This window comes from Lissotriton helveticus, chromosome 12 (genome assembly GCF_964261635.1).
Source record: "Lissotriton helveticus chromosome 12, aLisHel1.1, whole genome shotgun sequence".
NCBI lineage: Eukaryota > Metazoa > Chordata > Amphibia > Caudata > Salamandridae > Lissotriton > Lissotriton helveticus.
The window spans coordinates 202,863,772-203,007,950 of record NC_136073.1 but is presented as its reverse complement, the minus strand read 5'-3'; positions in this window follow the sequence as shown (position 1 = coordinate 203,007,950).

The window sequence follows — 144,179 nt, the reverse complement described above, 5'->3', positions numbered from 1 at the left end:
GGAACAACATATGACTGCACCTAATTCTTTCAGTGTTTTAATACCTAACAAATTTTCTGGACATGACTTTGTAAGTAATAGATCAGTAGTGCGGGACAATGGACCTACTTCTAGAGTAACTGGCTTAGATATCTCGTTTACAATAGGCTTTCCTGAAAATCCAAGGGAAACATTTCTAGAGCCTGAGAGCGGAGCCCCTGGAACTTCGGCGTGACTAATGGTCGTCCTACTTGCCCCTGTATCAATCAGAAACTTTCTGTCTTTCCCTAATACTTGACTGTGAACATAGGGACCTTCTTGATCTACAGGAATCTCGATGAGAGGCAAGCCTACCTCCCTCTCTAGGCTGTTTCATGAATATGGCTGATACTCTGGATACTCGGACTGTGCATACTGGTACATCTGCTGTGTAACATGCTGTGTTGCAGCAATAGGCTGCGGTGCTGAAACTGTCTGTTGTGCATTCTGTGGCTGAGAAGTCTGTGAAACTTGTTCTTGTCTAGGCGGACGTGGTCTTTCTTTAGTCTTACTGGTAGCTATGTTGTGTTTCAGAACTGCACACTCGTTTATAAAATGACCTGGCTGTTTACAATAATTGCAGGTCCCTTTAACGGGAACGGCAGGATGACTGGCTTGATTCGTACCCCTCTTCTGACTGTCTTGAGGGACAGATTGTGCAACTAATACTTTCATTTTTGTGTCTTTCATACGTTTTCTTTCATGATCTTGCTCTTCTCTGATACTATTCTGGTGATACTGGAGCATCTGTAACATCTGGGACGGGGTATTAGCTTGCCAGGTACTTTCGACTTTCAAAACTCGGTTCTTAACTTGTGGACTTGAATTCTCGACTAGTTTAGTAACAAAGAGATGAGGGTATGACTCGCTACTTGTCTTGAGGCCACTGTTAATACTAAAGCATTTCTCAAATCTAGAATAAAAATCACTAGTGTCTTCGTCTTGTTTCTGTTTACAGGCTGAGATTGCATCCCAGTCTTCCTTTTCAGTGGCTAATAATCTGGGCAAAACTTGTATTAACAATTCTGGTAATTCTTTACATTTCTCTCCAAGACCGGTACCTGGTACTCGTATCTTATCTTCAGCTTCTAGAACTGCCCAATCGATCTTTTTCTCTCCCACCTCCCATTCTTTTTCCTTGAGTTTTTCATATACCCCTGCGGGCAACAAGACCTTTAGCATTTTAATTATATCTGGATACGTGTATTCTCCCATACGGAGCATGTCTTTCAATTCTTGATGGAACCCTGCTGGATCTTTGTCATGACAGGGAATTAATTTCTTCATCTCTAAGAGTTCCATCTTGGTAACTGGGGTGTAAACAAATACTCTTTGCATTTCACCATCTGCTGTCCTGACTGGGTGCACTTCTCGTAACGGATTCTGTCTGTCTATGTAAAAGGGTTTACTTTCTGGAGGTGAGACATGAACAAAATGCGGGTTCAGGAACGTTCTATATTTGTGGCGCTGTTCTAGAATAACACTAATTAAATCGGTACCTAGACCTTTCCATCTATACTGGAGTAACTCGTTCAGGACATCGTGTAACGGACCTGGATCAGAGTGCTGACCCTCATACAGAGTAATGAGGTGCTGGATCATATACATACCCACCAGTCGTTGCTCGGCTGGGGGCAGTTTCAGAAACATTTGTGCCACTATTTCATCTGGAAAAGTGGTAGAATCAGTAATCCATCGGACTGCTGATCGGGCTATTTCTTGTTCGTGCATAGTACTTAACTCACTGTAACCGATTCGTGATTTCAGAATGTGATCGGTAGCTTGAAATACTTGTTCTAGAGAACCTTGTTCTGGGGCTGGATGAGGAACAGTTTTCTTGTGTTCTAGGCGTAAATGGCGGTCTGGAAATCTAGATTTTCCTACATACGCTATTCTGGCGGGATTCTCGTCCTCTACCTCTTCCGTAGAAGAGTCATTTTCTTTCTCGCTTACTTGTGCTGCTTTACGTTGTTCGTGTAACCTTATTATTTCTTTACGAATTTTCTTGTACATACTCTCTATACTACTGATGGTTCTGTGCTTACCCTCGGCTATATTATCACTCCACCTTGTCAGGATTCTCATTTCGGCCGGATCTTTGGTCGGGTAATCTTGTTCTCTTATTAAACAATTAATCAGAAACTTTAATAACATGAGCTGGATCTCAGCTTTCCTTTGAGACATGGCTTCACCAATACTTTCTGGATCATCCCCTGTACGGATGAAACGATATATTCTGTCTAGATCTTCTTTCATATTCGGTAGGGTGTCCAAATACCCGGTCACCCGTCTTACACGGATCGAATATATAACTGTGCTATCATCACCTGCAACTGGATCATAGCGGCATTCAGTAAGAGCTCGTCGGATATCTGCAACGGACTTATATTTGGGCGTACGCTGTAACGCACTTTCATGTAACTCGACTAACGTTACTCGTTGGTGTGGTGGCGGGGTACCAGGAGGACCTCCTCCTGCGGCCCCTAAACTAGAATCGTCGACTGATACTCTTCGTGCTGGCGCGGCGGGAAATTGTAATGTGGGCTGGACCGGGGGTACCGTAGCAGGTACTCCGGTGACTGGAGGAGCAGGAATTACATTATTTACAGGAGCTGGCGGAACAGGATTTGCATATTCTGGGACTGTGTCGTCCAAATAGGACGAAATAAAAATATCAGCTGCGGTCGGTTTGTGACGTAGCTTGGTCGGAACTAAGGGTGGCGGAAAATTACTGGATGCCTCCGGGGTTGCTTTTGGCAAGCCCTCGGCAAGAAGAGGGTACATACCCTTAATAAGGGCATTCCTCTGTCTGTCTGACTGTTCGGTTTTAACTCGTTCACCTATCTCGATTAATTCCCTTTCTTGGGCTCGTTCTAAGGATTCTCTACTTAATTCTGACTTTCTGATTTCTTTTTCGGTTCTTTTATGAGATTCTTTGCGCCATAACTCGATGGCATCTTTCTGTGACTGTCTGGCTTTCTTTTTCCATAATGCTTCTTCTACTCGCATGATGCACTCGGCATCCCATGTGCCTGATACGGGCCATCTATACTTTTCTTCTAACTCTTTGGTGTACTCTACCCATAAATCTAGATATAATATGGCACTTATGCCATATTTTTGATACATAAAATGACCTGGACTGTCCCTAGGCGGGACAGGAACTGCTGCTTCTAACAGACCTTTTCTGGTTTTCAACTGACGTAGTTTGGAAAATAGGGGCATGACTGAACTGTAATCTAGACACAATACAATACACAATGAACACGATAATTACACCACTTTCGTACCACGACATTAAAAATACATGAAGAACATTTAAAATAACAGTTCGAACAGAATACTACCTGGAATACTGAAAACAGAATACATGAATCTTCTCGAGAACAGAACTGACTAGAACAGAAACTAGATGCACTGCTAAAACAGTACGAAACTTACCGGTCTCATAAAGAGACACGTCAGGACCCGCATCCACCGAAGTGGACACTTCGTTTTGGGTCTGTGTACCACCAAAACCCACGGACCAGAGTCAATTAGATTGACCCTGTCTAGATACTACCCCAGCAACGGTACTCACCGGGCAGCAAGAACGGAAGGCCTCGGACTGGACTGGACTGCTTCGACGTCGGACGGACGAACTTCGGACTTCAGTTACGGGTGGGCCTCCGGATACCTCGGACCTTGGACTCTCGGCTTGGGCTCTGGTCGGGACTCGCCGCGTTCCTCCACCGCCTCGTCTGGATGCTGGACCGCAACCTCCGTCTCCTCCGTGGGCCTGAGGGATACTTGAAGCAGAAATATCTGCCGGTGCGCAGAAGAGTTCCGTCACGGCTGCAGAGGGTCAGGGGGCATACGTGGCTTCACCGGCGCGTGGGGAAAGGGCAAGTCCCTATTCGGGCGCCATTATGTGGTATATAAATAAATAATACCGGATCTAGGTTTGACTGGACATTGCAATAACAGATAGCTCAATAAATAAGAGTCAAGATTCGAGGTAGTAGGAGTTTGCAGGTTTAATACAGCATAAAGGACAGGAACAGGATAACCTGCACGGGAACAGGATGGCAAGGCCCTGCAGGGGGGACAGGGAATGAGCGCGCTAACTTTAATAACAGTACACAAGCATATATACTAAAACAATTGCATTACAGTGAATACAGTAGGCGGAGCAGTGGGTGTGGTCAATAGCAGTCGCGAAAGATAAGGGTGAAAATGGGTGTAACAAGAGGCGTATACATGGACATGTGATGTAAACGTAACAGAATATGTCATAAATGGGGCGGAAACATGGAGGGGGCTACCTAAGGAGCCGGGACCTCTGACCTAATGGTGCGCGCAAACTGACAATGACGCGTTACTAGGAGAAGCTGGGGGCTATGAACTCTGCGCTAGGAGTAGAGACTGAAGTCTGGAGAGTCAGGGCGACATGTACCTAAACCCTATCTAGTATCTAATGTTTAGAGGACATGTTAATATAAACTAAGAGTCAGGAGGGGAGAGGCTAACAGACTCTAAGACTGGAGCATGCATTATTCTACATGTAGTGCGTGCTGAGGAATATTAAATGACCATTAAATACAGTATTTCTCTTACATGGAGACATAAAGGCTAGTCAATGACGGAAACTATTGATGCGATTCAGTAGCTTAGGAATGCAGAGAAGGAGGGCTGGACTGATAACTAGAATCATAACATACTCTTGGCAGACTCGTAGGCAGAGCCAGGCCGAGCCGGGCACTGTGAGGCAGGAAGTAAGTGAAGGGTCGAGGATACAGATGGGGGCTGTATCGCTCCTCAGCGAGGGTTCAGGAGACAGGAGCTGAATCTGGTGTCTGGGCCCTTTTGAGGCCTAGAAACGGGGACTTTACAATGAAATAACGTGCACACTGAGAAACGTGGCAACGTAACTTTACATAGGCCTAATATTCGTAGCTTTCACGAGAACTGGGAACTGGTATACTAGAGATGGACACAACTGTAATTGCGTCTTTAATCGAACATGGGGGATACATATGCATATTAATCATGCACACATAGCATAAGATGGGGGACACGTAGGGACACAGAACATGGCAAAATTTACTTTTCCACACAGTGCTACATGTCAAAGTAAGTACATATGTAAAACACAGTACATGTGAGAGTTGACATATATAAATAACTGTGCATAAGAGCCAGTGAATGTGTGAGTGGCTGTATGGATCATTGTGAACTTGTATCCGGGATTGTATAAGAGAGTAAATATGTGTTAGTATGTGTTTGAATAAGTAAGGTGTGTATAACTGTATAGTTGAGAAAATGGAGGTGTGATTGATTCTTTGCATGACTGACTAGGTGTGTGTGTAACTTCATGGATGAGTGACAGTCTGTGAGTGTCTGTTTACACTGAGTGTATCTAAGGTTATATTAGAGTCTGAAGAAGTTCATCGTATTATCACATGAATGATGTCATCAGTGATGTGATCAGTAATGTCAAATGAGATGTCATCAGTGATGTCATCAGTGATGTCATTTGAGATGTCATCAGTGATGTCATCAGTGATGTCATTTGAGATGTCATCAGTGATGTCATCAGTGATGTCACTGACCATGTCATGAATGATGTAATATGTGACATCATCAGCAGTGGATTGCGGGTGCGCGATATATAGTTAGTGCAACTAACTATATATGGAATTTCAATGGTTTTGTGCGAGTAAAATAAGGTTTTGTAAATGCTAATTCCTAACTATATATGGTCTATAACCTATGGTTTTTTCAGTGAATTTTCAAGGTTTTGTAAATGCTAATTCCTAACTATATATGGTCTATAACCTATGGTTTTTTCAGTGAATTTCAATGTTTTTTTAATAGCAAATATCAAAAGCTTTAAAATGTATTCTTCTTTAAATTGAAAAATATATTTTATATGTTTTTAATACAATTTTTTTATGTATTTTTTTTATATATTTTTTTGTTTCGCTCCCGGTCCGCGAATCGGGTAGCTTCCCGTTAGCTCAATTTCTTGCCGCGACCCGGTCCGCGAACCGGTAAACGTTCCGCAACTGCCGCGTTAGAAAACAACATCGTGACGCGTCGCGTAATCGCGAAGTATCGCGTTGTCGCGTAATGCGTCATATGACGCGTCGCGTTAGCGCACCCGGAAGTGCTCCGGTACGCGAAGCGAGGCGCGAAGCGCAGCTTCCCGGAAGCGATCCGGGACGTGGCGCAGAGCGCGTAACGTAAGCATAACAGGTCATGTGACTTGTTAATAACACTTTTCATTGGTTCATTTCACTTTTGGTTTCCTAATGATGTAAGGCTAGGTCATGTGACCTAAAAATAACACTTTTCATTGGTTCAGAACTATTTTTTTCCCAAATGATGAAAACCCCTCCTTGTTTCCTCACTCTGACTTTCATCTTTGTGAGAGGAAGACCTTTTTTCATCACTTAGCAATGGCAAGTGTTGTAGCTTCAGCTAGTGCACCCCCACCACCACCACCACCTCCTAGGAAAAGAGGACCACCTCCTCAGGTAATCCTCAATCAAGAGGAGGAAGAAGAGGAAGAAGAGGAAGAGAAGCAAGAGAGGAGGCAGTTTTTGGAAGAAGAGCCTAGGACGTCCCGTGTCAAAGAGAGTTTTATTTGGCAATTTTTTAAATATCCCCGGGGCCAAAAAAAAGTGAATGCCCGGTATGTAACTTGCCTTATATGCAAGAAAGATCTGTCCAGAGGGACAAATAAAAAATACAGTTATGGCAATTATATGATGCATCGCCAAATGGAGAGGTGGCACCCTATCAACTATAGTGCTGGGCAGCTACGTGACATACAGGACAACCCCCCCCTGTGGCCCGAAGATCAAATGTGGAGGAAGTGACGGGACCAGAGGCGAGGGACATGGTCCCAAATATACAGATGAGGTTCGGGACAATCAAACAAGTGTGCGTGCGTTGCGGTCAGTTGATTTGCTACAGAGTAAGTAGCATCAATTTAATCAACTTAGCAATTGATAATCATGATTGTCCGAAACGCCCCAGAGAATAAATTCTTTTTTTGTTGTTGCTCCTGTTGAGCCCTTTACAATGAATCGTTTTCGTTTCCCCCCCAAAAAAAACAAAAAAATATAAAACCGTTCAAAAGATACAAAAAAAGTAAAAAAATGTTCAGAAAAATAATAAAAAAATATAAAACAACAAAAATAATAAAAAAAAGTTCTTTTCAGAACTACCTCCCCTTTATAAAAAAAATTGCTGAAATGTTTAGCACTCTGGCAACCTCTATTTCTTTTGGTTCGCTTCCCGGTTCGCTCGCCGGTACGCGAACCGGAAGCGAAACAAAAATTAAAAAAAAAAAAAAAAAGAAGAGTAAGTATAAGGGAAGGAAACAGAGAGTAATGTTAAAAGAAAGACAGCTATAGGGAGTAACACAGAGATACTGTTTAATAGATCTATTTACCGAAGAAAAGATGGAAGAGGGTATAATAGTGAAAAACAAAATAGATAAGGAAGTGAAAGAAAAAAAGGAGAGTAGAAGAATAATAAACAAGAGTTTCTTAGAGAATGTGAGTGAACGTTCAAAATAAGATTAAAACATGTGGAATAACAGAGAGAAAAAACAGAAAGCAGAAAAGAAGAAGTAACAGAAAAGGAATGATTGAAACAGCAAAGAAATGTAAATAACATAGGGGCATATTATCAACATAGGGGATAAAATTATCGCTGCTTTTATCGGCAGAAATCTGCCGCTAAAGCCGCTTTTGCGGCAGAAAACTGCCGCTAAAGCCGCTTTTGCGGCAGTTTTCTGCCGATAATGACTGCTTTTATCGGCAGAAATCTGCCGCTAAAGCCACTTTTGCGGCAGAAAACTGCCGCTAAAGCCGCTTTTGCAGCAGTTTTCTGCCAATAAAAGCAGCGATAATTTTATTGCCTGTGTTGATAATATGCCCCTTAGTGTGCTTGAACTACAGGGAGAAAGCATAATGAACTATTAGTGAAAGAGTGATCAGTCAGAGACAGTGAGAGTTATAGAGACGGAGTGAGTGAACAGGAGTGAGGAACTATGAGAACAGAGAGACTGAGAAAAGGAGTGGAAGGAGTAGAGTAAGTAAGTAATAGAGAAAGGAATGAGAGAAGTAGCAAAGGCAGGAAACTGAGGGTTAAAGAAATGAAGCAGTGGAACTAATAGAAGTTAAATGTGATAGAAATGTAATGAAAAGAGTACAAAACATTTACCTTATAATTGTCGTTAACTTAGTCACTTGTTATTTTTATACTTTCAATCTGTGAAAGAAAGAACAAAAATTTGAAAAATATTAAAACATGTATTTAAAAATTAGAAAAGACAAGGGAAAAGATTGAAGGACAAACAGTTTTTCAACAACTTTGACACTTACAGAAGCCTCTGCTTCTCCATGCCCCCTACACAGTCCTAAATATATACATTTTAAACTAACAGTATCTTGTTGCAGATGAAGTGAGGCCTATCTTGCAACATGGTGCATCTTTTGCATCACTGCTGCATCACATAAGTGATGCAACAGCGGCACAAAAGAGGCGCATGGCCATCATAAATCTGCCCCTAACATTTTAAATGATTGATTCAGGATGCCGATAAGGTGTGGCCTATCCAGGGGTTTGTTTGAGGTGAGGCCTACTCAGGGTTACAGATGAAATTTAGACTTGTTGAAGAGTACAGAGGAGATAATACATGTCCATGCCTACCAATGAAGTGAGTCATGTCCACTGCACTCTTTAACAAAGGCCAGACCTCCTCTGTCTCCCTGGACAGGCCTAAACCTGATCTGCACAATGTGATTCGTAATGTTAGGAAACACAGGTGATGTAATTGAAAAACGTGTAATTTCTTTTGCTCATTTCGCAATCACATCACTTGTGTTTCCTTTGCTTAGGTATCTCATTGTGCAGATGTAGTCCAGCATATGAAAGAGTACGCAGAAGTGCAGCACTGCATGCAACAACTTTGACACTTACTGAAGCCTCAGCTTCTGCATGCCCCCTACACAGTCCTAATTATATACATTTTAAACTGACGGTATCTTGTTGGAGATGAAGTGAGGCCTATCTTGCAACATGGTGCATCTTTTACACTGCTGCTGCGTCACAAAAGTGACGGAACAGCGGCGCAAAAGAGGCGCACGGCCATCATAAATCTGCCCTTAACATTTTAAATGATTGTTTCTAGATGCTGATAAGGTGTGGCCTATCCACAGATTTGTTTTAGGTGAGTCCTACTCAGGGTTGCAGATGAAATTTAGGCTTGTTGAAGAGTACAGAAGAGATAATACATGTGCAGGCCTACCAATGAAGTGAGTCATGTCCACTGCACTCTTGAACAAATGTCAGACCTCCTCTGTCTCAGTGGACAGGTATAAACCTCATCTACACAATGTGATGCGTAATGTTAGGAAACACAGGTAATGTAATTGAAAAACGTGCAATTTTTTTTGCTCATTCCACAATCACATCACCTGTGTTTCCTTTGCTTAGGTATCTCATTGTGCAGATGTAGTCTATCATATGAAAGACTACGCAGAATGTGAGCACTGTATGCAACAACTTTGACACTTACAGAAGCCTCAGCTTCTCCATGCCTCCTACACAGTTCTAAATGTATATCATAAATACAAAAAGTACAGAATTAATTATACATGTTAAATGGTTTATTTTTGCTGTTCTCAGAATTTATCAAATTTCACTAAAAACAGTGACTTGAAGGTATTCATCATATAACAGCGGGGAAAAAAAAACACAATCAAAATGATTGTGTTTAAAAAACCCATATAACATAACCAATCAAAAATCAGAACTCCTTAAAATTAACTTACTTTCCATGACGTCGAAGGATATCTATGAACAGCTTACACTCTGTTGTGCTGTTATTATTTTCAGCCCGCCACTTTCTGAAAGAAAAGCTCCATCGTTTTGAGAAATGTGTTACATACAATAAATGACTTCTCGCTCTCTACCACACTTTTCCACAAGGCCAAATCGTTTAAGAGCCATTTATAACTCTTGGAATTCTTCTAAGCAAATCCCGTCATTTTCTTTTTCCGCAACTTTCAGAAAGAAAACGTTCAAGATCACTTTCACAATCCTGTACTAGTAATATCTTACCCTTTTTGCTCACTCATGTTCCACATTTCCTATGACACTGATACTGCTTACTATGAAGTAGACTTACACTACCTCTATAACTACTACAATTATTTAATTCTCTACATCACTTTTAATCACAAAGCAATTTAAAACAGTACATAAAATTATATCAACCCCTAGAATCATTATAGGCCAGTTACCTACCCTAAATTCTTTCTTCTGAAAACAGAAAGTAAGAATATTTTTAATAAGATGTGTAATAAGTGGATGTTGTCAAAGGACCATCATGTCATATAATAGCTGCAGTTAGAAATGTTCTTCCTAAAATCAACGACTGTGTAGCCATAACATTTGTAATTAACGTTGAAAACTTATTTTCATCAGGTTTATATAGTTGGAATTTTTAAATGACATTATAACCAAAAGTTTGTTCAAAATATTTCGACAGCATTGCAGACTTACATTACCTCTACTCCATGTTTTGATTGGCTGCTTGAATTAGCTTATTAAAAGAAACAGTTTTTCTGAACTTATTCAAAGTGCAGTTATTTTTCTAATGACGTCAAGTGTTATGGTAAGAACACCGTTTGCTTTGGGAAATACTCTGTTGTCCTTTAACTAATCCGTGCCCACCACTTTCTGTAAAAAAACCTTCTTTTTTTTCAGGAAATAGTTAAAACTGAAAAATAACTTTTGACTCTGTACTACACTTATCCTCAAGGCCAAATAGTGTAGGAGCAATTAGAACCTCTTGAAATTCCTCAGAGCAAATCCCGAGATTCTTTCCCTAAAAGTTTGGTTGTAAAAACATCAGGTAAGAATTCTTAAGGTCAAAAGGCAATTTGTTTTGAAAGTTAAAACAGAATCATTGCAGAATGACCAGCCATTTCTAGACTTCAAATAAGCTGTGTAATGTCCTGATGTTGTTGAAGGACCGTCATGATATATAATTGCTGCAGTTACAAAAGTCCTTCCTGATATTGACAACTGCGAAGCCACAACATTTTTAATTAAAGTTGTCAATTTTGTTCCATCAGGCCTACATCGTGGGAACATTAAAATGACATACTGGCCATATGTTCGTATAAATAATGTGGACAACATTTCAGACTTACATTGGCTACACTCCATGTTGTGATCAGCTGCTTTTACTAGCTTATTAAAGGACACTGATTTACTGTCTGGCAAAGTTAAATATATAAATTTTTCTGAGTCTACACTAGTAGTACTTGATACCCTACAGTTCTCGCAGTCATGCTGCCATTGATAAGAAAGCCCAAACAGGTGATCTACATCTACACCTTCATCTTGCAATACATCAAGCATATACATTAAAACGTCCTGACAATCTTGCTGAATATTTTGAGAGAATTGTGTTTGACCTGAACATTTGTCTAACAGATTTCGAATTTCAGACACACTTTCTATTGTTGTTCTATCAGTGCTACATTTCTCTAACACAGACTTCAACAAACTGCAAAATCTTTGATCCGAATTGACCACAATCTCTTCTTTTAAATTTTCTAGAGAAAACAAAACATTAACCACTACATTAGCATAGCAGTTGACACCAGAACTGTTTTCAAATTGAAAACCAACAACATCTTCAACAAAATCCTTTTTCTTTCTGCTTATAATTTCTGGTTCATCGACTTTTCATCTTTTTGCTACAACCTCTCTACTATTGGTCACATTTCTTCGTTTCCGGCCTACCACACGTTTCTCAAACAAAGGATATTGAGGCAAATGTGGCGCATACTCTTTTCTTAACCTATTGTATTCCTTAACACAATCTAGATCCGCACAAATGTTTGTGACATCACACTCAATCAAGTACAATCCCGATAAAGTTCTGACTCGTGACAATGCCACATATGCCATACCCTCCTTGAACACAGAACTGCCAATATTCACCAATGCACTGTCTACACTTAAACCTTGCGATTTATGGATTGTCACCGCATAGGCCAAGCAAACAGGAAACTGCTTACGGCGAACATATAAGTCTTTTACAAGCAAAAACCTAGCAGAGCAACGACCAATTAGCTGTACTTCCTCAATGCCATCAAATTTAATTTTTAAAAATTCAATTCCATCTCTATTTCTGTATTTCTCAAAATCAACAACATTACCCATTGATCCATTTACCAGACCTCTTTCAACATGTAAATTCCTTCTTAAAATTATACGGCAATTTAAGCACACATTCAGAGTCTTTTCAAAACCAGCAGTTTTAGATATAGTCTTCTCTAATGAATCCAATTTTGATTTCAAATTCTCAGACAAAATAATTGTTGCTCCCATATGCTCTACTCTGTCAATAGCTTCCAGTTTCACAATCTCTTGGTTTTCTAAATGCAACATTTTGTTGTTGAAGATGGCACATTCTGCAAGAGTTGGCATCAAACATATTCCAGATTTCTTCTCAGTAATTTTCTGAAAAATATTCTCAGGCACAACGTCTTCTTCTGGATACAAATTTGACAATAATCGTGCATGTAAAGCTTCTTTCCCATGCTCGGTCACTTTTCCGATTCTAACATCTTGTAGAATATTCTTATAATCTTCATCCTTAGCTTGACGCATATTTTCACGCAGTTCAGCATAATTGAAGTTTAACCATATATTGACGTTGCCAATACTCCCTAGGCACTTCCTGGTATCTTCATGCGTGAGCATTTTGAACACAGGTTGTCCTTTCACTGGTGTGAGCTGCAGAAGATCACCGAAAACAATGATGTGTTTGCCACCAAATAACACATCATACTCTGTTTTGAGAACTTCTTGCATTCTCAAATGCACAAAGGCAAGCATGACATTGGAAACCATGCTTACTTCGTCAATGATAAGAAGTTTCATTTTCCTCAAGACTCTTGAAACTTCACAACAAGCATCTCCAGATAACTTGTGGTATTGTAATTTGTTATCATGCTCCACTGGCAGCATCAGTAGACGATGCAAAGTAATACCTTTAATGTTATGTGCTGCCAGTCCAGTTGGAGCGGTGACAACACAAGACAGTGATGACTCAGTCCTTTTCTGCAAATAACATGAAATTGCTTTAATGAGGAAACTTTTTCCAGTTCCCGCTTCTCCACTCACGTACAGTCGGACAGGCTTCAACGACGTACATGAGCACTCTTTCTTCTCATGACTTAATCCATGATCTATTTGGTTGGTAACTTCGTCATATATTTTCCTCAGCTCAATGTTGAGTTGTCTTTCCAAGTCTTCTAAGTTAACCGCATCCTCCTGAGCATGTGCCATGGCTCTTTCCACTTCAATCATGGCAGTGGCAGCTTCATTTTCGATAACTGGTCCTCCTAGTGGATCCTGACTCAATGAAACAGAACTCTGACTGTCCTGAGAACTGTCTCTAGCAATCTCGGCTGCAATCGTTGCTTCCTGCTCGATTTCTGCATTCAACATTTCTAGATATTTGGGAAAAACAGGACATTCTATGGTCTCCTTGGCGGCATTGAAAGAGTCTTCGTAACAGAGAAAATCTCCAAGCAGTTCCTCTTCTGCACGCCAAGGCTTGAAAAGTTGCAAAAGTGCTAAATAGAAAAACTCTTTTCTTTCAGGAGATTCGCCACTCAATTTTCGATGGTTTACCAAGTGGCATTTTCTTTGCTTGACCAGACATCCCTCACTTCCAATTACAGCATACACTCCTTTATCAATATCTTCTTTGATGTTCCTCTTGAATATGTAATTTTGTAGAACCTCATACAGACAAACATTCTTGAGGTGACTGCTTCTATTTGGATAATATGTATCCAACATGTTGGTCTTCAAAATATCTGTACTGTTTGGCTCCTTTTCCGCCAAATACTCAATTTCCCGTACAGGTTTCACAACTCGATTACGCGTTGCAGCAAGACCAAGACTCGCCCAAATGATACTCCTGGATTTGGCATAGAGACTTGCTGAAGACAACCGGTCAGAACATTCGTAAGCTCCGATTTCTCGATGCGACAACATCTTCAGACTGACACTGTACAACTTCTTACTGAGGCTCTTTTCATGGGAAATGTCCTCCCACATATCCTTCAATTCTGTCTTTTCTTTTTTGGTGATGTAAGATGTCACATACCGAGCCACAGCCATACAGTTATCAGCCACAAACTGTATATCCATGTTAGCATTCCACATGGACAAAATCACTGGGTTGTAGTCGTTGATGTACTTGGACTCTTCGTTCCTTTTCAAATTGTACGTATTTTTGGGTGATTTCTTCATCACATTATGTCGCAGTGAAGACATCAAACTGTTCACTCTTCCTTTAGAAATCACCGGTCGTGGAAAGGGGAAATGACATTTTGTGTAGAACTTGTCCTTGTTTCTGAATTTACGACGACAGTACTTTCCACAACGATGGCTTTGGAAGCGTAAAACTTGTTCTCTTAGGCTTTTGTCTTCCTTTGCCTTTGGAACAGCACATGTAGAATACTGTTCTATGAAACTCATCACTAAGTCATCCGGATCTGTTCCAAAATTGGGTGTATCTTTGATCCACAGCAGCATATGTATATGAGGAGCACCTCTTGCTTGGTACTCCTTTCTCCAGAAGAAATCCAACACCTCTCCAAGAGGTGGATTTTTCTTGTTCATGATGAAAGACATCATAGCTTCAAATCTATGATTGAAGTACCTGCATACATTCACTGGATCCAAGGAGCACAGTTCTCCGGGTGTCTTGAATTCGATATTTTCAATGTTTCCATTTGCCTCTCGTAGAAATTCAAGTAAATCTTCCCAGCCATACTCGGCACAACTGAGAGTGAGGAACCATGTGGGAGTTCCTAAGTTCCTCAGCATACATTTTAAATCACCATGACGACGGTACCAGTACTCATTAGTACCACGCTGACACGCCATGAGATTAATCAGGTGAGAATCCAAAATACTGTCTTGCACATTGACTTTATCCATAAAGTGACTTGCCGAGATATTTTGCATCTGTACACCACTTTTCAAGATGTGGTTCACTGCATATGACAGTCCAGACAGATCGCTTTCAAACAGTAGATGAAACAAATAGGGAATGCATTGACGAAACCTAGGATCTTCTGCATACAATCGTAAAGTCCGGTATTCAGAAGCAGGAATTTGATCAGGTCGCTCATCATATCTTCCTCCTTGACCTGTTGGAAATAGCTGTGGGAAACACCGAGCTTCCAAACTTTCCTCCCAAACACTAATGGGACTTCCTTTGGCTTGTTTCATTTGAAACAACTCAATAGCATTCCCCATGACTTCCTTGGAATGCAAAGGATGAACACTATAATGTTCATATATTTCTTCATTTTTAGAGGCTTCTACTTTCTCAATTTGACCAGCACACAAATCGCTATCCTCTTCTTCACTTACTTCCTCTTCTGCAACATATACATTCTTGTAGTACTTATTGTGTTTCTTCAAATACAATGTTGCCTTTTTGACTTTCCTAACATCCACTAAATCTTGCCAGATTTTCTTACTCTTTGTCAGAACCCCATTAACTAAGATAACCAGAGGTTCCTCTTCCACTTTCTCTACTCCAATTGTATTAATGTTTTTCTTCAAATCTAGAGGCAAATAAACAACTCTTCCCTTTAATCCTCTCTGTAAATCTGATGGAGGCAATTTCCCTGTCTTTGGCTCCATTCGTACAATAGCCTGAAAGGGATGGATACTTTGAATCAAAATAGATTCATAAGTATTTAAATCCTTCAATTCAGAAGGAATCTCAACCAATTCCAGATTATTATGAACCGCTCTAGCAGGCATCCGGTTTTGATTTAGTTTGTTACAACAATAAGTACACACACGTTGATCCAATCCCAAATCAAAACAATTTTCTACCATCAAGTATGTTGCAAAATCCTTCCATTCACTATTATTTTCACTTTCACTTTTCGCATATAAATCCACTAACTTAGTCTGATTCTTATAATAAGTGCGTCGACAACACACACAAGTAAAATTAGGCCTCTCACTTGATTTCACCTGAAACGTGGCAATTTCTTTCTGAAAATTATCTGTACTGGAAACCTGTACACTATCTTCCACATTACCTTCTTCTTCTGGGTCAATTTCAACATTCTCCTCTTTACTTGCAAAGTAACAAAACTCAATTTCTTCACAAATATTCTTCACATCTACTTCAGAACCATGCAAAAGAGCAGTGCATAATTGTTTAAGCATAATTGCTGGACTCTTAGCATAATACAACATTCTAACTAATTTCCTCACTTTATTATGATGCACTGCTAGCATCCTGAAATGATGAAAAACACTCTGGCATACTCTCCTGGAAAGACAAGCCAGTGAATGACCATGCAAACCTGTCACTTCTCTCACTCTGCAAGGATCTAATTCTTGCAACAACTTCATTTTCTGTTTTAAAGTTTTCTTATTAAATGTCCGTACAAAATCACAAAGCAAATTGATGGAATCCTGTCGCACACTGCAAATACTACTACACTTCCAGATATACACTGGTCCCTTAGGACGTCTTCCTAAAACCTCATTACCTAACACCTCTTCTGCCTCTGTTGCCACACGTTTTTCTTTTTCAACTGGACAACCATCTTTCACCTCATAAGCTTGACCACTGGTGTCAACTGCATGCACCAAATCATTATCCTGGAAATAACTCTCCTCATTAAAAAATGCCTCACAACTTGAACTATGCATCCATTCTCCTGAAAAAACTTCACAAAAATTACTACGATTAACTGTTCTCTTCCATCTACTATTTCTTTTGAAATCATAAATTGCCTTGTTTAGCTTCCTAATTCTATTGATTATCAAAATAAATAACTTTCGCCTAATTTCAAATGTCTGATCAATAATTTTCTCAACTTTTTTTTTTCTCTTATAAAAAACCACTTTCTATTGACCTTTCTTAATATTTTTTAACAAATTGCCAATTATCCTGTTGCGGAACATTCGTCTACGAATGTCCCTAAACTGATTTTTCCTTCTACTACCATGCACAGAGTTATCTCCTGCTCTAGCAGTAACATTTTTGATTGGCCTTTCCTTTCCATTTAAATTGGTTCTCTTTTTCTGGACTAAAACATTTTCTGTAGTACTACTTTTTTTTCTACAAATGTTTCTTAGGAATGATTTCGTTGTCTTACCCGGAGCTTTCTTGGTGACTTGACGAATTTTTATTGTAGAGGACTGCTGCAAGCATTTAGTAAGCTGCTGTCTTTGACGTTTTGTAGCCTTTCGGTTTCGTTGTTTAGATGGCATTATGTACTTTTGAAATGATCTGCAGTTGAATCTGTGGTAAAATATAATTAAAAATGTTATTAACCACTATTAGCAAACAGTAAATCAATAACAGTCGTCAAACATTTAACACACTACTTGTCATTTTTACATACAATAATTTTTACTGCATTGGCAAATTTAGTAGTCACAAATAGTAGCAAAGAAATGGAATGCTTCTACATTTGACCTGTGCTGTTTTATATGTGAATCTGAACTAATTGTATGAGCATATTTGACTACTTTATTAAAGACACTAAACACAACCTGTTTTTGAAGTTGTGTTTAATTTTAAATGAAACGGTTTACATGTTTACTTTTCATTTCCAGTAACTTTTAAAAATAAATGTTTATAGTTCCATAGGCTCAAGCAGGTCAGCTTCCCACCCTATGTCATACAATTCTGACAAATCGGCATCCTCATCATGTTCTTCATCATCCTCAGGATTTAAATCATCCAAGGGATCTACTTCCACTGATGTTTCAATCACAATTTCAATGATAATATCGAGATCAACAGATTGCTCATTATCACTCATGCTTGATGTTGTCGTTATCTTTAAAGAAAGAGAACAACAATGAGATGTTGCAGAGTAAGAGACAAATCTCAGAGACTATAATTGTAATTTTTTTTAACAAGAGTAACATTTTGCAGATATTATTTAACCATGTCCAGCGATGCTGAGGAGGTGAGGCCTATGTCCAATTTTTCAGTGAACAGGATTCATTTCTTCTTAACCTTGGATAAGCCTCACCAATTCTGTGTCCCCTGCTCATACTTAAATGTAAAGGGGCAGATTTATGTTAACTGGCACTTCCCCAGGGATGCACCAGTTAACGTGCGCTGCTGCTCTGCCACCCATGATGTGCCGCATTTACAATGTGGAGCACCATTGAGCAAAAACAGCACAGATGCGTCACGCATCTGTGCCGCAAAAGCGGTACATTGCAGGAATCACGTCGTAAGCGCGACATGTCTACTGCAATGCACAGGGGCAAGCCACACATTGCATGGTGCATCACTCCTTATGCCTGTTTCAAACAGGCGTAAGGATTTGATTCAGCAATGTCATAAAGCTGACTCAGTGAAATCTTCTAAATTTCACTGTGTTAGTTTTACAGGGCTTTCATGCAAATGAATGCCCACCCTGCAACAAAACGCCCACATGAAACCTGACGCAGGTTTCATGTGGCACAGGACTTTACACCGTGACACATCTGCCTAGATGCATCAAGTTGTAAATATGTCGCAACATAGCGCATCTTTTGCGCCGCCACTGCGTCACAAAAGTGACGCACAGCGGCGCAAAAGAGGCACATGACTATCATAAATCTGTCCCTAACATTTTAAATGATTGATTCAGGATGACGATAAGGTGTGGCCTATCCAGAGGTTTGTTTGAGGTGAGGCCTACTCAGGGTTGCAGATAAAATTTAGGCTTGTTGAAGAGTATAGAGGAGATCATACATGTACAGGCCTACCAATGAAGTGAGTCATGTCCACTGCACTCTTGAACAAAGGTCAGACCTCTTCTGTGTCCGTGAACAGGCCTAAACCTCATCTGCACAATGTGATTCGTAAAGTTAGGAAACTCAGGTGATGTAATTGAAAAATGTGGAATTTCTTTTCCTCATTTCACAATCACATCACCTGTGTTTCCTTTGCTTAGGTATCTCATTGTGCAGATGGAGTCTAGCATATCAAAGAGTACTCAGAAGTTGAGCACTGTATACAACAATTTTGACATTTACAGAAGATTCAGCTTCTCCATGCCCCCTACACAGTCCTAAATGTTTACAGTTTAAACGGACGGTATCTTGTTGGAGATGAAGTGAGGCCTGTCTTGCAACATGGTGCATCTTTTGCATCACTGCTGCATTGGTTTCATGTGGCACAGGACTTTACAGCATGACACATCAGCCTAGATGCATCAAGTTGTAAATATGTCGCAACATAGCAAATCTTTTGCACCGCCGCTGCGTCACAAAAGTGACGCACAGCGGCGCAAAAGAGGCACACGGCTATCATAAATCTGTCCCTAACATTTTAAATGATTGATTCAGGATGACGATAAGGTGTGGCCTATCCAGAGGTTTGTTTGAGGTGAGGCCTACTCAGGGTTGCAGATGAAATTTAGGCTTGTTGAAGAGTGCAGAGGAGATAATACATGTGCAGGCCTACCAATGAACTGAGTCATGTCCACTTCACTCTTGAACAAAGGCCAGACCTCTTCTGTGTCCGTGGACAGGCCTAAACCTCATCTGCACAATGTGATTCGTAAAGTTAGGAAACACAGGTGGTGTAATTGAAAAATGTGGAATTTCTTTTCCTCATTTCACAATCACATCACCTGTGTTTCCTTTGCTTAGGTATCTCATTGTGCAGATGGAGTCTAGCATATCAAAGAGTACACAGAAGTTGAGCACTGTATACAACAATTTTGACATTTACAGAAGATTCAGCTTCTCCATGCCCCCTACACAGTCCTAAATGTTTACAGTTTAAACTGACGGTATCTTGTTGGAGATGAAGTGAGGCCTATCTTGCAACATGGTGCATCTTTTGCATCACAAAAGTGACGCAACAGCGGCGCAAAAGAGGCGCACGGCCATCATAAATCTGCCCCTAACATTTTAAATGATTGATTCAGGATGACGATAAGGTGAGGCCTATCCAGAGATTTGTTTGAGATGAGGCCTACTCAGGGTTGCAGATGAAATTTAGGCTTATTGAAGAGTACAGAGGAGATAATGCATGTGCAGGCCTACCAATGAAGTGAGTCATGTCCACTGCACTCTTGAACAAAGGCCAGACCTTTTCTGTGTCCCTGGACAGGCCTAAACCTCATCTGCACAATGTGATTCGTAATGTTAGAAAACACAGGTGATGTAATTGAAAAATGTGGAATTTCTTTTGCTCATTTCACAATCACATCACCTGTGTTTCCTTTGCTTAGATATCTCATTGTGCAGATGGAGTCTAGCATATCAAAGACTACGCAGAAGGTGAGCACTGTATGGAACATGGCTATGTAACTCAAAGAATCAAAATCTAAATTTGCCAAGCACAGATGGGGGCGTATTTACAAGGACCTTGCACCACGGGGAAATGTCTTAAATTAAAATGGGAAAAATAACATCAAAGGGACTCAAAGGCCTTGTAAATATGCCCCAAGCAACCTATGAAACTCTAGCAGTACATATCAAGAAACCTAATTGATTTCAAAAAACGTTTTTAAACACATCATGTAAAGCAATTATATACCTACATTCATGGGGAAGTGACTTAAAATGCCTAAGACACATGAAAGCATTTTTTTAAGGCCCTTGCACCATTTTTGCGTCACTTTTAACATGGCTATGTAACTCAAAGAATCAAAATCTAAATTTGCCAAGCACACATGGGGGCGTATTTACAAGGACCTTGCACCACAAGGAAATGTCTTAAATTATAATGGGAAAAATAACATCAAAGGAACTCAAAAGCCTTGTAAATATGCCCCAAGCAACCTATGAAACTCTAGCAGTACATATCAAGAAACCTAATTGATTTCAAAAAACGTTTTTAAACACATCATGTGAAGTAATTATATACCTACATTCATGGGGAAGTGACTTAAAATGCCCTAAGACACATGAAAGCATTTTTTTAAGGCCCTTGCACCATTTTTGCGTCACTTTTAACATGCCCATGTAACATGGCTATGTAACTCAAAGAAACAAAATCTATTTGTAAAACACTTGACACAAAGCAACATTTTAAATACACAACTTTCTTCATAATTTTCTCCTTAAAGCATACTATTTCTCTATTTAAATTAAATGAATCTTTTCTCACCTTAGCAAATACTTTTTGAGTTTCAAAACAGTCTCAGACACACACCAATTTTTCTTTAGCAGAGCAAAAGGTATGCACTCCAGAAGCTGCAACCAAAAATGGCACAGAAATGCTGTAATTCATCACACATATCTCTCATGTCACCCAATCAAAACTCTTCCCTCACTTTTTTCAAATCAACACCCTTCCCCCCTCTGCCCTTTCTGCCTTTTTTCCATAGCAACCACCTCCTGAAAGACCTCTCATGTTTGCAAGTTCACACAACAATGTTTCAATTGAACTCTGAACTCTCAGTACACCTGCGTATCCAGTGCAATCTTTCATAAAATGATTTTTTCTTGACCATTCAAATTACATCTTTCAAAGAACTCATCCATGCACCCTAACTTTCTGTTTTCAGCAATCAAAATCCACCAATCACTGCTACTGATTAATTACTACAGAAACTCCACAGTTTTTTTCATTACATACTCCTACTGTTTCAACTGCCATTTCATTACCACACTTCATCTGACTGCAGCAGAACCTCCTCTCACCATGTTTTCTGTCTGGATTGTTGGACATAGTTATATCCACTGGGCTCAAAGGTTTGCTGATAACAGAAATTTACACAACCTCAATTTACAAAATGTGGAAATCAACTGGATTGGCCACAGAGGATTAAGATGTCACCAATTGATACCATTGGTGAAAACCTTTTTGCATTTGCCAAAACCTGACCTGTTAATTGTGCACTGTGGAGGAAATGAATTGGGCACTTTGACTGGGGTAGGTCTGGAAATGCTTTTAAAGGACACCTTTGAGCAATTGATGGCACCATTTCCTCAAACTGCCTTGGTATATTCAAATATATGCCAAAGACAGAAATGGAGGTGGTCAAACAAATTTTGTCCACAAATTGAGAAATCGAGGAAGCATGTAAATAAGTCTGTTTCAGCTTACATGAGAGACCATGGAATGGGCTCCATCTACAACAATAACTTGCGTTACTACATGCAAGATATCTACAGAGCAGATGGAGTTCACTTCTCAGATGAGGGGAACAGAATTTTCATCCTCAATTTAAGACTGTGCACCGGACGCTAACCGCGCGAAAATTTGAAAAAAAATGTTTTTTTCGCACATATGGGCCTCCTCAGCCACCCTCAGAAAACCTAGGGGGTCAGGATACGTCTACCGTGCCCCCTTCTACCCATTCTCAACATTATTTGCCCTCCATCTTGTATCTCAATTCTACCGAAACACAAAATGGAGGACTCCCGTAACGCTGCCGGTTCGCGTACCGGGGTGCGCACCGGGAAGCGCTCGCTCAAAAAAGGTGGGAAAGTAATTCACAGAAAAACCACTGGAGACACTTTCACCAAATATAGATTAGCTCATACTACATACCAATCCCTACCATTTTCACAAATTTGATTGAAATTCCATTTAGCCATTTAGCCTGTAGACCTCTCTAAATACCCTGAGGTAAATTACTTCACAAAACACATCTGAAGTGTTGGAATTGACAACCAATTAAAATGTTACTTTCATTTTCTACTTTTTTTACCTGACATTTGATTGGTTATGTACCTGAATATATATAAAGAAAGAGAGAGAAACACAGCCATTTTGACTACTACTTCCTGAACTACATTGCAAGATCATTTTCACTCACAATTTAAACTTGTTTTTAAAAGGTAAGATGTTATTTTATAAATTTGAAAACATTTTCAGATAGTTATATACTATCCCTCTGTAAGAGTTAGACATTGAGAAAGGCTTGTTTATTATAATTATGGATTGATTTAGGTTTCTGTGGTATAATTATGAATTTACTTAGGCTTTTTCACAGGCACTTTTTAATAGTACTACTTCACGCCTCAAAAGTACCTGTCTGAACTTAAACCCAACAGTGCCCTATCTCTACTGATATATTTATTTTTTATGCAAATTTCAGCACAAAAATGGAAGGAGAACAGAACGTTTCCTTTGAAATTGTCCTAGACATGAACAATGAGGAAATCATTGAACCCATTGACTTGGAATTCATGGATGAATCACGAGACCATGAACTTCTACAATGTGTAGAATCTGTGGATTTCTTACTTCAATATGAGGACGGTCAAATGTGGGAAGTTATGTTCAGTCAAAAAGAAGACATATCGGACAGTCAAATGTTAGACGTTCTATTAAATTTTGAAAAAGAATCAGAAAAATAAAATTATATTTAATAATAAAAAAGTGTTTGAGTCTTTAATCATTTTTATATGTAATTCATAAACTAGTACCAAATTGATTATAATGTAAAGTCAGACTTATAGTATACTGTGCACAATCACAAAAATAAATTTATATTTAATAATCATAAATACTGCTACTTAAATAAAAAAACAACAAAAAAACAACAAAAAGAACAATCAATAAACATACAATATTTCAAAATATCATAGTCTATCATTCTTTTTTCCTTATAGTACGCTCCCCAGACCGCTTCCCGGTGCGCGTACCGGGCGCTCCCCAAGAAAAAAAAAACAAAAAAAATTATTATTTTTTTGCCCCGCAGGGCCCTTTTAAAGCCTCCACATCAAACCTAGGGGGTCAGGGAGGATCTACTATGCCCCTTATGGTAATTTCCCCCTTTGTTTTGGCCTCCTCTTGTCTCTCGATCCTACCGAGAGACAAGATGGCGGCCGCTCCGGACTGTTTAGAATGTTGACAGACACCGAAGAGCCAATCAGCTTCGCTTTGCGAAGTTCCGTTACGCGTCAGGTACGCGAACCGGGGCGCTGCCCGGAGCGCGCTTACAGATATATATATTTTTTTGAACGTTAATTTCTCAAAATCCACTGGAACACATATATTGAGACCTAGCAAAGGCACATCGGTCTACCAGTCCCTACAATTTTGCCAAGTTTCGTGAAAATCCATTCAGCCGTTCGAGCGAAAAGTGAGGCCTACCGCCCTATGGAAAATTGCATGGGAAAAACACGTTTTGGGACCCCCCTTTTTTCTCGGCCCCCCCTTGACGAAACGCCCACAAATTTTCAGGGGCTGCTCCGAAACAAAATGTGCAATTGTCCTGAAAATTTCAGCCAATTCCGTCCTCAAACGGCAAAGTTATTCGACATAGAATTTTCAAAATTCCCATAGAGAAAAAATCCTAACTATATATACCTACTGGCGACCGTCAGTAGGTAATATATATATATATATATATATATATATATATATATATATATATATATTCCACAACTCTCTTTACCAAGAGAATAAGTCAGCACTCACAAGGGTTTCTTCCCAATCTTTTTATTTTTTATCAGGCGTAGTTCAACAAAAAGGAGCAGGTCTGAGTGGTATGAAAATACCATCCAAATTCTATCCACAGTTACCCCAAGGGAATAAAATCGATTTATTCCAAGATGCAATCATAAAGGATATCTACAAAATCAAAGGATTGAAATATAAAGATAACCTGACAAAAGATGAAAGAAATGCCCTAAAAAACCTAACAGAAGACAAAACAATAACGATAAAAACAGCCGATAAGGGCGGTAATATCGTCATTTTAGACACGACAGACTATGTAACTGAAGCTCATTTGCAACTAAACAATAAGAAATACTACAGAAAATTGAAACTTAATCCAACTAAACTGTTTAAAGAAAAATTGGATCAAAAACTTGAACTTTGGAATAATCAAGACCTAATCGATTTGGATGAAATGAAATTCTTAAGCACCGAACATCCAGTAACAGCTACGATTTACTTCCTACCAAACGTGCACAAAAACCCACTTAAACCACCAGGGAGACCAATTGTGTCATCAAAAGGGTCCCTAATGGAACCGGTTGCGAATTACATAGACTTTTTTCTTATGCCATTTGTTACCAACTTGAGCTCTTATCTAAGAGATACAACAGACCTCCTAAAACACCTTGAGGATTTATCTTGGCAACCAAACTTCCTTTTGGTCACGATGGACGTCGTATCTCTGTATACGAACATTGATAACGAGATTGGCCTAAATGCGTGTGCATTTTTCCTGAAAGAACGTGATATCCAGTTCAATAGACATAACCAGATGCTAATAGACATGATAGAAATGTGTCTAACACAAAATATCTTTTTGTTCGGGGAAGAGATATACCAACAAGTCCATGGATGTGCCATGGGGTTCTCTTTCAGCCCGGTATACGCGTGTCTCACAATGGGATGGTGGGAGCAGCAGGTGGCTTGGCACCCGGACAACGATGTGTATGTGGAAAAAATTGCAAAATGGACAAGGTATATAGATGACCTTTTTATTGTGTGGGAAGGAACAAGTGATGAATTTGAAAAGTATTTCCAAATCCTTAATTCCTCGACCTCGAATATTAGGTTCACATACCAAATAAGCAAGGACAGAGCCACCTTCCTTGATACGGAGATCTATATCCGGAACAACAGAGTAGAAACCACACTACACAGGAAAGAAACTGCCACCAACTCTACTTTGCATTTCGAAAGCTTCCATAAACCATCCGTAAAGGAAAACATACCGTATGGTGAATTTCTCAGACTACGGAGAATATGTTCAGAGGAAAGTGAATGGATGAAAACAAGTAAAGCTATGGCACAAAGATTCAAAAGCAGAGGTTATAACAAAAACACCATAGCAAAAGGATGGCAAAGAGCAAATAAGAAAAATCGAAAGGATGCTCTAACAACCAAACAGGAAATAAAAAATACCATGAATGAGCTAAAACCGGAAAAAAGAGAAATAAGATTGATCCTAGATTATACTAGGGAATCCAAACAAATTGTTAACATCCTAAGAAAAAATTGGAAACTATTGCACCTAGACCAAACAACTGGCAAAATAATGGGAAAACATCCCTTAGTCACGTTCAGGAGAGCAAGGAACTTAAAAGACAGACTGATACAGAGCCACCACCATGACCATACAAAAAAGAAAAAAGGAATCCAATGGCTGAATACCAAGGGATTTATAAAATGTCAACATTGCAAGATATGCCAAATTGCAGTAAACAAGAAGGAAGTAATGTTACCCAATAAAAAAATGTGGCAGATAAGACAATTGATTGACTGCACAAGTACACATGTTGTATACGTGATCGAATGCCCGTGCTCACAAAAATATATTGGCAGCACAAAAAATGAATTTAAAAAGCGCATTTTGAAGCACGTGAGAGCAACGACAAACAAAGACAGGAGCAATGCAGTCCCCAAACATATAGAGGTGACGCATAACAGTGATTGGAAACTCCTAAAAGTCTATGCACTCGAATGTATCTTGCCACATAAGAGGGGAGGAGATCAGGAACGAAAACTGAGATGCAGAGAATCAAGACAAATCCTGAATTTTCGAACAATGACCCCATGGGGATTAAATCAGAGTGAAGAACTTTATGTACATTTATAAGTCTTCTGTGGAGGGTTACAATTGAAAACGGTTGATCCTTGGTTTCACAAAGGAGACAGCAGTAGCAACAATATAAAAACAACAATAGACACTGGCAACATGAAATAATGTAGATACGTTATAATACTGATGGGTAATGATATGATGTATTGAGCGAATATATGTGATATAGGTGGCCTTCTTAGCTACACAGACAGTGATATGTGCAGAATGTAGCCCCAACTGATTTATTTAAAAATTAAGGCTAACCCTATTGGTCTAGATGCACGTGAGATGTTTTGCGAACACCAATTGCTATAAATCAAAGAGTTAGGATTGTAACTACTTGTTGAATTATGTAAATCTTTATAGCCCACCAGAGGGCATGTTTTTGAGAATACTACGTTAATGACAAGCGAGTGGATGTCCAAAGCGCAATTGGTGCTTGATATGCCCACTAGAGGGCAATATCGTCGTTTATCGAAAAATAATTCGACACGTATGTAGTGCATGAAGAGTGTTTACCATTGTATAAACTTTGAGGGCGAATGACATACTAGACGAATTTGTATAATTACAACTGCCACCTGCCACGATGATAAATTGATGCCGATAAATGTCAATAGGTATGTTAAAAACTACAATTCCCATCTAACTTCCTGTGAATCCAACAGGAAGTGAGATCACTATCAGAGAGTTGTTGATGGGTCCTTCGCAATATAGGAGGGGCATGAACTTTGTTGCACTAACCGTGAACAAGCGACATTTGGTTGCGAAACGCGTTGGTTTTTTACTTTGCTGGAGTGATGACAACAAAATAAAAAGATTGGGAAGAAACCCTTGTGAGTGCTGACTTATTCTCTTGGTAAAAGAGAGTTGTGGAATACAATCAAGCGTGGCTCTGCTTGGAAGTCGAAGCACCGGTGATACAGAGCGCCATTGGACCACAAAATTGAGCCAAGGCTGTGGAGATATATATATATATATATTCACTGAAAAAACCATAGGTTATAGACCATATATAGTTAGGAATTAGCATTTAAAAAACCTTATTTTACTCACACAAAACCATTGAAATTCCATATATAGTTAGTTGCACTAACTATATATCGCGCACCCGCAATCCACTGCTGATCATGTCACATATTACATCATTCATGACATGGTCAGTGACATCACTGATGACATCACTGATGACATCTCAAATGACATCACTGATGACATCACTGATGACAACATCCAGTGACTGTATGTTTCTGTAAAGTTAAAATATGTCTTACATATTGAAGAATGAGTGGATGTATAAGTGTCTGGATGAAGGATTTAGTAGGTGCGTGACTGACTGTATGAGTGAGTGATTAAATGTGTCTCACTGAATGCATGGGTTAGTGACTAAACTGTCTTAATTTGTGCATCATTATGTCTGTTGTGATGTAAACTGCTGCATGTGTTGATCATTAGCTATACGAGAGGCTATATGTGTTATTAATTGCTTGCCCAAGTATTTCTATGGGAGATTGAGTTTGTGTGGGGGTGGCTGGAAGGTGTGTGACTCTATGCATAGATGTGTGAGCAGTTTATTCACTAGGTGTATGAGTTCAAGACTGCATGTGGAAACAGCTACATGGGCAGTTGACTGTGTGCATGAGTGTATTGATGAGTGAATGGATATCTCAATGCTACATGTCATAGTAAGTACATATGTTAAACACAGTACATGTGAGAGTTGGCATATATAAATAACTGTGCATGAGAGCCACTGAATGAGTGAGTGGTTGTATCGATCATTGTGTACTTGTATCAGGGATTGTATAAGAGAGTAAATATGTGTTAGTATATGTTTCAATAAGTAAGGTGTGTTTAACTGTATAGTTGAAGAAATGGAGGTGAGATTGTTTCTTTGCATGACTGACTGGGTGTGTGAGTAACTCCATGGATGAGTGGCAGTGTGTGAGTGTCTGTATACACTGAGTGTATCTAAGGTTATATTAGAGTCTGAAGAGGTTTATCGTATTAGCACAAGAATGATGTCAAATGAGATGTCATCAGTGATGTCATCAGTGATGTCATTTGAGATGTCATCAGTGATGTCATCAGTGATGTCACTGACCATGTCATGAATGATGTAATATGTGACATGATCAGCAGTGGATTGCGGGTGCGCGATATATAGTTAGTGCAACTAACTATACATGGAATTTCAATGGTTTTGTGTGAGTAAAATAAGGTTTTTTAAATGCTAATTCCTAACTATATATGGTCTATAACCTATGGTTTTTTCAGTGAATTTCAATGGTTTTTTAATAGCAAATATCATAAGCTGTCGAATGTCAAGTACGTGGTAAGTAAAAACATTTTCGTGTTTATGCACACTGATCTGCTTTGAATGCTGCCCCCCACCCCTCATTTCTATTAGGGGTACTCTCTCTTTGCAGATAGTGAAGGGTAGTTAACGCAGGCCTTTGCCCCCGTTGCCCCCGTTGTAATCCGTTGTGCCTGCTTCTCTCTCCATTTGATTGATTGTTCTCTTTGGTTCATTCTCTATTTACAAACAAGCACAGAGTCGCAATACTCTGTTTAGTCTTTGCAGATAGCGAAAAATCGTGTAAAAAAACAAAAGGAATCGAGCAAAATCAGTAGGCCACTAATGGGATCTCTTTTTGACCTCCCTAAAATAGAAACATTAGGAACAATCTGTTGATAATACCAATGTGTATGTACATAAGCGGCGTTCATTTGTGTTCACAGTACCCCTTGTTGATTGTTTGAATCGAGCATTGAATTGTTCGAAGTTGATTCTCTTAAGAATCTTCTCTGCCTGCAAACGAGGAAGAATAGGAATATTCTCTCTCCCTTTGCAGATAGTGAAGGGTAGGTAACGCAAACCTTTAACACGTCGTGCCTATTTCGTTCCTCATTGATTGATTGTTTCCCCAAACATTGACTGTTTGGGAATTGGTTCTTTTTGGAGGTATTCCCTGTTTGCAAATATACGTAGGAAAATCTTTGCAAATAGTGAAAGGGTACGTAATGCGGACCTTTCTCCCCCGTTGTAATCTGTCATGCCTATCTACTCCCCACTGATTGATGCACCTGTTTCACCCGGACCATTTACTAGAGATACGTCATCTGGCCCGACCAGAGAGCACCCCTAGTGAAAAGGACATATGCAATAATAACGAAGTGATCACTGTATCCTGTTAACAGAAACTTTAGCATGAAACAACCTGGAAAGAAAAGAATAGGAAAACGAAAATCAGTAGGCCACTGATGAACATGAACTTTTATTAAACAACAAACAAAGAAACGATAACATAACGTAATGATAAAACCTATTAATGTCCTAGAAACAAGAAAACGTTAAAATATGCCAGTGGTGAGAGACCAGAAAAACAGTAAGAGAAACCAAATCACCCCTCGCTGTCCCACCGCCTGCCACGCCCAAAAAATCGATAGACTAGGGAAAATGCAAGTCAGTAGAACATCTGCCCCCACTCTGGAAACTTCCAAGGTGGGGCAGGGTTGCGGCTACGCCCAGCCGGGAGCAGCCCATATAAGGCGGGTCCTGCTGCCACGCCTCGGCCAGGAGATCCTAACGTAGGGTGTAGCCGGAGGAGAGGCCGAGGCCAGCGGGACCCGGCCAGGGGATTGCCTTTACAACGCTGAACAGTTGCAGGGGGGGGAATGTCTCCTCGACCCTCCCCTCTCTCTCCCAGTCCGGCCGCGGTGGCCCTTGACAGTTTCAGGTAGTCCCGCCACATGCTCTTCCGGTCCGGCCACCATCGGTCGGGGGGCCGAGGCCGACGGGATCCGGCTGCAGCCGATAAACCAAGAAACCCGTTCATGGGGCCAGAGCCAGGGGCGTCCGGCCGACATCTACCGGAAGCCCGGCCCGAAGACGGGCGGGACACTTCTTCTTTCTTGAATAATGGCTGCGACAACACTGGGGGGGGATGTCTTGCACATGCCTCCGACCCCCCCCCCTCGTCCTCATCGCCTGGTCCGGCCATAACAAATCTCAAGCGAGACGCCGTGGGGTGCACTGGGAGGGAGAGACGGTGTGAACAGGCCTCTCCCGCCTCCCCAGGTGGAGGCTTCCCAGCTGCACCCTCAGCGCTCCAGGCGCCCGGAAAAGGGTTCTTCTACTGTGGCCATGCTGCAACGTCTCGCCCGGCAGGGTGGAGCCCGTCCGCTCATTTGACCCCGCGATCGCCAGTAGCTACCGAACTCTCAAAATGGCGGTCGACCTGGCAAGAGCGGGCCCAGCATAAAGAAATGGCCCGGTCACTGGTTGACTCCACCACCGTAGTCCTCCACGACCTTGAAGATTCTAGAGGAGCCGCGGGAGTCTCCGACCCCCGATGGGGAATGACTGCCATGATCGCCCGTGGAGTGACGAAACTGTATCCGCGGGACGTCGGCGCTCCCATGCTGGCGCCAGCCTCACTTTGAATTACTAGAATCCTGCAGACCTCAGTTCCGGTGAAAGCACAGTGTGACCCGGTAGGAAAAATTGTTGCACCCCCTCCCCTTTTTGACTGATAGTTCAAACCACCGATCCTTTCCTTTGCCCTTTTAACGGAACTTTGGACTGCCTCCCCCTCTTTTACATTTTCTAGAGAAAACAAAACATTAACCACTACATTAGCATAGCAGTTGACACCAGAACTGTATTCAAATTGAAAACCAACAACATCTTCAACAGAATCCTTTTTGTTTCTGCTGTGACCCTGCTACAGCACAGGCATTGTCCCCAGCAGTAATTCTGCAATGCCGGTAAGAATAGCTGTGGTGCCTACTGGACTCACTCACCCCCGCGGCGCCCCACGCCGTTATTTGCTGGGCGGCAACTTACTAGACATCACTTTCGTGCCATCTAGATTTCAGCGCGTTCTGCTGCCTTGGAACTATTCGCACAACAGACTGCTACTGACGACCCACCCCCAGGCAACATCTTCTGAATTTTCATAATTTGAAAGAACTAGTAACATGTCCTCATCAGGAATTCAAAAGAAATTGCCACGGTCTCGTCGTTGTTTAAATGTTTTTACTGTTTTTGTTTTGTTGTATATATTTATATGTTATTAAAGTTTTATATTCCTACTACTTTGTTGGAGTGCTATATATTTTTAATGTGACACATAATTGTAAAAACTTTGATGTACAAAGAGTCATTCCTGGAATCTTCCGCTTCAGGCTCGGTCCCCTCCCCAATCACAATACAGTATGGTTTTCAGATAGTAGGAACATGTGTGGTGTGACGGATCTCATCGGGTGTGGGCCTTGATCTACTATAACTCCTTTGAAGAGGGGTGATTCTTTACAGCTGGGGCCATAAACTACATCTGCAGGGCTAGGTGATAGCCTGGACAATCGGACACAGAGGAAGAGGAGTGTCAGAGGGTGCGGTAGTGAATAGGGCGAAAGGGAGGTGTCGGGCGGGCACAGAGTGTGATTTTCAGGGAAGAGCAGCGCAGATGGGGGGAGGTTTATTGCCGATGCATAAGACAGAGAGCGGGGGTGACCAGTGCCTGGGGAAGATGCTTGCGAGGGTGGGGAGCCATGCTACGAATCGACAGCGTGCAGAGAGTGGGTCTGGTCAAGGCATCTAAAATGGCTGCCGTGCACGACAAAAGTGTGGCATTTCAAAAAAGGCAAGATGGCGCAGACAATGTTTTTCAACACTTCCTCATTTCCTTCGAATCGAACGTTAACAGACGTTGGTGCATATTACCAAAGTTAAGCGATATTTATCGCTAACGATGCTTACCAACGAATTTTTTACCGCTAAGCATCGTCAGAAATTATCGAAGATAAACCTTGCTATTATCAAGGTTTATCGCAAATGCGATAATAAACGGCCGCAATGCATGAATATCGCTAAAAAGTCAGCGATATTCATGCATTACCGAGCTAATGCTCTTAGCCATGTTATCCACCTCCCATTGGATAACATGGCTAAGAACTGCTCAGGGCAGGTGTTACTTTTTGGAGATATTCGCGCTTAGCGCGAATATCTCAAAGTTGGTAATAGGAGATAGATATCTTGCATGTTGTAATGCAAATTATTGTGGTATATGGAACTCATACCATAATCTCTCAGGAAAGCAGAAACTGATCCTTTTGGGACCACCTAAAAAGGCCTAGGGGGTGAGGGGTACTCTACTTTGCCCCCTTTTCACGTTCCGAACTATTTTATTTTACTCTCTTCTGTAATTACACAAAATAGCAGCGATAAGATGCATCAGAGACACACAGTGAGAGAAAGGAGGCCGGAGATGAAGAAGAGATGTCAAATACACATTGGAGATAATATAGTGGGAGAAGGGAAGTAAATATGAGTAAACTTACCATGTAACATAAAAATGTTGCACTCTATACTATAAGTCTCATTTTATACTACAATCACTTCGCTACAACCTCATAAATTAAAAATAAAAATGAATAATGTCTCAAACAATTTTTGATTTCTAAATATAAATTTATTCTTAAGAATTTTCTAAATTTGAAAGAACTAGTAACATGTCCTCATCAGCAATTTCCTCATGAAAAGTCTGCAATGATGATTCTTGTAACTCTATGGTCTCCAAACATTCGATAAATTCGCCATCAACAGATTGATCAAAAAAATCATTCAAGTCATCTCCTCCTTCTGACAATATTTCATTATTGGTGCTGTCAATTTCAATCAATGTAGTGGAATCATTCAAGTCATCTCCTCGTGACAATATTTCATTATTGGTGCTCTCAATTTCAATCAATGTAGTGGAATCATTCAAGTCATCTCCTCCTTGTGACAATATTTCATTATTGGTGCTGTCCATTTCAATCAATCTAATGGAATCATACAAGCCATCTCCTCCTTGTGACAATATTTCATTATTGGTGCTCTCAATTTCAATCAATGTAGTGGAATCATTCAAGTCATCTTCTTGTGACAATATTTCATTATTGGTGCTGTCCATTTCAATCAATCTAATGGAATCATACAAGTCATCTCCTCCTTGTGACAATATTTCATTATTGGTGCTCTCAATTTCAATCAATGTAGTGGACAATTCAAAAGAAATTGCCACGGTCTCTTCATTGTGAGCCATTTTATTTTGAAATTGCTTGCTGTAAATTGCAGAAAAAAATAATCACTTTCATTTATCGTTTTTAGTAATACATAATATAAAACTAACTTTATCAAGTATTTAGTATAACAGAAGGACTGCAAATAAATAACAGAAAACATTTTTCAAATTATCTTCAAGTGTACAACATAGTTCCCCTTACAAATTAACAACTCACCTTTTTAAAAGTAGGAGAAGTGTTAGTACTGTGTAAATCAAACACCAGAAATTCACCACCAAAAATTCCTCACAAATGTACCTCAGACAGTAGTATCACAAAATGGCTGCGGTTTCCTCTCATTTGACATATATACATAACCAATTAACTTTCATCACACACAAATACAAAACCAAAGTAACATTTTAATTGGTTCTAAATTTCAACACTTTCAAATGTGTTTTCCCCATGCAATTTTCCATAGGACATTTACATACGTCTACAGCCTGAATGGCTGAACGGAATTACACCAAACTTGGCAAAATGGTACATCAAACCTAAGAGGTCAGGAAGGATCTACTATGCCCCCTTATGGTCATTTCCCCCTTCGCTTTGGCCTCCTCTTGTCTCTCAATCCTACCGAGAGACAAGATGGCGGCCGCTACGGACTGTTTGGAATGTTGACAGACGCCGGAGAACCAATCAGCTTCGCAAAGCTCCGTAACGCGAAAAGTACGCGAAGCGGAGCGCTGTTACAGATATATATCTTTTTTTGAACGTTAATTTCTCAAAATCCACTGGAGCACACATATTGAGACCTAGCAAAGGCACATCGGGCTACCAGTCCCTAATATTTTACCAAGTTTCGTGCAAATCCATTCAGCCGTTCGATTATTATTATTATTATTTTTTTTTGCCCCGCGGGGCCCTTTTAAAACCTCCACATCAAACCTAGGGGGTCAGCGAGGATCTACTATGCCCCCTTATGGTCATTTGCCCCTTCGCTTTGGCCTCCTCTTGTCTCTCGATCCTACCGAGAGACAAGATGGTGGCCGCTACGGACTGTTTGGAATGTTTACAGACGCCGGAGAACCAATCAGCTTCGCTTCACAAAGCTCCGTTGCGCGAAAAGTACGCGTACTGGAGCGCTGCCCGGTCCGCTGTTACAGATATATATCTTTTTTTAAACGTTAATTTCTCAAAATCCACTGTAGCACATATATTGAGACCTACAAAAGGCACATCGGGCTACCAGTCCCTACAATTTTGCCAAGTTTCGTGCAAATCCATTCAGCCGTTCGGGCTAAAAGTGAGGCCAACCGCCCTATGGAAAACTCAATGTTAAAAACACGTTTTGGGACCCCCCTTTTTTCTCGACCCCCCCTGGACGAACCCCCCCCCCCAATTTTCAGGGGCTGCTCAGAAACAAAATGTGCCATTTTCCTGAAAATTTCAGCCAATTCCGTCCACAAACGCCAAAGTTATTTGACATAGAATTTTCAAAAATCCCATAGAGAAAAAATCCTAACTATATATACCTACTGGCGACCGCCAGTAGGTAATATATATATATATATATATATATATATATATATATATATGTATCTACACATGTATACTTACTTTATAAGAATGTTGCAAATCACTGAAGAGTTTGGTGCCTATATAGAGCAACAAGGCTGAAGGCAAGAATTAAACCCACCAAAAGTCACTAGGCTATTTGTTACAAAGGATATTAAAATCAATTCCATGTAAGATCAATTAAAAAAAACTCCAGCTTAGGATGTGTAGAAAATGAAGTTTGCCGATTCTGTGGGAAGCACTCACTGGGGGTAAGCCAACAACGAAAAGGCAGCACACTCAATGCCTCTCCCCGCACTGCTTACTGCCGATGCGTTTCAAATTACTTCCTTCCTCTGGGAAGTTTGTAGACAAATGAGAGGCACACACCAGGCTAGTAGAACATTCCCTCATTTATTTCCAAAGTGTAATGCAATTCAGGTGAGTTGCATTTGCATTATTGGACTGGTAGTCTTTAATCCTAAGTGGGCGCTGCCCAGCATATGTCACCAAGTTCATAGTAGGACAACCAAAGTTCCAAGACGGCGCCTTTGTTACGAAGGCTCCCCCAGCTCCGCAATGTCTTGCCAGTGCAAATGCGGCAGACCCGCTCAGATATCACAGCGGTACTTACCCGTGACATGGGCATGGCCACTATACTTGAAAATGAAGGTTGCCCCCTTCTGTGGGAAGCACTCACTGGGGGTTAGCCAACAACGAAAAGACTTGAACCATGAACTTGGTGACATATGCGGGGCAGCGCCAACTTGGGAATAAAGACTACCAGTCCCATAATGCAAACATAACTGACCTGAAGTGCATTAAGCTTTGGAAATAAATGAGGGAATGTACTGCTAGTCTGTTGTTTGCCTCTCATTTGTCTACAGACTGCCCAGAGGAAGGAAGTTAATCAAAACGGTTTGGCAGTAAGCAGTGTGGGGAGAGGCTTTGAGCGCTTCCCACAGAAGTCTCAAGTCTCAAGTTTAGGTGGAAAGCAGCTACTGTATAGAGTGACACACCTAAATTTGCTCACCTCAAATGTCTGCTTTTCTATCAAAGTCTTTAAGTGTAGGATTAGCACAGTGCCATCCAAGCCGAGATAGAAAGGGACAACGTATTTTGCCCTTTCTACAGCAAAGTTTTTAAGCATTGGACTAGCACAGTGCTAGCCATGCCAAGCTATAATACTGTGCCTGGAGTGGTAAAAAGCTTTTTGTCATTTTACAGCTCAGCATGGATAGCACTGTGCTACGTCAGAACTCCCAGCAGGGATGCTGCAGGTGAAGTCTTTGTGTCCCCGAAACTTCAGAACTAGAGGCAAGCTCTACATCAAGCCCTTGGAGATCTTAACAAGCAGTATTCACAGCAAAGTTCAGTCTTTGTCCTCTTTCAGGCAGAAGCAGGCAACTGCCAGCCAACCCAGCAAAGCAACATGCAGCAAAGGGACAATACTCCTCCTCACAGTCCTTCAGCCCTTCTCCTTGTCAGAGGTTCCTCTTGATTCCAGAAGTAATCTAACATTCTGGGGTTTTAGGTCTACAACTTATACCCCTTTTTCCCTTTGAAGTCTTTGTTCAGTAAGTCTCTCTTGCTCAGTAAAACCAGTTCTGTCCTCTCTGGTCCAGCTTCACTACAGGAGGTGGAGACAGCTTTGTGCAGAGCAGACATATCCTATTCAGGGGGTAGTGACAAGTCCTCCCACCACCCTAAGTGCTTAAAGGTCATTCAGCCTGGCTATGAGTCAACCAGTCAGCCTCAACCCCCCCTGTGACTGTCTAGAGTGAATGCACATCCCCAGCTCCTGTCACTCCAAAACCAGACTGTGAATACACAAACAGGCAGAGGCACACAATATGGTTAAATAAGAAAATGCCCTCTAGCTAAAAGTTGCAGATTCAAACACACAATTTAAAAACCACCTTCTCTAAAAAGTGTGCTATTAAATTCTGAGTTCAGAGAGCCTAAACTCCAACTCTCTAGCTGTTCCCAATAGAAAGGTACACTTGTAAAAATGTTACAAGGCCGCTCCCATGTTAGCCTATGGGAGAGCTAATCCTTGCAATCATGAAAAATGAACCTGGCAGTATTTTATTATCAGGACATGTAAAATAAAGTACATCCCCTGTAGGGAAATTGACCGCCTCTATAGTTTTGGGTTCTCACTCCATATCTGCATTAACCATCTGAGGGGCCTTTGGTCTGAACCCAGAAGTGAGTCTCAAACAAGTAGGGACTTAACTTCTTCGGTGCCCAGACCATGGAAAAAGCCTTTCGCTCCTTTGCACTCCACCTCTGTTTCCTGGGAAGTAACCTTCTACTATTGAAGGCTACAGGTTGGTCCAGGCCCTCATCGTTCAGCTGGGAGAGTAGTGCTCCAACCCTATGCTCTGAAGCCTATGTCTGTAACACAAATTCTTGGGAGAAGTTGGCTGCCTTGAGCATGGGCACTATGCACATGGCAGCTTTCAGAATAGCAAAAGCAGTCTGGTAGGCAATAGTTCAGATCACTTTACTTGGCTGCTCCCTGGAAGTCAGCTCAGACAAAAGGGCAACAAAGGTGCCCTAGCCCTTGACAAACTTCCTGAATTAGCCGGTGAGACCTAAAAAGGCTCTCACCTATGTCTGGGTCTTGGGGGGCTCCCAAGCCACAATGCTGTCAATCTTAGGCTGTAGAGGTACCACCTGGCCGCTTCTTACCTGATGTCCTAAGTACACAACAGACCCCTGCCCGATCTGGCACTTACTGACCTTGATCATGAGGCCTGCCTTCTGCAGAGCCTTTAACTCTTCCCAAGATTGCTGCAAGAGATGTTCCCAGCTGGAGCTGAACACAGCAGTGCCATCCAGGTAGACTCCGATCCAGCCAACACCTGGTTGACCAACATTTTAAAGGCGGCAGGGGGAGTCTTCAACCCACAGGGCAGTACCAGGAACTGGTAGTGCCCCTTTGGCATTGAGAATGCAAACATCTCCTTAGCCCCTCAGTCAAGGCAATATGCCAGAACCCAGATGTTAAATCAAACATGCTGAGGAATTTGGCATCTACCAACCAATCTATGAGCTAATCAGTTCTGGGGATGGTGTGTGCATCAGTCTTGGTGAGGGCATTGAGCCTGCGGTAGTCCACACACAACCAAAGTTCAGGGGTGGTACCGGGTGTAGTAGCCTTTGGGACCAATATCATTGGGCTAGTCCTAAGACTGCTGGATGGTACCAGGGATGACACCCGGTACCATCCCCAGCACCAGTCTCTTGGAAACCTCTACCTTGATTCTGGCTTTGACTTTGTCAGTCAACCTGTAAATCTTGTGCTTTACAGGTGGACTATCCCCAGTATCCACTTTGTGGGTACACCAATGGGTAACTCCAGGGATGAAGGAGAGCAGTGAAGTGAGCTGTCCCAACAACTCCTCTGTTGCTCTGGGGTCAGTGTTGGGGAGAGGCTCACACTTTCCACAGACCCATCGTGCTCCTGGACAGACAGGAGGTCAGGAAGAGGCTCACTTTCCTTCTCTATTCCATTATCTGTTGCCAGTAGAATGTTCACTTCAGACCTCTCAAAGTGAGGTTTGAGGCGGTTCATATGCACGACCCTCAAAGTGTTCCTGGGAGTCTGAAAATTCACTAGATAGGTTACATCACTCTTGCGCACCATCTCCTCAAAAGGACCAGTCAACTTGTCCTGAAGAGTGCAAGGCTCTACTGGGGCAATGACCCACACTTTCTGGCCAGGTTGAAACTCAGTGTGGCATTCTGGTCGTACCAGCGTTCCATCTGTTCCTGGCTGTCTTCTAGGTTCGCCTGAGCGAGTCTCCTGAAGTGCGCAGTCTGGTTTCTGAAGGCCAGCATCTAGTTAATTAAATCCTGGGGAGTTTTACTGGGAACTTTCTCCCAGCCCTCTTTTGCCAGGCTAAGAGGTTCTCTCACAGGGTACCCGTACAGCAATTCAAAGGGGCTGTGCCCTAAGGATTTTTATGGTACCTCTCTGTAAGCAAGGAGAAGGCAAGGTAAGAAGACGTCTCACTTATGCTTCATGGAGTCTGACAGACCCCCAAACATGCCTTTCAAGGTTCGGTTGAAGCTCTCAATCACACCGTTATCTTGGGGTTGGTAAGGAGTGGTAAACTTGTAGGCTAACTTGTAGGTTACAACACCCTACTTCCACAAAGACTTCATATATTGGAATATGAAGTTGGTACCCTGATCGAAACCCACACAGGAAAAGTCACTTACAAGTCCCACCGCTCCAAGTCCATTAGTCCATTAGACTGAGGAGAGCTCGTCTAGGGAATCCACCCATATAACAGAATCAAAATGAGACCGACCTATTTAACCTCCCTCCACACCTCTGTGCCGCATTGCCATGAAATCCCATGGACCTAACTCTTTTTCCGTCATCTTGCTCCCTAATCTCTCACTCAAAGCAAAGAGAAATTTCAAACACAGGCTTATAAGACAACACCCTGAAACACTAATTGCCGACATATACCCCTGCTCCTCCAAAGGACAGCAGAAAATGGATCTTATCTTCCACTCCCTGAGCCCGAAGAATTGAATTACCATTCTGAGAACCCATCTTCACATAACTAAAACAACTAGCACCCCTCAGCTGCAAACTGACATGCTCAATCTCAAACCGCCCTACGGGCAATGGCAATACCTTTGCGACTATCTACAGCAATGGTACAGTCCTGATCCAAGCCAACAACAACAACCTTGACTCATTTGACTCCCTGTTCCCCACGCTACGCAACTCCTTCACTCATTTACACCACTTCCACTCCAACAACCCCATATCCCCCAACTGTCCGACCTCCCAGGAGAATTTGCTTAACAACCCCAAGGCACACTCCTCCAACTTAGCCACCTCCGACGACACCCTCTCCGCCTCCTCCACATCATCGGACTCACACAATGCACACTGCTCATATATAGCTAACCCGAGGTGCGTCTCTGTTGAGAGTCTTGAATCCCTCACTGACCTTTACAGATTCCCCCGATAGAAAACTATTACCCTCAAGCAACGAGCAAAACAGACCCGCAACCACCAGCTCCAATCTCTCTCTTCCCACAGTCACACCAGAAGCTACCACCTGATTCACGACGTGGCTCTTCACACCACTGGCCCACAGCCATCATCAAGGATTGCAATCTTCCACAAGAACAACATCTCCGTACCGGAAACAGACTCCTTCAAATACAACTCATTTCAGTATCTAACATCCACCATTAAGGCGACCAACAATAAAATGCTATCCTGCCATTTTCTTCACCCTCCAACAGGAAACACCCCTCTGCATTTGGAGAACACCTCTCTGAGCTGATAACACACTGCTCACAAATGCCAGAAACCGGTCCTCGGAAGCTTGTTTCTGGTCCAGGGAAGGCATGGCTTGGCAGTTCGGACTGGACTTTTCCCATGAGGCACAGGGTCAGACTGATTTGCATATGGCCATGTCTTTACTGGGGTGGCAGAGTGGGCCAAAGAACGGTGATGGATTAAACCCAGATCTTTTGACTGGGTGTGAGTGTTTGATTGGTTCAGATGCTCCGTCCATCACCACCCCCTTTTGTACCGCTTTGTTTGCCATAAGTTGGCAGGGTATGCTCAGACGTGAGTCCCTTGCTCACTTTGCCACTGGATTCAAGCAAGCCTGGCTGAAGACGGCTGAAATGCCAGAAACCGGTCCTAGGAAGCTTGTTTCCGGTCCAGGGAAGGTATGGCTTGGCAGTTCGGGCTGGACTGTTCCCATGAGGCACAGGGTCAGACTGATTTGCATATGGCCATGTCTTTACTGGGGTGGCAGAGTGGGCCAAAGAACGGTGATGGATTAAACCCAGATCTTTTGACTGGGTGTGAGTGTTTGATTGGTTCAGATGCTCCGTCCATCACCACCCCCTTTTGTACCGCTTTGTTTGCCATAAGTTGGCAGGGTATGCTCAGACGTGAGTCCCTTGCTCACTTTGCCACTGGATTCAAGCAAGCCTGGCTGAAGACGGCTGAAATGCCAGAAACCGGTCCTAGGAAGCTTGTTTCCGGTCCAGGGAAGGTATGGCTTGGCAGTTCGGGCTGGACTGTTCCCATGAGGCACAGGGTCAGACTGATTTGCATATGGCCATGTCTGAACTGGGGTGGCAGATTGGGCTAAAGAACGGTGATGGATTAAACCCAGATCTTTTGACTGGGTGTGAGTGTTTGATTGGTTCAGATGCTCCGTCCATCACCACCCCCTTTTGTACCGCTTTGTTTGCCATAAGTTGGCAGGGTATGCTCAGACGTGAGTCCCTTGCTCACTTTGCCACTGGATTCAAGCAAGCCTGGCTGAAGACGGCTGAAATGCCAGAAACCGGTCCTAGGAAGCTTGTTTCCGGTCCAGGGAAGGTATGGCTTGGCAGTTCGGGCTGGACTGTTCCCATGAGGCACAGGGTCAGACTGATTTGCATATGGCCATGTCTGAACTGGGGTGGCAGATTGGGCTAAAGAACGGTGATGGATTAAACCCAGATCTTTTGACTGGGTGTGAGTGTTTGATTGGTTCAGATGCTCCGTCCATCACCACCCCATTTTGTACAGCACAAATGGACTCTAACAACATAATACAAGGCGACCTCAACCTTCATTGGAATGATGATAATAACTCCCTGATACAACCCATGAAGGAACTTCAACGCAACAACAATCTTAGCCAACACTGCACAGACCGAACACACGACAAAGGCTCAATACTAGACACCATCATAGCTCACAAAGAGATAGTCACTATTGACCACATCCTTCCTGTTGACTGGTCAGACCACCACATCATTTATTTTATTTTATTTATTTTATTATTTGAATTTGTAGGGCACAACAGCTACCCAAAAAGGGTTTCCCGGCGCCAGACGGACTTTGTGCTGAGAGATGGCAGAGCAAACAGATGAAAATTATTGATTGAATAACCAAGTCTTTAAGGCTAGACGAAACGTAGTTTAGACAGTTTCCTTACGTAAAGCCAGGGGGAGAGTATTCCAAAGGGACGGACCCAAATAGGAAAAAGATCTCCCCCCCAACCAGGCCAGTTTGACTCTAGGCACCACAAAAGTACAATTGGATTCGGATACTTGATGTGAAATTTTATTTCACATCAAGGAAAAAAAAGATCCATTGCCTACCCCACACACAGGAACCCCTCCACTGGGTGAGAAATCTTAGACAGATTCCCCTTACCGACCTGGAAGAAAAGATGAGTTCATTCCTTCCCACCACCACATGTGTCCTATCTACAACAAAACTTACTTCACACTACAATGCAACTATGACCCACATACTTGACCAAATAGCCCCCTTAAAACAAAAAAGAATCAGGAGCATTGCATCAAGATCCCAGTTCAACTTAGACCTAAACTCAGAAAGAAGAAGACTAAGAGCTGCAGAAAGACTCTGGAGGAACAACCCGTCCACAACCCACCTCGACCAACTAAAAAAACAACCCACCTCAACCAACTACAAGAAACACATAAAAAATGAAAAAACGTCCTTCTTCCAGGGTGCACTAGACAATATTTGCGCCACCACTGCATCACAAAAGTGACTTAACGGCAGCGTAAATGAGGCGCAAGGGGCTTGTAAATCTGCCCCTCAGTCTAAAGGTTAATGGTTCAATTCTTCCTCTCTCCATGGTCATGTGTTTGCCCAAATGTCAGTTCCATTACAAAGAGTATCAAGCGTCAATGAATGATTAATTATTATTTTTATTTTGCACTCTCAAGTTTGTATATTATATATGTATTTCAGGGCCTAAATAATAATTTTTCATGGTTTCATCCTTCCCAGCACAAACACACATGTTCTGCAACATAATATGCACATACACATCAATTGATTGATTGATTCATAAAAGAAACAATCACATGCAGCAATAAACTCACTTGATGAATACAGGCAAACTTCCCACTTGCCCATCTAAAACATTATCTATGTTAGCTCCAATGTTTTTATATTGGCAAAGTATACACACTCATCATCTTGCTAACTTATTCAACTTTATTCAATATTGATTTTGATAATTAAAGCAGTTCTATAAAATTGTCACATTCACATATTATAACATCTTAATACATACATAATATTAAATATAAACTTAGCACATTAGAGAATACAGAAATCATATTACCATGCCATTTATTGTTATTTTCTGATATTTGATTTTCAATCTCAGGGGAGGAAATTCTGATATACTGGAATATTGAAACACTATTTACTTAGTCCAAATTCTAATTGTAGAAAATAAGTTGTTTTTCACTGAAGATTTACATTGCAACATTTCTTCATTTAAATTTTTAACACCTCCAAAATATTTTTGTTTCTTTGTTTTAATCTTTTTTATTACAATACTGCATCAGTTTCCAAATGGATAGAATTCTTTCTTTGAATCATCTCTGTACATCTCTGTACTCTATGCTCCCCCAGTGGAAACCAATCTAAGCCTTTCATTAGAGATTCAAAGCACAACAGAACCTTGATTTTTCACTTGGTTTAAATTTCAGGATCTAGTTCAGACCTTCAGAGTTAAACTATGCCACAAGCCAGAATTAGTTATTTATGAAATATTTTAAGATCAGCCACACTTTTGTTCATCAGGATTCCACCTGAACAAACTTCATTTAAACATTTGGATTGATTCCTTAGACAATTCTTAGAATTTTGTTTTTCTGATTCGCTCATGTAGGCTAAGCTTGGGTGGAATTTCAATTACACAAGATTAATCAGAGTAATTTTGCTAATACCACATTACTCAGAGATGCAGCATCACAGCTAATAATGTCATTACTCCTGCTCAGGTAATTCTGAGAAATTTTGGGGAACAAATCCGACCCCAAGAGCAAATTTAGTGAGCACAAGCAGCTGTTCTGTTGTATTTAACATCATTTCTTAGAACAAAATGCATCCTAACATCCATTTTAAGATGCAAGCATTTTGTGCTAAGAAAATAGCACTAAATACTGTGAGTAAGTTGAGAGAAAGTCGTACCCCAAGAGCACATTTAACGAGCGTGAGTGGCTGCTCATGCTCGCTATTCATGTTCTTTTTCATTTAGTGCTATTTCTTAGCACAATATGAATTATTGGGCCCATTTTGAATGCAAGGGGCATTTAGATTTTTTGCACTAAGAAATACAGCTAAATGCATTATTACTCCTTGCATAATTATGCTTAATCTTGCAGCATTCTTAGGCAATTTCACATGGTTACACTGCACTGAATTATACGACTTCTGCCCACCTATAATGTAAGTGCATAGAACACATTTAACAATATATCATCACATATTATCTGTAATGTAAAGTTTCGCAATCCACGTTCAATCTTTCCTCTCAGGATGACCTTATCATCATTTAGTGTTCCTAGGTTGAATCAAAGCAGCGAACATTTTTAAATGATTCCTTCTCAATCAGCTACTGTACATAAAATGTATGCAATTGCTTTAGAGATTATATCAAACTAATTTTTCGATATATATTCAATAAGCGGAGCTGTATCATCTGTTAACAATGAGTTTATGATAAACAGTGATTTTGATTTTATCTATTATATTGTTTTTATTTCAACAGGGCCTGAAGAAAACATGAACAATGTCAAGTTTGTCAAAACCGTCATGAACCTATTCTGTTTTTGAGGATGTAGACCCTACTTTCATACACACTGTACATTGTATTTCACAGGAGTTTCAGTTTTATCTTTTGTCCCTGTCATGTTATTGTATGTTATGTATCAGATGGACATTGTTTTAACCCCTTGGCTGCAGGGCCGATTCCCCCGCTGTGCTGTGGGGAGGGAGGGGCGCGCACAGCCCCCCGTGCTCATGACGAGCTCAGCTCGTCATGAGCCACGTTTCTCGTGTGCTCATGACAAGCTCATCTCGTCACGACCACGCCCGTTCCTTAGAACGCCCAGCACAGCAGGGGAATTAGCCCCGCACTTGAGTATTCTAACGGTCAGCTCGTCATGAGCACACAAGAACCGTGGCTCATGATGAGCTGAGCTCGTCATGAGCGTGGGAGGGGTTAATTTGTTCAATAATTCAACATCCTTCTTTCACATATATTTTTCTAAGCTATTATTAATTGATCAACCAACAACACTATTTGATGTCCTAATAAACTGTATTGTTTTTAACATACTTTCAATAATAATCATGACTTAAAGTAAAACATAAAACCCTGCCTAAAATTAATCAGCTGAATAATAGGTCACATGCCTAACAAAGGAATCCTCAAAAGTATGCTATTTTCTGCCCAAAATCCAGTTATTTTGGCTTTATAGTATAGCACTTAGAATATTATTGATTGTGTAAAACCTATCATTCTCAAGATAAAGATTACATATGTATGCCATTATTGTGTATAATAGGTGAAAAAGAACAATAAGTGTATTGATGTGAGAACAACTTTGTTCTCGTAGATGCAGGTACTCTACTGGTACCTGCATAAGACCAATACGCATCAAGTAATAACATGACCATTGAAACAAAGCCTTGTTACAATATTTATAGCTTAAATGTTGCTTATTTACAATGAATACGCTCAGACACGTGGTAAACCTTAAAGGGAGACATTCTCTGAGTAGGGGTTTTACCAGATTATGTTCTATTTGATGTTGTCATTGAAAAAGGCATCCCACTCATTGATTTGTCAGTCCACCCATCAGCCATTCATGCATCCGTCCATATAACCCTACATTCCTCTACATCGTTCATTTTATCATCCAGCTTTCCTTTTCAACATTATTTCATACACACACCCACACATCCCTTTATTAAGGCATTATCTAACATTTATTAATCAATCATCCATCCACTTCTCCGTTTTATAATCTGTGATCCTTTTTTTCTGCCCATCAGTCCATAAGTCTGACCAGCAATCTGCTTTTCCATCTTCAGTATGTCTGGTCATCCACCCACCCATCCATCCATCCATCCATCCATCCATCCATCCATCTATCCATCCACATGTCTGTTTATACAACAACTATAAATATGTTCATCAGTTCAGTAATCATTAACACTTTCATTAGAAATCCACAATTCAATATGCCCATATGATTCTTAATAAACTATTTTATAGTCAATGAAAACATATCTATCCATTTGTGCACCCTGCTGCCTGTATTCCAATGCATTATTACATTTATTACTCTATTGTCTAGACATGTAATGAACATCCTAATGTAATGCACTAAAACAAAACCCAAAGGATCAAAGAAGATTTCAGATTGCAAGGCCAATTTCAATTAAATAACTTGTGTGTAGAATGTGCTGGAGGCAGTGCTTACATTGCAGCAGAATGAGTGCTGATGCCCAAAGCACTGCTCAGAAACCCGTGGCTGGCACTTTTATTTATTTAATTTAATTATTTATTACATTTTATAAAGCACAAACATGACCCTTACGGGTATCAGAGCACTGCACATTGAGGAGGCAAACAGAAATACATGCACAAGTGGCCCTTTCGGGGACCAAGGTGCTATACATCAGGAAACATTAAGCAAACAGGAGTATACAAGTGTGAGATTACAGTAATGGCGAGTAACATGATGGACATAGAATGAAGTACGGAAAGTCCTGAATAATATTACCATGGAGAGCAACGAAGGGTTCATAATGCGGCCCGAATAGCTTGTAGATGGGCAAGGGATAGAAGGCCTCCGAGAGATCGCATTTTCAATGGGGAAGGAATTTCGTTATTAGTAGATTTTAAGACTTTGTTTGACTAGGGCAGTTGAGGGTTTGGTTCTAGTGTCAAGAGGAAGTGAGTTCTAAATTCTGCGGGCCATTCTGGAGAAGGACCACTTGCAGGTTTTCTATTCTTTTTAAGTTTAGGGGTATCAGTAGCGGGGAGCCTGTGCTTCTTAAAGATCTGCTCTCACCTGTTAGGGTGAGTTTTTTAGCAAGATAAGTTGGAGTGTTGTGATGAAGAGCTTTATGAGTTAAGCAGGCAATTTTTAGGTGTATCTTTGCTTCATAATGCCAGTTCAGACATTTGAGATCTGAAGTTATATGATCACAATTTTTGAGTATGTGATAAGTCAGGCTGCTGCATTATAAGTTGCATTCAGGGTCGCAATGCAATAGTCTACTTTAGAGATTACTAGCGCTTGAACTGCTGTCTTAAGATCAGCAGCCGAAATGAAAGGTTTTAGTTTCCTTAGAATCTGCAGTTGGTAGTTGGCACCTCTTGTGATGCTGCATTGAGAGGTGATTGCCTATGATTAGTCCTAGCAATTTGCCTGAAGTTATGATGTGTGGGGTACAGTTCAAGGCGGTTTGATCGGTGAGCCATTCTTTGATGTTCGGAGTGTGATTGGGAGGAAAGATTAGGAGGAATTCAGTTTTGAGGGTGTTAATTTTGATGTGGTAACGTGTCAGCCAGTATTGAGTTTTTGTGAGTGTGTTGTTAAGAATGCTGATGTCTTCTGAAGAGGCGATGTTTAGGTAGAGTTGCGTATCATCAGCGTACATATATTATGATATGTTAGAGAGTTGGAGAGTTTCAGTAAGGGGTTCCATGAGCAAGTTGCAGAGGATGGGGGAGAGAGAGAAGCCTTGAGGGATGCCAATTGTGAATGGAGTTTTGATGGATGGAGCGTGATTGAACTTAACTCTTTGAGTTCTATTATGTAAGAATGAGGAGAACCATTGTAAGATGGTACCAGATAAGCCCATCCTGCATTCAAGGAGGTTCATAAGATTTTCAAGGTTAACTATGTCAAATGCAGCCGACAGATCTAGGAGGATAAGTAAGCAGCATTAATTCTGGTTAAGATTACTCAATTATATGGACTAGGGCAGTTTGAGTACTGTGACCCAATTTGAAATCAGATTGGCATTGATCGAGAAGTTGGAATTGTTCTATGTGATTACATAACTGTTGGTGAGCGCATTTTTCAAGGAAATTGGCCAGGGTTGGGATATTCGTCATAGAGTGGTAGCTGTTGGGTTCTTACTGGTCAGTGTTGTTTTTTTAGTATAGGGGTAACTTGACCACTTTTTAGACAATCTGGGATGTAGCCTTGTGTTAGAGAAGCATTAACAATCCTGGTCCATGAAGGAAGCAGGGAGTGTGTGATCTCGTTGAGAGGTTTTGAAGACAAGGGGTCTCTGTAGTGTTTAGAGTATTTCAGGAAGGATAATAGATTTCAGATGTCCTATTCGTCAAAAGTCTTAAACCTGCACCAAGAAGCATTGTGTTTTGCTATAGGGGAGTGACAAACGGGGTGTGGTCCTTGATAAAAGGGTAAGTGATGTGGAGGGAAGAGCTCTAAAGCAGTTTGGAGCTTGGTCTCAATTTGCCTTGTTTTCTCATTGAAAAAGGAGTCAAATACACCACAACTGGGTGGGATGAAATCGCAGAGGAAAGATGGGTGTGTGTTCTATTAGTTTGATTTTTGATCAGCTCAAATTGTTTTGGGGATGGTTTTTGGCTTTCTGAAGTTGTCGTTTGACGAATGATGCTTTGTTTTTTATTATATGTCTGTTGTAGGCTTTTGTTCTTTGAGGGAGAGAGTCTCCAAGATCTTTCAGCTGCTCTTATTGAACAGCATTCATCGTTAAGTCTGTGATTGAACCAGGGATTACATTTTGTGATCTGTAATTTTTTGGGTGCATGATGCAGACAAGGAATTGATGTAGCGGTCAGTGAGATCTTGCGTGTGTGTCCGAGATGGAAGTCGGCTGGGATCGAATGCTGCTACTGAGAGAAACTAGCGTGAGTGGGTTGTTATTTCTGGTGTCTCTGGCCCAAAATTTAGCTTTCACAGGTTGGCCTTTTGTAGCAAGTATCCTTTCAGCTATGTGGAAAATATTGCAGTGGTGGTCTGTCCAGTCACATGGTGGGATAGATTCAATTAAGATGTTCTTTTGCAATTATTAGGTCTATGATGGCCCCTTTATCGAAAATTGCCTACTGCAAGATTAAATGTGTGGTAAGGCTGTGTGGTCTTGAACTCTCCTCTTGCCTCTACTACCATACCCTATCTGCACCTTTATCTCTTTTGTATTTTAGCCTGCTTTCTCTATTTGTAGGTATTTTCACATCTTTCTTGTCTACCTTCTTTCCCTTTTGTGTGTTTCTCTCTCTTTTGTTCTCAGAAAATATCTATAAGTAAAAATAAGTGTGGTCCCCAAAAATTAGTACCAGTGGACTGCATTGGTTACCACTGGCTCAAATGATGTACTGGCTGCAGGTCTGCTATTTGAATTGCACAAATGTTGATATGCATGGAGAAAATCTGTGCACCAATCAAGCCTGTCAGTTGTAGAGCAGTCTGCCTCCTTGATTTTCAGGGGTCTGCAGAAGGACCTGTGCTCGCCACCAACTTCACGTGATCTGCATTCGTGCTGTCCTTGTGCTCAATCAAGAGAAAGTGCAGGTCGGAGTGTGGACAGATATGCTCCTTACCTACATTTTAGATCCTTTTACACCAACACTCATGCTTTCATTTAGGGGCAGAAATGAACTCCTCCACATTCATCTTGATGAACCCAAGAGGGTCATTCAGGGCCTGCAATCCCAGATCTAGGTGGGTAAAGGTCTGCGGCCTGCTGACCTGAGTAGACCCTCCCCTCTTCCTTACAAGGCTGCCAAATAATACAAAGCAACAGGAACATACACTCAAGTTGAATATTTAAGGAGGGTCAGGTTGAAAAGGCTACACATCACTTGTGCTTTCAGAGGATCCCCTTGCTGTGCATACAGGTCTCTTTTGTGAATGGGGGCTGCATGTAAAGAAATGGCACACACACACGTCTGCGAAAAAGAAACTTCTCCACACTGATGCACGAGTCCAGATGCCGGAGTATGATCCATGGTTTACAGAGACGTCCTGCAACAGAAGGTTAGGTAAAACACTGCAATCACTATGCTCTATCAAAACGTTCCAAGGCTTGTTGTAGTGTATATTTAGCCATAAACTACTAGTTACACTTAGAGTCAGATTAAAATTGTTGTGTTTCAGGAATGAAGATTTGGAAAATAAACAAAGACTGATATTTACCGTAGAGTTTAAATACAGGTTTTTGCTTCTAGACCGCTATGTAAGCTGCACACTGCGCTCCCAGACTGTCCATCTCATTGCAGATCTTTTTTTCTTAATTTCGAAAGGTCCCAAAGTTCCTAAGTGCCTTAACAGTATGTGCGAAAGACATGCCTGGAACCTTTTCAGAAATGCAAACGTCGGAATGTTTACATCTTAAACATGCTGCAAAGACATTAGATTATAATTTCTACTCAGAAAATATTCAGAAGCTGAATTTTCATGAATCACACAGATGAATGTTTTAATAGGAAAATGTTTTACAACAGCATAATACGTGTGGAAATGTGATGTAATGTTATGACATAAGAAGTGTCTGGTAAGAGGGATTCCAAGCTAGGCCCAGAAGGAGTGGATCCCTTCTGCATATTGAACTCACTGATAAATGTAAATGTAAATGTAGAGTATTGATATAGCGCACTTCTACCCGGAGGCCTCGTAGCGCTGTATTCATACCGCTGTGGAACCCATCCTGGCTTTCCTGTGAAATATCCACTCCTGGGCACCCCCAAGGTGAAGCCAGGCATCAACAGCGCTGCTGGGGCCCTTGTGGAGATTAAGCAAGCTATTGCCCGGAGTCACAGAGTGGGACCCATGATTACACTAGGCACCAAGGCGAGAATTGTCAGGTCCGGGGAAATTGAGTCCAAGAGCCGCCGAGGCGGGAATTGAACCCTGGTCCCAGGTCAGACCTCTTCATCAGGGTCTGCCGCTCTAACCATTGAGCCATGCTTCTCCACCATGGATAAAGTCCATGGCTATCCGGAAAATCAGACATGGATGTGGGCATAACTTGGATCCCCTTTTGTTAGTGAGTAAGCATTTGGTAAACTGTATTTACTTCGAAGAAAAACTTTACAATTAACTTCACTATAGAGTCTCCCACAAAGACTAATGCATGTGGATGCATTTGAAAAGTAGTCCACAGTAGAGCATGTAGGCATCTTCCTTCCATGTGAGTCAAGAAGGGGCTCAATATTTTTTATCGCTACCACTTCATCAAATGCATTTTTTATCTGACTTCCATTTTTGCTTTAAAATTAGTTCACTCCTGAAGTCAGCTAAACCAAAATTTGCCAAAATCAGCAGAGTCTTCTTCAATCCCACTGTTCTACTTAGTGGTATGTGAGTTGATGAAACATGGGGATGCACCTATTCATTGGAGTTGTACTGTCACTGAGAAAGTAAATGCAGCTTGTCAAGCACTCACAAACCAAAGAAATGAGAGGCCACCCCCGCGGCTAGGGGAGGGGGGCCTTTAGTGGGATTCCGTGCCTGGCAGGAGAGTTTCGATTCTCCAGGCTACTACTGGAGAGTTTCGATTCTCCAGGTTAATGTCATGGGGAGGGTCTCTCAGTAATGTGAGATGCCAGGGGGCGTCTGAGAGCCCTCCACCCCCCCAAGGTATTAAAATTACAGTGCCCCAGGGAGTAGCCCTCTTTGTCTCTCGCCTTCAGCACAGGGAGGCTAGCCGGAGCAACAGTTGCCAAGCAGTGAAGGGACAGGCCCGGCAGCGCTGGTGCAATCTGAAGGTGAGAGGCCATAGCGTGGCGAACAAAGCGGCTGTTTTTGGGCCGGGAGACTCGGGTTCGAGCCTCGGTGTAGGCTTTATTTCAAGTGTATGCTGGTATTATGAAAAATTGTTGTTTCGGTGTAGGCTTCATTTAAAGTTTATGCGGGTATTATCAAAATTGTTTTTCGTAAATATGGAGCCAGGGGGGCAGCGACAGTGCGGACACGGGGGCGCAGCTCGTTGCTTAGATGTGGGGAGAGGAGCGGTTGACGGCGGACCGCGTGGCATGCAGAGAGAGGCTTCGGTCTTCGGGCAGAAGAGAGCAGGGTTCGATGCCGGTCAATAATGTCCCAAAAAATGTGTGTATTTGTGGTAAGGGTTATTTTATGATAATACAGGGAAGCGCGGCCCGATTGCATATAGGAGGCGCTGTCCCCAAGTTTATAGCGCTGAATTTACCCAAAGGTGTCAGAGCGCTCGCAAAGGTGTTAGAGCGTGTGTGCCCGTATTTGTGGGCGTGGGGGGGGGGGTAGTTTGTCTCCGATTTCGGAGAATCGTGGCCCGGTTGCAAAGCGGTGGCGCTGTCAGAATTTACCCGAAGGGTGTCAGAGCCCTTCATAATAGGCACAGCTGGGGAACTGCGGCCCGGGCACAGAGGATGCGCCGTCTTCCATGTCTGAGCGCTTCACAATAGGCACAGCTGACGATGCGCGGCCGGTTGCACAGAGTGGCTCTGCCTTCGATTTCATATGGCGCCGACTTTACCCAAAGGTGTCAGAGCGCATCATAATAGGCGCAGCTGGGGGAGCGCGGTCCGGGCACAGAGGGGGCGCTGTCTTCCTTTTCTATATAGCGCAGACTTTACCCGAAGGTGTCAGAGCGCTTCACAATAGGCACAGTAATGATTCATGAGGGGGAAATCGCAAGAGGACAAAATATTAGAAAAGAAAACGTTGAGTTCCATGAGCCAAAAGTAACAATTACAGCATAATGCCGCTAGTGAGTCAACATGGAATTTAATTAATAAAAAGGCGCATTTTGGCAACAAATTAGATTATAACAGTTGGGGGCCTAATGGGGGCATAAGCTAAGGAAGGAGCGCGACAATGGTGGGTATGCTGGCATGCAAAAAGGGGATTGATGGGCATGGCAGGTGACGTCATTGTCTGGGGGGGAGCGCGATACCCCTGGGGTACTTAACCTGTAGACGGGGGGGGGCACTAGGGCGGTAAGTATCTCTGGTTCCCGGGTAGAAGGGGCATGGCCGGCGCGGGAAAAAGAGGCACGCCGGTGCAAGGCCTGTTGAAGGGGCATGGAAGTATTGACCAGTTAATAATTTTGCCTTCTTTTTCTTAGTAGACGGGATGCCGCCCAAAAGGACACGGGGGGGGCAAGGAGGCCCCAGCAACAACAGAGGAATTCCGCTCGTTGCCGGCATTGTGGGAGGTCGCAAAGAAAGGAGGTATCGATTGGGCCCTGAAGACTCTATCCCAGGATGCAGGAACAAGCGGGCAGCAGGAGCCTCCTTTGCCAAAACGCGTACGGCGGACGCCTATTCGCTTTAAAGACCAAGCGGCTCTCGGAACCGCGAGCGACCCTTCCAGGTGAGGCAATGGCAGTGGGCCAGCCCCTGGTGGTCACGGACAATATGCGGGTGACTGATGTGGGCGCGCAAACAGGCCCAGAAGAAGGCGGGTTGTCCCTTATGGGGGGGCATACACAGAGTGCGGTGATGACAACAGGGCCAGCCGGGGAGGCTAGTAGCCAGGCAAATACGGGGGTACAGGGGGAGGGGGGAGCCGCGTCTGGTACCGCATCGCGGACTCCGGTGGAAACAATACAGGCCCCTGTGGTGGCGACACAAGGTGGTGGGGTGGTTCAGGTGTGGGTCCAGTCAGGGGGAGTATTGCAATTGCCGATGGTGGTGGCTACCACGGCTCAGGGCCCAGTGAGTAACTCAGGGGTCGCGGGGGCGGGGCTAGTTACGATGACACCACCGCCCCCCCCGGCGACGGTGGCATCGGTGCACGCTCCTCTACTACATAGCCCGGTGCTATACGGTTCAACTTCATTGGCAGTGTCACCGTCAGCAAGTATAACTTGGCATGTGCCTGCAGATACAAGGGAGAAGATCTTTAAAGGGGAATATGTGGATGTCTTTGATTTGATTAATGCGGGTGTGGTCCCGGGGAAGTCCAGGTCGGGAAAAGATGGGGAACTGAAACAAAAAAAGGTTTGGGTGGAATGGTCGTTGAAGAACTGGGTGACTGGGTTTGCTATTTACGCAGCAATTATGGTCGAGCGGTTCCCTGCATTGGCGGCTCAGTTGATAAGATACATGTCATTGATTCATGGGGCAGCTTCAGAATTTCAGGGGACGGCCTCGTTGTAATATGACACAAAGTTCAGGCAGGTGAAAGCAGTGAGGCCTGAAGTAGCATGGGACCAGCGGGAGATTAATATTTGGCATGGGGAGTTTTATTCGGCGGTGCCAGTTAGCAAACCGACACATTCCTTTCGGGGAGACAGGGGAGCCGGGGACAAGAAGCAAGCATGTTGGCAATTCAACAAGAATGAATGTAATAGAGGAACAGCATGTAAGTTCAAGCACATTTGCTCCTTCTGTGGGATGCTCGGGCACCCAGAGATTAAGTGTTTCAAGAAAGGGGGAAAGCCCAAGGAACACCGCCCTCCCACAGCTACCGCTCAACCAAAACCTCGCCCTGCCCAATAAAGATCAGAGCTTACCCACTCCCATACACCTGCCAGTATTAGCACACCTGCTCACCAGATATGAGAGGGGGGCAGAAGCACAATTTTTGTATGAAGGTTTTAAAACTGGTTTTCACATCCCGTCTGCCGCAGTGCCAAGTGCAGCTCCCCCTCACAACCAACTGTCAGTGATAAGGAACCCAGAAGCGACTTGGGAAAAAATTGAAAAGGAGATAGCGTTGGGGAGGGTGGCGGGTCCTTTCCAGACATTGCCAAGGCAGGACCTGGTCTGTTCACCATTGGGGCTGGTGCAAAAGAAGGAAGTGGGGAAATATCGTCTCATACACAACTTGTCGAGTCCATCGGGCAAGTCAGTCAATGAGGGGCTGGATCCAGATTTGTGTACGGTTCGCTACACCACTTTTGACACTGCGATTAAGAAACTGCAGAGATTGGGAGGGGGGGCACTGATGGCTAAAGCTGATATTGAGTCAGCCTTTCGCCTCTTGCTGGTGCATCCAGATGACACCAGATTGCTAGGCTTCACATTTGATGGCAATTTCTTTGTGGATTTATGTATGCCTATGGGTTGTTCCATTGCATGTGCAATATTCGAAACATTCAGTCGTTTTTTGGAATGGACAGTGAGGGAAGCAGTGGGCACGCAAGAGATCGTGCATTACTTGGATGATTTCCTTTTTATGGGGCGGGCAGGCTCGTCAGATTGTCAAGAGGCATTGGTGGGTTTTCAGCGGATGGCGGAGGCATTGGGGGTGCCGTTGGCGGCAGGGAAGACAGAGGGACCAGCGACACAATTGACTTTCTTAGGTATCGAGATAGACACGGTGGAAGGCGTGTGCAGATTACCGCAGGACAAAATTAAGGCTTTTCAAGGGTCTCTGGACCAATGCTTAAGGGCACGCAAGGTTACACTGCATCAATTGCAGGTGTTGGTGGGTCCACTGAATTTCGCACTGCGGGTGATACCGATGGGCAGGGTCTTTTCAAGGAATATAGCCAGGGCAATGTCAGGATTGAAGGAAAAACATTACCACACTAGGCTCACAGCTGACGTGAAAGATGATTTGGTCACATGGAGGGATTTCTTGGAGCACTTCTATAGTTCAGTGATATGGCAACAACCGGCACAGGACAATAGAGAATTAGAACTTTATACGGATGCAGCGGGCAGTGTAGGGTTCGGGGCAGTGCTAGGAACAAGGTGGTGTATGCAGCATTGGCCGGAGGATTGGTTCAGGAGAGGGTTGGTCCGCAATATCACATTCCTGGAGTTATTTCCCATAATAGTGGCGCTTCAGATATGGGGTACATTGCTGGAAAATAAACGAATTGTGTTTTGGTCAGACAGTATGTCAGTGGTCCTGGCGGTGAACAACCAAAGGGCAAAATGCCCGTGGGTACTCTGTTTGTTAAAAGTGTTGGTGCGGGAGTGCCTCAGGCGTAATGTGCATTTTACTGCCAAGCATGTGCCAGGTGTGGTAAACACAGTAGCTGACTCCCTGTCTCGTTTTAAGTTGACAGAATTCAGAGCGCGATGGCCACAAGCAGACGGTCAGATGACGGCATTCCCGGAAAGTCTGTGGAAGCTTGGTGCCCCATTGCTTCCGATCTCATAGCGGCTTCGGTTGCACCCAAGACTAAGAGTAGGTATGAAAAGGCTTGGCAGGTTTACATGGCAGTCTTGCAGAGCAACGGGGGTGCAGGGGAGTTTACACCGCAGGGGGTTCTCAGGTTCATAGTCAGCCAGCGAGAGGCGGGAAGGTCATTGACTCTGGTGCGCAGACAATTGTCGGCAATAGCCTTCTTTGCAGGGATAAAAGGAGTAACGGATCCCACTAAGGACCTTAGAGTTAGAAGGGCTATGAGAGGTTGGGAGCGGTTGGCTCCAAAGGTGAAGGATACCAGGAGACCAATAGATTCCAAAAGATTGGTGAATATTTTGGGGGTGTTACCACAGGTATGTTGGTCGCATTATGAGGAGCAATTGTTGCGCTTAGCCTATTCTTTAGCATTCTTTGGGGCATTCAGGATATCAGAGCTAGTGCCAAGCTCCAAGATGGACAAACAAGGGGGGATTGCTGTGGGGGATGTGGTGGTGGCCGCAGAATTACTGCAGGTAAGAGTGCGGAGGTCGAAAACAGACCCGCTTGGGAAAGGGGTATGGGTGCAATTAAGAGCAGTTCAGGGGGCGGCTTACTGCCCGGTGATGTTGATGGGGAGGTTCCTGCAGATTAGGCCGGGATGTGATGATGATAGGCTGTTGGTGCATGCAGATGGGACACCTTTGACGAGATTCCAGTTCACACGAATATGTAAGCGGGCTCTGGAATTATTGGGTGAGGACATAGCTCATTTCACATCACATTCGTTCCGTATTGGGGCGGCCACTACAGCAGCGGAATTGGGACTCTCATCAAGCGCAATTAAGAAGATGGGCAGGTGGAGTTCATCGTGTTTTGAGCGCTATGTGCGACCACAGCTGGTGTAGGTAGTGTCGGTATTTGCAGCAGATTGGTATTTATGCACCTCTTTCTTTTTCTATTCTTTTTTGGGCTCGCATGCAGTGGTGGCAAGTCAGAGGACGCAGGTATGCTGGCGTAGAGATTCGATTATACTCGGAGCAGGGCAATGGTTCAGAGGTTCCGGGGTGGACAAGATGCAAATGGCCATGGGAATTGTCCATAATTGGTTAGGGATTGAGGGGCAGCGGACCGAGGATGTTTCATCTCATTTGCGGAGTGCGCTCAACAAAGGTTTGCCTATTCCGGATGTGCTGGTTATTCACTCAGGAGCGGAAAGCATGATCCCTGGGGGCAGGCGGGGAGCCAAGGAGGCCTTATTCTCTCTACTTACATGGACCAGGAAGGTATTGCCGGGCACTACAATTATTTGGTCGGAGGTGCTCACTCGGAGAGTATGGGGGGTGATGTTCCATCACCCGCAGTGAACACGTCGGTGAGGAAAATGAATAGGGAGGTTGAAAACCTGTTGAGGGGGTCAAAGATACATGTTGTCAGACATAGCCTGCTGCAGACATTGACCTCAGATGAGTACCGGTCAGGGGGGACACACCTGTCCAAGGCAGGGTTGGAAGTGTTTGTGCAAACCATTCTGGGGGCCATTGCCTTACACCTTGGAAGAGTAGCAGAGCATAAGTGTGGGGGGAGGGCAAGAGCGCCAGAGGGGCTTCTTGCCCTGTGGCGGGGTCCCGGATAAGAGAAAAGGCCGGGGGACTCTTTTTGGCCGGAAAATGGATGACCCTGAAGCAGGGAAGGCAGTTATGGCGGCTCTGGGCTGGCGGGAGAGGGGGCCGTCCTGCTGGTGGTCCTGGACTCTCTGGCCCTACCCTAGTAGCTGGTGCTTAGAAAGGGTGGTGTTGTGTCCTGCTGGTACAACACGCCTCTAGAGATGCTGAATTGTAAATACATGTTAACCTGTGGCGCATATGTATGGAGCGCATCATTTATGTGTGAATTTAATAAAAGGTCAATTTCATAAAAATGGTCAATGTGGGAGGTTTTACCCACAAATGAAATGGTGTTTTGGTATAATAATAAAGCTATGCAGTGGACACCAGTCACTTGTAAGTGTTTTACTGTGGTTGGGTGAGCAAAGGGTGATGAGCAAATGGCACAAGATTTCCCCACTATGAGAGGCCACCCCCGCGGCTAGGGGAGGGGGGCCTTTAGTGGGATTCCGTGCCTGGCAGGAGAGTTTCGATTCTCCAGGCTACTACTGGAGAGTTTCGATTCTCCAGGTTGATGTCATGGGGAGGGTCTCTCAGTAATGTGAGATGCCAGGGGGCGTCTGAGAGCCCTCCCCCCCCCCAAGGTATTAAAATTACAGTGCCCCAGGGAGTAGCCCTCTTTGTCTCTCGCCTTCAGCACAGGGAGGCTAGCCGGAGCAACAGTTGCCCACCCACCCATCCCTAAGTTCAATAGTGAGTGGCGGGGTCCCGGATAAGAGAAAAGGCCGGGGGACTCTTTTTGGCCGGAAAATGGATGACCCTGAAGCAGGGAAGGCAGTTATGGCGGCTCTGGGCTGGCGGGAGAGGGGGCCGTCCTGCTGGTGGTCCTGGACTCTCTGGCCCTACCCTAGTAGCTGGTGCTTAGAAAGGGTGGTGTTGTGTCCTGCTGGTACAACACGCCTCTAGAGATGCTGAATTGTAAATACATGTTAACCTGTGGCGCATATGTATGGAGCGCATCATTTATGTGTGAATTTAATAAAAGGTCAATTTCATAAAAATGGTCAATGTGGGAGGTTTTACCCACAAATGAAATGGTGTTTTGGTATAATAATAAAGCTACGCAGTGGACACCAGTCACTTGTAAGTGTTTTACTGTGGTTGGGTGAGCAAAGGGTGATGAGCAAATGGCACAAGATATCCCCACTATACTCCTTGCTGAAGAATGCAAGTCACCATGAAACAAGTGTCCTGGGATGTCCAGCACTGGCTGCATTGACATTAGGTGATGAACACTAAATTGGCTGAGTGTACAAACATTGTTAAGAAATGCATCGACCGTATGGCATTGGGAGAGCTGGTTCTAGAAGGCCAACTGTGTGCTCCCCACGCCCTTGTTTAAATGAACTTCAAAACATATACGTATACACATAAATGTGAAATGTTGTAGGTGTTCTTCTACTTTTGCATGTATGCCCTCCTTGAAATCTTCTACAAATCTACTGCTAAGCTTTTCGAGAATTCAGAAATTCCAAAATACTTACGTAGTTTCCAAAGCTAAACATCTAGAGGCACAAAGTTATGCAGAAGCCCACTGAAATTATGTGATGGTGAGGTCTAAATTATGTGGCAGGGTTGACTAAATTATGTAGCAAGAAGAGGCACATTATGCGGTGTAATGCAGCACATTTTGTGATAGTATCATTTGATCATTTTGTTATTACAACACGTTATCACTGGGTTACAGCATCACCACAGTAGTATCAGTTTGACACCGAAATGCAGGAGGAAGCAACTTAAAGATCACCAGACAACGTTTGCAAAGAGCCTTCCACTGTGCAGCAACTTAACCTCGTGTTTGTAGTAACCTGTGCATTGTTTGAGCTCGAATTCTTTTCTGTTGAAATCTGGAAATGATGTAGCAGATAATGGAATGACTAGGTGGCAAATGCGGCAAATCCATAATTATGCCAACAATGCGGCATTCACAGAATCGCATAATTCCAGTGGCCCAGGTATACATAATTCAGAAACGAAGCTATGCATTAATGCATGAAAAGGAACAGAGATAAGCATGTTGAGTGATCGAACAATGCATGTGGAAGAACAATGCTACTTATGCAGATGCAGAAGATTACACAATTAGGTGTCCAAATAAAAAGATTTGTCAGTGCAAAAACCATTCCCAGTTAAGACAATTATTCGTTTAAGGCATTTGTACATATGAAACTGATTCCGAATTAGTTTAATTGCAGTATTTTCAAATTTAAGAACAATGGTATGTTTGTGCATGTTCCTGCAATGCCTTACCTGCAGATTTTGGCACTGACCCACACAATTGTACTTTTGTTGGTACTAATGTATCCATTTGCAGCTATTTCCCTTAGATACCATGGCCAACACTCAGCCATTGTTTTCCATGCAGGAAAGGGGCTTCAAATATGGAATAGATTTTTTTTTGTTTTGATAAACATATTTTTATTGTTTTTGGCATTTCTTAAAATAAGTCGCATTGAAACTAAAACAAGACCCACGATGGGAGTTAACGTCTTCACAAGCATATCAATGACAGTACAGGGAGCCCCATACAACCATTAGAACATAATCCTCATGGGAACATTTTCATATTGAGTCCAGATCCCCCTCTCCAAACTAATTGTTACATATTTTGGCATGCTTAGCCGGACAACCCCGTGCTTTATATACCGGTTTCTCTTATTGGGCACACCAGTCCACCCCCCTCCTCCACAGTGATAGCATAGGGCGCCTGGGGAATTTCCATTGAGCTGCAAAATCCTGTTTGGCCACCAGTAGTGCCTGGTCTGCCCGGCTCCCCCTCACTCCCTCCATCACTCCCAGCAATATCGTTAGTGGAGAGAGCTCTAAATTCAGGATCAGTGAAAGTTTAGCGACCACTCTTCTCCTGTATCGCTGTTTGTGAATACATGTCCAAGTAATATGGAAAAAATCAGCGGGTGTCTGGGAGCAGCGAAAGCACGAGGGCATGGGATGTACTTTTGCTCAATATAGCCTGTAGGGGGAAAGATATGCACAATGTCGATAGTAGGTCTGTACCAAGCGCAGCAACAATGATATGGCCAGCACTTTCAGGGCCATCAGGCCATCTCTCTAATCTGCCTCCTCCAACGGGCCACGCCAACCCTCCCAGCGAGCTTTAAGTGCTGTTAAAGTGTTTGGGGCATTAATGATGAGACTCCAATATATTTTTGATACTCCCTCTTTGCCCAAACGTTCCCATCATAAATTTGCTTCCAGCGAACTATATACTGGGATTGATCTGTCTGGGGGAACATGCAACTATAACGCATGGCGTAATTGTAGGTACTTGTGGAATTGGGTCCCTAATAGGGAGTCGGTTTGTTGACGTTCTTGAAAGGAGGCCATGTGAGAACCCTTCCAGACATCACCCAGGAGTGTGATACTGAAGGTGTCCCAGTGTTTAAACCCTTCTAGTGATGCTGTCTCTCTCAGCCACGTGCCATGCCATTAGGGAGTTTGTTGTGTAAGTTTGGTCCAACATTGCGTGTGTCGGTGGCTGCCCTCCAACCTCCAAACAACAGCTGGATTACCTCGGGGAGCATAGAGGGAGTCATGTCCCCCCATATAACATTGTGAGAATTCAGGAGAAGTCTAGCCTACTCAGCTCCAGTTTGTCAACTAGATCAGACCAACCGCTGCTCAGTCATTTATTAATGACCAGTAAGGTTGACGCCAGGTAATATGAGAAGTGGTTGGATGCACCCAATCCACCATCATTGGGGGCACATTGACAGGTCCCAAATACTAGTCGTGGTTGTGAGTTATGCCAGAGAAATACTATCATCACTGAATCTATCTTGTAAAACCAACGGCGAGGAATCAGGTGGGGAAAGTTTGATAGGAGATAGAGGAAGCGCAACAGTATCATAATTTTGTATAATGCTATCCGCCCTATTACATTTAGTGGGAGCATTTGCCATCTTTTAAGATCTGCCTTACTCTTATGAACCAGTGGGTAATGTTAAGGGACAATGTCAGTTTGTGATGTAGGGCCACCCATATGCCCAGGTATGGTAAGCTGAAGAGGTGGGTAGGAATGGTCATCTACCAGTCGATACATGCTCATGAGGGTGCCAGTGGGGCCAGTACCGATTTGGCTGGATTGACATTTAGTCCCGAAGCCTCCGCAAAGAGATGTAAGATCTGAAGACATCGTGGGCCACAGTAGGCTGGGTCTCCCAGGTATAAAAGGACATTGTCCGCATTTAGGGCAAAGCAGTCTTCGAGCCCATGGGTCCACTCCCACCCCTGAATTTGTGCATCGCATCGTGTGAATCTTGCTAAGGGTTAAATTGCAAGCGCCAAAAGGAGGGGAGATAGGGCACATCCCTGATGGGTTCCTCGCTGTATGAGAAATTCAGCAGACATTGTGCCATTGACCTGGACTCTGGCAGTAGGATTAGAATACAGATCCCTAACCAGGTTCTGGAACTGGGGTCCAAAGTTTGCTCTTTCAAGTACCCTGGTTAAATACCCCCAGTCCACAGTATCAAATGCTTTATTAAAATCTATTAAAAATAGGGCCAGAGGATGTGGTAAGAGGCGGTGATGCACAAGCACCACATGGAGGCACCACAAGCAATGCCTCATGCTCCATGCTGGCATAAAACCTCATCATTTGGGGTGAATGAGGGACCAAAGAACCTGCCGGAGGCATGAGGCAAGAATCACAGCAAAGATGTTCACCTACCAATTAATAAAAGAGATGGGATGGTGGTCTACTAAAGGGGTCATGCGACTTGGGTATAACTACAATCGTAGACCAATCCATTTTCCTGGGGAAGTACCCAGCCTCCAATGCCTCTTGATAAAGACCAAGGAGGTGGGGGGCGAGGATGTCTTTATAATTGAAATAAAACTCAGTAGGGTACCCATATGGTCTGGACGTTTTGCCCGCTGCCATCGATGAGGTAGCCTCACCAAAATCCTCTAAAGTAATGGGATCATCTAGTCCACGACATTCAGCAACTGAGTGGTGGGGCAACTTTGTCTCATCCAGGAAAATTGCCTCTATTTCGCCCGCTGGGCATGGAGAGGCCACGTAAAGTGATAGATAGTAATCCGCAAATGCTTGGGCAATGTCCATAGAGGTAGGGTGTGCGAAGCCCACATTATCAATGATTTGCAGGATGACCCTACTTGCTGAGGACCGGGAGGCCAGCGAGTGCAGTAGTTTCCTACTTTTGTCCCCCAAGCCAAAGACCTGTGCTGTAGAGGCCTGCTAACTTTGCTTTGCCGCTTCTAAAGAGAGGAGGTGAAACTCCTCCTGAAGCAGCGCCAGTTGCCTACGGGCAACTTTAGCAGAGTCATTGGCAAAATGCCTTTCCAGTTGATGGTGTTACTTATGTTCTGCTTCTCTAAGAATGTCTCTGGCATGACCTCATACAGTGGCCTTACATGCTGCCCAGAAGATACCTGGCGATCGCACCAATAGTTAAACTGAAAAAAGTGTCTGACCTCCTTTCCCACTGCTTGAGTATATGCCTTATCTTTGCGATACCAATCATTAAGCCACCACATAGAAGAGCATCTGGAGCTGGCGTAAAAATCATGTCAATGCGTGCATATGTGTGATGTGCGGCTGAAGTATGTGTGTACTGCTGCTGCAGAGGATTCCAGACCCTCTATATATTGCACAGACCTAGGGTGGTTATCCAGTTTTGCAATGATCGAGATGGGGAGCGACTAGGCTTTGAAATGGGGCCCATAGAATCCATTGGGGGATCAAGAACTGTGTTGAAATCCCCATCTATGAGGGTAAGGCCGGGTGGAAGCCCTGCTACTGTTGTGTAGTTCCTATAAACGTATATAGGATCTTCATGTTTAGACAACATACACTGCAGGATTATTGTCCAGACTGATTCCAGACACCTCCACCGGGCATGTTAGCCTGTATACCAGCTAGCTCACAGTGCCACTATAAACCCCTCTTACCAAGGAGAGAATAGTTCTTGACAACTATCGAACATAACAACTCTGTCCCATCAGGGATTGTGGAAACAATATGATATTTTTAGCTCAGTCACTCGTGCTCACTTTGTCTCAGAGAGATACACAGAATGAATGGTGGGGATGTTTTTCAATAATCATCTATTAACCCAGCGTCATTCTAGTGTAAAATAGGTGTGCAGAAAGAACCATAAGACAGAAACAGATATAAATGATTGTAAGTACCAACAGAGTAAAAGGATGGTAGATTTCTACCATAGTTCTAAAACCATGAATACAGGCAAGTATAAAAATACATGAAAATAAAATGCGAGCTCCTACGATGTGACCCTAACTAGATGTACCTAAGTGTACCTAGCATGTATGTAGGTGTAAAAGCCAAGAATCCCTCCAGGATAAAGTCAACCCCATTACATGAAGTGAGAGAGTGTGGGACACCGTCTTGGTCTAAAAATGGACACCCCGCAAGGGATGTCAGACCACTGCGAGCTGGAGTGTCTGCGTGCAGGAACCTCAGCGTATCGCGTGAGTGTGTCAGCACAGAAGTCCTTTTCTCCTCTCTTGCCTCAGCAAAGATATGGTGTTTATATACCCATGTGGTACCCCCAGGGGATATACCTTGCTGTGTCATGTCGGACGAGGATGACGTAAGGAATGACCCTTATATATAGTTATTATGCAAGAGATGGTGTCCTGCTATGATTCCAAGAATCCTCATGCATAATAAATGAGGATAGTTTTCAGAGATAACCCCATGTCATTTAGGCATTACCGTAACTAGGTCAGTATCAAGAACCGTTATGTAGTGTAATGGCAGGGGAAATATAGGTGAAAGGTCGGTTTGCTACCTGAGCCTATATTAGGCAACTGTATGAAACATAACACTACCATGTCGACGAGAGTGTTCCAGAAGGAGTCCAGTGTCATCAGAGGTGCGCAAATACATAAAAGTTTTAAGGATCAGCCTTTTAGAGAGCGTGATAGGGCAAGATACCGTCCCTTTGGGATCAGATTGCGTCCGGGTCACCACCATGGGAAAGGAGCATCTTCAAAGGATTGCCAACCCTGAGACCCCCAACAGAACCCAGCATGATGAGCCCTGTCATATCCCTGTTGTGTAAGGAATGGACATTTGGTCCCCAGGAGGTGAGTATAGCGCAACACTGCGGAACCATGTATCTTCCACAACATAACACTGTATGGAGTCATGGTGGGGCGCTAGGTGTCAATGTGGGCATAAGCAAGGAGTCATCCGGTCGTGTGTGCCAAGGAGGGCAGAGCTGTGCAGAAGAGGTTACTAAAGTGTACGGGACATTTTGCCATATACATACTGCTGGGTCAATGCAACAACCTAAGGAAGAAAAAAGGCATACACAAATATTAAAACAGTAACATTCAGGCATATTGTATGCAACCCCTTTTCTCCCCAACTCCCTCACCCTATACCCCCCCAAGAAGCATCTATCGCCCTACAACAGGTACCCTAACTCGTATTCAACAAAGGAAGGAAAAGAAGCAAGAAACTTTGAATAAGCCTGGTCTGGTGGACCCCTCCCAGTGTTAGGATCAGCACAGCATGACATCCATAGTTATGTGAGCATATTTGGGACATTTAATAACAGTATACAGGAGCCTCTGATCATCGATATTACAGACCCAGCCATCAACAGTATCAAGTAATCAGTGAGGGAGTTCATCTAAAGCGTTCTTCAGGCTGGGTTCTTCCTTGTGGGGCCCTCCCATCATTGTCAGAGAACTACGGTCTGCTGGAGTGCTGGGTTGCAAAAGACATTACACGTGCGCATGTGCGGGTCCTTTTCCGACGTCAGACCGTTTGGTGCTGAGGAGTTCCGGGGAAATGAGGGCAATGGGCTATGTGTGCGGCTCAGCTGGTTTTCCTCTGCAAGCCAGTCCCAGGCAGTTTCAGGGGTGTCTAAAAATGGGATCTACCTTCATGAATAATCTTGAGACGTGCAGGGAACAGAAGCTTGTAGGACATCTGGAGACCTCTGAGTTTTTACTTAACCCTTTTGTATGCTCTGCGTTTAGCCTGTACTTAGCTGTTGGCATGGTCCAGCTGAGAGGTCAGCAGAGCACGGACCATGGTCTCCCTACAGTCCTCTGGAAGAAAGTGTAGGAATTTCCTGATAGCTCTTAGCTTCCAGAAGCACGTGGAAGGGACTTGGTGCACCTGCGTCTTCAAAGAGAGGTCTTTGTCGACTTTGATTCCCAGATTTCTGGCCAGTTCCACCGGAATCGATGGTGGGTTCATCTCTTTGGGCCACCACAGATCAGATAAGGAGCTGCCAGACTGAAAAACATGACCTCCGTCTTCTCGGCATTTAGCTTTAAGCAATTCTCATTCATCCAAACCACAATGTTTTTGAGGCATTGCTCAAAGTTGTAAAAGGCTACCTCCGAGTGTTCTTTGAAAGAGAACACCAGCTGTGGATCATCAGCATAGGAGACTACCCTCACACCCCATGTCTCAACCAGGGTAGCCAGTGTGGCAAGGTAGACATTGAAAAGCAACAGGATCAGTGACAAACTCTGGGGCACACCGCAAACCAGGGGTTTCTGGGAGGTGACAAATGGATGCACAAACGCCTGCTGCAAGCAATTCTCCAGGAACGACTGAAGACAAGACAGAGCTGTTCCACACACTCCCACTTGTCTCAATCTCTCAAGCAAAAATGGGTGGGCGACAGTATCGAAGGCTGCGGACAGGTCAAGTAAAACCAGTGTCGCCGGTGCTCCCTGGTCCACAGGTTGACTTAACGTGTCGGAGACTTCTAGAAGCTTGGTCTCCGTGCTGTGCGCAGCTCTGAAACCCGATTGCGAGTTATGTAAGTGACTATGCAGTTCTAGGAATTCTACCAGTTGCTTCTGGACTTCCTTCTCTAGAATTTTCACTAGTGCTGGGAGTAGAGAAATAGGCCTAAAGTTCTTGAGCTCCGCAGTGTCGGCCTCAGGTTTCGGCAATAGAAATGCTTGTTTCCAGGCTACTGGGTATATACCAAATTTCAGGGAGGAGTTCCAAATCTGGTTCATGAGTGGATTAAGCCAGGGGGGCAGTGATATGCCAGGCACGGATCTCCGGAACATCCTTACTTGCATTTAGACAACTCCTTCAGAGACTCCTCAGAGACAATGGGGAAATTCAGACAAGGTGCAAGGAGAGTCTAGATTAAGAATTTGCAAGTGGGGGAGGGATGCGCCTGTGCAGGGAAAGCGGAATAGTTTTTTTGTATCTTATACTCATAATAATCCGACAGGTCCGAGCAAAGTGTAGGGGAAGGCACAAATGTGCTATTTAATGCTGAAAGATTGGTAAAGGTTTTAACAATTAAAAAAACTTTCTTTGGCCGAGTTGTCAAAATTATTGATTTGGTTAGAGAATGAATCCCTCATTTTGCTGTGCTTTAGGTTAAGGAATCTCTTCAAGGCCTCTTTATAGAGCCCTTTAGCTGCAGGGTCCTAGGACTTTCTCCAGGACAGTTCCAATTTCATACAGAGATTTTTCTCTGTTCTTAATTCTGTGGAAACCAGAGGGCTGAGGGTTTCCATCTAATCGAAGTAACCACCCTAGGTGGAGTGACTGTGTCTAAAACAATAGTGACCCAACGGTTAAAGCAGCTGGATGACTCACTGTCGGGTTCTCCAGTCAGCTGTGGGATAGTTTCTAGCAGGGCCGGCCTCATGACATCTGAGGTGATTGTTCTCCAGTTTCTCCCCTTGTCAGTGACCATCAAGGGATCTGTTGGCCTGGAATCTATACTAATGGTAAATGGTACCAAGAAGTGGTCTGACTACGTCAGGCACAATGGTGCCTCCACTCTGAGGTTCGGACTGTTAGAAAAACTCAAGTCAAGCATATGGCCCATAATATGTGTTGGAGCGGAAACCAATTGCGAAACATTTAGATCCTCTAAAGTTTCCAGGAATTATGTTGCCTGGGAGCAGCTTTCAACATCAGCATGTACGTTGAAGTCACCAAGCACAGTTAAATTGGCATACTTTAGAGAGAGTTGAGTAATAATGCTGCAAATCTCTAACAGGTGACCAGAGGACTGCCGGGGGCCTGTATACTAACATCCCAGCCACCGAAGAGGAAGATGTGATTCAGACGCAGAAGCTCATAGCCTCAATGTTCTCAATGTGCTTCAAACTCCTGGTGGAGATTGCCCAGCTGTCCCTAAGGATAACTGCCACACCATCTCCTGTCTTATTGCCTCCCAATTGGCGCAAGCAATCCAAAAACCTGAGGGCACCGCACACATCAGGTCAGAATTAGTGCCTTCTCCCAACCAGGTTTCTGTTAGGAACATGAGATATCAGGAGTTCGCCTCCAGGGAAAGCCAGATGTCCTCTCTATGTTTTGGCAGAGATGTAAAGTAAAGTAAAGTCCACATTTGTAAAGCGCACAATCACCCGTAAGGGTCTCTAGGCGCTGGGGGCCGTCGGGAAGATTAAGCGAGCTATTGCCCAGAGTCACATGGTGCTGGGCTACCCTGCCGCCGGAGCCGGGGATCGAACCGTGGTCCCCAGATTCCAGCGTCAGTCGCCCTGGCCGCGGCGCCACACCTCTCCCCTCACACCTCTCCCCTTGAACATGTCATAAAGCAGGCCCTAATATCGCCACTTTTAGCCATGGGGGAACTGAGGCAGCAGTGTTGCCTCTACCTTGCCCTCCGCTTAACACCATCTTAAACATGCATGTGCTACAATAGTGCTCACTGGCGTCCGTTCCCAGATCTAACCTGGCCTCACAAGAGCAGGCCACTTTGTTCATGTTCAAAAGCTGGTCCCTAGATCAGCTAATACGTGATCAGCGATCCGGACGTGGACGGTGGCAGACAGGCTTGACTTTGGCGCGCCAGCGGTGCACCCACTGCACGTGTCAGCTGTGCATCCGAGCTGCAGCTCCCATTAAGTAGTTGGTAGGGTCGGCCAATCAAAGACTAGACAGCTAACCCTCCAAGATGGTGCCTGTCCAATGTCCCAAGCAGGACTGGTAAAGTTGTATCTGCCCTTACGGCAGAGAAGCCAAGGCAGGAGCCCCTCTTGGCAGAAACCAGACAGGTAAGAAGACCCCCTAATTGTTAAAAACACTTATTAATATAATACAAGCATCCACGCTCCTGCACCCTACAACACGCAGCAGTGCAGGAGCAGTGCAGGAGACACATACAGTAAAAACAAGCAGCAAAAAGGAACTGTAGAGGCACACAGGAGCAGCGTTGCCACAATTTCCCACACAGGAGTCCGCTATGTAGACAATTCCTCTGTGGGGGGTCCACTCCTGATCTCACATTGCGGCCACTTCTCCTATGGTCCGCCGCAACGGCTCCCAGCACTGACCGGAGCACTCAATGTCCGGTTGGGGCTGACATCTTGTGTGCGGCAACTGGCCACTGCTCGTGAAGCATAGATTTCAATGCCGACTGTGCCAACAGAGGGTTCCGACTGACTGGAGCAGCTATGGAAGGCCACTGCACTCCCTTGCTGATCCAGATAATGCTCGGGTCTGCTGGCAGTGGAGGCGGATGACGGAGTGGTCTGGAGCACTCTTAGAGTGTGACCTCCATCTTGACGCCTCAAGCCACAATGGAATAGGCTCTATTTGATATTGCTAAAGTGCCACAAAGTCTTGCATTGGTTATTTTGAAATTGCAATAAACAAAGGAATTGGAGAGAGGGTCCGAGGGAACATTTAACGACCTAGGCACAGTTATAATCCCCCTATTAGACTATGGAAAACATAAAGAATAACTGTGGGTCTAGAAATGTAAAATGACTAAGTGTGTGGAAGTGGCTATGTGTAAGCTTAGAATATAAGCAAACTACTGGACAGATACCTATTGTGAGTAAGTGTCCATCAGTTACTTTTCCTGTACCGCCCAATTCATCATATGGTCTACTTCACAGTAGGTAGGCCAAAACAACCAACTCCAAGATGTTATTGGGAGATGGTTGATATTGGTGAGGTAGTTTATAGCGTGGTAGCTAGATGTTGTTTGTAACTGAAAGCAGTGCAAAGATGATTGGTGAATGGTGATGAAAAAAGGTGGTGTTTCTAGTAAAATTGGATAGTGAACGCAATATACCTTTATTCTGGAGCCGTGCACTTCCAACAATAAAAACAAATAGAGTGCAAACAAGTCAGGTAGTTTTAACAAATAAATACTGACTGGGTTATCTGGTCGACATGTTTCTGCGGACGTTTAAAGGTCCACATTGGTACCTGCCACTTCCTCAGGACCCATAATTAGTTGCTACTGCTTATGTGATAGATAAAAAACAATCGTGAACAAAATGGTAAAGGTCACCTGTTCACATCTGGATTCCCTTCTTTAATTCAAGGGGGAAGTGCTTCGGTACTCCTGGCAGCCTCCCCAAACAGCCCAGAAGGCTGCCAGGAGTACCGACGGAGAGAGCGGGGCTCCATTATCCTGAGCTGCTTGCCAGGTGAGGCGGAAGCACTTCCCCCTTGAATTAAAGGAGGGAATCCAGATGTGAACAGGTGACCTTTACCATTTTGTTCACGATTGTTTTTTATCTATCACATAAGCAGTAGCAACTAATTATGGGTCCTGAGGAAGTGGCAGGTACCAATGTGGACCTTTCAACGTCCGCAGAAACATGTCGACCAGATAACCAAGTCAGTATTTATTTGTTAAAACTACCTGACTTGTTTGCACTCTATTTGTTTTTATTGTTGGAAGTGCACGGCTCCAGAATAAAGGTATATTGGGTTCACTATCCAATTTTACTAGAAACACCACCTTTTTTCATCACCATTCACCAATCATCTTTGCACTGCTTTCAGTTACAAACAACATCTAGCTACCACGCTATAAACTACCTCACCAATATCAACCATCTCCCAATAACATCTTGGAGTTGGTTGTTTTGGCCTACCTACTGTGAAGTAGACCATATGATGAATTGGGCGGTACAGGAAAAGTAACTGATGGACACTTACTCACAATAGGTATCTGTCCAGTAGTTTGCTTATATTCTAAGCTTACACATAGCCATTTCCACACACTTAGTCATTTTACATTTCTAGACCCACAGTTATTCTTTATGTTTTCCATATTTTTAAATTGCAACATAGACTGTGAAACTACACAAGGAAGCACATTGCAAAAGTAGCCTGGGTTCTTGTAAACCAGGCCAGCGTTAGGCCCATTCCAACAAATGTGCTCTAAATTTCTAAGGCTGTATCTGGCAAGGGCCCTAAGGTAGCAATTATTGTCACTGAGTGTTCTATAGGTGCTCTTTGTTGTGGCACCAAAATGTTCTGAGGGTCAGCGTTGTAAGCAGCACATATGTACCCACTTAGGATTAAGCAGGATCAGATTAACTCATGCAAAATTACTGTCTTGTTCACAATTCTGCAAGTGAAAATCATACACAATGTGCATTTCCATAGGTAACGTTTTTGTCATTTCACCTTGTGGAAAATATTTTTTCGGCAGAAAAAAAACCTTTCCCTCTATCCCCATTACATGTTTGGGCTGCTGCCTTCTCATTTCTGCCTCGAGTGGGAAACTATCCTCAAGGGTATTATGACTACCACAAATTAGTGAGTTGGTGTGTGTTTGCCCAGGTGCCATCAGAGCTTTGATTTTTGTGGGAGATTGAAAAATGTGAATCTGCCAAAATCTAACATTTTCTCATGAGGGTCTACTTGCTTGCAGCAGGTCTGGATCCATGCCTCCAGTCTAGTGTCTCTTAGGCGTAAGGAAGATAGGCATTCCACATTCTCACAACCAATTCTAGTAATCGGAGATTAACTGGCATTCCTCCTGGAAGTCTACAGCTTCTCCTGTTGCAAAACCAGCTGCATCCTCCAGTTACAGGAGAGAAGTTTCAAAGGGATGATGTGAATAGCCTCCCAGTTTTCCTCAGAAAACATATTCAGAACATACAGGATACGGAAGAAGATGGTGGATTGAGCGAAGTAGAATAGGACGAGAGGGGGTCGCAGGAACTAGGTCTCTTAACTTGGAATGTGAATGGGCTAGGCAATGAGGAAAAAAGGGCTTACATTAAGGAAATCATAAATAAAGTGGACATTGCCTGCCTTCAAGAGACCTGGTTATGCGACGACACCCCAACATTCGAAGGATATCTACAGTTCCACCACCCCGCCACAAGGAAAAACCACGGGCGGCCCTCAGGGGGCCTGCTGACTCTGATATCAACAAAAGCAATGAGGGAAGTCATTTTACTGAAAACAAAATGTAAATGGGTTCAAGCAAGTAGAACTGAACTCCTGACGGTGAAAGTGAACCATAAAATGTTGATCTTAATGAATGTATATATGCAATGGGAGAATGGGGAGGAATATGGAAGACAGATGGAGTATTTTAAAGAGGATGTAGATAGTATTTTAGAAAAATACCCCGCAGATACAATTATACTAATGGGGGATTTTAATCATAAATTGAACCCAAAAAAGGCAGATATGTGGAACAGGGAACAGATAGAGGTGTACGGAATAAACCCGGCCAGGTTCCCAAGGGGGGAGATCTCGAAACAGGACTCTGAACTAGTACACGCACTAGGAGGTAGGAGCTTCCACTGTATAAATGGGAGAATAGAGACAGACTCCCCAGCAGAAAAGACTTTTAAATTAGGGGAACAGAACTGTCCAATTGACTATATTTACCTACAAGCCTGGAATTTCTCCCAGATTAGGGATTTTAAGGTAGAACAAAAAGAGGTGAGTGACCACAAACTGCTTCACCTAATATTAACAAGGGGTAGGAAATTGCAGAGGGAACCCGTGATTAGCCAGGAGGTCGAGTACCCTAAACGGGCGACGACACGTCTAACGGAAGAATATATGGAAAAACTGAAGGCATTACAAATAAAAATGGCCCCTGAAAATTTTGAGAATAAAAACCTGGATTGGTATAAAGGGAAACTTGAAGAAGTGGTCCACTGCCTAAGAATATATTTAAATAGGGAGAAACCCATAAGGGCAAAACAGATAAACCATAGCAAAGGGTACTCTGTGGCATGTCAAGCCAAGAAAAGGGAGATCCGAGCAATACAAAGAAGACAAAAAAAGCACTTCACCAAAGAGAGACAGGATCAGCTATTTAAGCAGAAAAAAGAATTTTAAATAATGGTAGATAATGCTAAAAGGATACACAAAGAAAAATGCTGGTCAGACCTGTTAGTAGCCATAGAGGAAAAAAACCTAAGGCAATTTTGGAGATTAGTAAAGGCAGCAGCCGGAAAAGCAGATGAGGATCTAAATTGCGTGGTGAGCGAGGCCGCATGGGAAGAGTACATAAGAGAACTGTACGGGGCAAGAACTCCCAGAGAGGAGGAGGAGGCTAAAATATGGCAAGAAATCTCAGAAGACCTAATAGCCAAATTTAGCGTGGAACAAGTAGAGCTCACAATAAAAGAACTTAAGTTAACCCGTGCAGCAGGCCCTGATAATATTCCGGCAATAATATTGAAGGCGGAAGTCAATTGGTGGGCAAGATTTCTGGCAGGGATGTTCCGGGTAGTCTTAAAAAAAGGAGTAATGCCACTTACCTGGAAAGGTGCCATAATTAGGCCAATATACAAGAAAGGGAGCAAAGAGGCGCCACAAAATTACCGGTTAATCAACCTCCTCGATATAGGAGAGAAAGTATTCTCTAAAATTGTACTTAAACAATTGAATGACTGGGTCGAAGAGTTCCAAATAGTACCCACAGAACAGGGTGGATTCAGAGCAGGCCACTCTACAATAGACCACGGATTTGCTCTATGGGCTATGGCGAGGAAGTCGACGGAACAAAATGGCAAACTATGCTGTTGTTTCGTCGACTTCAGAGCAGCCTTTGATTCTGTCGATCGGGCATGCCTGTGGGATACATTAAAGAGGTTAAAAATACCTAATGACCTCCTTACAATAATAAAGGAACTACATAGAGGAAATTGGGGGCAAGTTATCAAGGACACAGCGGGCTCTCTGACACCAAAAATACCCATTGCCAATGGATTACGACAGGGCTGTGTGTTGGCACCCCAACTATTCTCAATTTTCCTGTCAGATCTCCCGGCATATCTCGAGGTAGAGGGTAGCGCTAGCCCCAAAATGGATGGGAATAAGGTATCATGCCTACTGTATGCGGACGATTTAGTAATAGTTGACCAGACTGAGAGGGGCCTTCAAAGAAAACTTAATGCTTTTAATATATACTGTGCCAGAAATTTTTTAACAATCAACCTAGATAAAACTAAAACCCTATGCTTCGGGAAAAAGAAAAGCAGGTTTAGTTGGTACATAGGTGACCTCAAACTGGAGACAGTAAATGAGTACCGATACTTGGGTATATGGTTCGATAGGGCTTTAAATTGGAACACCCACCTGGAAACACAGAAAGCAAAGGCATTTTCCTCCATATGTGGTTTAAAAAGGTTTAATGGGGATTATGGAGAGATGTCACATCGACCAATGCTTAGAGCCTTCGATGCAATGATCCCCTCACAGGTCCTGTATGGAGCTGAGATTCTTTATTTGAGCGGTAAGGGATCTTGGGATGGGATAGAGGGGAAATGCATAAAAAGGCTCCTGTCTCTCCCCCAATCTTCAATAATTCAAGCCATAAGAACAGAAATAGGCACAAAGTCCTGGGTGATACAAACCCAGCTGGCTGTAATTAGATTTTGGAAGAGACTGGAAGACCCGGAAAGGCAAAAAGTAGCACACTGGTGTCGAAAAGAAATCCAGAAAAGTGAACTAAAATGGGCAAAAGCCAGTAGGGAAAAAATGATGGGAATTTGTAAAACATTGAATATTGAGGTAAACCAGGAAACATACCAAGTCCATAGCACAAAAGGTGAGCTGAAACAAAGGGGGAAAGAAGTTTCCAAACGGAGGGACATAGAATATCTAGCAAAGAAAAAATCAGTAGCGCATATGCTAAATGCATGGACCAACGAAAACTGGTTCCCCTATTTAGACATCTTACCCAACCGTGGGCTCAGGCAAGAGATCCTGAGGCTACGGATTGGGATTAACCCATGGTTAGTAAACAGAGACCTCAAAACAAAAATGTTAGACCAGCAAGGTCTCTGTAGGTGTGCGCTAGGAATGAAAGGAGATCTGCTACATATTTTGCTAGACTGTCTGACACTCATAGCGCAGAGAAAACTGTGGCTGCGTCCAGTGTTTTTAAAATATGAAATAAAAACAAGGTCGCAGGCAGCTAGCCTTCTAACCGAAATACCTTCAATGGATATCGTAATTGCCCTGGGGAAATTTATAAAGGGGATCTTGAAGGATCAGAGAACCCAGGAATAACGGTAGTACTGTAGGAAATTTTAGTAGAATGAAATCGCTTTTTGGGGTGAGATAGCTTATAAACTTTTTAAATGTAAATACAGGTTTTAAGAAATGTAAACAATTTCTCATTGGTATTTTTGTACTTTGAATAATGGTGGGTAGATGCTTTTTAACGGATTAACTTTTTAAAAAGGTTTTATGAATTTAATGTGTAAATTCCCTCCTGGACCATGTTCATCGCATTGTTTAAAGACTAAGGTCATAATAAACATATTTTTTGACTTGATATTCAGGACTCTTCCTCAGCATAGAAGACATTTCTTTCTTATTATCCCTTTTTCCAGCAGGTGCAACTCCCAAACAAAAGTGGGCTTTACTTGGGATTAAAAATGGAATCAAGCCTTCAGTGATTAGCATGTAGCCCAGAGCAAATCCCTAGTTGGTTTTCCTACCCTACCACCAGTTTCAAGGCAGTGTCTAACACATCTTGTGAGGTTTGGTTCAAGGTAAGTCAGTTCTCATGAAGGAATTCTGAGAATATCTAAGATGGTGGAAATCTTCCTCTTTTAAGCAGATGTCTCTCAGCTCTATCCATTTCATACAATGGCTCACTTGCCAGGCCTCAGGAGAACAAAGGTTGCCACTAACACTTGGCTATTGCTCCTTGCGAAAACTGGAGCCTGGCAGATTAGGGGGGTTATTCAGTCTATTAATGGTTGAAACTTTAGTTGTACTTGCCCTTTCTAGGTGATCCTAGGAAGGAGTCTTCACATCTCCTACATTGTGTGAAAGATTCCACTGAATCTTGCCAGCTCAGCACATCACCGCCATCGGCTATTTGCATGAGCTAATTGTATTTCTTCACTTACATAGTAGATTTTAGCATTGCTTTCCTTTTGCTGACAGAGTAGAAGATATTACATACTTAAACATTTGTAATAATATTACTCAAATAGTGTCTTCAGATTCAAAGTGAGCATAATTCCTTTGAGGTATGTAAAGATTTTGGTATCTGCACACAGTCTAGACCATGGGTACTCAAAAACTTTCTCTCGGGGGCCAAATTTACAGTGTGGTTTGTTTCCGAGGGCCGCACCGGTGGGGGCGGGGTCAATGGGGAAGGGGGCGGGGCTAGATCAACAAAAAAAACTATGACCACGAGGTTGATCACAGGTCCCTGCAGCGGATGCCTTCTTCGACTGCACCACCACACCCGGCATACACACATCTATCTCCCTCCCTCGCTCCCTCTCTCCCTCCCTCCCTCTCTCGCTCTGTCTCCCTCCATCCCTCTCTCGCTCCCTCTCTCTCCCTCCCTCGCTCCCTCTTTCTCTCCATCCCTCGCTACCTCGCTCTCTACATCCCTCGCTCCCTCCCTCTCTCCCTCCCTCACTCTTTCGCTCTCTCTCCCTCCATCCCTCTCTCCCTCCCTCTCTCGCTCCCTCTCTCGCTGCCTTTCTCCCTCCCTCCCTCCCTGTCTGTCTGTCTCTCTCACTCCCTCTCTCTCACTCCCTCTCTCGCTCCCTCCCTCCCTCTCTCCCTCCCTCTCTCCCTCCCTCTGTCTCCCTCCCTCTGTCTGTCTCTCTCACTCTCTCACTCCCTCCCACTCCCCCCCCTCCCGCGCTCACTCCCTGCCCTCACTCCCCGCCCTCACTCCCTCACCCACATTCCCTCACCCACATTCCCTCGCCCACACTCCCTCCGTCACCCTTACTCCCTCCGTCGCCCTCACTCCCTCTGTCGCCCTCACTTCCTCCGTCGCCCTCACTCCCTCTGTTACCCTCACTCCCTCTGTCACCCTTACTCCCTCTGTCACCCTCACTCCCTTCGTCACCCTCACTCCCTCCATCGTCCTCCTCTGTCACCGCCCTCCTTCTGTCTCCCTTTCTCTGTCTCCCTTTCTCTGTGTCCCTCTCCCTGCCTCCCTTTCCCTCTCCCCTCTCTCTCTCTCACCCTCCCTTTCCCTCTCTCCCTCTGTCTCCCTCTCTTTCCATCCCTCCCTCTGTCTCTGTCCCTCGACCTCCCTCTGTCACCCTCTGTCATCTCACCCTGCCTGTGTGTCAGCCCCGGGTGAGACAGCTATCTGACACACACAGCCGCACCCAAGCACTTCACAGGTCGTTAAAGGCCATTTGCATGCTAATGAGGCTTTGTTGTATTCCACCTCTTCTTAGGCCCCTGCAGCTCCACTCTGGCTAAGTGAGAATCGCCCGCCCCTGGCCCCCACAGAGCAGCAGAGACTCTCAGAGTCGCGTTGCAGCAGACTATCTTCAAAAGAAAAAAAAATACATTGGTAGGATGTCTGCAAGGTCCGTGGGCCGCCAGGGAAGGCTTGCCGCGCCGCCACTGGCCAGCGGGCCGTACTATGAGTACCCATGGTCTAGACCCACCTCATGGGCAAATAATAGCTGTAAAGAGAGGGAGGCTGCACCCCAGCTGAGAGCCTGTGTGTCTTCACAGGATAGGGTATGTTTTATTGGCAGCGGGGGGGGACGACAAATATTTAACTCATCTAGGAAGCCCAACTCTGCTAGACTTAGTTGACAGGGTATGAGTTATTAACATTTGGCTCTCCCCAGTGCCAGCATTGTGGTCTAATATGCAGGCAATTATTACTGTTATACAGACAGCCTGTTGAGCGGAGAAAAGCATTGGGTCTGGTTAGCATGACCCAGACTACAATTTGAGGCCAAAACATTTGAAAACCCAGAAGCAAAAACTCCCGGGGAACACATAAAGGAGATTCCCAGAAGCAAACAAATGGGGGAAGACATGATGAGAATGGAATTCTTAACACCCAGAAAGTCATTCACTGCATGCATTTAATCTGCATACATTGTTTGTTCTATTTTCTCTCATAGATAAAGTTCATATTCGTCAATTCAGCAATAAATAATGTCCCTTGGTCAATAATTTTTCCTTTCTTGTTTGCTAAATTGCTACTGTTGTTATCTGAGTTCTGGAAAAGCACTGGTGGGGCTTTTAGGAAACTCGAGAAGGTCACAGTGATTTGTGAGGATAGTTGTGAAAAACAGAAGAATGAGGAGTGGTTTAGCAAGGATGTGGAGGGAAGCCAAGGACTGCATTATGGAAAAGGGAGCGAGAAAGGAAAGGGCACGGCAGTCTTTAGGTCTTCGGTGGGGATGAAGGGTTTGATTTTTTTTAAAGTGTTTCAGCATGTAGAAGGCAGTTTTATCTGAGGTATTAATGACCTCTTTCAAGGCAGGATTCTGTCAAGTGTAATCCCCAGATATTTGACAGAGTTGGAGATGGATAGTTTGCAGTTCAATGCAATGAGGTTGTCGAGCCAGATGTCTACAGGAAAATAGGTTTCTTTCAGTTGGATGAAGAGGAGTTCAGTTTTATTGGGGTTGAGCTTGAGATGGTTGTTGGTCAGCCAGGATTGAACTGTGGAGAGAGTGATCTTTAGGTGCTGGATATCTTTGACTAATTACATTTTAATGTAGAGTTGGGTGTCATCTGCATAGAGATTACAGGCAATTCTGGCTTGTTTCAGGATCATTGCAAGGGGTTCCATATAGCGGTTGAATAAGGCAGGAGACAGGATTGACCTTTGAGAAACTTCTTGTGAGATGGACATCGCTTTTGAGGTGTAGTTCTTTTGTTTAATTAGCTGTGAGCATTGGTTCAGGAAAGAAACAAACCACTGAAGGACAGTTCCTTTGATGCCTGCATGCTGTGAGAGGGTGTTTAGGAGGATGTCATGGTTGAAAGTATCAAAGGTAGCTGAGAGGTCCAGGAGGACTAGGAGGCAGGCCTGGCCTTCATCCAGAGATACGTGTAGGTCATCTATGATGTTCAGTATTGCAGTCTTTGTACTGCAGCCTTTCCTGAATCCTGGAAGGTGTCATGCAGGTTATATTTTTCAATGTGGTTGTTAAAGTGTGCAAAACACATTTTTTGATGGTTTTGGCAAGGAGAGAGAGGTTAGTTATATGCCTGTAATTGTTCAGGTCATTCTGGTCAGCTTCCAGTTTTTTGATGAGGGCGGTGACTAGGCTGAGTTTGAGGGAGGTCAGTTTGGAGCCACTCGATAAGGAGGAATTATTGATTTTGGTCCATGTAGGAGACCTGATGTGACTGAGAATTTTAACAAGCGCAGCACGAAGGGTCTCGGAGATGTGCGAAGTCGGCTTCATGCCAGCGAGTAATTTGAGGACTTCTTCTTCAGGGACATGGTTAACCCCAGTCCATGAAGCATTGTTTTTTAATTGTAGAGGGTTTTGGTTGATGTACTAGCTTGCTAAGAGGGGGATTTTAGGAAGAAAACTGTGAGAAAGTGTCTCTATATATACTGGACTAGAATGAAGTAGAGTGTGTATAGAGTCCACCAACCCCAGAGGTATAACAGAGGTTAAAGTCAGAACTGACCTTACTCTCCAAAGTGGTAGCTTGGTCGAGCAGTAAGGCAGTACCAGAGGACAGTGTAAAGCATTTGTTGTACATACTCAGTCAGCAAAAGGTTTCACACACTCAAGGACTGAACTCCAGGCCAATTATTTCTATATCCTCAGATATAGTTGTTTTATTTTTAAAACCAACCGTTGTAAAAAACTATACTTTTCTCGATATAAGTATTCTCCTATAAATACTTTGCAAGGAAGCAATAAAGTTTGTGCACCCAATAATTACAGTATAGGCAATAAGCAACACAGTTCTGAATCACTCTCTAACATTGAGCTCAATGGGTTTTGCAAGTAAAAGTACAGTAGATTACTTTACGGATTACTTTTGTAGTTCCAGGACTAGATCTAAGATTCAATCCGGGGGTGCACACTGAAACTAGATTAGCAAACACGTTTTAGTTACTGTACTGAATTTTCATGAATATAATACTGTTTTAAAAGTTCACACTTAGAAACTTTTGAAGGTAAATCTGACAATGTTATTGAATGGGAAGAAATTCAGGTTGCAGGTAAAGTACGTCCGCGTTACCTTTGTAACCCAGTACTAGTCTTCTAGGGCCAGCACTGGGGGCTTAACTAAACACAGGTAGGTAATTGAATTTTAGTATTTCGTACGATTTTTAAAGAATATTTGCAGTTTTCAAAAATAGACACAGAAGAAATTTCATAGAAAAGCAGACAATGGGTTCCTATGGAGAAAAAACAGTTTACTAGTAAACCCGCTAGGGATTACCTTTGCGGTTCAGTATTGGGCTGAAAGGTACAGTACTGGCTTCTCCCCTGATCACAGGTGAGTACTTTCGGATTCGGACTTTGGCTGATTTTATAGGAATATTTTTAGTTTTTAAAACTTCACACGTAGAAAATTTTCGAGTCAAAATTGGTCAATGTTATCCAATGGCAGGTAAGTGAATTACCGCTTTCCAGGTGAGTACTTGGTTGATGAAGTCAATGTTCTGGGCATAGACTCAGGGGTCCCCCAGGGTCGTGTAGGTATCGTTAGTTCACCCTCAGCGGCACAGGGGCGGCCGGGTGCAGAGGCAGGTAGGCCCAATGATATCCAATGAGGGAAAGGGGGCCTTCGGTTGGTGGCTGCTGGCTCGCAGACCACGCGGTTGTGGGAGCTGGGCTCCTGGTCACTTGCTCAGGGCAAGGGGAAAGTAAGTTAGGACAGAGGGGTCACACCCAGCGGCACTCAGGCGGCTGGCTGCAGTGTGCTTTTGAGCCTTCAGGCGCTCAATGTTATCCAATGAGGATCTTGAAAAAGGTTGCAGGCTCGGGACGGAGACTCTCCAGGGGCGACCAGCACTTCGAGAGGTAAGTTGGGATCTTGGAGCACAGGTAGGTACCCTGAAAGGAGGCACAGGGGGCTGGAGGGCGCCGGGTGCAGGGGTGTCTTTGGGTGTCGGAAAAGCTTACCCTCGGCTGGTCGCGGTTGGGCTGACCCCTGGTTCTGAGTCTGCAGGCGTCTGCTGGTTCTTCGAGGAGGGTCTTTGGGCACTGGACTTCGGGTCCCAGTCGCCGGGGGGCGTCCTCGTGGTCCTGGTTCGGGTTGGCCCGGCCCGGGCTCGGCTGGTGCAAAGTGGGCTGGTCCGGAGCTTCCTGGCTGGCACCAGGTGGGTTGTTGCAGCAGAGCCTCTGCTGGAGGGAGTCCCAATCGTCGAGAGGGTCAAGGCAGGCAGGTCCTCTGGGTGTCCCAAGGTTGCGGTCCGCGGAGGTCACCGGGTTTAGGCAGGAGCAGGTTCCAGGAGCAACAGGCCGGTAGGGCTGGGGCCAAGTCAGTTGTTGTCCTGTTGTTAGCAGCTGTGCGGCGGGTCTTCTTCCTCTTTATCTTCTTTCTTCTTTTGGTATCGGGATCTGAGGAAGGAAGGTTCAGGGAGCCCCTAAATACTAAATTTAGGGGTGTTACAGGTAGGGCAAGGGCAGGGACCAATGGGTCCCTGTCCTGGGGTGAGTACACCCCCTGGCCTGCTCCTCTCCTGTGGGAGGGGGCAGGAGCTTAGATGGGATTGGGCAGGACTCCCCATCTACAAGTTGGTCGGAGCCCAGGGTCGTGCTTCACCTCGCCTCCTCCACCTGAGGGGTGGAGTTGGCACAGGTTGGCATCCCCCCTTCCTGACGTAGTTTTTCCCACCAGTCTTCCTGTCATAATGGGGGTAGGACTGGTGGGGGGGCTGATTGCTGGGTACTGCAAATGGTCTGGAGAAGCTCTCAGAGGCGGTATGCCTTTGAAGCTTCCCCCTGTCCATCCTGGGGGAGGAGACATAGCACCTCGCCCAGGATGTGCTTTGTTGCAGACCCAGGAGTGCAGGGGGGCTCTCCACCCAGGGGGCCAAGCAACATGTCTGCTGTGTGGCAGCCTCTGCAGCCACTCAGCCCAGACGTGGATTGTAGGTTCGGGTTTTGGAGGGCATCTCTAAGATGCCCTCTCGTGCATGTTACATTAAGTCCCACACTGGCATCAGTGCGGGTTTAATGTGCTGAGAAGTTTGATACCAAACTTGTCAGTCTTCAGTGTAGCCATTATGGTGCTGTGGAGTTCGTAATGACAACCTCCCAGCACCATATACTCTTAATGGCAGCACTGCACTTACAGTGCCCAGGAATGGCCCCGGGTACTCTAGGGGCACAGGGCTCATGCATCTGTGCCCTCACCTCTGGCATAGGGCACCGAGCTAGAGGGGTGACTGAGGTATGCCAGGGCAGCGGGCTCTGTGGGCAGGGCACGCAGGGATGTGTGCCATGTCGTCTCTTGTTTTGGTTCTGTACTTAGGCACTCAGCCTGCCAAGGCAGTGTGTGGGTGCCAGGGTACCGGGCCCCGGAGGGTGGCACAATCAGTGCTGCAGCCCTCAGGGGTCTTCTCTGGTCACCATGCCCTGGGTTCCTAGGGTACCATTTACTAGGGGCTGACAGGTGGCCAGAGATACCAATTGGGTATTTTGTTTCTGCATTGTTTTTAGGGAAGGAACACAGGCCCTGGGTACCTTGTTGGTAGGGACCCAGGGCACACTCTGTCAAAGCACATCAGCAGTTCAGAAAAAAGTGGGTGCATACCAAGGCAAGAAAGATGGCACTTTCTCACAAAAACTATTAGTTGGAGATAGGGCCTTATGTGGACCCACTTTGCTAGGGGGCATCCTTGATTTGATGTAGGATGGGGAGGTGGATGGGTCAAGGGAGAGTTCAATGTTAGATATTCTTTCAGAGAAAAATGTTGTGAACTCTTTGCAGTGCTTAGTAGAGGAATCAATTGAGTGTGGAGGGGACAAGCAGGTTTGCTGTTTGATGATGTTGAAGTGGTCATTAGGTCCGTTCCTAGACCGGTCAAGTTGGGCTCGGAAGATGGACGATTTTTCTCTGAAGATGTGTTTTTTGTGTTTTAGCCGTTCATGCCTCCAAATTCTTTCTGCCAATCGGAGTTGTCGCCTCTCTTTGTTAAGGCCGTCATGGAACCAGGATCTGGAAAGGATACTTTTTGGTTTCTTGAGTTTTAGAGGGGCGACTGAGTGTTTTTAGTGTGGTAGTTGGCGGTGAGGCCATCAGCAAATGTGAGTTTGGGTGGGGGAAGAATTTAGGAAATGACTAATGCTTCTAACTCTGTCTAGGGGATTTGATGTATGTTCCACACTCAGCACTTGGGATGGATGGTTAGGGGGTGGGAATTAGGTTGGATGGTGTTGAGATTAAAAAGAATTAAGTGGTGGTCAGTCCAGTCGGTGGGTAGGATAGAGTTGAATACGTCAGAGATGAATACGTCAATGGTAGAGCCTTTATCGTGAGTTTGTTTATTGCAGTGTTGGGTGAGATTGTTCGCTTCCAAGAGGGGGGATAGGGCGTGTACTATATGATCTTCGGCACTATTCATGTGCAGAATTCGGTTTCCTAGTAGGATGTCTGTGCTACCTTTTAGGGAGTTTTGTGCTATTAGGTCTGTTAAGTCTTCCAAGAATTGTGTCTTTCATCTGGAGGGTGATAGATGACATGACATTTGATGGAGTTGTGGCCTTTAGAGGTGAGCTGAGATTCTTAATTTTAAAAGGTAGGGTATTTGGTATTATGGAAGGGAGTTAAGTAAAGTTCTTTTTTGTGTATGACGGCTAATCCGCCACCAACGCCATCCTTGTGGTCACAATGCGTAATTGAGAAGCTCGGTGTGGTGAGGAGATCGATGTAAGAGGATGAGAGGTCATTCAGCCAGATTTTGGTTAGAAAGCACATTGTTTGTTGTAGGATGGTTTCAGCTGTATCAGTGGCATTCCTAACTGCTAACCGACGATTCAGTAGCATGCAGTAAAGCGTGGGTAAAGATCTCGGACCAGGCTGACTGGGTTGAATGGAAGTTAACTGGGTAGGCGGCATGGGAGGGTGAGTGGTGAGTGGTGTTTAAGGTCCTATTCATGCCAAGGATGACAAGGATCTTGCTGTGGGATAGTTGGCTAGGAGAATTGTCATGTGTTGCTTAGCATTTCAGCTTCCCACTGCCACATTCCAGTCGTGGTGAGTCTAGGTTTGAGGTGTTGATGAGTGAAGGGGATAGTTTGTCTAGGGGTGTAGGATGGTGGGTCAGAGTGAATGTTTGTGGCAGGATCAGTATTCACCATAGAAGCGTGAGGCTGAGGCAGGGTGTGGCTAAACTTTGGTCCTAAATCACAATCAAACAACAAGAGAGTAAGGGTATAAGTATTCACTCTCTTACCCCTAAATGGTATTAATAAACAACAGGAGAGTGAGACAACATAAGGACACCTCAGAATATCAAGTGAAGGACAGTCTGGGATACCAAAGGTAAAGAGAACAAAGATGAAGGAAAAGAAAACACAACAGTATATTTTTAAGAACCCTCACTCACCAACCTGGTGGTGACATGCTTCATCATCGGGTTCCCACTGGAAGGACCTAGCGTCCTTCCAGTGTGCTACAACGCCTGGTTACAGCGGAGCTGGTTCTTGTGTGTGTTGAAGTGATGGAGTAACCCAATTGTGCTAAGTGAATGCAAAAAAAGGGGAGAAATTAAAAATTGCGTAGTTGTGACTATCAACTATTTTATTAATAGTTCAACCAGCAATAGTTAAAAACAAGTGATGAATGAACTCATAGGTTAAGTCTTCATTATTAGAGACCCCTAGTCTTCAATTTGGTCAAATTTGGTCAACATGTTTCAGCTTAAGGAGCCCGAGTCGCTCAGCATTCTTCAGGACCATTCGTGTGATCCTCTGGCGGTATGCACGCGCTAAGGTGCACCCAGCCGTGAGGATATTAGTGTGAAAAGTAAAAGTGAAAAAAGTATTTTACTTATACTCACGGCAAATCGCCGTAATGGGCTCACTCAGCTATTTGCTGAGGCCAATTACCTGTAGAGGGAAAGAAACAGGCAAAACAAGGATAAAACAGAACAATAATAACTATTGAACCCTTTGTGTGGACCATATCATAATGTTCCCTTCACCAAATTACATCCATTCCGATGATGTGAATACTACAATAGATTTTAGATGCTAAATACGTGCATTCTGCTTCCATTCTCAGGCAACATATAGCAAAATCTATCATATTAGCCCATGTGCTTGTGATAGGCGTATTTAACACATCAACATATTAGTTGCGATATGTTAGGATGATAAAGTCCAGCATGTTGCATTAGCTTAGACTTTAAACCGACTTACAATTAAAGAAAGTGAATCAAAAAACAGTGAAATAAAATCAAAAACGAAACCTCAATCGGACTCGATTAAACAATTAAAAACCGGGAAGATACAAAGCCTCTCGACTAACTCACAAGGGGCGTGTGTTCACGCTCTGCATGGGAAGACACGGTGGGGGGTTTCCTTCACGCTGCGTTACCTGCAATAATGAAGGAAGAAATAGACAGAACACGGACATGGTTTTCTTTTAGGAAGTGCCCACGTTAGGTGAAAACAATGGTTTGTCAGTCTAATGGTCAAAAAACCGACCGATATCGTATTGCAAAAAAAGGGCGTTGTTAGAATGAAACACTAAGTAGCACGCTGACGACTCCCCTCAGACTACCTAGTCTGTTCACCACCGCGGCCCGGAAGAACACTGCTCCATGGCGCCATGATTAGAACAAGCATTTACAATGCAATGGTCTCGGCAGCATTAAAGGTAGAGTTATTGGCATTGCTCATTACATTTCTTTAAATCATAAATAAATGGCATGGTCATTTGATGGGACAAACCTACTAGGAAACTTTGTTAGATAGTGAGGTAGTGAAAGAGAGCGTGTTAGTGACTTAGTGTATTTGAGAGTGATGTAGTGAGTGAGTAAATTAGTAATTTAGAAAGAGAGTGAATTTGTGAGTTAGTGAGAGTGATGTAGTTATTTTTTGAGAGTGTGTGGTGATATAGTGTGGGAGTGATACCGAAATACATAGTGATGTACTGATAGATTGAGTGAGAGTGAGATAGAGATTGAATTTTGAGTATTGTGTTAGAGTGAGAGATAGTTACTGTTATAGTTATATTGTGTTGCTGTGAGAGATACAAATACAAAGATTAATACAATAGTGGTACTAAATGACGGTTACAAAAAAAAAAACAAGTAAGAGAGAAAGAATAAAAGGAGAGTAAGGATATGAAATAAGAAATAAGAATAAGAAATAAGAAATAAGGACAAGTGCATGATACTTTCTTAGGCTGGTCTGTGGTGCACAGTTGGGTTGATGTAAGGTGCCTGCCCGGAATGGTGTAGGATTCGCAGTTGGGATGGCGTAGAGTGCATTGAGGAGCTGGTGTAAGATACATCTTGTGGCGGCCTCACAGTGCACACTTGTACAGGTGGGTATCTGGAGTGTTGTAGGATACTTTATGGTTCTTATATAGCGCACTAGCTCCCGGAGACTTTTACATGACAATGTACTCCCAGAACCTAGCACCCAAGAATGTAACGATTTAAACAGATGACAGCTAAGACAAGACAGCAAGCAATGAACTGCTGCAGTTGGAGCAGGGTATGCAGACGTCCTTAAGAGAATGCATGCAGGCGTGTACACTTGCTTCGGACTTTCGTGGATAGTCCCAGTTTTCAGAAGACTATCCTGGTGTCCAGACGCTTTTGTTAATGTTCAATGCATGTCCAGGTGTTTGGTGCAAAGGTCAGGTCATCCTGGAAAAGCCGAATTGAAAGGTATGCTCTCCTTTCACAGGTGCCTCTAAAATGTGAAAGCATTCATGTATCTGTTTCTGCCAGGTAGCACAGGAGGACCTCTGCCTGCTCCCAGCAGAGAAAGAGTAGTGGGCAGGGCCTGCTCCTGCATAGTAGTTATATAAACGTTGCCTTCTAAATATGTGTGTGCGCGCACACATTTACAAACCTAGCATATATATAGGCACACGTTTACAATGCTAGTAAAAAAACAACGCAACAGGCCACATATAGAAGTAAAACTAAAGGCTTTAGTCCTGCTTTTATGTCTGACCGGTTTTTGCTTCTCAAAATCTGGTCACACTGTGCATGCCTAGTCTGTGCACAGTACCCGTTGCACATGTGTTAGTGCATGGTCACTGTGCACAGTACCCGTTGCACATGTGTGTTAGTGCAGGCAGGGAGTACCACAGAGGCCTTCCCTCCCGCCGCTTGTTTGCATAGGGCACTCGGTTGCTGACCTTGGCGGCTCGGCTGCAGCCGCTGGGAGAGAGCAGAGAACACGTCACTCATTAACCAGCCTGTGCCTCGTGGCCTGGCCGCGTGTACTGTCGGCTCTGGCTGTGGCGGGTAACCTCGCTTCCCTCGCTTCCCGCCCTCAGGGTGCTCACCCGACCCCCGGAGTGTCGCCTGCTGCAAGTGACCATGCAGCATCTTAACTTGTGCGTGGATCGCAGGGCTCTAACGCAACACAGGGGAAAGGAATCTACCAGCTGAACACTACTATGGACTGTTTCAAAAGGCTCTGAAACACGGAAGTGTTCGCACGAGGCAGGAATGAGGGTGTAATTAGGGTGAAACGTGTTTGAAGGAGGGAGAGGGTGTTGTCAAATGCGCCACATCGCAACTTAAACAAGCAATACCTTCTGAGTGCATAACTGGTCTTTAGGTACAGCCATACCCCACCCAATAAAGAGAACAAAAAAAATCTGACAGAAGAAATCCAAACACTCTGCTAGAAAATCACACACACCCTGCAGTGAATATTTAGACCCAATATCCATGTACATCCCACAGCGCCAACACAATGCCAGTTGATGGTATATCATGGTGCCCTCAACTCAGACACCTGTACAGCCAGCAACACTAGAACTAGACTACTACCTGCGGCACAAAGGAAAAGCTACTTGCCTGGGACACAGCTGATCATGACACCGAGACCTACCAAAGATGGACCAGAACACAGTACCCAGAACATATTATCAACATAATATTACATTAAGACTCAGGGTCTGGTGTGCAAAGGAAGCCCCGGAATGGTGTGCTAAGGCGCCATCTAACAGACGGCGAGCTATAAGTACATTCTAATGGCAGACGGTGCACTATACAAATTCCCAAAAGCGTAATACAGTACTTCCTGTGTGGTGCTATGGAACTGTTAAAGAAAATTGTGATGCCCTTATGTACCATGTCTGCTGCTATGTAGTCCGCACTTGCAGGAGTGCTATTGAACCCATTAAATAGAATTTAAAAAAAAAATCACATTTGAAGTGCAGATGCTTCCGGTGAGATGTTTCTCTTTTGTACGGATCACTTAACCAAATCACACGTACAATTGAGTAGATTTAATAATTTGTTTAATTACATGTTCGTTTTATTTCGACGAAGTGGAACCTTACAATCTTTTGCACGTCATCCTGAGCTTTAGCATTTTAACTCCATGACAACTCGCGCAAACAGAAAGCAGTAGTTGAATGGAAAAGTATTAACAATCCTTAGACGGGAGAGAAAAATAATGAGAATATAAAATGCAAATATGTCAGCTCAATCAAGGTGCTATCGTTTTTTTTCTCGTTTTAACTCAGGATTACACATAGCCACCTATGTATGCAAACACAGTTATTTACTGATATACTAATGTAAGAAACATACCAACCCGAGAGGAGCTGAGGGTGTTGTGGCGATGTGATGACGTGAGTAGTAGTATGTCGAAGGCGGACGGTTTCTCTTGTGCTCGCTCAAGCTTGTGTAACCAGAGGTTTCATAAAACATATTTTGCTGGCATCCTCCACCAGTCATCTGCCGACTTCAGCTGGTTGCTCTGTGCTTTCATAAGTTCCACAAAGGATTGTGTTGGGCTGGACAAAGAGCCAGCGCCATGGCAAACAAGGATGATGCGAATGGTGGCAGGTCGCAGGTTACACTAACCAAGAGCTCAGGTGGGTGCGCACACCGTAGGGGAGCAGTGCTCTTTGTTTTGTGCAGCATGTGCATTTTAGATGGTGTTTTAGATCACTTGAGTCTGTAACGCCTAGAGAGGTTCACACATACTACTAGATTGTTGCCCTTGATGTATATATAGCCTTCATCATTTAATTGGATGCCTTACTGCTAGCAAATGGGAAGCAGGCGGCCTGAGTTAATGAATGTTATGAATTTCTTTATTGGAAAAGTGGATTTATAAAATGCCACGTTAGGCTCTCGGTTGTTGTGTTAATAAAGAAACACATTTAAAAAATCTATAAACGAGTAGAGAGTGACTTTGTTAGCATTTAATATAATTTTAATAGTTTGACCGGGTACTTTTCTAAGCGATCTTCCCGCAATGTTTTCCAAGCAGTCGTGACTGAACGGAAGTTACTTACCGGACAAAGGGCAAATCACTTATTTTCTCTACCTAAAATAAAAGCGAACTTGATCTTGTGCACGCTGGCGCTCAGCATAATTGCTCCAATGTCTTGAGTGCCGGGTTCACACTATACAAAACCAAACGAGCCCAGCAGCCTCGCCGGAAGTCAGGCAAAGTCGCCTGTGACGGGGGCGGGGCTGCATCCGGACCGGAAGAGAAGGCGGAGTGAAAGCGTCTTGCGACGCCAGAAGGAGAGCGGAGTCCCTCAGACTTCACCAGGTAAGTTGAAAAGGGCTGGGGGGTGGGGACGGGACTCAGTTCCCTCGTTGTGTGTGCGTGCGCGTGTGTGTGTATGCATGTGTGCGACGGCGGACTGGGGGGGGGACTCGGTTCCCTCGTTGTGCGTGTGTATGCATGTGTGCGACGACGGCGGGGGAGAGGGAGGGTGCACTCGTGTGTGTATGTGAGCTGGGTGGGGTGTGTCTGTATGTATGTGCGTGCGTGTGTGGGCGCTTGTGTGTGTGTGTATGCACATGCGTGTGTGCTTCTCAGGAGACAGCGCCTGGCCACAGCGCTCGTTCGCGTGCGCGTGCCACTTTGAAATCGCCTCAAAGGCGATGCGCGCGGCCAGGATTGTCTCCTGGGAAGCACACACGCCGACAAAAGAGCTTCGGCGGAGACTCGCTTCCGCGCGTTTCAGCCGAGCCCTAAAAAGCGTCCCGACCGGGTCATGTAACACGGACATGTGATTAAAGTGCACTGTGTCTTGCGTTAACCTTAAAGGGGCCGCATTATTCATATTTACACTCAGGCTTGAGAACCCAACTTTATTGACAAATTATACAAGCCACTAAGATGGCACTGCAAGTGAGATATGATTAAGTCGGGGATGTTTTGACACTGATTAGCGATGTTAGTACACGCCGCAAATCGCAAATATCAGCCTTCTTAAATGAGATAAAGAGAACCGTAACAGTTGCGATTTTTTCAGGTAGAGTGTTATTACTACTTCAGCAGTGTCTTTCAATCATCTAGTATGTTTCCGGCGTATTCTGCCAAAAGTGAAAAAATGTATGAAACTAAAAATTAGTGTTGTTAAGCTAGTCTCACTTGTAAAGATAATGCCAGCAGAGTTTATTATTCCTGCGGGGCTATTTAGATTAAGATTTAATTAACTAGCTCTGGCAAACTTTAGATCTATTCAAAGGAAATCGTATCCCTAGTTGGTCGGGCAAGTAGGGTTTTCTTTAGGTGGATTGGAAAAGGGATCATAGCTCAATGCAGATAGGTGTGTGATGCTGGGAAAAATGCTTGATCGGAAACATGACTATTTTTGCTGTTACCGTCTTAATACAGAACCCCACGGGATCTCATCATTAAGCCCTATGCGGTGGCTCGACAGACGATGGATCCATCGCTGTTCTTTCTCGAATAGGGTTTTTTCATCTCCCATGACATGTTCGAGAATCGTCCAGCGCATATCATTAGGTGTATGATTTTTCTCAATGAAATGGTTGGTGAGTTTGGTTGCATTCCGTTTGCAGCGAATATTGCTCCGGTGTTCGCAGCTGAGCCCATTCTAACATGGCCACGATAGGTGGAAGGCAAGCTGTCTCAGGGCCTGACATTTCTTATGTCACAAAATGGGAGGACCCTGCAAAGAGAGGAACCAGTAGCACCCCACTTATCTCCAACCTGAAAGGATAGGGCCTCCTTCAGGCTGCCGAGCCTGATCCAAGATGGCTGATGGGAGCAGAAGCTGATACTAGGAGAGGTGCAGGTGAGGCGCAGCAAGGCCAGCAGATCTGGTGGTTTAAGACCTGCAACCGAAGGCAAGGCAACAGGAAGAGCAGCATCTGCAACCTCTGTCAAGCAATCAATTATATTAGTGTGTGCACTGCTGTTTAGTCAAGCATTGAGGAAATCTGAGCGCTTTTGATTCAAGCCATAACTGTGAGGCCAATGGCCAGCAGAGGAAGGAAGGAAGCATTGGTATCAAGGTGCTAGACGCCTCTTGGTACATTTGGTAGGAAATGGGCTATTTTGCCATTTCGAAGGCCTTAGATCCCGCTCCTTTAGATGAGCACCTGTAGGATGGTTCTTGCACAGCCCCAATTGCAACTATGCTTCCACAATTAGGCCAGTAGTCGGTAGAGGCAAGCAGGGAGCATTAGGATCAGGTACGTGGTACCTACTGATATATTTGGTAGGATTTAGGCTACCTCAGAGGCATTGGAGGCCTCAGTGCCTGCTCCCATAGCTGTATACCTCGGTGTAGAGAGGGGCAAGTAGGGGGTAGGTACTCCTCCTAGCCTCCCCAGGAAGGCTCACACACCGCTGCAACCACAAGTCCGCTCTTGCAGTTCAGGAGTTTTATAGCAGTAGGTAAATTAGCGGGATCCTAGGTGCTGGTTCGCCCATTAGTACATTGAGGCATTCCCCTCTCTCCCTTAAAGGAAATGGAGTTGTGCTTAGAAACACTTTTTTTAATGAGCTTGTATGAGAGTTGGCAGAGGTCCAGTAGACAACTGCCTATATCCCAAGAATGTTGGGAATCTCTTTTTTTAATGGGTTACACCTCCTTGGAGGACTCCAAGACTTTTCAATATTTTCCGACTGGATTTCAATTGCAAAACCTTGATACATAGCATACCAATACAGAATTTGGAAAGGACACCCACAACATGCCCGTTCCTTAACTGGTATCCATTTGCAATTCCATTTTTGGAGTTAGGATACATTTTATGACTCCTACAATGAGACTACTACATCTGAAAAAGCATTTTCACAGTTGCAAAAGCCACATCAGATCACATGAAATCCTAAAAATCATTAGTGCATCTTATCCAGACTATTACATCACATAAAAAAATACTGAATTGCACATACTAAAGTACTTAATACTCTATATGGTCTGTATATGCTCTTCAATTGTGATATTTCATTCTTCTCACAGGCAAACGCAGGGTGGAAATTAACATATTTTCACTTGCAGTAACTAAAATGGAATCTCCCATGCCTTCATTTCTCTCAGAAAGTCTCCCTGATCCTCACTGTTGCTTTGTCTCGGCTGTTTACTGCAATGATCTCTAGATAGACCCTTTCAATGGCTCCCTAGCAAGGCTGCAGTGAGCATAAAACTAAACTGCTGTACAGTGGTGGTTCTCAATCAGCCTTAACACATCACCCCTGCTCTCAGAACGTTCCACCTGCTGCCACACTGAAAGAAAGGTCTTCCTTCAAAACTCTATGTATTTTTCACAAGGCACTACATGATCAAACTCCAACTTACTTCTTTAATCTATTTACGAATGACCATCCCTCCCGGAGCTTCAGAGTTGGCTGCTATGGGTCTTCTATGTCCCTATTTATTCGGATACAAAAATGTGTGAGGCTGCTCCCCTCAGTCACATGGATCCTCTCTCTGAAATTATTTACCTACAAATAACGTAGAATGGCTACATTTAATTAATAAAATGTTTGAAGACACATCTCATCACCATGATCTTCAATCAATCAATCAGAGTACTTGTAAAGCACGCTACTTACCCGTGAGGGTCTCAAGGCGCTATGGGGAGGGGGGGTGGGTGCTGCTACTGCTCGAAGAACCAGGTCTTGAGGAGTCTTCTGAAGGCGAGTAGGTCTTGGGTCTGCCGTATGTGGGTATGGAGGGTGTTCCAGGTCTTGGCGGCGAGGTAGCAGAAGGATCTGCCGCCGGAGGTCGTTCGTTGGATGCGGGGGACAGCGGCGAGGGCGAGGCTGGCGGAGCGGAGCTGGCGGGTGGGGGTATAGAAGCTTCAGGTAGTTCTACTTGTTCTAGATGTAGTTAGAAATGAATAACTAGTCCAACCAGCCTAAGGCTGGTTTGCCACTCTCTACAGGCTATGGACTACATCTAACCCTAGGCTCTGTCGTCAGTAATAATTAACTAGATGGACTAAGAGGACGTTTATAGGTTCTGGCCTACCCCACCACTCTATTTGTCTACTCACATCGTGCTGTGGCCGCCTTCTGCGCGCAGTGTCCACTAAAATTGGGGTGGAATGGAATCCCTAAGAAAACCCCAAACAATAATAATAACAATAATTATACTAATAATAATTGGTATCGTTCCGGGTGACACTGTTGTGCTGCATGACAGAGAATTACCTTCTGCACAGCACTGAATAACGCAATGAATGATATTGCATAAAGTTATACACAATGCTGAATAAAGTAAAGCATGCTGTAGGACAAAGTTCTTCCTGGTATTGAAGAACTGTGTAGTACTCAATGAAGTAATGAAAGGTATCAACTAAAGAACTTACTATTACTAAATCATTGAAATGCTGCAAAACCTATCAACCTCAGTACTTTTGATTGCCCCATATATTTTCTACAGAGCAAATAAGGACTATGGCCTCTTTGCTGAATACGGCATTGTCTCTTACAGAGGCCTATGTACAGCAAATCAACAGTACTTCTACCTCTAAGCATCTTGATTCACTGGTGCAATAGTGTGTCTACTACTGAGCCACAGACAGAGCACATCAGTGGTGCCTCTTCTTCTCCAAGCCCAAAAGCAGCAGGGGAGTAGCGGCACTTCACCTGAGCTCCTTGTAATTTCCTACGGCTTTTTAGACATTTGTCTGAAAAGTGTGCTGAAAATGCACCATTTTGCCATTTTCTTAAAATCATCTTAGGGCAGGTGAACCTACATTACCCATGGGGAGTGCAAGGCATAAATGCAACACCATGAAAGGACTAGACTATTTCATGAGTGCGATTTCAAATCCTTGTCTTTTTAGGAAATGTATGTTTTGAAAATATGCTGTAAAATGCACTGTTTGACCCTATGTTTTCAATAGTTTGGGGAGTTCATGAAGAATCCCCCAGGACCTTCCTTTAGAGAGCATAGTTTACTAATTTCAGTCATTGAGCAACATATAAAGGTTGTGTGCTCCTACTTCAAAACATTCAAAAGCCACTCCTGGATCTTGAACCCGGTTTTAAAACGTTGAGACTGATTTACATCAAGCATCTCACACCAAAGTTCTCGAATAGCAAGTTACTTATAAAATTGTGTTGATGCTTATACATCACATTTGTGCATATGCGCTGCAAACGCAACTTTAATCAACTAGATATTTATTCCTTCATATGACTGCGATGGTCTTTCACTGAAGAAGACAGCTTCCTAGTTCACCGTCCCTGTTCCTTGCGCCAGTGGCATAACTAAACTTGAGGGGTCCCCCTGAAAAGTACATGAAGCCCCGCCCCACTCCAGACCGTATCAGGAGCTCTCAGACCCGCCCATGGACAGTGCAGGACTCCGGAGGGAGCTCCCTGGAGCTTGGGGACCCCCACACAGCGGATTCAACGTAGGCCACTACTTCGCACCCGAATGTAAAGAGGATCCTTTTTCCACTATCTTTCCCTATATATTTTAGGACATGTGTTAGAAAGTAATTTTTCAAGTCCCATAAAATAGGGATGCATTCTTGCAAACCACCATCAAGTGTCCTTTCACTGAATTTGAAGCGAATCAAAATTCATGACCAATGGAAGCCCTATAGGTCAGTCTAAAAAGTTACTATTTTCTTCCAGGAAGGATCATTTCATGGCAAGTTGTTGTTTGATGGTACATCCACATTGAATTTATGTAACACAGTATGTTGTATGACAACATTGTTTGAAGTTTACAGTATGGGTTCCTGTGTAAACATTTCTACATGCTTCCTGGCAGGTTTTTGTAGTTTTTTTTGCGATATTAGGAGAGAGGTCTATCTCACCTCCAAAGTGGATCAACATTCTTTGTGCACTTCTGAAGAATGACTGCTGAAAGGATTCATGCAATAAATCAGGTTTAGAATAATCCATTATACACATGTATGGTCCTTTTGTGCGGGTACCCTGTAATAGTTCTTATTAACAACTCATCATGCAGTTGTTATTCTCCGGCCTACGTTATCAAATATTTCTCTTCTTTGAAATAATAATTCTCTGTTACATCCTCAGCAATTTAGGATTTCAGTGCAGACGACTGTTATTCTTTTTTTTTTTGTTAATGTAGGTTTCTACATCCTGGACATGTCACAGTTTTGCCACTTTTTTGAGGACCTGACTCCCTTAGATATAATGTTTATATACCCCAAGAGTTAGTAAATTGGAGTCAGGGAAAGCGTTCATACAGGTTTTGACATGAGTACATCTATCAACTCTGTGTTTCTAACCTTTGTTTAACCCGCTGGCTGCAGGGGTAATTCCCCCACTGCGCTGGAGGGTGGGGAGGGACCCCGCACAGCGCCCCGTTGCTCGTGACGAGCTCAGCTCGTCACGGCCACACCCGCTTCTGTAGAACGTTCAGCACAGCGGATGAATTAGCCCCGCGTGCGAGCGTTCTGGCCGTTATGGCGAGCTCAGCTCGTCATGAGCACAGGGCCACCGTGGCTCATGACGAGCTGAGCTCGTCATGAGCATGGGAGGGGTTAAATGAAGTTAGGCCCTTGTAGGTAATCTGTCCAGTAGTGTAGATTATGTAGGTTTATTCAGTTACAGGTAAGGTGGTACAGCCCCACTGAGAACAGCATCCTGCTGCTCAGCCCTACCCACTCAACTGACCACTCATCCAAACCATGCACCCATGAACATTCTATTGCATCACACTCTCACAGGCTGAGTAGCAAGGACCTAGATCATAGAATACAACATATAACAACAAAGCTACAGGTTTTGTGGGGGGGGGGGTGGGGTAGTGATACCAGAATTTTCAGGCAGTTAGACCCAAGTCCATATCTGTGGTGCGTTCCCTTGATGTATTTTCCTGATTGAATTAAGGTTGCACCTTGTTACATTCCGCCATTTTGTCCGTACATCCATTTGGCCTTAGGGTTGAAAGCTTCCTATTGCATTAGCCTGAATTGGGGCCAAGTAGACTTTCTGGCTGCATTGGATTGTTGATACATTAAGAGACCCTTGTGTCTATTTTCCATAGTTAGCAGAACAGTATAGCCTTCACTCCATCTTTCAGTGGCTTCTCTTGATAGCTGGATTGAAAGATACAGATATAAATGAATAACTCATTGTTAAAGAGCATCCTGGACCAAAAGTGGCTAGGCTCTGCATGCAGTGTTGGCTTGGCTGTGCGTTACACTTTGGATTTTTGACACCTGTGGACAGCCCCACACTTCCCTCATTGGAATTTGGGTTGGGTAATCAAGCGCGAAGTAGCTGATTGGAGGGTGCTGTTTGGTGTGCAGCAAAGCATAATTTCTGAAGGTAGCGAAGCCTCTGTGACAGGAGAACTTGTGGGTGTTGCATAGGATTTTGAATGTAATCATGAATTACAAGTAACGCAAGGGGATTCTCTTTATCCTCTGCTGCGGTCACAACATCTGAGACTGAACATCACACCGGCCACCTGGTTATGCACAAGCTAAAGTGCGTTTGTGAGTTTTTTGGGAAGGTAAATGTTGTCTGTGTTGCAGTAGACATGTTGCATTCTGTTGTCCTGGAAAGTCTGAGCCATGCCATCAGAGAGAGCTATAAACAATGGCGCTGAGCCGCAGAAATTGTGCCCACGTTGCTACGAGAATTACCACCATGGGAAACATTAAGAAACTAACCTAGTCTGGCCTTCCCAGCCAACCACACCGCAGCCAACCTCCCACCAGCACAGCCACATACAATCAAGGCTTTCCCTAGACATCTTTTTATATTTTCTACTTTAATTATGACCTTTGATGTGTTCTTCTTGGAATAAACCACCGAGAAGCTTAAATATCCTTTCACGAAGGTCATGTGACTTGCTAGGAAGAATGTTCAGCAGAGCTGCGTTAAGGTTTCCCCTCACATGTCCTGATATGTAAAACATCTTTAAATGTGTTTTCTAATACTCTGAAGGGCCTTCGGTGGGAGAATAGGACACATTTTGCATTTGCCCGTTCACAGCCCACATCCCCCGGGTATTTCGTTGCAGAGGCTCATCTAAGTGTTAAAACTACAGCAGTACAACTATGAATTTTGAAAGCCTGCATATTCTCAAAACGAAAATATTAAAGCCAACAGTTGGATTTATTTTAGTAATGGTATTTGGCATATGACATTATATTCGTATATATACTAGCCAACAACGCAAACAACGCAAAAGCCTGACTTCTCTGGGGCAGCTGGCGACCCTATGCAATCTCGCATTTTGGCTAGATAATAAAAAGAAATGCACACTCAATGCATGTGTAGAGAGGTTTAAGTCTATGGTAAAATGTTGTAGATGCAATCCTCAAATTATTTCATATGTATCAATCAGAGTTAGGCCTGGAAAAAGTCATGATATTTCATATATTGTATATGAATGCATGAAGAGCACTTGATTGACAAATGTGATATGAAATCTATTCGAGTAAATGTGTTTAACATGTGAGTGATGCATTAAGTGAATGAGCCAGATTCAGAAGGGCATTTTCAGACCTACCCATATGTGTGTAGATGATGTTAAATCTTCTAGATATTCACAAAATAATATGTTAAATTACACAAGAGTTACACCTAAACATGTGGTGAAAAATAGATTTTTTCAATACATGGTTAGCCTTGTAAACTCTTGCTTCTGTAAGGGACTGGTGTGAATATTTTTCCACGGTAAAAATGGAAAATTAAAACGCACAAAATTCAAGAAGGTGTAGGGGTAAGAGATTCTCCATGAACAGTGTTTAATTTGTAAGAGAATAAGTGCTGGGACCTGATGTTTTTCGGAGTTACCGAATCCCATGGTTGCTTAGTCTTAATTCCACCTCATGCCTCTTTCATGCACCATCCTACCCTCCTGCCTGTTTATCTCACTCTGACAGGTTCTCTTTTATCCCTGATTTTACCATAGTCAATGTTTTTATTCGTCTTTCTCCTTCCTTCCCCAATTGTTGCCTTTCTCTCTCTGATGATGAAAAATGAAGTCTCGGCGCCCAAAAATAAAATGAGTGTGGGTGGCCCCACCTGCAACCACTAGCTCAAATTAGGCTCTAGCTATGAGGGAAAATGTTATTGCTGTGGCGAAATAAAAACAAAAAGAAGACAATCTATAGTTACACAAAGGTCCTAGCTTTCCCCAATGCGGCCTTCTACTGTGTGAACAATTCTGCATTGTATGAATACCAGCTTTGTAAAATCTGAACAGATTTCCAGACGTACTACTGTGATTGTGAATTCCAACAAAATGCATACATGTATTCCAACAAAAGAGGAAATCTCTAATCACACTTCTTCACTTTCTTGAGAAACAAGCCCAAAGAGTGTATGATACACACACAAAATGTGACTGAAAATAATGGTCTGGTTAATAATGTGTAGTGTAGGCTTTCTCGCAAACATTTAAAGTTTTTGACTATTCTGCTAGACCCTTAGGCCCAGATTTATCAGAGGATTGAGTTGCCCTTGAGTCACGCAACGACAATGCAACCCTAAAGCCTGATTTACCAAGCCAAGCAACGCCACGTGGCATGGCCCTGCATGGCTTGGTAAATCTGGAATAACGTAAGGCAGCTACTTGGGCTGCCTTGTGTTGCTCTGAGCTGGGAAGGTGTTACATGGGTAGAGAGTGGGTGTTTCTACTCATCCACCCATGTATTTTGCTGCATTAACAGATTTACCAAGTAAATTAACCTGGAACCTCATCAAAATTGCACGCCTGTCCGATACAGATGCAGCGAGGAGAAATATCTTTATTTCTCTGCATTTTTTAGATCAAAGTCTAGACAGCGCAGGTGTGTGGTTTGCCGACATCTTGGGGACATTCAGAAAGCTTACCTGGGAATGCATTCCACCCAGCCGCGGTCCATGCAGGTAACAGCGGTGGGGCGGTGGATTCCGACAGAGGATGACGAGGGAAAATTATATATTTATTTAATTTTCCCTCTGCACCATCCCTCAAAATCCCCCCCACTAGGCCTCACTGCCCCACCACTGTTACTTGCACAGAACGAGGCTGATTCCATCAATTGCTTACTATTGGCATTGTGGTTTGTAAGTCACATTTGCTTGCGTTCGATTTGCTGGCTTTACTTGTTTTAGGCAGTCTAGCTTGAGTTAGTCTATCCCATGGAGCATTCCCTGTATACTGTATCCTTCCACAACTCACTTTCTGTAAACAAGCCTTTAAATTTTTTTCTTATCTTGTCACATTTGCTGTGCATTCAAAGACAGAGGTCAAATGTCAGAATCTTTATCCCAAGGGAACTTGGTATTTATGTTTTTTTTCTCTGATTTAAAATTGAGAGAATTTATGTGACAATCCTGCTGGGTACCCATGTGAGACGAAAGGCTGTAGGATGTTATTTTTTCTAGAACACAACAAAATTTAGATGTCTGTAAATGAGCTATTCAAATATTTCTGAATATATGGGAATTTGGAAAGCACCATTGAAACACTTTTTTGTACCTCTGAAGTGTGGAGGAAACAAATATTTTTATATGATCAAAACAAAACTACACTTGGTGCTTCCATTTCCACACATTATCATTTTACGCTTTATAGTTTTTACGCTTCATAGTTTTATCAGTAAAACGGTATGTCTGTGCAAATGAAATGACCATTTCCATTGAAAATGTGTTGTCTGTAATGAAGGTGCACTATCACACCATGCACACTCTACTCCACTTTACGCCAGTCCACTCTACAACACTCCAGTACACAATATGACACTCCACTCCCCTCTCCGCTATGCCACTGCTTTTTTTTTTTTTTTTTTTTTTTTATAAAGCAATTTTTTACAACATTTTTACCCCCCCCACCCCCCGCACCAGACAATATACCCACAGGAAAAAAGAAGAGGGTTAGCAACACCTAAGTATACTTTACATGACTTTTAAATATGATACCACTAAATGAGAATTTCAATAATGTACTAACATTTCACACCAAATAAGAACAACAAAAAAAGGTAAAGAAAAATAAGAAATACATGTACATTTTGTCCAATTTCTACACTTCCTATACATTCGCCATCCTATTTTTCCAATCTACAATAGGATTCCAAATTTGTAAGCCTAATGCTCTACCTTTCTTCCCCCTCCTAGCGTAGATAGCCTTTTCAAGATTATACATATGTAATAGCCTAGCCAGCCATTGCTGCATCGAGGGTGGTAACTTATCTTTCCACGCTGAAGCTATGCATAGGCGAAGAACAGCCGTAGCCACAAAAATGAAGCAACCAAGTTGTTGTTGGGATATGTTTTCATCCACCCATAATAGAATTACTTCCGAAGACAACTTCAATTTATAGTTCAAAGATTTATCAAAAAATGCTTCAATACTACTTATTAGAGGGAGAAGATTTGGGTACTCTGCAAACATATGTTTCATGTCAGCCTCCAAACTATCACATCTTGGGCACCTGATCCCCTGTGTCCCTCCCCACTGAGCAATTCTGGCTGGGGTATAGTATAACTTGAACAGAGTTTTGTAGTGTTGAGCTTGTAGAGCCGATGAACAAAGAATATCCTGTCCTAACTGTAATGATTTTTCAAAGACACCTTCAGATATTGCTAATGCTTCCATCCATTTAGCTTCAAATTTTCCTAAGTCATCCCCTCTATGCTCTATAAGTTCTGCATAAAACCTTTTTATTGTGCACAAGTGTCCCTCTTCTATTATCTGTAGTATTGGATTGTCCGTGAATCCCATTGGGCCCCCTCTTTTACTACCCAGAAAACTTCTTGTCTGTAAGTATTTAAAAAAACTCCTTGTACTAACTCCGAATGTCTGCTGAATTTCTATAAATTGCCGTACCCCTGATTCCCCTATTAAATCACCCATCCTTTTAACTCCCAATCGGCCCCACTCCTTAAATATACTGTCAGCAAAAATCTCTGGAGGTAGCATAGGATCCTCTGTAAGCCTAGTATGTGCATGATACCTTCCCAGACCAAAACTCTTTTTAAACGCCTTCCAGACTTTATATGCAGCTTCTAGCGTCTTGAATCTGGTTCGTTTAAAGTAGCTTGGTTCAGAATATCTAAGGAATGCATTATTTGTCTCGTCACCTAGAATTAATCCGTACACCTCTGTAGATCCTGTAAAGTTTTCCCTTTCCCTCTCAGCACCTCCCAGCAGGCCTGTCATCTGCTGTAGTGCCGCTGCCCAGTAATACATTCGTAGATCTGGAAGTGACCATCCTCTCCTGTCCTTTGGCAAGGACATGTATTTCAAAGCTCTTCTGGTCTTTCCCTGTGACCAGATAAATCGATTCACCATGCTCTCTATCTTGGTTAGCCAAATCATATTAAAAAAAAGTGGTATCGTTCTAAACAAATACAAAAATTTTGGCAGTAAATTCATTTTTACATAGTTTACCCTGCCTACTATAGACATGTGAAAGTTATGTACCCTATCTAGATCCTTCCTTGCTTTATTAATGATTGGATCAATATTAATTTCCACCAGCTTCTCCAATTCTGGTGTGGTAGTAATGCCCAGGTACACCCCTTCACTAGTCACCCGTTCATCTGCACAATCTGTGTGGGAGTTCTTTATAATTTGAGACTTGCTTTTGTTCAGGGCATACCCTGCCACCTGCCCAAATAATTCTGCCTCTAATTCAATTTCTCCTATTGCCTCCGCCGGCCTAGGTGTAATAACCGCGATGTCGTCCGCATAAGCAAGGAGTTTAATATCCCCCATACGAGTAGTTAACGGCCTGATTCTAACGTTTTGTTCTAATCTCAAAATCAGCAGATCGATGTACATAGCAAATAGGAGGGGTGAGCACGGGCACCCCTGCCTTGTGCCCCTGGTGATGGCAAAGGGTGAGGTGCGGCCTGAGTTTACCCTAACGCAGGCCATGGGCTTCGTATATAATGTTTGAATCACTCTGATAAACCCTTCACCAAATCCCCCTCTCCTTAACACAGCCCACAAGAATTCCCAAGCCACCCTGTCAAAGGCCTTTTCGGCATCTAATAACATAGCAGCCATAGGGTTCCCCTCCGTGCCCTGAACATCAAATAACGTAACCATCTTTCTGATATGCAACGTGGTACCTCTATGTGGTATAAAGCCATGCTGATTTATACTAACAATCTGCCCTATTACCTTGGAAAATCTAACTGCCAATACTTTGGAGAATATTTTTAAGTCTGCATTGATCAGGGTTATAGGACCATATGAGCATGGTTCTGTTGGCTCCTTCCCTTTTTAAAGTAATATTACGATATCTGCCCCGGCCCAACTAGCTGGGGTTGATAACCCCGACTGTACTCCCCTGAACGTTCTCACTAAATCCCAAAAAATTGAGGATATGAATACCTTATAGAACTCTCCCGGTATCAGATCAGGTCCAGCTGCTTTACCAGAGGGTAAACCCAATATTGCTTCACTAATTTCCTCGTCTCTTAAGCAGGCGTCCAAGTATGCTCTATCTTCATTGTCTAGCACTTTGGCAGGTATGTTCCGTAAGTAGTCCAATATTTCCTCACTATCCCTATCTTGCTCCTCCTTATAAAGTTTACTATAAAACTCCCTAAACACCTCAAGTATCCCCTTATCGTCCGTGTATATATTACCACTACTATCTTTTATTTCTTTTATTTCCCCCTTCGCTAGCCTTTGTCTGGTACGCACTGCTAGGGTCCGGCCAACCCTTTCACTGCACTCATAACAGTTCTCCCTCCTTGTATCATATATTTTAGCCGCCTTAATTGCCATTCCTTCTACAGCCTCTGTCTTAGCTATCGTTACCTCCAATAATCGTTGAGCAAACTCCTGATGGTCTATCGTGGCCTGAACCAATCTTCCTTCCGCCTCTAACAGGGCAGTATTTAGCATGTCATTCCTTATCTTTTCTTTTTTTGTTTAGCTATACTATAACTGAGTGTCTCCCCTCTAACCCCTGCCTTGAACGTATCCCAATCATTCCCAGTACTAGTACTACCCCTGTTAAGATCCCAAAAATCTTTAATCCAGGAATGCATGTGTGTGATATATTCTTCATCTTTCAATAATTCTTTTTCAAACGTCCATGATTTTGCCCGCCTCCTGAACCCACTGCCTTCCACAATAAGCTTTAGGGGGTTATGATCCGACAGGATTCGTGGTAGTCTTTCTATTTTCATGTTGGCTAGTAATGACCTTGATGTAAAAAAATAGTCCAGCCGGACACATTTACGATGTGGTGCCGAAAAGAATGTAAAACCTGGATCCAAAAATTTCTGTGCCCCCCATACGTCTACCAATGCGTTATTCCTAGCCATACTCAAGATTGCTCTGCATACCCTCCTCTTCCTGCCTTGATATTGTCCCATCGCATCCAAACCCAGGCCTGTGGCCCCGTTAATGTTAAAGTCCCCAGCTAGGATAACTCTTGATGCCCATGAAGATAGTTCGATATCCAAAAACTCAAATAGCTCTGGGTCATCCTCTGTAGACCCGTAAATAGAGCAGATAGTGACCCATTCCTCTCCTATAAAGCATTCAATCAAGGCACATCTCCCCCATTGATCTTCGAATTTCTTCCTTGTTCTTACATCTAAGTGTTTCGTTAGGATAGCAACCCCCCTGATTTTAGCCCCCTGTTTCGAGTGGGCCAGCAAGCGAAACCCCAGTTGTTCCAGCATAAATGGTTTGTTCCCCTCTATATGAGTTTCCTGGAGACAAATAAAATCAGCTTGAGTATTCTTCAGCAATAACGCTACCCTCTGTCTCTTTATTCTATCGTTCAGTCCACATACATTCATGGTAACTATTTTAATACTTGCACTCATAGACGGTTTTCGATGATTCCCACATTTATTAACTCTGAGTCAACCATTACAGATCTGAATCTCTTGCACCCATACTGAATACCATATTTCTTGTTACTGTATGCCTTCAGTTCCATCTGTTTCTCCCTCCCTTGCCATTTCCAACTGCCATACTTCCCCTCCTTTCCCTGTACAATCAAAACTACTCCCTTTTGTCTGGTGCTTCCCCCACCCCAAGAACACCTCCCCCCACCCCCCCATCACAGGCAACTAGGTCAATCCTGACCTACGTATGACTGTTTCCCAGCCCCTAGAGTGTCGCCACCCTCCCTCTCCCCTCTCGCCTCACCTTGTTTACAGAGTGCCGATAACATAGAAAAGCTACCCAGTGATGAAACCAGTGAGACCAACTCTCTAGTCCACCTCACCTAATTCATATAATTAAGCTTTATCTTTACCCTTAAGCCACAATAAATACCCCCGCCATGATCCCCTCGCTAATCCCTCCACCGCATAGCCAGCCTAACCAAACAACGTGTTTTAAATAGATAACCATCATTGCTGAATTATTTAGTCTATGTTTATTCCAGTTCATTCGATGCCTGGTCTAACGACCCCATGCCTTCTATTCTCCTTTAATTCAGTCAAAAAACTCTGCGCTTTAACTTCTGAGAAAAACATTCTTGTGTGCCCGTCTGAAATTACTTTTAATCTTGCAGGGAACAAGAGATAGGCCTCGCATCCTATTTTTTGAAAGGGGTCTATCATTTGCCTCAATCTCCATCTCCTTTCCACCGTGACGTGGCAAAAGTCAGGTCGAGCAAAGAGAGATGTCCCTTTGAAGGAACGGCGATCCTGTGGTCTAGCATTATCCATTATCTCCTGTCTAGCCAGGAAGTTCCCTACATATATAAGCATTGCTCTTGGTTTTGCATTCTGTGAGGCCCCATAGGATTTCTTAATTGTCATGGGGTACCTATGTGCTCGCTGTACCTCAACGTCCCAATTCCAAACGGTAATCTCTGGGAATGCCTCTTTCAACAAGGTGACCACGAAAGCTCTCGGATTTTGCTCCTCCAGACCCTCCGGAATACCCAATAATGTAATATTGTTACGCCTTTGCCTGTTCTCTGCATCCTTAGCCTTCCACTGCAAGTCCTCTTTAAACTTCTCCTGTGCAGCCTTGAACTCCTTCCATTGAGATACTTCCTCCTCTAAATGTCCTGTTCTTTCTTCGACTTCAGTCACACGACCAGCCATTTCTGTGTATAATTTATTCATTTTACTCAGAGAGCCCTCTATTTTCTTACTCACTCGTTTAGACCTTTTAGTCTCTGCTCTAGCTTCCCCCTGCATCTGTTTAAGGGTCGCATAGAGTGACCCATTGTGGGACTCTGACCTTGATTTTGTACTCCGGTCGACCCAGGATGTTGGGCCCTCCTTCCCCCTTCCTCTTGGTATATTTTAGAGGTTGCCGAATAATCCCAAACAAACTTTCTAGACATCTCCATCTGTGTAGGGCTAATCCTGCTTTGCTGTTTTCTGGTATGCTGCAGTCTCTTCCTAATTGCGGTAGGTTGTTGCAATTTGTCGTCTAGAGAGGACTGAGTTTGGTCAGGCTCTGAGTCATGGTCTAAGACAGATGATCCACTGAGCGCTGAACTCCCATCAGATTCGTCTGATTCAGTCTCTGGTTCTGCTTCCCCACTTTTAGACATTACAGAAGCTCTGTCTTTTTCATCCGTTTCATCATTTACTGAGTAGAAAATCTCTTCACTTGGTGTGCCTGGTACCGTGCCTGGTATCATGCCTAACACAGAGACTCCGTCGGTGCCAGAAACAATAGAAACAATACAGGCATTAGGGTTACCAGTAGAGGTGTCGGTACCCCCTGTCTTGGCTATGTTTAGTAATGACATTGCCCCTGCCAGCCCATTTCCTAGCATGTTCCTATTTAAATTTGAGTTCCTTGTGTTATCACCTGTATCTGTGGCTGTGCCTGTGTCTGGATTACCCAGAGGTGAATTGAGTTGAGTGCCTGGCAGCGCCTGTGTCCCCCCTATCCGCTGTTGCCCCATCTCTTTATCTCCCTGCCCGTTACCTTTTGTGTCCTTCGAACTGACTTCACCGCTCATGCTCTGACTCAGACTCAGACTCTCTGATAGATCAGCCCCCGCAGCCTCCTCCGATATACTGGTTGGGCCGGTAACAGCTATCACTGCCTCAGTCGCTAGCGGAACATTGCCGTCAGACCCGCCTGGCCCAAGAGACAAGTTAGCTGGCTGTACCTCATTAGGGACTGGAGTCAGGTCGCCTGAGTGCTCCTCGCTGAATGCTTGTCCCGGCTCAGCCTCTCGACCTCCATCCACATTCAGTGGCTCCTTGGACGAAACTATAGCCTTGCGCAGACACTGCTCCTGCTTCATACCCTCCGGCTGCTGCGCTGCTATTCCTCCTGGTTTCAAATCCATCGAGCCGCTCTCCGCGTACTGCCTGCTTAGTGCTCCCGCTCCTGTAGCTTGTTCTGTCGCTGCCACCTCGGCCGCCTCGGCAGACTTTCCCTCCGCCAGTACGCTATGTCTGCAGGGATTGTTTCTCGCATTACCGGTATCGCGGGCAACGCTGGGTCAACCTCTAGATTCACCAGGTCCTGACCCCGCTCCAGCGGCAGCTCATTATTGGTATTCATTGAAGTACCCGCAAAGGACTCCGCTAAGGTAGGTTGCCATAGCACCCCTCGCCCAGTTTTAGGGGTTGTCTCTTTTCTTAATGCAGCTTCTGTTTTCAATGCTTTTTTCCCCGCTCTCTCCGCGGCTACTGCTGCCATTATCGCCTTGTGTTCAGCTCTTTGCTCGGCTCTGGTGTCGGCACCCCTCTCCTTTTCCTTTCTCCTTAACTCTTTCTTCCTGGATGCCGAGTCCGTATCAACATCTAGCTCTGGGTTCTTGCTTTTTACCACTTGATTCCTGGCGGTGATCTGTGTTACGGGTAATTTTTTTGTATCACCCCCCTGCTTCGCGCTGTGTATATACATCCCGCTTCGAGTCAATGGTGCATCTGACCAGACCGACAACGTGAACTCCTCTAGAAATCGTATAATTCGAAGGACTCTGTGAAATGCCTTTTGCACCAGCCGCGACGATACTGAAACTCTCGCTCCTCGGTTTCTTACTTCCAGTCACATAGGCATCTGCATTACTTTCACTCCGACTTCATTCTCAGGGAGAGGGATGACTCGGCGTCTCACTCAGCGGACCGATCCGCGGCCATCTTGCCTCTCCGCTATGCCACTGCTATGTCACTCAATATCCCTCTACTCTAGGACACCTCTCTCCATGGCACTCCATTCAACGACACACCACTGTATGACACTCTACGCCACTTTACACAATTGTACGTCACACCACTCTATGACACTTTGCTCCATTCTGCGCTATGCCATTCCACTCCGCTCTATGGCACTCCACACTACTCCATTGCATGACACTTTACTCTACTCCACAACATTCTATGCCACTCCACTCTACAACAAAACAATATACTCCACTCTACGTCCCTCTACTCTATGCCGCTCCACCCTACGACTCACCACAACACTGTACTGCACTCTACTCCACTCTACAACAGTCTACTCAAAACACTCTTTGACACTCCACCTTACGGCACTCTACAACACTCTGCAACAATCTAAGCCACTCTATTCCACTTTACACCATCCCAATCTATGCAACTCTATGCCACTTTACTCCACTCTACAGCACTCCAATCTATGACACTCTATTCCCTTTTACTCAACTCTACGACACTCCACCCTATGACACTCCACTCCACTCCACTCTAAAGAACTCCACTCAACTCTATGGCACTCCACTCTACAACACTTTACTCCACTATGTGCTATGCCACTCTACCCCCTCCACTCTACGTCACTCTACTCTATGTCACTCCACTCTACGCCACTGTACTCCACTCTACTGCACTCCACTCTAAGACTCTCCACTCCTCTCCTCTCCACTCTATGCTCCTCCATTCTATGACACAACAATCTACTCCACTCCACCATACAACACTCTACCCCACTCTACTCTACTCTATGCCATTCTGTGCCACTTCATGGCACTCTATGACCCTCCACGCCACTCTACGACTTTCCTCGACATTCTACGACTCTCGACTATATGACACTCCACTCTATGCGTTGCCACTCTACGCCACTCCATGCCACGACAACTCCACTTAATGCCACTCTACTTCACTATATGCCCCTACACTCTATGACACTCCACTCCATTATACAACACCTTACCCCACTCTAGTGCACTTTAACCCACTCTACAACACTTTACTCCATCCCACGCTATGCCACTTTATGCCCCTCCTCGACACTACTCCTCTCTACAAAACTCTACTTCACTCTATGCCATGATGCACTATGCCCACTACTCCATGCTACACCCCTCCAAGCTAAGCCCTGCAATGCCATGTCCCTCCACTCTACACCACTCTAAATCACTCCAGTCTACAGCACTCCACTCTATAAAACGGCACTCCACAACACTACATTTCACTCTAATCCATGACACTCCTCTCTAATCTACAACACTCAACTATAATCCGCAACACTCCACTCTACTCTTCAATACTCCATGACATTCCACTCTACAACACTCCACTCTCTCTACAACACTCCACTTTGAATACTTTATGCTACTATACAACACTCCATGAAACTCCACTCTATGCCTCTCCACAACACTCTATGCCACTCCACTCTAAGCCACTGTACTCGCCCCTCTCCTCTATGCCACCTACTTTTAGCCATACTGCACAGCAGCCACACTTGTGAACAACATGGCTAGAAGCCATTGGCAAATACAATAGCTGTTACATAGGTGGGACCTATCAGCTTTGTCAATGCTTGTTTCTCTTTTAAAGTGCACACTTAAAATGAAGAAAACACCTCTAAAGATTATTTTTGTGCAAAAACAAAAATAATCCTGCCTGCAATGCAGGCACCCTTGCACCATCACGCAAGGGTTCCTGCTTTGGCGCAAGGCACCACACATTGCACCAGCACAAATAGACCGCAGGAATGTGCCATATGTTTGTAAATATGGTGCATTCCTGCTCTTTCCATTTGCTGCAGTGCAGCAGGTTGTCTTGCTGCATCGTGTTGTGTGTGTGTCAAAAGATGATGAATCTGTCCCTAAGGGCCTTGCTTAGATTTTGGCAGACTCGATACTCTGTCACAAATGTCACTAATACCCCATCCACAGTTTTACAAACCCTCTATATTTGTCCTGGAAAATACCATCCTCCAAACTTAAATAAGGCCTTTAGTCATGCCTTTCCGCACTTACATAAACAATGGATCCGAGTCAGGAGTTCTGAAAGTGCACCAATGAGCAGAGTTTTTTCAGGATGTAATAATAAGTGAGTGGTTGGTACCATTTGCACAGCACCAGCCACAGAGCAAACCATCTCTTTGTGTTGCTGCAGAAGCGGGCATAATTCATGAAGAAAAGTTAAATTCTAATTAACATTTTAAATAAACGTAAAATTCTGCATTGTTACTTCATTCTAAGGCCTTCATTGTGAGAGCTACAGTAAAAGCGGGGCTTTAATCGGGCACTCAGTATTACAGCGGATATCAGTGATGCAGTGTTCAGATAATCGCCTAGAGATTGTAAATTAAGCCCATTGAGGCCCATGTAACATATAAAAAAGTGCTCGCCCTCTGATTTCTCCTCTTAAACCCCCAATACTGGGCTCTCTCCTAGGCAAACTCTTTTGAGGTCTACCAGGAGGTTTTGTGTCTAGAACTCAATGCAAGATGATTGCAGCACTAAAATGCCAATTTCGGTGGAAACTTCAGTTTTTGGCCAAATCGATATCCATACACCACTCGTTAGAAGGGCTTCAGCATGTGTCGGGTACGCATTTGGAACTTATGCAAATGTAGAATTAAAAAGTAGGCATAATTTATCAATGTATGATACCAGACTGTGACATGGTAAAACATGCAATGCTTACTTCAAACATGCAGCTTATATATATATGCCTCTCTGAACCAGAATAATCTCGCCCAATGTTGAATTTGAGTCGGTGGTTGTAGGTGGAGCCCACCAGCCCTCATTGTTGGGGAACAACACTTATTTGTTCTCCACAGACTTTGATGTAAATTGAGAGGAAAAAAACAAAAAAGAGGGGACAAGGTAGAAGAAAAAGACGGCAAAATCAGGGATGAAAAATAACTTACAACTTGATTGTAGCTGACTTCAGAGCAAAACTTTAGGACCTGGCACTTATTCTTTTACAAATTAAGCACTGCACACTGCTAAATTTGGAGATGATCACCCTTCAAGGGTTATGATGAACCTTAAGTGTAGCGAAGGGTCCAGTAGGATACCTCCTCACACATATACAGATTCACGAGCCCAAAGTGTGCTCTCAGCCATCCCAATAAACCCTGCTCCATAAACAAACCCAGCCATATAATACAGGCACAAAGCGAACCCAAAACACAAAAGAACTGTTCGCAGGCTGAGACTTCAGATCTAATTGCTTTTATATGCATGCCAAGGGAAAGAGAGTGAACAGTGAGTACAACTGGCCCCAGCCAAACCCTGCAATAGTTTCACTGCCAAGCTTCGCAGGATTTGAGCAAGTAAGCTCATGTGTCTTATCCCACAGGTTGAATCAACCAAGGGGTTTCAGTAACTATTACAGGGAGCTGGTTTAAGAGGTGAATGTTGAACTGAACAAGAGTGATCTCAGAAAGCTGTCTCGCAATGTGCTGGGTCTAAGTGGCACCAAGCCAGTGAAGCAGCATCATTTTAGGGCTGCATAAATGCACTAATCATATGTTAATCCACGTGCTAACATGTTAATCAAGGTGTTAAAAGTGGCTGCACATCATTGTAACCAAGCCACATTTATGTAACTGAAGTATAATCAATGGACTGCCTACAAAGTTGTGTATTAATTTAACTGTATTTCTTAACATTGCCAGACTGCGAGAAGGCCTGAGCCACTCGAAGTATTTCTTTAAGACATGTATTGTTGATTTCTGTATGGTTTCATGTCTCTCTTTTCATTGAAGGTGTCTTATTATCTTTGTTTGTTAGAAGAATGAGTCAGTGTTTTTGCTTTGGGAAGTAGTTAGATTAGAAAGTTAAATTGGAGCTTTGCCATGATTATTGCTGTGTGTGAGAATGGGAGAAAGCCACCTGTACCAGGCAGACCGAAATGCATATATTCTCATGGCCGTGTAGCTGTGTACTTGTTTGTTTGGTGATGGAAACATAAGGAGTCTACCTGCTTCCAGAAGGTGGGTGTATCTTGATTAGCCTATTTGGTGGGATTTGGTGGACGAACTTCTGGAAAATCCTGATTGATATAATTGTGTGTACTTTACAAAAGTTTAGCAGATCCTGTCCTGACTTTGCTGAGGAAAGACTTTTCCCTAACCTTGTTGCTGGAGAACTCATATTTTTACTTTTTGCCTCTTGCCCTGAAACTTAACTTGGTTCATCTGACACTGGCATCTTCATTTTAGAATGTTCCCTTGCCACGTTTGATGCTTTTTTCAGCTTAGGAAAGTTCCTTTATTGAACCAATATATTATCTGTTTTGCCGTTTGTATTTCGTTATGATTTGCCTATCATTTATTTAATATATAGTTTCAGAGTTTACATCCGAATTGATATATAATCTTTCTTTGACTGTTATACTGAATGATTGAAACTTGTAACTTTGACCAATTTGCTAATGAACGTTCATGGTTAGAATCCATCCTTTTTGTCGTTCTTATGGTGTCAAATCGGGTTCACTGTAACTTGGTTTGAGTTGCTGATGTTAGCTCCTTTCATACTCTTTCAGTCGATAATCAAAGGTCCATACGACCAGTGGTGCAGCTCATTTGACAACTACACCAGAACTTACATGTATAAGAAAGTGCCCCAGACCACCAGCCATGCAGAAAGTTGTCTTCGTCTCTCTCTCTGTGACTTAATTCAACTATACATAATGTCCTCAAGGTTTGTTTATCTCAGGATAGAGCATGGACATTGATTCACAAAAACACTAGGGTTAGAGAGGAATGATATCACATTAAATTCATATTATCCTCTAAGCAGTCTCCTGTTCCTCAGGAGGAACTAGGGGGAAATAACCAGGATTTAAACTACAGAGAGTAAACATGGCCTGATTACATCTCAATCGCTATCGGATATGAAAGTGCATGCTGGCTATTTACCATTTGCACGAGGTGCGATATCTAGTGGATTTAACCCCTTCTACGCTCATGACGAGCTCAGCTCGTCATGAGCGTAACCTGCGCTACGCGGATGACGAGCTGAGCTCGTCATGTAACACGGGTTTTTTAAAATCGCAGCGCGCAGCGGGAAAACCGCTAGCGCGCATGCGGTTAAAGTTGCAAACTGGAAGGAATAACGCTAATTGTGTGTTTTTGCTCATTTAAAGGTGTGAAAAATTGGATTGTGAGCTATTGGCCCTACTGATCTGATAAAGATTTTACTTTTCATATAATTGGAAGGTAAGAAAATGGAAATTTGCAACAAAAGCAGAATCAGCAACCCATTTCTAACTATGGCAATGAAGTCCTGTTTACTTTACAGTGGCGGCTGCTCCCGGGAAGCAGCAGTGAGGCAGGGATGGGGGCCGAGTGGGGGGGGGGTTAAAAATAAAATTCACTTACCTGTGGCTCGCAGTTCTTTCCCTGCCTCTCCTCTATCCTCTTCCTGGCTTCTTCAGTGCAAACAGGAAGCCGGAAGCACCCGGGCTCCCCATAGTCAATCACAGCACTGCAATTCAATGTTGTGATTGGTCTGAGCGCTGTAGTTTGGCGCTCAGCCAGGGCATCGGAGCCTGGGCATGTAAATGTAAATCCAGTACTTGTATAGCACACAAATCACCCCTAAAGGGGTATCTCGGCGCTGGGGGCCGTTGGGAAGGTTAAGCGAGCTATTGCCCAGAGTCGCATGGTGCTGGGCAGACCCCTAACGCCGGAGCCAGGGATCGAACCGTGATCCTCAGCGTTCAGCGTCAGCCGCCCTGAACCGTGGCGCCACACCTCTCCAAAGTACACATGACTGTTTGGCCAGCCCAAGAGGATCAGCCAATCAGTCATTGCCCACTCACAAAGTGCCCACAACTCGTCCCCCCTGCTCTGAGGGCAGAGCAGATTTGCCCCGCCCCTACAGATGCCACAGCAGGAACAAATAAAATTATATTAACGCCAAGTTATTATCATTTTATTTTTCCTTTTTTTCACTGTAAAAAGCAGTGGGGTGAGACTCCTCCACCTTAGCAGGGGAGCCACCACTTTTACTTTCTGTTCCTACCACAGCACTCCTGACGTCTGATATCAGGCATGGCAAGGTGGTGCTAGAGGTACCATCGACAAACCAGAGGTAGCAACTTCCACCCCTAACTACTCCTATTTTAGGTCAATTGGAGAGCCCTTGTAGAGTATAAGTGTATATGAAAATTTGTTGCAGGTAGCACAAAAACAGCTCATGGTATTACAGACGGCCAGAAGATTTCACCCTGAATAATTCACTTGTAAGGTACTTTCTGAATTTCAGATGGTGCGAAATTTTGCGTAACTGAATAGGGAGACCACATCATATGCTAACCGCTGCCACAAAGAAAGAGTGGCCAACTCATGGTTGACTTTTAAAACATGCAACACACAGAAGATTAGCATTAATACATTGCAACTAGAAGTTAATCCGAAATCTATAGCTTTTCATATGCACAAAGCATAGAATAAAAACATAAACAATTAAAAAATAAGATTATATCAATTAAATTACTTGTAAGAGTCCATCCATTATTGCTAGTAAAACACATTACATACATCATGTTATTGCATTCTAATTTTCATTCTAATTTTATGTAATTCTTGACAAGTTTGCAACAGCACGCATTGTGGACAGTTTGCATGAAATGGCCACAATGCATAGCTGTTTTAAATGTTTTTTCAGATAACTATGAAGGGCAGACAAACAAAAGATGTGCAATCATATTCTCCAACTCCTAATAGTTAAACACAGAGTGTGTCATTTTATGGCAATTTCAAGTCAATTAATTTCAATTCAAATCAGTTAAAATTAATTCTATTCAATTTCGTTTGTTTATAGAGCAGTAAAGATACAATCTGCAACACAATCCCACTCCTGTGGAGCTATTTCAATCTCCCACTTGATAAAGCACTTCTTTTCGAAGAACGTTCTTTGCTAAGTACTTGATTCTCCACTGATGGGGAACCCCCCCATGTCCTTCTGCTGGAGGTTGAATATTTGTGAGTGCTGCCACACTAGGTGTAGGTGGCAGCAGAGAGTCGAAACGCCAGAACGCCATACTTCGACTCACCTCACTTCGGAAAGAAGAGCAGCAAGCGGAGAGCTGCGGGCGGTGAGCGGCAGCCACCTCGAGGCCCTGGTTCCCGCTGTCCAGCCCCCCCACCCAGCAAGATCAAGAGAACTCGCGGATTCTGGTGCCGGAGGAGGGGAGGCCATGGACGAAATTGACGTGGCGCCCCGCCTAACCCCCTGTGGTAGTGACCTCGGGGAAGGTGCGGCTAGGTAAAAAAAAACATATCGGTATCAGCTCTTAGCGGCAGTGGCAGTTTCTACCCCGGCCCGACCCCGGTGACGGACCAACAGCAGCGGCAGAGGTTGGAGGTCCCAGGACAAAGAACAGAGAAGAGCAGGGAAGCAGGAAAGCAGGCGAAACGGTAACTCTACAGCACGCACACAAGTAGCACGGGCCTGGTTCCGGCTCCAGCCCCGGCTTTTGGGAGGAGCCTGCGTGGAGCTGTGTGGAGACCAGGGCACCGGAGGCAGGCAGACGCGGGCGGGAAGAGAAGAGAGGAGAAACGGAGGAACGGAGAAGCAGTATTCCAGGCGTGTGAAGGCGCGCAAAGAGCTGAGCGTTGCCGGTGCGTGCGGGTGTGGATGCAGATAGCTGAAGAGAGCCACCCCACCAGCTCACCACGCCTCCTCTGCCTCCCGACCAGCACCTCCTTCGCTCGCTGCCACCCCCCCAGCCGCTATACTCACTTCATACTAGTGCCCATCACCGCTCACCACTAACAGTGCACTGACCATCAAGATCTTCGCGACTGCGACTGTAGACTTGGAAAAGCGCCGTAAGGCCAAGTGCTTGGCCCCAAAGATGCTTAAAGGCCAAAGCCAGTCGCAATCATATTTGACCCAACGCGACCGGACCAGACACCATCACAAAAGCGAGACAAACACGGCGGGTCAATGATGAGCGGCAATTGACGAACAACGTGCAATGAGCCGCGGACCCCTTTTGGTATAATCGATAAAAATTGAAGAGGAACAATTCACAACCAATCTTCTGTTGGCGGAAAAGAGCCACCAGGAATATAAACAACAGGGAAAATTGGGCCAACATAAATACGTTTCCTACTGGACTATCAGCATTGGACAACGCTTACATCGGCCATAGCGCAGTCAAAATCAACATCATAAATATCAATTATCACACCCCGCAAGCACGGCCGCTATTAAGGACCGAATAGCGCTGAATATCTACGCAGTGGCAGCCATCACCGCCCTTGAGACAACTAGGCGATTAGGTTGAACGCCCTAATTTCAGCTTTTAATTTAGTCCCTTTACCTGCACTTTACTTGTACACCTAGCAAACTCTCAACCATGAGGACTAGAAATTCAAATCTGATTCAACTTCAGGAAAAGCCCCGGCCCCACAGATCAACCAGGAGACAAAAGGCGAAGTTATTTTACCTACCGGGAATAGGGGGCTTCTACCTAGGGCCAGGGCTCAGGGACGGGGAACAAACGGGAGCAACTGGAGCTACACCGTCGTTACCGGATTTACCAGCACCGGTATCAGCAGTTCCATCAGGGAACATCCACAGCCCACTCAAGTCAATAGCCCACAGCTTTGCCCCAGCGCGATAAAAACATCTACCGGGATAGGTGGAAATAGAGACATAAGAGATTTTCTGTGCCCCAGAGCACCCACACCAACTGAAGCTTGTGTGACCTTGCATCATCCACTTACTGACAAGGCAATGGAGAACGGGCAAACTCCAAGCCCCACATCTCCTTGGCGGCCAGTCATTCCTCTTTCACCTAAAATAATTACGCTCCAAGGCAGAAGATCTCCCAAATTTTTGATACCAAACATGGATTCATCCAGGCTTACTCACACAAGCTCTCTCTTCCCGATCCCCCAACAACCCGAGGACCCTCATTTCAGCTCCATCTTACATGGAACGATCATGTCCCATGAACCCAATAGCATCCATGACCACAATGAAGGAAAAAAAAACAATACCACCCGGTATCCCACAAACCCAGCTCGCGAATTTGTCAAGATTCAGCGCCCTGGAACACGACAAAAAGGCGCAGCTTCCAACTCCCGAGAGCAGAGGCGCGGACAAGGGCGAGAAGCCCCCATTGATCACAAATCCCTTATCACTGATCAACAAGGCCCTTATCTCAATGGCAGGCGCAGCAATAATGCACGCGGATAAGCTTGACGCCCAAATTAATATCTTACAAATTGTCGCGGGCCTGACCTCCGGGATAGACTCTAAATTGGACCACCTGAACTCTTTAATACACAGAGCCCAAGACAGCACACATTTAAAGCCAGAGACATGTGGTTGCAGCCCTATATTGCTTAATCTAGAAAAACTACCAAACATTATGAATACATTAATCGAGGATCTCAAGAATGAAGTCAGTAAGCATCAGAATAATCCTCCTGCACAGAATACTGCCAACGCGCTTTCCAATACACAAGGCATAACAAACCTACAAATTCGCAGCACAGACAGCCCTAAAGAAGAGAAGAACTTGGGCACGGTGCATTCGGCGATGGCCAACGTGAGTGGAACAAAACCTAGCCTGATCCGGGACAATAATCAAGATTCTTATCACACCTCCAAACTGGCCATCTCAGAACCTCAAAATCTGTCTAGGAAAAATAAGAAAAAACTAAGAAAACTCAACAAGCAGAGTAAAAATAAATCTCACACCACCAGCTCAATCCTGCAATGGCTACGCCCGATAACCAGACGCCCGGTCACACCGATACCCAGAAAGCGAATTGCCTGGCAGTCATTACTAAAATGACAGGAAAAAATGAGGCAATCATTGAAGCATAATATAACAACAATATGAGAGTGACTCAGGTGCTATACTTATGATATTGAAATGTAGAGTGAACAGTGTAAGGCGTGAAAAAGACAGGAAAGAGAAAGGAGAGGAAAAACTTTAGGAAAAACGTTATTCCTTCAAAGAACCCTCACTCACCCTAGTGGTGACATGCTTCATCATCGGGTTCCCACTGGGGAGACCGAGTGTCCCCCCAGTGTGCTACAACGCTTTATTTACAGTGGAGCTGGTGTTGTTGAAGCAAAACAAAATAATTTTTGTGTGCTCAGGTATGTGAAGTGCAAAATTAAAAGAAAGCAGCTGTACCAAAAAATACTTTATTCCGCGGTCAGCTGATCTCATTAAAAACAGTGAGAGCAGGACTACACATGGTTTTTATTAGAACCGCGAAGTCCTAATCAGTAAGGGACGACATGTTTCAGCTGCTTTGGTGCTTAGTTTAGCTCAGCTTTCTTCAGGACCTAGAAATCATCCCCCGGGGGTCCACGCTCACTAAGGTGTGTCCTCTCCGTGAGGATTAAATGTGAAAAAAGAAAAAGAAAGGACTCACGGTTTTACCCGTGTGGGCACTCCTAGAATTTCACCAGGGGCCAAACAATTCTTATTGGCTAAAAAGCCTCATGGGCTCGCGGTGGAAGCAAATTCTTCACGCTGTATGTAATTTGCTATACAGCGACTCGCCACCCAAGACCTATTCGGTACCTCCCGCGACCCGAACAATCATTGAAGCATCACACACAACTAATTCGGCTATCAGCCCGAGCATGATGGACCACCTTGCAGCCCCCCAGATAGCTCCGGCATTGAAAAAACAAAAACAAGAGCCTGATCCACAAGGACAACATATTGGGGAAGCAAATCAAGCCCCATCAAGTGGCCGGAAACTTTGCTCCAAAAATTACCATCCCTGCGCAAACACAAAGACAATAATGAGCAGAGTGACCCAAGCGCCACTAGATTATAAAAAAACAACCTCCCCTCTCATAATGTCGGACACAGCATTGATAGCACCCCAAGGCACTTTTGGGCCTAACTCCGAGCACTCCAGGAATTGGTCATTCAATCTTAGACCGCTTAGTCCACCTTTCGTGGCGGCACCGCAGCCGACAATAGGGTTATCAAACCAGGTCCAACCCCACTCGCCCAGCCTGGCATAGGCACTTCCTATTGGCATGCAGGCCAAAAATTTGAAGGATGCGTATTCTGCCTACAACCCAACCCACACAACTCCCCAGGACTGGAAAATAATGCTGTACCCCGAATATGCCTCACAGGGCAAGTGGGATATTCTCAACCGCAGCAATCTCTTAACACTCTGCGCAAATATCTCTGAGCTGGAAGGGATAAAAACCACAGATATCGAGACTATCTCTTTCCTTCCACCGGATCCCAAGGAGAAAAATGAGACCACAGAGCTAACTTTCACCAGCTCACTTATGGCAGAGGCACTGAAGAGAAACCACACGCTACTGGAAAGCTGGGGCATAAAAATAAAGACTCAGCCTGTACTGAAATATCCTTCAATTTTAAAATCTTGCAATCCGCTGTCTGGTTCGGAAAACCAGGAACAGACCACTGGGGGGAATTTGCGCTTGACCGCTCTGCCTGACCGTGCCCCACACGTGGGGTCAATTCTTCAGGGGTCCAAAGGCAGCATGAACACAGGCTCAACCAACGGAACCCCCATTAAGATAACAACAAATCTGAGTCAGGGCAAACGCTCCTGTGTAATAAGGGGGTGCGCGAGCAAAGACTGGTCCTGGCTGCAGCTAGCATTGAATCCCAGCTCCTAACATTCACTGCCCTGGAAAAAAGGGTCGACTTCATCAACGTACGACTAACGGGCACGTGAAACATACAAATCAAACCCCGATTATCAATAGATTGAATATTATGACCTGGAATGTTGCAGGAATCACAAAGCTGTTTCAAAATCATGCCGCAGTGACATTCCTGGAGGAGGCGGACATAATCTGCATACAAGAATCCTGGGTGACAAACCCGCTCTCACTAAGAGGATATGCAGAATACGGTAAACCAGCAACAAAGCCAAATATATTTGGAAGACCATCAGGGGGGATATGCGTTTACATCAAGCACTCATTGAACCTAGAATTCACGGAAATCAAAAACTTACCGAACATACTCTTGGCGGGCATTTCTGAAAGGCCTTCATTCGATCAACGGGCCACTTTCAGTTCCGGTAATCAACATCTACCACAATCCGCATGGGTCTACAGTCAACTTGCCCACGCTAAGAAACCACCTGGAGGCCTTGTTACTACAACACCCGCAACTGGATTGTATCATTCTAGGTGACCTCAACATTCACAATATAGGGGTTACATCCACACAAAGTCATCACCCTGGGGCCACCAACGCACTGAACGCCCTAATAAAATCCTACAACATGGGGACAGCGCACTCTGTCCACCTAAAGAACACCCCTGGGGCTTTTGTTGCCCCCACATACAATAATAAAACAACGATCGATTATATCATCTTAAGTGACAAACTGCAACCTTTGATGTCAGATTACACAGTGCATCAGCGCAGTGACAGCGATCATGCCGCCCTAACACTCACACTGAATCTGACAGCTGAAACACGTCATAAGTTACAATGCACTGGGGCCGCAAACGGCGAGGAATTGCTAAAACTACCCAGAAGAATCAAATGGGGGCCGGTATCAACCACCTCGTTCAATAATTGGAGCTTCCATAAGAAGGGTGCAATAGAAGTATGGGACAGAGCCGCCGGGAGTTTAGCAGCGATACTTCGAGGAAACACAGCAAGTATTACTCGCTGGCACCCACCATCTATACTCGGATTTATCCCGGCAATTAAAGAAAGCGCTAAACATCTAAACGCAAAACAAAAAGCATTTCGGAAAAATGGCACAGCATCCGATAAAAAACAACTACATGAGGCTGCAAAAAGCCACTCAAAGAAAGTGTGGGCCACGAAACGCGAACACCGCGAAGGGCAATGGCTGAAAATATTCGATCTGCTGAGCCCTTGTAAATCGCAAGAGTTCTGGAGCTATTTAAACAATCTCGGACGAGGAACAAATCATAGAGAAAACTCACTCGATGCCCCAACCTGGGTTGCCCACGTTAAAGCTCTATACAAAGAAAATCCACTTGACCCCCACTTAAAGAAAGCAGCCACAGCAAGGGAAGAGCAGGACTTCAACATTCCCAAGAAGTCCGCTCCTGGAAAACTGCTAGTATCCAAAATCCTAAAAAAAATCAGGCAAAATGGTGCACCGGGTCCTAACGGCCTCCCAGGCTCCCTGTTCAAGGTGAACATAGAATTTTGGTCCGAAAACCTGACCCACTTATATGCCGAATGCTGGCTCCTGGGGGACGTGCCAGACTCATGGAGAGGCTCGCTCTTGCACCCAATACACAAGAAAGGGCTCAAATCAGATCCGTCTAACTATCGCATGATTGCCCTCCTGGACATCGAGGGCAAAGCTTATGCCAGTACCATCTTAGCGGACCTCGCAGATTGGGCAAGCGAAGAAGGTCTCCTGCCCCTCTTCCAAACTGGATTTAGATCCGGGTCTTCAACTGTGAACAATATACCTGCACTTTCTTACCTTGCCCACAAAGCACGGTCGCGCAAAAGACTCCCTTTATTCGCTTGCTTCATCGATTATTCCGCAGCGTTTGATGGGGTAGACCGCGCTATACTATGGAGAAAGCTGGCATTGTGGAATAACAACCCGACCCTGCTAAGAGCAATTCAGTCGCTGTATCAAAAAACGTGGGTCAGAATTAAACTTTCGAGCGACTCTGCATCAGAGAAGATTGAAATGGACCGAGGTTTAAAGCATGGGTGCGTCTTAGCACCACTGCTGTTTAACCTATAAATAGCAGATATGGGTCAAGCCTTGACTGGAGCAGCTTTAGCCACACCAAGGATCGGGGGGACTAAAATCCAGTTTATGCAATATACCGATGACCTGGTACTCCTGGATCACACTAGGATAGGCCTACAAAAGGCATTGACGGCCCTGGCAATATACAACGATAAAAACAGGTTGGTAGCCAACCCTTCCAAATCAAAAATAGTAATCTTTGGGCACTACCGAAAAAAAAAACTAGCTAAATGGAGGCTTGGTCACTTGATTCTGGAATGCGCGCCGCAATACAACTACTTGGGTGTCTGGTATCACGAGTTGGGGCTACCTGGTGTTCGCTTAAAGAAAATCCAATGCAAAGGGAAAACAATCAATTGCGCCCTTTGCAAATTACAAGCCACTTTACATAGCCCCACCACGACAGCTTTCCAAAGAGTACTCAAGGCAAAACTAATGCCAGCCCTTAATTACGCCCAACAGGCGTTCCCTGGTAAACTTAACAAGGAATTGGAAAAAATAAACTGCAGAGCATACAAGAGACTATTCCATCTACCCATGTGCACCAGAAACACTCTTGTACGACTAGAATTCTCTCTCAACCAACAAAAATTGGAAGAGATGGCCACCTTGAGCAAATACTACTATCTTACAATAGTGGCACAAGAGAAGACACTGAAGGCAGTTTTGAAAAATATCTTCACGGAACCTGGGAACCCTTGGTCAGCCACTCTTACTGCGGCAAAGGACCTCCTTAACTTAGCTACAGAGCTCAGGGACACTGAGCTAATCAATTATCCTGCAATTAAAAATGCGATTAAAAAACGTGTTTGCATCCGCTCTCGGGCATTGGACTTGGAGTCACTGGCAAAAAGAGACTTCCATGAGTCCCTATGCCTGCCACACACAGTGCACAACCCAAAATTCCATCTCACGCAGGCCGTGGGCCGCCCAGCCTTACACAAGATTCTAGCCTACAGACTACACCCCCTGCCCCTTAAAGAATTATACGCCACAGAACGGGCAGGATCGGCAACTCTGTAACTATAAACGGGAGTCTCTGGCCCACCTTTTACTCTGCTGCCCGGCCCTGCGCACAGCACGCAACCTCTATCTCAGGCCTATCATCAGACAACTGGGGACGCGTACCGCAAAGGAGGCGGTCCATCAATTATATACATTGAACTCAGTAAAACAGAGGGCCTCATTTGGTAAATTCATTCATCAGACTCGGACTAAGCTGATGGCCATCTAGGGCGAAAACGACTAGAGACTTAGCTGAGGCATGCTGGGCCACACTTATATGGACACTATCCCTTACAGCTTACCAGCATCCAGGTCTTAATCATATAGACTTGCTTCAAAGAAGATGATTAATTTGTTCCTTTTTAACTTTTGCAATTTTTGTACTTCGGTTTTAATGTAATGGTTTTGAGTAACCAAACAATAAATTAATCAATCAATCAATGTCCTTCTGCTCCTTGCACATGATTTAAGGAAAGCAAACTTGTCTTTCCCTCAACAGCCTTTTTAGGTCTACTTGCAGACAGCTCTTGCTATATGCCAATGTCTCATGTCATCTACCCCAGCTAAACGCAAACAGAGAAGAGTTTTGAGTGAGCCTCATTCAGCAGTTGTTCACTTTGGACCCACCTTCTTGAGCCACTGCTTATGAAGAGTTTTTCATCATTTAAGTCAGCCCACATTGTCGTGTTCTCCAACCCAGGAAACACACAGGAGACGGTAGGACGTTCCAAGATGCTCTTTATTAGGTTTACATATATGTTCGCCGACCTTCGTTGCCCCCGACCTCTTGCTCCGAGGTCCTGCTCCTTAATGACCCTTGATCCCCCTCCCCTGACCGGATGTGGTGTCCGGTGTCCCTTGTCCCCACCTTGCGTCCCAGGGTCCTAGTGCCATTCCTCACGGCACAACATCTCCCCCTTTGTTGTGAACAAAAGGAAAGAGAGAAAACGAGAGAGAGAGAGAGAGAGTGAGAGAGAGAGAGAGAGAGAGAGAGAGAGAGAGAGAGAGAGAGAGAGAGAGCTTGATGTGTGCGACCAGAGTTCCTTCCTTCCTGCATGTGCTTGTCCGACTACTGTCTCTCTTTACATCTCCGCAATCAGTCTCTTTGTCTTCTTGCACTCTCTTCTTGGTCGTTGTTCTATGATGTCCATTGATGATGGTGCAGTGTCTTCACTCTGCTCTTGCTTTGGTGTCTCTTCCTCCTTTATTTTTAGTTCCCTGAAGTGGGAGCTGTTCCGCCTGATGTGATATTTGCCCACTGATGCTGTGATCATGGGCCCGTTGACTTCAGTCACTTTCAGAGGTTCCTTTGCGAATGCACTGTCTGACTTTTTCACTTGTCTCTGTCTCACTAGCACAGTGTCTCCTTCTTTGATCGTTGTGCCCTTCGCGTGTCTTCTCTTGTCAGCATACGCCTTCATTTTCGCTTTCTGTTCCTTGTCTCTTGTCGCAATGTCCTTTTGTTCTGGCTGCTCTGCCTCCTTTAGCTGTGGCAATCTTGTTCTTCTTGAGCGCCCTAGGACCAGCTCTGCAGGGCATTTTCCTGTGGAGCTGTGTGGTGTGTTGCGATAGTCCCTTAGCACCTGGCAGAGGGCCTGTCCATGTGATACTTGCGTCAACTTTGCTCTCTGTATCGCCTTCTTGATAGTTCCCATGAACCTCTCTGCCATGCCGTGTGCCTGCGGCCACAGCGGCGTTATACTTCGGTGATATATTCCCAGGAATGCCATGAACTTCTTGAATTCCTCGCCAGAGAATGGCGGGCCATTGTCTGTCTTTAGTGAGTGGGGTGAGCCCCACGCTGCGAATACGTCATCTAACACAGGCAGTGTCGCATGTGCTGACGTTGATGCTACTGGTCTCACTATTGGAAATCTTGAGTACTCATCTATGATCACTAGCAGATAGCTTCCTGTTTCTAGGGGCCCATAAAAGTCTGCTGCTAGCTCTGTCCATACTGCTTTTGGTAGTGGAGACATTTGCAGTGGTTCGGGCTTTGATGGCGGCCCTGTTATTTGACAGATGCGGCAGCGCATCACCGTGTCTTCCACCATGTTGTCTAGTCACGGAAACCACACTTTTTCCCGCAGCATCTTCTTTGTTGCTACAATTCCTCTGTGTGATTCATGTGCCAGCTCCACGGTCCTTTTTCTCAGCGTACTGGGCATCACTATCCATGTGCCTCTCATTATTATTCCGTTTCCGCATTCCGATAGTTCTTCACTTACTCTTTTGAAAGCTAACAGTTCTTCTTTTTCTACCCCTTTTTCCACATGACTGTTGCTGTTTACATGTTTCCATCTTTGCTGTTTGGTGATCTTCATTGAGTCCTGCATGGTGCGGTCTTGTTTTGTCTCCTCTTGCAGTTCGTCCAATGTGATTGTTGTTGGGGTGCTCAGTTTTAGTGCAAAGTTGAGGTATTCTTCTGCCATTGTCGTTGCTTGAGATGCCTGTGGCAGAGGGTGTCGCGACACGTAGTCAGCCGGGTTGTGCTCTTTTCCTGGCTTGTGAATAATCTTGAAATTGTAGTCCATCAGTCTGATCCCCCATCGTTCTATCCTGGGCGGTATTTTTGCATTTGGATTTCCATAAATTGCTGTGAGAGCCTGGTGGTCTGTTATGATTGTAAATGGCTTCCCGTAGATGAACATGTGGTAGTGTTCGCAGGCCCATACCACCGCCAGGCTCTCTTTTTCTGGTTGCGAGTATCCTTTTTCCACTTCTGACAAACTCTTGCTTCCGTATGCCACTATTTGACTTGGGGAGTCCCTTCCTTGTTGATGCTGCGCCAGTATTGCTCCTAGTCCCACTGGGCTGGCGTCTACTGTTAGCTCGGTGCACAGTCTCGGGTCAAAATAGGCCAGATGATCCACTGCTGTGACGGCTTGTCTTATTTCCTCGAATGCTTTGCTGCATTCGTCAGTCCACCAGAAACTTTGTTCTTGTTTTGTCAACTCTCTTAGTGGTGGGCTTACAGTGGCAAAGTCTCTTATGTATCTTGCGCAGTAGCTTGCTAGGCCAAGAAATTACCTTACTTCCGCTACATCCGTTGGTTGTTTAGCTTTTTCCAGTGTTTCCACCTTGCTGTGGTCCGGCCTCATTCCTTTCCTGGAGAAGATGTGGCCGAAGAAAACTAGTTCATTCCGCCCTAGCTCGCACTTGTCTTCATTTAGCGTTAAGCCAGATTGCTCCAGGTGTGAGCACACTTCTCTTAGAGCTTTGTCATGCTCTTCATCTGACTTGCCGAACACTAAAATGTCATCGCTGTAATTTAAACTGTTCTTCATTGGCCTTATTATCTGTCTTATCGTTTCTTGAAATATCTCTGCCGCTGACGAGATTCCAAAACTCAAGCGTTTGTACCTGAATAGACCTAGGTGAGTTGAGAACGTTGTGATATACTGAGACTGAGGATCCAGTTCCAGTTGGTGGTATCCTTTACACAGGTCCAGTTTGGAAAAACGCCCTGTGCCTGTGAGACAGCTGATCATGTCGTCTAAGTGTGGCCCAGGATGTCGTTCACGTTCAATGGCCTTGTTTGGTATCCTCATGTCTACGCATATTCTTATCTTTGAGGTGTCTTTCTTTGGAACAGCCACGATTGGCGATACCCATGGTGTTGGTCCTTCTGCTGGTTCTATTATGTCTTGTTTTAGTAGTGTTTCTAGCTCTTCTGCTACCTGTTGCTGTAGGTGTATCGGCACTCTTCTGTGGTGCTGGGCGACTGGCCTCACCGTCTCATCAATGTGCAGTGTTATTTGTCGGTCTTTCAGCTTTCCTAGCCCTCTTAGTAGCTTGGGGTATTCCTTCAAAATGTTTTTCTTTTCCGACATGTTGTAGGTCATTGCCATGAGACCCATCACTTGAGCTGTGACATTACTCAGTAAACATGGTGCTGGGATGTCTCCTTTCAGTACATGTATCATTTCAGTTGTTTTTTGATCTTTGTATGTCGGCTCTTCTTTGAATTTTCCCATGTTTGTCACTGATCTTTTGGCCCCCCACGAGAATACTCTGACTCGAGAGGGTTTTAAAATCGGCTTCTTTTCCATCTTGTCATATTCAGAGACACACATAATGTTGCATGTTGCACCACTGTCTAACACGAATTCTGCTTCATGTGGCCCGACCTTGATGTTCACTGACTCTGTTTTCTTTATTTTCTTCTTGTCTATCAGGCATGTCCTTTCATCATCATCTTCCTCGTCTGTTTCTGACTCTGCGGTCATGAGATATAGTCGTTCCGTTTTTTCTTCTTCGTCCTCTTCTTCAGATTCTCCTGATGAGCTTCTTGCCCCTGTCTCGACATGTCTGATGTGTCTGTTTGTTGGCATTCGTGCTCTTCCCGGCCTTCCTCGGTCATTTCTAAATTGCCTCCCTTGACACACACTTGCATAGTGATCTCTTCCATTGCATTTTCTGCAGGTCTGGCCGAAAGCCGGGCATGTGCCTCTGTGCGGGAACTCTAGTCCGCATCTGTAGCACGTTCCCTCCTTTTGTTTTCTCGCCGTTTAGTCATTTTTGTCTTTCTTCCAGCCTCCTGAGCGGTTGTTCGTTATGCGCTGAATCCGTTCTGTGCCTCGTCCTTTGCCTTGTTCCATTTCGTTTGCGTGTTCTGTCGCCCTGGCTTCAGCCCTCCCTAGTGCCAGAATCAATGAGATTGGCTCCTTTAGGATCCCTGTGCAAAATGCGATGTCACGACAGCCTTCGATGATGCGCAACCTTATTGCCTGTTCATTGTCGAATTTGTCGAAAGCGCAGTGAGTCACCAGCTTCTGCAATCGAGTTGCGAAATCATCCAGAGACTCTTCCGCTTGTTGGAAGGCGATCATGAAAGTGTCAACGTTTCTTTGCGGGTCAAATTTGTCCGTTAAGCATTTCTTTAGTTGGTCATAGGTGGCAATCTCTTCTTTCAGCAGGGTTACCATTAGGTCCTCCACTTCGTCTCCTACTAGGTTTACAAACAGGCCTCTCATTTTTGCTTTTGTTACATCCGTCGCTTCCGCGTAGTTTTCGAATCTTCTGATCCACTTTTCCCATCTAATTCCTGTTTGTGGTTCAGAAAGGCTGAATGGTAGTGGCCTTCTGTATTGTGCACTTGGTTTTGGGTCTGCCATTCTTTTTCTTTATTTGCCCTTTATTCTTTGTGTCCCCTTTAATGTATTTCTTTCTTTCCTTTCACTTTTCTTTTATCACCGTTTATTTTCCTTTTATCCTTTCTTTTTTCACTTCTCTTATCCTTTTAGGTCACTTCTGTGACTTATTTTGCCATTAATTCTCCTTTTTTTACACTCTTTTGCACTTTTTCGTGCTTTCTCGCGCTTTGCCTGGCCTCAAAATGGCCGCCGTGCTCTTCCTCGCTTGCTATTGGCCCTCGCGCCTGACTTAAAGATGGCCGCCGTTGTTCTCGCGATGTTTCCTGTCCAATCGGGACGCTGCTTGACTTAAAGATGGCCGCCCGTCTATTCTCTGTTCCTATTGGTTCTCGCACCTGTTTCTAAGATGGCCGCCGAGACTCTCGCGAGAGCTCGCGCCGATTCCTTCAAGTCTTTGCGCTTTTTCTCGGCGCTTACCGCTTCACTTGGTCTTCTCTCTGCAGCGCTTCGGGTGGGCTCCCACGTCGCTGCACGTCTTTTTTCAGCACTTCCTTCTTCTTTCCGTCACAATGCGATCCAGGGTGGGCTCCTGGTTGAAAATCGCGATCGTCTTTGTCGGTGAGTCCCGAATCCCGCGTTCGTCGCCAGATGTCGTGTTCTCCAACCCAGGAAACACACAGGAGACGGTAGGACGTTCCAAGATGCTCGTTATTAGGTTTACATATATGTTCGCCGACCTTCGTTGCCCCCGACCTCTTGCTCCGAGGTCCTGCTCCTTAATGACCCTTGATCCCCCTCCCCTGACCGGATGTGATGTCCGGTGTCCCTTGTCCCCACCTTGCGTCCCAGGGTCCTAGTGCCATTCCTCACGGCACAACACACATGATTATTGTGTTGCATTGGTTGTATGAAAATGAGATAGCTTTAAATGAAATTAAGGAGACAGTTGCCTGGTTGGAATCTGCATTCCCCAACCAGAAAGAAGGAACATTTATTTGTCCTATTGCCTGGCTGTCCTGATTGCGTGGACATTCCTCCGGACTGTCAATAAAACACATTGGTTGGAGAGGGTGATTCCCTGATCTAAGACAACCAATGCAATTTTTTCTGTTAGAGAGAAAGGAAAGAGAACATAGCTCGAATGGACTTGACTTGTGATGTATTCATTCAGGGCCTTCTCTCAGAGAGACGTATTAATATTCAGCACTGTTTCAAAATACATTTCCTGAATCACATTTTTATTTCTCTAAATCATGTCGATTCTTGAAAGGCACACGGTGCTTTTTAGAATGCTCTAACCTTGAATTTTGAATCCAATTGGAGGGTTGTGTGTTTCTGCACTTCCATGCACAGTAGCAGTATGTGGGTTAGCAGTAGACAGGGAATAAAATTAGAGAAATCAGAAACTAGGGATATTGCCACTCAGACTCAGATTCATCACACTGCTGGGCATTGACGTCTACTGGTGGTAGTGAATTCTAAAGACAAGATTACTTTCCATTGTATTTTGTTGCTACTGTGAGTCATATACACTAAAGGTTGTCTTTTTGTAAAACTAAAATATTACAAACATTAATCAGAACTATACAGTTACCACTGAAACAATTTAATCACCTATCTGAACAGCACCATAAACTTAAATGGTACGTATACACCTTGAATATATTCGCAATCTATAAAAGTTAAGGAAATCCTTTCTGTTTCCTCACGTAATATAAGATCCACAAATGTGCAACAATATTTACTCCTTGAAGTTAACTCAGAACATCCATCAACAAATATTAAGGTCTATTCACAAACTGCATTTTGTAGTACATTTAGGGCCCGATTCCGATTTCGGCGGTTCGGAGCCTTTCCGACCGAATCGGTCCGTGCCGGCCGGATGCCTTTCCGACCGAGCCATTCCGATGGGCTCATTCGGGAAGGAATCCGACTCGGATTTCCGGATTGCGGATGACAGGCTCGGAGAGCCTGTCCGCAGTCCAGAAATCCCTCAGTACTACCCCGGTCGCCTCTTTCCGACCGAGGGAGTACAATGGCAGCTTTTCACTGCCTTTTCATGCCGGTCTGTCCGGCACGAGAAGGCACCGGATGGCGGCCTGGGGGCACCTATGGTGCCCCTCCGTTGATCCCTGCACCCGGTGATAGGCACCTTGGGGTGCCGGCCACAGGGTGCAGAGATGAACTGCACCCCTGCTTTAAGCAATGCAGGCATGCATTTTGATCGGAAAGCATGCCTGTATTGTAAAGTAAACGAATGCGACCGAATGCGACCGAACCCTGTTTGGTCGCATTGTACTAGCAGGGCTGTAACCGACGCCAGCAGGTCGGTCGGTTACAGCTCCTGGCCGATGTTGGACGAACTCAGGTCCGTCCGACATCGGAATCGGCCCCTGAGTAGTACTACAATAAATAGTACTACTAAATTACTGCAAAATGCTATTCAGAAACGTATGTGTAATTCTCCACCTCTACCTTCAACCTTTTTAATGGTGACGTGCTCACATATGCCAGTTTACTACTTAGGGCCGCATTCCGATGCAGTTAGGAATATTGCTGAACCCTAGCCGGAGCCATTCCGACTGCATATGAATTCCCCGTTCGTATTCCTTTCCAGCCAAGCCATTTCAATGGGCTTGGTTGGAAGGGAATCCAAATCGGATTACTGAATGGCATCCAACGGGCTCAGAGAGCCCGTCCTCCATTCGGGAATCCTTCAGTAATCCCTCAGCTGGCTCTTTCCGGCCAAGGGATTACGATTGCAGTTTCCCCTTGCCTTTCTGTGCCGGCCATTCCAACACAGAAAGGCATTGGGAAACTGTCTTTAGGGGCCCCAGCAGGGCCCCTATGTAATGTAATGTAAAAGCATATTTGTAGAGCGCCGGCTAACTAAAGGAGTTCGGACGGTCCTATACACTTCAAACTAAGGCTGTACAGGCAGTATCAGTAAGGGCGAAAATCCAGGTTTTCAATTCTTTCCTAAACTGGATTTCTGTGGGGAGTTGCCGAAGCTGGAGTGGCAGCTTATTCCATGCCTTGGAACCCAGGACAACAAGGGACTTTCCCCCTTTGGTAGCAAGCCTAAATTTAGGGGTCACCAATAGGTTTTGGTTAGCGGACCTAAGGCTCCGTGCTGGTAGATAGCATTTGAAACCACTTGACAGGTACTTCGGCCCTTGTGAGCGAAATGCTCTGAATGTGATGATCAGTATTTTGAAGAGGACACGCTTGTGGATTGGGTGCCAATGCAGGGCATTAAGTGCGGCTGAGGCAGACAACCTCCTAGGCCAGCCCAGGACCAAGCGGGCGGTTGCATGCTGGACCATCTGCAGCCTGTGGAGCACGGTTTTATTTGCTCCTGCATACAGGCTGTTGCAGTAGTCCAGTCTAGATGTTATGAGTGCAACCGCCACCGTTTTCCTTGCTGCCAGTGGGAGGAGGTCAAAGGATTTTCTCAGGCCTCTGATAATGTTGAAACAAGTGCCAGCCACGGTCACGGCCTGTTGTTTAAACAGGCAGTGACCGTGGCTGGCACTTGTTTGTATGTGTGCAATACCACCGCATGGTGGCCTAGGGGGCACCTATGATGCCCTCCTGTTGATCCCATGATGCCCTCTTTTGATCCCTACACCCCGTGGCAGGCACCTTAAGGTGCCTGCCACGGAGTGCAGGGGTGAACTGCACCTCTGCTCTTTGCTATGAGAGCATGCATACCGTTTGCAATGCATGCTCCCATAGCAAAGTATAGGATTGCGACCAAACAGGGTTTGGTCACATCCTAATTGCTGGGTTGGAACCGACGACAGGAGGTCGTTCGGTTTCATTTCCAGAGCGATGTCGGATGGACTCTGGCCCGTCCAACATCACAATTGGGCCGTTAGTGGTAATTGTGAGAGGGACCAGGGCTGTGGCTGGTAAAAGGGGCATGCTTACTTTGGGGTAAACAAAGTATTAGGGACGGGTTTAGGGGTGGGCATGCACCCACCCACAAAATAGTAAGCTCAATGCTATTCACAAACTGCATTTCTTGAGTTACTACAACTAAAAGGGACCCAAACAGTAGTAAATGACACCAGGCCAGAGGTGGAATAAGATCAGCACCAAACATGGCCAACTACTGAAACTGTAAAACCCTTTAATAGAAAATAATGGTGGTAGGTGCTAAAATAAAGCTCCATGGTAAATATTGTTAAATTAAATTATCTAAAATAGTATATAAAAATATAATTCAATGGTAAAATGCATCTAAAAAGAATACATATTTAACCAGAAAATATTTTACTAACCTTGCAATAGAAATATATGTAGAAATATTTGTAATTAAAATATAATTAAATTACCTGTAATTATTTATATACATCATTTTTAATTATTAATAATGCACAATGAATGTATTTTTTTAGTTTAGGCGGAAATGTATTTCTTAATGTAAACTTTAGTAAAATAATTTCAATTTAATGTAATATATATAATATATTTAATATATATATGAATTAATTAAAGAATTCATTCAAAAGTATCTTAATATTGTTGTAACATTTGGTTCTCTTAACAACATTAAAAATAAATCCATAAAATGAATGTATATTAATATTCAACATAAAACTATATTTATTATTTATTGTCCAAAATAAAAAAAAATGTTTTTACTTTTTCCTATACTTCTCTGCAGTCATATTCATATCTCTATATGGCAAAGTAAACAAAAAGTGAAAAAGTTAATTAAACTTGAAAAAAGTTAGTAACATTATTTTTTTGTTATATATTATTGTAAATTAATTTATATATTTATTTTAAATGTAGAGTAAAATAAAAAACATGGGTCAGCACTATTTACAAAATGTTGAATTACATATTTGAATAATATAAATATATTAAATTAAAATTATTTTGCTGAATTTTTAAAATTAATAAATAAGTACCCTTCAGCTTCATCCATGTCAGTCTACTCTTTAACTGTCCCACCATCTTTTTCTCTGTTTTCACTCCCCTTTATTTCCCTTTCATTCCATTCTGCTCCAATCCACACTCATCCATTCCCTTCCTTTACATTCCCTTCTTTCTACCCTCCCATTCCCTTCCCTCCCATCTTTTCCTTTCCAGTTCGTTCTCTTCCCAATTTGTCCTAATTATTGTACATCCACTTAATTTCCATTTCCCTCTTCTAGCTTCCCTTCTCTTTCACTGTCTTCCATTTCTCGTTCCCTGCTATAAATCTCAATTTTTTGTATCACCCCCCTTTCAGTTCTCTCTTCCCTTCACTTTACCGGTCTTCCCATCCTAACACTTCTATTTCCTCCTCTTTTATTTCTTTACCTTTCTTCTTCTCCCAGTAAATTCCTTTCCTTCTTCCCAGTTCCTCTCTCCATACCCCCTGAAACCTCTTGAGCTCTTCACCTCTCATCAAATTAATTTCATATCATTCTATCCGCCTATCACCACATCTCTAGCCTTCCTCTCTATAAACTTCCCTACCCTTTCTCTCCCTCCCTCTGCCTCTCTTGCCGATCATTCCTCTTTTGTCTTCTTTCTTCATTCTGTTCTCCACCTATCCCATCTCTTCTGCTTCCTTTTGTAGTTTTGCTTTCCCATAAATGTTTCCATCTTTCTTCCGATCTAATTACTTCCTTTATCTTCTGGTCATTTATTCTAGACTAGTGAGTAATGCAGTAGATAATATAAGCCCGCTTTAACCATAAATCCACTTCTTGCTCTTTCCCGCCACCAAGGAATAAACATGGAGGGCTTGAACGAAAAAGCAAAACAAGCCACTTCTGCAGTAATGGCACAGTTTGCTTCATTGGCAGACCTGTTCATTGCTTTGGAGTCACGACAGAAAAATCCTCAAAAAAGAGGTAGCAAATACCTGAGATTTGGTTTTAACATAAATTTACAGTTTATGTGGTGTATATATATTTTGATTGCAGACAAGCATGCGCCAGATGCATCAAGCGTTTTCCCTTCGCAAAAGGGCCAATTTGCAGAATCAGCCCGTTTGCAAACGGGAAAAAGCCTTTTGTGATGCATTACCCTAAAAGGCATTCACAAAATAGGTAATCTCAATTTTTGCGATTACCTATTTTGCAAATGTATTTAGGGAGTTGCTATTTGCGATTCCGTAAATGCAATGCAGGAAGCAAGAAAAAATTGCGACCTTGCTTTTACGGAATCGCAAATTACCACCAACTTCTAGTTGCTGGTAATTTGAAAATCCCTTTAAAAATGCACTTTTTAGCATTTTTCTAAGTGGCATGTTGCGCACATGTGGCATGTGGAGCTCATACACATGCATTCACATGCATATTTCAGGGGTGAAACCTATTTGGTACTCAAAAATTGCGAATGCAATTCTATGCATTCCTATGGGCCTTTAGGCCCATAGGAATGAATGGGAAAAGCTATTCCTTAATAGCAATTCACAATTTGCAATTCGCTATTAAGCAATAAGTAGGATTCACAATTTTTTTTGCAAATCCTACATACATTGCATTTTGCGATTCTTAAATAGCGGATCGGTAAAATTAGCTATTTAAGAAACGCAAAAGCAATTCTTGATATATCTGGCCCCATATGTTTTCTGAAGGTCCCACTTAATTCTCTTCATTCAACGATATAAAAACATAATGGCATCTTTGTTGCATATTTGAAAAATGTCACACACCAAAAATTGAGGATTTAGGCAATACTGAATATGTGTTTTGTTCAGTTTTAGGTTCCGTTTATTGTCATATCGAATTTTAAAATTCATTAACAAGTACACACAAACCACAAATAAAATATCAGTGTAAATCAAGCTTTAAAATACACTAGCCTGAAATCCGAACAATTACAACATAAACAGTTAAAAGCAGTAAAATCAAATATGAAAAAATTAATACAACATTAATTTTCTTTAAAACCCAAATGCATCACTCATTCAAGAAAAATACAAGACATGCAATGGGGGGAAAGCAGCCAGTATATGCAACCTATTAAACCACGCAGCATACAAATACGTTGGTACGGCAGTGACCATGAGCTTGCTAGTATGGTTTTTGCAAGTTATTAGTGCAATGGCTGATTAGTGAGCCCCAATACGCGACACTGGGGCACAATCCACATAGATCTAGTTTGGAATAGGCCGTTTCCTTCTCATTGCAACATAGTGGGCAAGCCTTGGAAACAGTCGCATAAGACCGCCAAGATGAAGTACTGAAGGTGTGTTTTGTTATTTTCATTGTTTGACTCCACTATAGAAGGTCGGAAATTGATATTTACATTCTAATCAGTGCAGAAAAGGACTTAGTACTCCTAGGTCTTGGGACCTGGTCCTACTTTAGCCTGCCTGCGCGGGATGTAGGTAGCTTGGGGGATGGATGGATTGCCAGCATTGAACTAAGGGAAAAGAAAATGGGTAGGATGAGGGATGTCACTGGATGGTGAAGCAATCAGAGTCCAGGGTAGTGGACACTGCTGGGAGCACTAGCTGTTGAAGGAATGAGACCCAGGAGAATATAGGGTCTCATGTACTAATGGTGTGGTGGCATACACTTAATGCAAATTGCACACTGAAATATTTTAATCTGTTCCGCATTTTTCAAAACTTCCTACCTGACGAATATTAATGAGCAGGGCACATTTTACAATCCTCTACAAATGGTTGCAAATGGAGGAATAGAGGCATGTATGGGTCAGCAGACCACCATGACTGTGCTTGCATTCTCTGGATGCATATTTTTCTAAAATCAGTCCATGCCCTATAAAGGGACATCTCTTTTATAATAAAAAACATTTTCCCAAAGCTCACAACATAATTCTCAGTTGGGAACCTGTCCCACAGGTACACCTCCCACATTCTGACTCACTTATCACTGCAAGTTGGATGTTTATTACTGATCAATCCTTTGCCAGGTGGAAACCATGTGTCGACCCAGCAGAACCGAAAAACTACCGGCCCATCTCCCTGCTCCCCTTTCCAACAAAGGTTCTCGAAAAGGCAATAAACCAGAAAGTCACCGAACACCTGGAACACAACAACCTCCTGGACTCCTCTCAATCTGGATTCTGAGCCATCTTTAGCACCTAGACAACCCTGATTACAGCCAATGATGATCAGGGCCCTCCTGAATCATGGTGAACTTGCAACTCTCATACTCCTGGACCTATCAGCCACCTTCAACACCATGTTAATGTTAATCAAAGATTTATAGAGCGCACAGCTACTCAACAGAGTGTGCCGGCGCTATGACAGAAGAGACGAGAGAACTTGGACTCAAAGACCGAGAGGAGCTAATAAGTTAGGGTAATTGTAGAAATATCCAAGTTTTTAACTGCTTTCTGAACTCCAGAAGGGTTGTAGTCTGTCTAAGAGATAAAGGCATGCTATTCCAAGCGTGAGCCACTTGCACTTGAAATGACCGACCACCGCAGCGGGCTCTACAAAAGTTTGGCGCCATGATCAAATATTGATGTGCTGATCTAAGCGATCTGTGAGGCGTGTAGTAGAAAATTATTTTCCAAATGTAATGTGCCCCCAGACCATGAAGTGCTTTGAAAGCAAGAGTTAGGGCTTTGAAGAGAATTCTGGACTGAACCGGAAGCCAGTGTAGATTCGTCAGATGGTGAGAAATCCGTTCTCTGGTCCCTAACATCAAGACCGCTCTGGCAGCTGGCAGCCATCTCCCATTACATCTTGATCAAGAGAGTCCACCACATCGGAATCCAGGGAAACGCCCTCAGATAGATGGCCTCATACCTCACTGGAAGAACCCAGATCATCTATCTCCCACCGTTCACCTTGGAACACAAGAAGATCATCTGCGGCATCCTCCAGGGATTGCCCCTCAGCCCCATACTCTTCAACACATACATGACCCCCCTGGCCAACACCATCAGATCGCACTGACTCAACACCATCTCCTACACCAACGACACTCAGCTCATCCTCTTGCTGTCAGAAGACCTCTCCACCACCAGAGCCAACTTCCACAGATGTAAAATTAACCTCGCCGACTAGATGAAGGACAACTGTCTCAAGCTCAACTCAGCCAAAACGGAAGTCTTCATCTGTGGGAATAACACCTCACCATGGAACGGCACATAGGCGCTGAACTAGGTCTAGCCCCCTCCCATTGGACCTCACGCGCAACCTCTACATCATCTAGGACAGCAAGCTATCTATGAAAAAACTGGTAAACGCAGTCTCATCTGCATGCTTTCACATCCTACAGATGCTCTGCAAGATCTTTAAGTGGCTTCCAGTCAACACCAGAAGGACTTTCATGCTGGCCCTCATCACCAGCAAGCTGGACTTTGGGAACAAACTCTATGTAGGAATTACAGCACACCTCCTGAAGAGACTACAGACGATACAAAACTCAGTGGCAAGACTTGCGGTGTGATGTAACCACATCACATCACACCTCAAGAAGCTACACTGGTTCCTGATCCAGGAGAGATCCCAGTTCAACCATGCATACCAAGTCCTGCACAATGAAGGGCCAGCATACAGCAACAAATAAATGACCTTTCAACAACCAACTAGACACCTGCGATCAACCTCCCTCTTCCTCGCAGACACCCCCTGGATCTGCTGAGGAAACAGAGGACAACCTCCTTCTCTCACGTGGCAGTCAAAGCATGGAACAAACTTCCCCTGCACCCTAAGACCACCTCATCACTCTGGGAATTTAGGAAAGGGCTCAAGACCTGGCAGTTTGAACAAACAGAGCACTGCGAAGCAGCTAGCAACTCCAGCACCTTAAGTCACTAATAGGTGATTTGCCATGCTCTATAAATACTGATTGATTAATTGATTGATTGCTACCACAGTAGAATTTACACTCAGCTGATACACAAGTGCGGTCTGTAACACTCTGGGAATGTTATGCTCCACTCAAACAGAGCATGTGGATGCTGTGTGCACAGTGTGTTCTACCCTTGGAATCTTTTTGCAATGTGACGGAAGCACAGGCCGAGGAGCCGTCTGCAGATCAGAGCTCACAGGTGTTTATGCTCTCTCCCCGTCTCATTGTTGAGAGTTAAGCTTACAAGAAAAGCAGAAGAGCTTATAATAAAACATACCTGGCTGATGCTCCCAGAGTGAGAGGCCCTTTGTCTCTTCACTGGGCATGTGATGCTAAATCTATTGCCCATCAACATGCTGGTGCTGTGCTTGAAGGGCTGCCCACTTAGGAACTCAGTCTAGTGTGTGGTTGTGAGGGGAGGTGGAGAGCAGATCCATTATACAACACCCTCAAACACACACCAAAAACATTCTGAACCTGCTCACCTCAAATGTTTATGAATGATATCCTTTCTGTCAGTTTAGATGTTATCAGTGATGTCATCAATGATGTCATACTACATGTCTTGAGTAATGTAATATGTGAGGTCGTAAGCAGTGCATGGCAGGGGCACAAGTTATTGTTAGCTCTGATAACTATAACTCTTGAATTTCTGTGTTTTTTTATTTTTCAAATGTTACTTGCTCCATGAAATTGTAACCTAACTATAATACCACTTTGCCTTTGTTTTTCTAACTTTTTTTTTCTTGTATGATCTAAATACACTATTTGCCTTATTTTCCTTAACCGTTAGGTTTTTACTGTTAGTTTGTTTCTCAATAACATTGGTATTTACTATTAAGTATCAAAAAATGCCATTTATTTCTTTGGGGCATTTCATCTTTCTAAATGTTTTTTGTTAGAGCTTTTTCTCTATTTATATTATTGAAATGAATTTGCATTACCCAAAATTAATGAAAAAGTTACAAGCTATAGGCTTTTTCAATTTTCTTTTTCAGGCTACATCTAGGGTCCGCGAAGCCACCATGGAGCCAAAAATGCCTGACCCAGATTGTCTTCATGCTCTTCAACCTTCTGTTCCAGGACCGGTATGTATCCGTGATTCCTGTATGGTTTCCCAAAACACTGTTCTGGTGAAGTAGGAGGAGGTTATAATATTGGCTAGTTAAGGTAGAGCTTTACTTGAAGTCGCACCAAAATATATTATCATCTGTCAGCATTTCTTTTGTTATTCTTACTCTTGAATCCACAGCAATTCCTAGTACACATCCAAAGAACACTTCTCGTCGGTTACTTCAAGTCTCTGCTTTGTTCAACAGGAAGTTCCCAACCATAACTCTTTGGGTGTGTCACTAGCCTTATCGCAATTCAGTGCAACTGACTGTGCTCTATTTGTTTGAAGAGTTATATCACTTACACAGAACTACAAGGTGGAGAAAGGCCCGAGGGGAATTATTGTTATAGACCTATCAGCATCTTGTCCCTCAACTATATATACTAAATACAAGGAAGATGCCGCAGGTCTTTTGTGCAATCCAGACACAGTAAGGGAATCTCAAAAGTATTCCGCACGAGAGGCTGGAGTAACAGGATAGATACAGGGATACAAAAGGTAAGGAAAGTACCCATCAGCCCACTCAATAGTGGAAGCTCGTCATTTGGGATTTTCAAGCTTGAAAGGTTGGTGTCCAACAAGCACTGCCTTAAGTAGATACTGAGGCTAGCTTAGGACCCAATGGTTGAACCCTCAACCAGAGCAAATGACAGCATAAGTGGCCGAAAGGGCTTAGTTGCAGTGCTCAAAGAAAAAAGAAAATGTGAGAAAAAGGAAAATGATCCATGTGATTTAAAAATGCCTATCTTGACGTCAACAAGGAAACTTTATTGGGTGTGCCCGTCAAGATGGTATGATTAAAAACAGAGTGATAATAGCAAGAAAGATGGTTTGCTATTTACCATAGATGTTCACTGGTCAACATGTTTCAGCCTTTAAAGGCTTTCGTCAGGACCTATGTATCACTACTGCAACACTTACTTCAAAACTTGTGAAAAAAAGAAATATCAGAATTTTCATGGGTGGTGTATCCCCTCCTGTTTAGGGAAAAAAGAGAAAAAATGAAAAAAGAAAAAAGAGCATACACACGTAACTTCAGTTCATTTTAGTAACAGTACCGTGTGTGTGCATTAGTACAATATTTTCTGATTAGTCACTTACCCAACTTTGTGGGATCAGGAACCTCACCTCACCTGGCGACAGCTCAGGCTAAAGGAGGCCACGCACTGAAAGAAATTCATTCAGAGTGGTGTTGTAGTTTATTCAAGTTCATCTTATATGTAGCTATCTTCCAGATTACATACAACGGCAGACTCAGGCAGTCATTGGTTAAAAGATGTGTGGTGGGTCATAAAGTATAGAGCACATACTACACCTAATGTACCCTACATCTGCTCAGGTGACAAAAAACACCTCAATGGAGGTGTAGATAGATGGTATTGGTTTAGATTTCAACAGTGTTACTCTGTTGACACTTAACTCATAATCATAAATACAAAATATGTGCCACCCGTTGTTTTAGATATATTCTAAACTGACAGTAAGTTAAAACATACTAGTGTTGTCCATTAATTATTATCAAGGATAGAAAAAGTGCTAAAGCTCTGTCAAATGACGGAAATGTTGCATATCTTCTTGACAAAACCCATAAAAAAAGGTAAGCTAAAAGTTCTACAAATAAGCTACCAAAGATCTTCCATAAACGCTAAAAGAAAGAAAGAGTGAGATAGCGTCTAAACCGTCCCTTCCTGGTCACCTACCTCTCCGTCGTTGCCTCTGGCTTACGCTGAGCCGAGGGGGAGGTAGTGTGCCAGTGTAGGTTAAAAGTTAATAAAGGGACCGGGCGGACCAGAGAGAGACACTTCTAGTCTCCTCGCCGATTGGCTAGTCCCCGCATGTTGAAATCAACCAATCACGATTTACTAAATAGAAAACCGCTAATGCAACTCTCAAGGTGCGATAAGCATCTCGTTTATCAAGGAGACCTAACCCGAAGGCGGACCGCTTGGAAACATACACAGGGAAGGAATCCAATTGGTTAAAAGTTCAGACAGGAAGCACTCGGCAGGATTCATTCTGTTTCCTGTCATTGACAGCCGCACGTAGCAAAACAGACCGCTACGAGACACTTGCCACAAGCGGACCTGATTGGTCCATTTCGGAAAACCGGAAATGCTTTAAAGATTAAAGAGAATGTACCACTTCTTATTCAGCCGAACCAACAAAGAGAGGACTCCTCTGATTGGTCCTTGATTAAAAACCGGAAATCTTCATGTTCCACCAATAGGTAAAACAATGGTAAACATGTCTTAGCGCGCAACTGAACTCGCCTAAACGTAATTAAACACTCAACTGAACGTTTTAGTGTATAGCAAGCATGACGAGCAATGCAGCGGTATGTACGATATTAAGTGCATGTGTTTAGTGGATAGTAACATATTAACACAATCGCCTTGTCTAAATCTCATATGTAGGATATAGTACCCAGTGTATATTCAGTTAGTGCCAACTAGCTGGGTAATGATGACAATCTGTAAATGTCCTTACAATGGGACAATCCATTGATCCTATCATATGATGTTGGTTTGTACAGCGTATGGTGGCAGTGCCCACGTTCTTCAAGTCCAGTTCATGAGGACAGAAAATGTGCAGAGTGTAATGTCATAATGGATCTGACTAAGAGAACTGTAGTCTTTCTAAGGTAACACCCCTCTGTCGATGACAAAGTAAAGAGCGATGTTCCCTTAACTTCCTAGACCCAGTGGACAACAGAATGGTAATGTGTGGACCAACGGATGCCCTCAATCGCTCATAATTAGACCACAGGGAGAACCATTGTACTGTATAAAGGTAACACCAATACATGGGAGGCCTCAAGAACCCAAGCCTTCTCTGATACGCAGTAGGTGGTATTACAGCTGTAACCACGGGATATCGTCGTTCAATCCCTCTGTGTCGCACATCAATTTATGGACCCATCTTTGCTCCTTTCTTAGTAGAAACTGGGACACATCTGTGACATGCTGGGGTATATAAGGTTGTTCTAGCACCACCCATTGGAGTTCATCCGGTTGGTGTCTCACAGTAAGGAAATGCGAGGTCAGACGAGTCGCTTGTTTATTACGCCTGATCGTGCTCTTATGTTCTTGGATACGTAGCTTGATCTTTCTCGTAGTCATACCTACGTATCTTAGATTGCACGGGCAGGTGATTAAGTAGATCACTCTCTCACTGTTACAATTGGTATGACGTTTCAGTACCCACGGTTTATTAGTGCCAATGTCAACATGGAGAGTCTTCCTCGTTTGTGGGCAGACTGAGCAGTTTCCACAGGGATGGTGCCCTTGGACTGGAGGGAGATCCCACAGCGTAACAGTTGGTATCTCATGCGTCACTCGTGGTCTTGTGTGCACTAGTTCGTCTTTGAGGTTACTACCTCTCTTGAACGCAAAAAGAGGCAATGGTATATTTTCTCCGGTACTGTTCAAAATGCGCCATCTGTGTCGTATTATTTTTTGGATCTTAGATGATGAGGAGTTGAAGGTAGTCACACACGCCAGTCTATCAAGAGGTGGTTTCTTGACTGGGGGTGCTAGGAGTGCCTCCCGGTGATTGTTTTCCGCCCGTTTCTTGGACTTCCTAATCAAAGTCCCTGGGTATTTCCGTGCGACCAATTTGGTCGACAGGTCTTTGGCTTCGGATTGAAAGTCCACTTTGTCTGAGCAGTTCCTGCGGACCCTTAGGAACTGCCCAAATGAGAGGTTCTCACGAAGAGACCGAGGATGATGGCTGTCAAATCTCAACAGCGAGTTTCGTGCCATGGGTTTCCGATACAATGAACTGGCTAGCTGTCCATCTTTAGGGAAGATCCATAGGTCCAGGAAAGGAAGCGCCGTTTTGCTATAGTCCAGGGTGAACCTCAAGTATGGATTCTGGCCATTAAGCCAGTCTCTGAAAGCAAGTAGCGATTGTTCATCTCCACGCCATACCAGCAAAATGTCATCAATGTACCTTTTCCACACCATCAATTGCTGATGGTGTGGATTGCTGGTAGTAAGGACACATTGAGTTTCAAACTGGTGAACATTTAGATTCGCTAGACTGGGCGCAAATTTGCTCCCCATTGAGGTACCTGATACCTGTAGATACAGATCATTTTCAAAAGCAAAGAAGTTTTCGGTCATAGCTAACTTTGCCAGTTCCATTATGAAAGGGATCGGTGTTATAGTATCCGGTGCTGAGTCCTCCAAAAGTCGTCGTACTGTCTCGAGGGTGTCTAGTTGGGGTATACACGTATACAAAGATTCTACATCCAGGGATACCAGGATGCCTTTATCTGTATCAAACTGTACTTCAGGTAGTAAGCGCAGTACATCCTTTGTATCCTGCAGGTACGATGGCATTTGCTTCACCAGTGGACTGAGAAACACGTCCACAAAGGAGGACAGGGGTTCGAGAAGGGACCCTATGCCCGAGATAATCGGACGCCCTAGTGGTGGTCTTGTTGGTTTGTGTATTTTAGGCAAGGTATAAAATGATGGAATGACAGGAAATTTAGTGATTAGGAAAACAGCTTCATGTGCTGTGATCCAGCCTTCACTACTTGCTTCCTCCACTAGACATTTGATCTCATTGGTCAGCCTCAAGGTAGGGTTCTCATCCAAAGGGGCATAAAAAAGAGTGTTACCTAGTTGCCTCAGGCACTCGGTCCTGTATGAGGAGGCATCTTGGACCACTATGGCACCCCCCTTGTCGGCTGGCTTTATTACAATGTTAGTGTCTTTTGACAGAGTTATGAGAGCATTCCTCTCTGACTTGGACAGATTCTGGTAATTATCTTCTTTTGAGAAGTCAAGTGATTTCAAATTGTGTAAAACTGCTGCTTCAAAAGCACCCACTCTGGGTGGTACTTGTTGGAGTAAGGGCATGAAGGTGGATTTAACCCTCAAGCCTGTGTTCCTCTCAACAGTTGGGTCTTCCGAGTCTTTATCTCTGAAGAGATGATGAAGCCTTACAGTTCTAAAAAATCTCTCAATTTCACCTCGAATCTGAAAAGAATCCCCATTGTTAGTCGGTACAAATCCAAGGCCTCTGTTGAGTAACTTGCATTCATTCGTAGTTAGTGTCCGAGCGCTCAGGTTCACCACAAGATCCTCTTCTGTCTCTGCACCTGCTGCGTCTGACCTCATTTGTTGCGAGGTGTTGGGTTCTCTGGTTCGTCTGCCCACTGAACTTGGTTGTGGCCTCTCCGCCTGCCCCGATTCCAGCCTCGGCCCTGTCCCAAAAAAGCCTGGCTGTCAAAGTATTGGGGCTGCATTGGATAGTGTGACATTGGATGGGGGAATTGGGGATATCCCCACGGGGCAGGTGGCCACCATGGTCCCGGTTGGTACATATTCCCTCGCCCATTATACCTGCGATTGGCACGAGCCTGTCGGCCCTTTCCTCTCCATTGACTGGTGTTACCCTTTTCAGTGTCAGATGATTCAGAATCTGAAGAGGTGGCATAAGAGGAACCGGTTGTTTTTGGTTTATTTGAATCATTAGGATTGTAGTTCTCACTAGTGTATGAATATATCTTCTCATGTGAGAACTTCTCTAGGTCTTTCTTAAACTTTTCTATCTTCGCAAAGAATATTGGGTCTCTGTATTCTTTGTTAGCCTTGTTTGAGTCTTCCTGTTGCTTCTCAAACTTCTTTGTGTGACTTCTGGAGAACAGAATGAGAAGGAGAAGGAGCACGAAGAGGAAGACCAGGACACTAAACAGCCACCCCTGAAGAAGCAGTCCCTGTCCTGGGAGTTCTTCTCAGTTCTATCTGGAGAGAAGAAGGTGGTAGCAAAATATGTCCAATGCACTTTGTGCAACAAGCAGCTTTCACAACAAACCTCCACTGTACTTCCAGTATGAGAAACAGTTATGGACCCTCGATCCATGTCTGCTTGCAAGAGCTGAGCTACAAAGTAATGCTTCACTAGACTACACATGTGCTGGTGTACCACCGGGTGACCCAATTCCTCCCCAGCTAACTCAGCCTTTCACTGCACAGCTGCCTCAACTACAGAAAACACCTACATATTGCACCATATGAAATAAAAGTCTGAATGTTGGGGAGAAAGGGGTGAACACTCTTCTCCATGCTGTGGTTGACCGTAAATGTTGATTTTTATTTCCATCCAAGTTGTGAAGCCTGCCTTTTTCATCCGTCGTTTTGAAACAGTAATATAAAACATAAAACACGTTTTCTTTTTAAAAGAAAGA